At 45.2% G+C, this 144179-nt stretch overlaps 2 protein-coding genes across 13 annotated transcripts; one reads left to right on the top strand and one right to left on the bottom strand.

The window, feature by feature from the left end:
* Nucleotides 1-9066: 9066 nt before the first annotated feature.
* Nucleotides 9067-85161, bottom strand: LOC309525329 (uncharacterized protein). Of its 11 annotated transcripts, XM_082210902.1 has the most exons (7): nt 82845-82961; nt 76604-76725; nt 40056-40224; nt 22618-22712; nt 16119-16249; nt 10566-10672; nt 9067-9099 (listed from the first exon to the last, which is right to left on the bottom strand). In XM_082210902.1, exons 4-7 carry the CDS (start codon nt 22672-22674, stop codon nt 9077-9079), a joined length of 318 nt encoding a protein of 105 aa, XP_082067028.1. In that variant the 5' UTR covers nt 22675-22712; nt 40056-40224; nt 76604-76725; nt 82845-82961; the 3' UTR covers nt 9067-9076. The 11 variants fall into 11 exon arrangements, 1 of the variants encoding a protein (XP_082067028.1); XR_014216145.1 differs by lacking the exons at nt 9067-9099; nt 10566-10672; nt 16119-16249; nt 22618-22712 and adding an exon at nt 36539-36553; XR_014216149.1 differs by lacking the exons at nt 9067-9099; nt 10566-10672; nt 16119-16249; nt 22618-22712; nt 40056-40224 and adding exons at nt 62103-63111; nt 85030-85161 and having other exon boundaries at nt 82845-82909.
* On the top strand, nt 83062-99763 carry GATA2 (GATA binding protein 2; the record flags this gene model as incomplete). Of its 2 annotated transcripts, none has more annotated exons than XM_082210208.1 (5): nt 83062-83290; nt 84533-85150; nt 88438-88616; nt 94907-95032; nt 95901-99763. In XM_082210208.1, the coding sequence occupies 5 exons, from the start codon at nt 83062-83064 to the stop codon at nt 96198-96200; spliced, it is 1452 nt and encodes a 483-aa protein (XP_082066334.1). In that variant the 3' UTR covers nt 96201-99763. The 2 variants fall into 2 exon arrangements, with proteins under 2 accessions (XP_082066334.1, XP_082066335.1); XM_082210209.1 differs by having other exon boundaries at nt 88471-88616.
* Between the last annotated feature and the right edge of the window lie 44416 nt (nt 99764-144179).

Raw genomic sequence — 144179 nt, forward strand, 5'->3', positions numbered from 1 at the left:
TAGTATTAAGGCCAATTCTTTTCACATCAGAATAAATGGGGGGAAATTCTCCCTGACTTCAAACAGCAGCTAGGGCTGCGTTATCACTTGGAATTTCTCTGTCCTGCTGCCATTGAAGCAGGCTGTACTGCATTCTTGTTTCCTTGCTCGCCACAATATTGTCTGATTCTTGGTGATATTGCATTGTATTGAATTACATGGCACTCTGCAGTATTGTATTGCATTTTTATTGTATTGCATTGCATTGTCCTGCATTGTCTTGCATTGTGCTGAATTGCAGGGCATTGCAATCTATCATGCTCCCATTACATACTGACAAAAGCCTCGTTAATATATGCCCGTATTTATGGCCTTTATGCCAAGTTGGTACATGACATGAAAATGATTCACACTGTAGCTGCTAGCTCATCTCTTGCGGTATCACAGCAAAGTTGAAGTCAATGGGTCAATTTCACTTTTGGTGTAAGCATGCGTGTTTTTAACAGACTCTGGTGTAGTGTGGAATTTTTGCCCCACATTATACGTACTTTTGAAGGGGTGTACACATAAACTGCTTCAAAATGTGCACACCTAAAAATTGTGAATATAACTGTGAATAAAACTGTGAATAAAACAAATATAACAAATAGGCTTTTCCAAGCATGTACTATACTTGTTAGGCGACTGGAATTTTACCTGAGTGTATTCTCTGTGATAAAACAGATTTGTTTAGGGCTAGATTAATCTTTCAGTTCCGGTTTCTCTCAGTTCCTCATCCATCTCCCCCCCCCCACCTCCATGTGTTAAATTAGGTTTGCCACATGTCTGCATCAGTTTGCAATTTTTTAAAAAATGAAACAAATCATCAGCATTGTAGTGCAAGTTTCTCCTAATTTCCCCCCCCAAACCATTTTCACTGATATAATGCAGTTTTGTATGTTATTATCATATTATATATATTATTATAGAGAGAGAGAGTGTGTGTACATTTCCCACCACCTTAACCGTGTGCACTTTTTAGGCACCCTTCTTTGGCTTGGAGAGTTGCCTCACAAAATTTGGAGAATTGCAAATTCCAGAGGCTAGCTGCATTTCATGTATTGCTTTGGGAATGCAAATGATGTAGGTTCACTTCAAAATGCAACTTCTCAACCCTAGGTTGTTCCTATGTTTACTATATGAAGAGACCCAAACTGCAAATACCCTCCAAAATAACTGCTTTTCAGTACTCCAGCCTGCTGTTTGCTCCCTAGTTTTTCTCTAGAATCCATACTGTATCCCTTTCCTTTCCTGTCTTGTCAGATCGGACCATTAGCTGGCTGCTTTGTCTGTCTGTCTCTCTCCCCCCTCTCCTCTCCCCCCCCCATCCTTTTGAAGGTATCAGACTACTGGAATCAAAGAGGCATTTCAGTGACTCAGGCGTTTCCCATTGCCCTATTCCCGCATCCTCTACTCTTAACGCTGAGAGCTTTTCACGTCCTATTTGGAACTGATAGGAAGCCCTTTCATTGTTTCACTACATGGATATTAACACTGATGAAGGAAATGCTCCATCTGATAACAGAACCGTTGAAAAGAGCACCACTTCCAAACGAGAAAACTCAGAGGCAGAGGATTCCTGCCGGACTCTCACCAACTTAGCTCTACTGGTCTGCAGCAAGGGCCCTCGTGGCACATCACTGGCAACGTTTTCCCCTACCTTGCTCTACCCGTGTTTTGACCTCTATGTCCCACACCTCTGCTACAGGCTAAGCTGAGGCGGGAAAGGCTGTTGCTTATCAGGATGTGGAATAGAGCAATTTCTTGCTTCGTGTCACGGGATCCACCCCTTGTAGCAGGAGGAGGCAGGAAAGTGCCATACAACAAGTCAGATCATTGGTCCATCTCACCCAGCATTTACACTGACTGGCAGCATCTCTCCAGGGTGTCAGGCAGCATACCCTCCAACGTTTCTCTGATGAAAATAGAGACGTCCCATTCCATAATGGTGATTTTACTATTTATACCCCACACATCTTACTGGGTTGCCCCAGCCACTCTGGGCAGCTTCCAACATATATAACAACATAATAAAACATTAAACATTAAAAAAAACTTCCCTATACAGGATTGCCTTCATATAGTTTGGGAGTCGAATAACTCCATACCCTCCAACATTTCTCCAGTGAAAATAGGGCTATCTTACCATACCTTCCAACATTTCTCCAATGAAAATAGAGATGTCCTAAGGAAAAGTGGGATATTCCAGGATCAAATAAGAAACCAGGACAGCTTCTCTAAACCAGGGGTGTTCCTCAAAAATAGGGACGCTTGGGGGGGCTGAGGCAGGGGCCTTTTCCAATCCTACTTTGAAATGCCTGGAAATGACCATGGGACCTTCTCCATGCCAAGCATGAGTTCTACCACTGAGCTAGACCCTCTCAGTGGCCCTCCGTGAGGACCAAGAACTTGGCAAGCAGACGTCATCTCTCAAAGTGGCATGTTTGAGTCTCATTCTGGGTTTGTGGACATGCTCTGCAGTCAATGCAGATCAGATTCTTTGTTTTCTCTGGAAGGGAGGTGTTTATTTGTTCTTGTGCTGGGAGATAAAGAAACTGTAGTCAGCTCTGAACATTTCTAACTCTACTGTCAGCAACTGCTAGGCCCAGGGCATCCTAGTGGTAGATACATACAGTTCTCTATGCCTGGGAACATGAACAGCCAGGTTAGCTTAAAGCAGCTTCTTATAAAGGACGCTTCCTGTGAACGGCATTGAGAAAACTTCAACTGGTTAAAATATCCCAGCTCAATTATTAACAGAGACCCACTATACTGAATACATTTGAGCAGTACTTCACTGTGCTTCAGGGTCCGTCCGTCCCTAGCACTAGTGTTACCTGCAAGATTCTGTGTAGTTCTCAGACATGGCACCCTCAAAGTTAGGCTAAGAGGCAGTGACTGGCCTAAGGTCACCCAATGAGCTTCATGGCCAAGTGGGGATTTGAACCCTGGTCTCCCAGGTCCTAGTCTGATTCTCTAACCACTACTCCACGCTGGTGTAGAGTGCTTGTTTTGACCAATAAAGCCCTATAACCAGGGACCAGGTTATCTTAAAGACTCATTTTTCCCGATAACGGACCTTCCAGTTTTCTGAGATCATCAAGTGAGGTTCTGTTCCAGGTGTCTCCACCTTTAGAGGCCAGGTGGGTAGTTACCTGGGACAGGATCTTTTCTGTTGTGGCTCCCAGATTTTGTCCTTGCTGTTTGCCTCAAACATGCCACATATTCCAGTGCATTTTCCCATCACTTTTCTTATCAAAAAAGTCTGGGGGTTTTTTTTGGGGGGGGGGAGCGGTTTTGTTGCACAAGAGCTCCAAACCTGCTTCAACTGCACAACTGGAACTTGCTGGGATGCGACTGAATCCCCAAATATTGACAACCTGGATGTGCCCTGTGTGGCCACATCCAGTCTACTCAGTTGTAAATGTGACCTGAATTACCGTACTTGGCTCTGGGTTCTGGGAGCCAAAAGATTGTGGCTACAGGGCAATGTCACTTTAGTTTCTTGTTTACTGTAAGCCACAGCAAACTAGGTGTCCGTTCTTAACCACTGGATGGACTTCCTTTATCATTAGAAGTCCTCAAAGGGATCACCTTTTATTCTTTTTTATTTTGCATGTAGCAAGGTAGGGATGGGTGGTGTAGTGAGGGGTGCACTTTGTTCCACAAAAATCTGAAATCTGATTGTGGTCAGAGTCAATCATCAAGGAGAGAGGTCAAGATCAGTCATTGAATCAGTAAATTATGGAGGCACAGGGCTGTTAGTACTAGGGAAATTGGATCTGGTATAGTTATAGATCTGTTGTAATTGGAGAATTTCTGGCTTGACAAGCTGAGGAGTAAACACAAGTCTTTGTATTTGACAATCCATCTCTCCTTAATTTTTTTATTTTTTATTTTTTTGCAGCAGAAGCTTTAGCCTTTGATATAATGCAGTATAATCGTCATACTAATACTTCGCATTTCATTAGTACTTTCAAGTCAAAGATCACAAAGCCTCCGGCAAGGTTCAATGAACCTCTTCTGGAACGCAGGTGAGGAAATGATTTAGTGGGAAAATCTGTCTCCTTTAAAGCAATCCCATCTTACTTGTTTTATTTCTAGTCTGCCTTTCCTCCCAAGGGAGCTCAGGGAAACTTACAGTGCACTCCTCCTCCCTGCTTGTGGCCCACCCCCTTTAAAATAAAAGGAATATTGACCAATAGGGCAACCCCTTCTTGTCAAAGAAAAATTTGATTTTTACAATTTTTTTGGAGCAAATTTACCTCAGTTTCAATGGGTTCATTATCATGCTAATTATAGTTTAATGTTTTTACATTCAAAGAAGAGTGTGTGTGTGTGTGTGTGTTGAGGGTGTAGAATCCATCATTCACTGTCATTTGCAAAGATCTTTGAAAAAAGACTTACTTGGGACAGCCAAAACTTACTTCAGCTCTCCTGAATTTTCTACTCTAGGATTGATCTTGCAATTCCTTGTTACCAAGCGACATGGTCAAAGCACCAGGGTAAGCCAAACCCAGGACAGTAAATGAACTGTTGTCTTCTTAAACAAAACACTATTTTTAGAAAGTTAAATTCCATTTCTCACAAAAAAATAATTCATAATAGTTCAGCCACAATTCACCTATATATTAAGCAAGTGGCTGCATACACATTCGCAGCTTAAAATGCAGACCAGATCATTCCTTTTCTCAATCTGGATTGAGGCTGGTTTGGAGAAAACAGCATCCAAACACAGAATTTCAAAAGCTGGCCTTGGTCTTCCAATGCACTTGAAACCTATGTACAACATGCAGATGCCCGAGGATCACAGCTGAGGCCAACTAGCGAACCTGATGCTCTTCAGGTGTTGCTGGACTCCAGTTCTCATCATCCCTGGCCATGGCTGGGCTGACTGGGGCTGATGGGAACTGGAGTCCTACCAACCTCTGGAGGCTGTTGAAGTTGTTCACTGCTGGCCTTTGTTCTCATAATCCGCCCCCCTTCAAATACTCTCTGCATTCAAGTGCCTGAAAGACACTGATTGCTTAAAGGTCTGTATCCAAAACGCTTCACGCGGTGCCTCTCTGTCAGTCCTGAAAGTCATTTCCTCTGGCTGCTACCACCCTAATCAATTAGCTGCCTATAAATAGCCTGGCTGATTTTGCCATGACATCCTCCAAGCGCAGTGGCTGCCAGCTGCCTTTATTACCTGGGAAGCTGGATTCCCTCCCTCTGCCCCATAGATCACAAGAAGCTCCGAGGGAGGGAGGGGAGTTGAGGGAAAGGACAGGAAGAGGCTGCTGTGAGTGGCTGGCAGTCTATCCATTATAATGACTTCAATCTTCTGGACTGAATCTACTTTCCACAGCATACCATTCACCACCCTTTCTTGCCATGAAACGGGCAAAGCATTTGCGCTGCTGAGCTGATTATATAGTATTAATAGCTTCAGATGTTTGGCCTCTATGAGTATGCAGTGAAAGCTTGTTCATCAGTTGCCCTGTGTCCTCTGCTGAGTGTCCATAGATTGTCTTCAAGAGAAACTACCAGCTTTACCCTACATATGTACTGTGTCCATTGCTGGCCACAACTGCAGTATGTCCAATGTATGGAAGTGAGAGCTGGACCATAAAGAAGGCTGATCGCCGAAGAATTTATGCTTTTGAATTATGATGCTGGAGGAGACTCTTGAGAGTCCTATGGACTGCAAGAAGATCAAACCTATCCATTCTTAAGGAAATCAGCCCCGAGTGCTCACTGGAAGGACAGGTCCTGAAGCTGAGGCTCCAATACTTTGGCCACCTCATGAGAAGAGAAGACTCCCTGGAAAAGACCCTGATGTTGGGAAAGATGGAGGGCACAAGGAGAAGGGGACGACAGAGGATGAGATGGTTGGATAGTGTTCTTGAAGCTACCAGCATGAGTTTGACCAAACTGCATGAGGCAGTGGAAGACAGGAGTGCCTGGTGTGCTCTGGTCCATGGGGTCACAAAGAGTCAGACATGACTAAACAACTAAACAGCAACAACAATATATGCTATGAAATTCTGCTTCCGTGAAGGCTCTTGAATCCAAGGCCTAGGAATGCTTCATAAACTCATAAATCTAGGCAGCAGTGGGTCTTGAGACCTCATGAAGAAGCATCATTTCCAGGCTGATGTTGGTCACTCATCTTCTTTCGTTCTGATCCCCAGAGGTAGTCAAGAGGGTGTCTTCCAGATGTTGTGGATAAGCATGGTCTTGTCATGGACTGGCCTGGCATTCAGTAACAGTGCCACCAGACCAGAGGGCTCCATGGATAAGCTACCAGTAACACATTTGCCTGCTGTTGAAACTGGTGTCTAAGGGCCCCAGGAAATTCTGACATGCTTTTTATGTGTGACCTCTAGGCGTGCTTCCTGTCCCTCTCTCCCACTGGCCCTGAGATTACCATCTGGTACTTAAGGAGTTTCCTTTTTGCCAGTTCTTTCCCATTGTTTTGGAATCAAGCTTCAACTCTGTGCTCCAAGGTCACTTCTCACTAAACATTTGGAAGGTAATAGTCGCTTATTGGAGTAGCTGAGCAGAGCCTGGGAAATACTTTGCTCTGATGTTTATGGCTCTATGTTTGATCACAGATCCTAAGAACTAGTTCATCATCATCATTATTATTTTCATGCTAAAAGCAGCTTGATCCACCACACACTCAAATGTACCGGGACAGAAACCAGGAAACCCTATTAATTTCATCCTGGCTTATTTCAATGCACCATTGTTAACACTAACCATATTCCCCACTTTGGACATGACAAGAAACTGTGAGTAGCTGAAAGTAGAAGTGAAAACTTCTGATATTCTCCCCACAGCTGTGCCAGGGGATGAGAAGGGGGAGGACTCATGTGTCCAGACTTATTCACATATTTCGAAAGTATTTTCTCCAGTCTATTAGCATTCCCTCCCCGTGTAATTTGACAACTGCTCACTCTGTGGTGCTCCAATGCAGAGGGCAGAGTTTTCAATGCATCTGCTCTGCATATATTTTAACAAACAGATTTAACAAAATTTATATACCACTCACGAAAAGACCACATCTAAGCAGTTTACAACAATATAAAACAAATCCTTTACATTATCAAAACAACAACAACAAAAACAGTTTAAAACAGGTATTCAAAAGATGTTTAAAATCAACAGGAGGTGATGGGACCAGTGGCCATGATCTTCGTTTTTTTGATGTTGAGCTTCAGACCATATTTTGCGCTCTCCTCTTTCATTAATTTAACCTCATTAAAGGGTTCTTTAATTCTTCCTCACTTTCTGCCATCTCCCATTCCTCTGTGTTTCCCAAGCTGGTTTACTGAAGAATTCATTTTACTGGTTTACTGAAATCACTTCATTGTTATGGACTGTAAAAGTATATGTATAGTGTTTTACTCCCCTGGTGGCCCATTTTTGGTTAGTTTTGTCATGTTTTATCATTATGTGTGTACAATTTTGTAACAAGGCTGAAAAATACTATTCAGAATGAATACTATGTGGCACCTGCAGCAGGGAGAGCTCCTTTCAGAACAGCTTAGTCCCTGCTAACTCCAGTTAAATAGTGTCTCCAAGAAAGCTAAGTTCTGCCGCAGTGTTTGAATGTCTCCCTACTAACTAAGCACCAAAAGTTTCATTTTGCTTGAGGGAGTGTGCTAGTACAGAACTGGCCTCATAGGGCAAGTCGAATGTAAATGTACACCATATTTTCTCACCATATTTCTCAACTGACAGGGACAGGGTGAATGATCCCACGCTTCTCTCCACATACAGAGGGAATTTGAAGATTTGGATTAAAATTCTGCTGAATCCCACACATTTGGTAGCCTTGGACGAGTCATTGTGTGTTGCTTTGAGTTTCCCTTCCATGGCCTATTCAATGGAAACCTCTTATCATGACCTATCTCACAAAACTGATGTGAATAAGCTAAAGTTCACCACCACCAAGAATAAGGAATAGGACTGACCATACACCTTATGAAACAGCTATAGTGCTGTACATGTTTTTTTAAAAGAAGTTGTAGGAATGGTTTGAAGACCTCCGATACAACCATCTTGCTGAAGCTAAGCAAGTCTGGATTGCATCAGTGTATGGATAGGAGACCAGGTGAGAATCTTACATATACATCTTTGAGGATATATACATAATAAATTGGGTGAGCATCTTCAAGAAGAGCTTGAGGGCCAAACTAGGCATGACACTGAAGGTCCGTGATCAGATTTCCATCTTTTTTTTTTTTAAATGCAGTTTAATTGCAGCTATACAGGGAAATTTGGTCTGGATCATGGCTTGGGGAATTGACTCTTTCTTTCTGCACCATTTTCCGAATGGCACTCCACAGAATTGCTATTTTCCCTGTGAATGAAAACACACATTGCTTCCTGGTAAGTTCAGCCCTGTTGGTGACCAGCTTTCGTTTTTTTCACTCAGTGGAACTGATCACCAACTGAGTTTGCATGGAATGTTAAATGGTAAATAATTTGGTGCACTTTTCCAGGGTCATCAATAGCTCATCAACTTTTATAAATGGGTGGTGCTTGACCACCTAGTCAAATCAATATGAGACAAAACAAATGGTACGTGAGAGTTCTTCTGTCACATTGGGGCTGGTGAAATACAAGAGATAGTGTTGGGCTTAGATTTTGTCCTGTCCTAGTGTGAGACTGTAGGCTAGACTCTCCCACTCAGATTCAGTTCTTCGTTTGTAGAATGAAATGTGAATTAGTGCACCTTGGATGGTTGCTTCAAAAGATTATGATTATAGAATCCTTTGTACAACAGAAGTTCTATACACTGGCTTAAAAAGTTGCATGTGAAATAAAAATTGCTGGAAGAAGGGAATTAGCCCATCTTCAGTGTGGCTTCAAAACATGACCACAGAGCACTATGTGCACTGAACATGTTACTTAAATTGCACACTTTGACTTAAAAAGTTACATGAGAAGTAAAAGCTGCGGGAGGAAATGCCATAAAACAGGGTTGCTGCCCTTGATGAGGAAGCCCCTCCCATCACTGGGCAGGTGCTCAGGTGGTCATAAAAGACTCCATGGGGTGTTCCCTTCAGGCTAATGGAGGGCGGGTCGCTGTTAATAATGGTAATGGGAAATAAGTGGGAGTGATTCAAAGGACACCCTGTATAGACTGCCCACAGGACTGACGGTCTGAAAGCTCTCCTGTAATAAATGCACTTGACTTCTCCACTCACCTGTTTCCGGATTGTGTTATATTTAGCAGTATATTCCACTGCTGGCCTTTGCAAGCACACAGCTGCACACACCCAACCAGTGCTAATGGAAAGTTTGTATCCTGAGGCTCCGAGAGGGAATCCAAAGAGCAAACTGTCTCTTTTTTCCAAGGCCTGATTTCATAAACAAGCAACCAAGTAGGGTATGTCCATGCAGAATGGTTTCCACTGCCCTCAGTTGTCACCACAGGCAACAGTGTTCATGTCAACAAAGCAATAAAAGTTGGATTGATGGTTCTAGTGAAGAAAGGAGGCTGACAGGTGACCATAGAGCTTGCAGGCTCTGCAGTATGGATGCTCTTTAGCACCTCCTGCCATCTGAAGGACTATTGTATTTTAATATTTTGTTGGAAGCTGCCTGGAGTAGCTGGGGAAACCCAGCCAGATGGGCGGGGTATAAATATTATTATTATTATTATTATTATTATTATTATTATTATTATTATTACCCAATGACACATCAAGGGAGGCCAGCTATTTGGTGCCCATTTGGAGCATTTCCATATGAAGAAGGCCCCAGCCTCTGGGGCTGTAGGGCTCCCCACTGTTGCTATGGGGATGCCGAAGCAGGTTCCATGGTGTTGTTGCCTATTTTTAGGAACCCGGTTGCGTCCTCCAACTGTATATATATATTAGGAAGTACAATAAATATTTCAGAAAAGGATACCATATGCCTCCAATGCTCTCTCTCAGCCAGAAGAGGCCAAACCCTACATAGACTTGCCTCTGGACTTCTCACCACTTGGGGGAATGGGGAGCACTTGGCATTAACATTTAAGAGGTTCATAGTATGAAATGGCAAGGCAGACGCAGGTAACAAATGATGGAGGTGTGTGAGCTGAGCAGACTAGCACTGAGTTTGCACAGCAGGAGAGGACACAGCCAGCAAAAATATAATAATAATAACTGAAATAAAGAATGGTGATTTAAAAAAAAAGAATCTCACAAACTGGTATCGTGATAGAACAAGGTGAGTTTGTGCCAATATAGGAGTTGTAACAGAAGTGCAGCTTCTAGCAAGTGATGGCTATTTATTGTGGGGGATATCCTGGCTATGTAGGGGGAAAATGACTTTTCTTTTTGCAGACTTTGAGGAGGCAGTGTGATGCAGTGCACAATGCATGGTAGGGCAAATCACCCCTGACCACATGGTCCCTCCCCTTTAAAACTTCTCACGGTGGCTCTAACTGAATGGGAAGGTAGTTGCCTATAGGTTTCAGCCACACGGCAACCAGAGCATTCCCACACCCCCTTGTTTATGTGGATTTCTGAGTGGTTGCAGAAATGTGATAAGGCTCACCTCACCACATGTCCAGGCACTTACAGATGGCCGCATCCCCATGCGGTTAGGAGCTGCCATGTGGGACATTTCTAAGCAGCGAACATGCGGTAAGCAGACATCTGCTTTCACCCTAGGAAACAGGAAATAATGTGCATTAGTAATAACTCTGTCCCTGATCTTTGAGAGGCAGTTGTCAGGTTGCACTGCATGTGTGCGAGGGTTTGTGTGTGGATGTGCATATGATTGGACAGGTAAGACAGAGCAGGTGGACTCAATATGTATCCCTCATACAAGGGTAGCGTTAGGCTTGGGCCCATATTTCCCTAGACATAGATATAGTGACATTGGGGACATCACTATCTCTCAGCCTAAGTTCCCCCACAGGCTAAATGGGAATGGCCTTGTTCACAGGTTTCAAGATAGAATCATAGAATCATAGAATCATAGAGTTGGAAGAGACCACAAGGGCCATCGAGTCCAACCCCCTGCCAAGCAGGAAACACCATCAGAGCACTCCTGACATATGGTTGTCAAGCCTCTGCTTAAAGACCTCCAAAGTAGGAGACTCCACCACACTCCTTGGCAGCAAATTCCACTGTCGAACAGCTCTTACTGTCAGGAAGTTCTTCCTAATGTTTAGGTGGAATCTTCTTTCTTGTAGTTTGGATCCATTGCTCCGTGTCCGCTTCTCTGGAGCAGCAGAAAACAACCTTTCTCCCTCCTCTATGTGACATCCTTTTATATATTTGAACATGGCTATCATATCACCCCTTAACCTCCTCTTCTCCAGGCTAAACATGCCCAGCTCCCTTAGCCGTTCCTCATAAGGCATCGTTTCCAGGCCTTTGACCATTTTGGTTGCCCTCTTCTGGACACGTTCCAGTTTGTCAGTGTCCTTCTTGAATTGTGGTGCCCAGAACTGGACACAGTACTCCAGGTGTGGTCTGACCAGAGCAGAATACAGTGGCACTATTACTTCCCTTGATCTAGATGCTATACTCCTATTGATGCAGCCCAGAATTGCATTGGCTTTTTTTAGCTGCCGCGTCACACTGTTGGCTCATGTCAAGTTTGTGGTCAACCAAGACTCCTAGATCCTTTTCACATGTACTGCTCTCAAGCCAGGTGTCACCCATCTTGTATTTGTGCCTCTCATTTTTTTTGCCCAAGTGCAATACTTTACATTTCTCCCTGTTAAAATTCATCTTGTTTGTTTTTGCCCAGTTCTCTAATCTGTCAAGGTCGTTTTGAAGTGTGATCCTGTCCTCTGGGGTGTTAGCCACCCCTCCCAGTTTGGTGTCATCTGCAAATTTGATCAGGATGCCCTTGAGTCCATCATCCAAGTCGTTGATAAAGATGTTGAATAAGACCGGGCCCAAGACAGAACCCTGTGGCACCCCACTAGTCACTCTTCTCCAGGATGAAGAGGAACCATTGATGAGCACCCTTTGGGTTCGGTCAGTCAGCCAGTTACAAATCCACTGAGTGGTAGCATAGTCAAGACCACATTTTACCAGCTTCTTTACAAGAATATCATGGGGCACCTTGTCAAATGCCTTGCTGAAATCAAGGTAGGCTACATCCACTGCGTTCCCTTCATCTACCAGGCTTGTAATTCTGTCAAAAAACGAGATCAGGTTAGTCTGACATGACTTATTTTTCAGAAATCCATGCTGACTATTGGTGATCACAGCATTCCTTTCTAGGTGCTCACAGACTGTTTGCTTAATGATCTGCTCCAGAATCTTCCCTGGTATGGATGTCAGACTGACTGGGCGGTAATTATTTGGGTCCTCTCTTTTCCCCTTTTTGAAAATAGGGACAACATTTGCCCTCCTCCAGTCTGCCGGGACTTCGCCTGTTCTCCAGGAATTCTCAAAGATGACTGCCAGTGGTTCTGAGATCACATCTGCCAGTTCTTTTAATACTCTTGGATGCAGTTCATCTGGCCCTGGAGACTTGAATACATCTAAACTAGCCAAATATTCTTGTACTATCTCCTTAGTTATTCTGGGCTGTGTTTCCTTTGCTGAATCATTTGCTCCAAATTCTTCAGGTCGGGCATTGTTTTCTTTATCGGAGAAGACTGAGGCAAAGAAGGCATTGAGGAGTTCAGCCCTTTCTGTGTCCCCTGTTTGCATTTCACCATCTTCTCCTCTGAGTGACCCCACTGTTTCTTTGTTCTTCCTTTTGCTACGAACATACCCATAAAAGCCTTTTTTGTTGCTTTTAACCTCTCTAGCAAGCCTGAGTTCATTCTGTGCTTTAGCTTTTCTGACTTTGTGTCTACACGTGCTGGCTATTTGTTTGAATTCCTCTTTGGTGGTTTCCCCCCTTTTCCATTTTTTGTACACATCCTTTTTTAATCTTAATTCAGTTAAAAGTTCTTTAGATAGCCACCCTGGCTTCTTTAGGCACCTTCCATGTTTCCGTCTCATTGGTATTGCCTGACGTTGTGCTTTTAGTATCTCCCTCTTAACAAACTCCCAGCCATCATGAACTCCCTTTCCTTTTAGTATTGTTGTCCATGGGATCTCACCCAGCACTTCCCTAAGTTTTATGAAGTCGGCTTTCTTAAAGTCAAGAAATTTAGTCCTAGTATGCTTGGCTGCTACTTTCCGCTGTATAGTAAACTTCAGAAGAGCATGATCACTCGCGCCTAATGATCCTTCCACATCTACCCCACTAACCAGGTCATCAACATTGGTTAGGACCAGGTCTAAAATGGCTGTTCCTCTTGTTGCTTCTCCCACTTTCTGGACAATGAAGTTGTCTGCAAGGCCAGTGAGGAATCTGTTTGACCTTATGCTCTTGGCTGAGTTTGACGTCCAACAAATATCCGGGTAATTGAAGTCCCCCATTACTACTATCTCCCTTCCTTTTGCATGCTTGGCCATCTGTTCCAGGAAGGCATCATCTATGTCCTCCGTTTGGCTTGGGGATCTATAGTAAACTCCCACAATGAGGTCTCTGTTATTCTTCTCTCCCTTAATTTTGACCCAAATGCTCTCACTTTGGCTTTGAGGTTCTAAATCTTGGATCTCTTCACAGGTATACACACCCCTGACATATAACGCCATTCCTCCTCCTTTCTTGTCTGGTCTGTTTCTCTGAAATAGATTGTATCCCCCCATTATTACATTCCAATCGTGGGACTTATCCCACCAGTGATGCCTATTATGTCATATTTAGTTTGCTGTACCAAGAGCTCAAGCTCATCTTGTTTATTTCCCATGCTTTGCGCATTAGTGTACAGACATTGAAGTCCATTAATCATTCCCCCGTGTCTCTTATTTAAGGATTTTTTCCTCCCTCCACTAGGTCCGCGTGCTGTTTGCTCCACTTGGTCTATGACATTTGGATGATCATCTTCATTAATTGATAGACTCCTACCTTCAGGAGCACTGTCTCCCTCCCCCACATTAGTCAGTTTAAAGCCCTCCTGATGAGGTTTCTGAGATTTTTGGCAAAAACATTTCTCCCAAACGTTGTGAGGTGCAGCCCATCACTTGCCAGAAGTCCATCTTCAAGAAACTGCAGTCCGTGATCTAAGAATCCAAACCGTTCCTGTTTACACCATTTGTGAAGCCAGCTGTTCACTTCCACTATTTTCCCCTCTCTCCCTGGGCCACGTCGTTCAACTGGGAGGACAGACGAGATGACAATTTGTGCATTTAGTTGCTTCAATTTCCTGCCGAGAGCCTCGTAGTCTCTTTTGATCTTCTGGAGGCTATTGCTTGCAGTGTCATTGAGTTAAGAAAAGATGAATGAGTTAAGAAAACATAGGCCACCTGAGTGTTAGGGATAAGACTGGCTTTACTATAGGAATCAATAAATGAATATCTGAACAAAGTAGCTGTCTCGCCCAGTCCTAGAAGATGCTGGGGACTGAACCTAGGACCTCCTGCTTGCAAAGCTGATGCTCTACCACTGAAGCTAAACATAACCTTTAGCTTCCTAGCTACCAACATTGTGATTTAGTACTGATCGCCACCCCAACCCTCCATGGATTGGACACCTATATTGCTCCTGATCTTGCTATGGGCCTGCTGATGGGCATCCTCTGTAACAGGGGTTTGGTGGAGGAGGTCAGTCTCTCAAGCAGGCAATGAAGGAGCAAGGAATGCATTCGGGATAAGTACCAAGCAGCCCATGTTTGAAAGGCCACGTTGTTTTACAACTAAAGATGTTGCAGGCTGGTGGCTTCTCAGTGGAGTTGCTCTCCATCTTGTAGATGACTCAGTCCCAGCACCTATGAGGCTTCAAGGTAAAGAACACTGTGTACCAAGGTTTCTGGAGAAGGCCTGGCTTAATGATATTCCCTCTGGTCGGCCTTGTTTTGGAGATCAGGGGTTCTAAATGGCTCTTGGACATTTTGGCTGGAGTAGAACACATCAGTGGGTGGAAAGGGCAGGATGGAAGGCTTGTTGTTTAACTGTGGTGCTGCTCAAGTTGTACACTACTTGCTGTCTACTTCATACCAAGAACAGTTAGTATTAGCACCTATTTGTGGAGGAGCAGCCATCTAAGCCTGTTGACACAAAGCTAACAAAGAGACTTACGGAACCATAAAGACTAACAAATCTGATTTTTGCCTAAACTTTTGTGGACTGCAGTCCAATTCATCTGAAGTATGACGTGGACTCTAGTCCACGAAAGCTTCTGACATGATAAAGAGAGCCAGCCGTTTTTGAAAAATATGAAGAACGCAACCTCGATACTGTTCCGTTTCCACTGGTTCCCTACTTGTTCCTGTTCAATTTCACGATGTTAGTGTTTGCTGACCTTTAAAGTCCTAAGTGGCAAAGTCTTCTGAAATATATCCCCTCCCATACAAGACGGTCCATGGGCTCAGATCAACTGCAGAAGCTTTGCTCTGTTTTTCCCTGTCAGTTGAAGTGGGGCAAACAGGCACCAGAGGCAAGGGCTCTTCAGTTGTAGCCCCTACACTATGGAATGTCTTCCTTTAAAAGGCCCATCTGGTCTCATCACTGCTTGCCTTTCAGCAGACACTGGGACTCCGAGTGCGTTAATCAATTTGGTCTTCAGCCACTCCTTTATGGCTTTATACTTGTTGTAGTTTGGGGTGTTTTAATTATTTGTAGTTTCTTCTTTAAGGAGCCTGCACTGTTTTGTCGTTAGTCACTATGAGAGAGTTTTTGACCAAAAAGCAGGATTTCGTTTTAATATGTGAAATCAACAAAAGCAGTGTTTTTGTGTGTGATGGAACTCACTGGTATGAGATAACATCACCTCTTTTTTTTGCTGACTATGGCAGCCATTTTGTGCTGGTACTCACAACACTTTTAGCAAGATATGAGTACCAGCACCTCATTTTGAATCTCATATATATCCACCTGCCCCTTCATCACCACCAATAAAAGAATCAGAGTAATCCATTAGAATTGTAATGAAGAAAGTGTCTTCACAGAACTATATTCCCACCCCACACCCTCACACACCTGAGGCTGTGAAAATGTGTAAAAAAAGGCTTTGATCCTACAAGCCATGAGCAGGCCAGAGGCCCCTTCTTCTTCCCTCAGCTGTTCCCCCTGCCCCGCCCCCTCACCACTTACCAAAGGCTGCTTCTGAAAGTCAGGACAGCATTTGATCTAGCAGAAGAGGCTGAAGATAGAGCCAGGGTCCGGGTCTCACACTCAGTGTCAGTGGAAGTGCATTCCTCTCGCACAAGTGCTCCACTGGATCCCTGACACAGAAATATTCTTTCTTGAATAAAACCCTAGGGGAGAATCGTTCAGTTTTGCTTACCTGCCACATCTATACTGTATATCCTTTGCTAAATACAGGCCTTGTCCTACAAGCATGCCTATATCCCTTTTCTTGCTTGTGATCCACCATTTCCTGTGCAACATATGAGTGCTCTAGAAGGGATTGAGCTCAATTAGAGTTTTCCAATTTAATTAAAGCATGGCTAGAAAGGAAGAGTTTGAGTGCACTCTTGATTCTTCCTTTGAAGTGTAATCAGCTGACTTCATAAGATGTCAGATGATTGACACGGATGTGGCCCCACCCATTTGTCAAAAAAGTCCCTTTAGGGTGAGCCAGTTCCCCACCCTTGCATTACATGGTAACGACATGAGGGAAGTTACAACCTCCTGGTAGCAGCAGAAACTAGCTGAACCACTATGGAATGAGAGGCAGTGACGACATAACTACAGAGAGACTTGACTGAAACTTGGCAGGTTGGACAGAATGTATCTTGGGAAGTGGTGCTAGCTTTTTCTGAAGTGGGGAATTGCAGAAATATCTTTGGAAAACTCTGGACAAAGGGATCCTCAGGTGTCTTCAACTTCTGATTCTGTTATGGCACAGACAATATTTTCAAGGCAAAGCAACATGCATGAGAAAGTGGAGCCATTCATCTGTTTTGGAAGGACTATAGAACGGGCACAACTGCAGGCCTGAGAAAACTAGGAAGGTGGTGCGATTGAGAAGGGCCTTTGACGAGGTTAGACAAGGAAATCCCAGCCTTGCCAGGGAAACCAGATCCAGATGGTTCCTTACACCTTTCCCAAGAAACCCTGACATTTCCAGCTTGTTGATCAGCCCTCCTGAGCCCTCCCTCTCCTGCGCTCCAGTAACAACCAGCTTTAAACATATTTCCACACAGCTGGAGGGAAACCCCAGCTGCAGTCATGAAAAATAACAAATAATAAAAGCGGCTGTGAGCAGCAGTGAGGCTGGCAGGAAACATTCCCAGTAGCACCTGCTTCCTGAGTGCGACGTTTATTTGATCCCCTGGCACCATCTGGGCCATGCCCCACTCTTTGTTTTCGTTAAGAGTTTAGAAAAACAGTTCAGCTTTGACTAATTGCTCTTTAAGGTTTTTTGGACTCACCCTTTTTCCTCCCCTCCAACTTCCTCTCCCACTCTCCCACTCAGTTACCCTCCTGCAAGGCTCCCCTCCACCCTCTCTCCTCCTTCCCACCTCAGCCCAAACCTCCCAGCGCCAGGAAGAAATGGGTCTATGAACATATTTTCAAGGACAATTCCTTCGCCCAGCCTCCTGATGCTGGATCTTACTCAAACAACTGAGCCACCTGGAATTATCTTGTCTGGAAAGAACTTCTGGCATGGTGTGCCTGGATCCCTCCTGTCCTTGCCTTATTGTCTTAAAGATTAGCTGTCTTTCGACGTCAAGATCATTGGGGTGGTCATTATCCAGCGGGAGTCCTTGTGAAGTGAAAGTCACGTCAAGGAATGCACAAAGAGGTGACTATGCTCAGACTGAACATCCATTAAGAGTTCCCCCAGAAGATCTGTGAGCAGAAAATGAAAAACCTGCCAAAAGTTTGACTCTGTATATTTCCTATGTGTTTTGGTTCAGAAAATAATGGTGTGTCTTACTGGGGTTGGTACTGTACATCTACATGGAGTTTCTACCTGGGTAGCCTTAAACCAACATTACCTTTCCTCTCATAACATCACTGGCGTGTTAGGTTATGGATACAGTGGTACCTCGGGTTAAGAACTTAATTTGTTCTGGAGGTCCGTTCTTAACCTGAAACAGTTCTTAACCTGAGGTACCACTTTAGCTAATGGGGCCTCCCGCTGCTGCCGCACGTTTTCTCTTCTCATCCTGAAGCAAAGTTCTTAACCCGAGGTACTATTTCTGGGTTAGTGGAGTCTGTAACCTGAAGAGTCTGTAACCTGAAGAGTCTGTAACCCGAGGTACCACTGTACGTCTAAATATACAGTCCTGCCCACAGCTATCCCTGGGTGGGCTCGAACCACCAACCTTCAGGTTAACAGCCAGATGCACTGACCCATTGCACCACTGAATAAGAGAAACCATGTGCCTTGAAATAGTGGCTTCCAAGGTGATAGCAGCAGCTGCTTCTCTGGACTTGTTATGTTCCTTCACCTGATGGGTTTAGCAGGGTTAACTACTAGGACAAAGAAACAGAGGGTTTCCAATTCCTTGATGACGCTGATAGTAGAAAATGCAATTGCAGTATCCCTTCCCTGATTGTCCCACTGGGCCCTTCTTGTAGATGAAGAGTAAGTAAACTGTTGCCTATTTCTAGTCATTCAATTGTTTTTTCTCTTAATAAAAATCGCAGATGAACTTGTAGCTTTTCTAGCCACCATTGGACTACAGCAACAATGCAGTCTGGCTTCAAAACTCCATAGACATTTTACTATTAGCTCTCAAGATCTTAGCAATTTCTTTCAAGTTTTCTATTTCCAATTTTCCGGTCGTGAGAATTTTGCTCTGCTGATGGAGCCATTGGCTCCACTTCCTTGTTCATTCCTAACAAACTCTTCCTGCTCTATGATGGCAGGCGCTCTCTGGCATGCACAGGCTCTTGGGGAAACTGGGATTTCCTTTCCTGAAAGCAGAGTTCTGCTTTTGTCATAGGATGTCTGGCTAACTAATTATCATTAGGCTATGTACCATGATAGGCCTTTAAGAAAGGTGAATAAATAAAGTCGGGATCAGGAATACCAGGATATTCATGAAAATACCTACAGTATAAGTTGGATTCCAGACTTTGTCATGCTTAGAACAGACTCTAAGCATGACTTAAGGCTGCAGTCCTAACCATGAGCTCATCCACACCATACATTTAAAACACATGGCTTCCCCCAATGAATCCTGGGAGCTTAGTTTTCCACTCAGAGTTATAATTTCTGGCCTGCTGAACAAACAACAGTGGATGTGATCTATGTCTACTCAGAAGTAAGTCCTGCTGAATTCAGTGGGGTTTACTTCTTGGTAAATGAGGTTAGGATTGCAGTCTGGAGGCAGCCTTGTGTTGGCAACACCATTGCCACAGTCTTGAGGACAAAATTGGGGCTACCGAAGTAAAAGAGAATGGAACTACGAAAGCCCCTTTACTCAGAAAAGCTTTTCAGCACATATGGATAATTTACTCTTTGCATACATAGCATGGTACAGTTACAGTTCATCCAGGAGAATGGAGTGTATACGAAGCGCCAGGATCCTGCTACTTCTCTGCCATTTTTAGAACCTTTTTCTTTGCTGCATGATCCCAGCCAATAAAGGATCCTGGTCCATGAGGAAACCCAGCCAATAAGGGACCACACAGTGAACATGACGGCATCTCAGTGCCGCTTATCCCATCAGAGATAACAAACCCCTCCCATTGCATAATCTAGAGATAACAAACCCCTCCCATTGCCTTTCCTCTGAAATGTGGAGGGAAGTGCAGTTTGTTAAGGGACATGAGAGTTTTTAGGAGACTCCTATTCCCCTCACAGAACTACGATCAATCCCTCTTTCCAGGGAACTCTGGGAATTGTGAGCCTGGAAGAGAGGCAAATGAAGAGTTAAGGATTGGTACTCCATAGCAAGAGTCCTCAGAGAGTCCAGTAAGGTGAGGGACATTTTAACTTCAGGGAAAGTGGATAGCATTTTAATCCACTTTATTCATTTATTTTGCTCCATTGAGAAATTTGGTGGTTTTCTGTAAACTTCGCACGCAGTATGTTTTTCTTAAAACTCCATATTCTAGCAAACTTTAGTCCTCGTTTCCAAAACTTATTGTGGGCTTTCTTATTTTAATGTCCTCATACCTGGATGCTGCCCTGAGGGGCTCCAGGGACAGCTCAGAAAGTTTGACGGCTGATTGATAAAGGGCATCCTTTTAGAAATAATCTCCCCTTTATATGGTGGTAGAAAGTTGTTTTGTTTTGTTTTTAATAAAAGGTAGACTGAGCAAAGGGGTACACAAAGTTGTGACCAGATCTCTCTTCCCCTGGAAGAACTGGGCCCAGGATGGCTGCCGCAGTGTGTTTGTAGATTTATTGGGACTTTTTGAAATAAGAAAGCTGAGATTTCCTGAACAGGATATTCTGCATCCATTATCCACTTCAATGCAATGTGTGCTGTGATCCTCCTTGAATCCCAGAGTACGCAGAGTGACCTACCGTATTTTTCGCTCTATAGGGCGCACCTGACCATAGGGCGCACCTAGTTTTCAGAGGGGGAAATCAAGGGGAAAAATATGATTTCCCCCTCCCCAGCTCTGGGAGCAGCGGACAGGCTGCACGCAGCCTGTGTGCTTCTCCCAGACCTTTTCCCTGCTTTTGCGGGAGGTGGGGGATTTCCCCCATCTCCCACAAAAGCCCACAGGAGGGAGAAGGGACTGACTTGGCCAGTCAGTCCCTTCTCCCTCCTTGGGGAAAAGCCCCCAAGAGCGGCGCACTCTTTAAAGGCTGTGTGGCTCCTGTGGGCTTTTCTACGAGGAGGGAGAAGGGACTGACGTGGCCAGTCAGTCCCTTCTCCCTCCTGGGGAAAAGCCCACAAGAGCCGCACCGAGCTTGTGTGCGGCTCTTGGGGGCTTTTCCCGCCTGCCTCCCCCTGCATTCGCTCCATAGGACGCACACACATTTTCCCTTGCTTTTTAGGAGGGAAAAAGTGCGTCCTATAGAGAGAGAAATACGGTACATCTCCTAGAAAGCGTAACTGCAATGGGATTCCACCCACAGAAGACATTTCCCACACTGAAACATTCAGCCTTTCCCACTCCTTATCCCAAACAGCGAGTGAGTTAGTCACTCCTTGAGCTGCCAGGTCAGCAGAAGGACTCAAGCAAAGCCAGAAGCATTCCAGGCATGCTGCAGGAAGAGCGACTCGGGTTTCCACTGCTTAGGAATGCTGCTGCGGCCCAGCCAGCTTTGGCTTTTGTACCGCTAACTTCCTGAAGTGCCGATGCACACTTCCTGCTTCGCTTCCTGCCTCTCTTTCTCTCCCCCGCCCTTCGGTCCCCCCTCCCACATCATTCTCCTCTCTGCAGCCAAGCCTGGAGTTTTACTGGAAGCACTAATTGTTCTCTGAAATGTTCAGCACCAGAGCCAACATTTTCAACTTGCAGCTGTTGTGAGCTCCCAGTCTCCTCCTAAAGAAACGCTTGCGAGTATCTCAGTGCAAGAGGAGAGCATTCTTTAAAAACCCCGAATGCATCCATCCACGCATCCATGCAACCTATTAGACGACAACAACACAGAAATCAAAACTATGCAATGGTTTGCGGAACGCTAGGCTTCCTATCTGGCTGGAAGCCGTATCTTCTGGTCCGGAGATACATCCTCAACTATAAAGGTTTAAGAGTTTCCATGAAAATTCATGTGCATTTGTATGTGCATTTCTCCTAATACATACATTTTTGCAAGCATTTCCCACTAAATGCATTATTGTGTGTCATTTTCACCAATGTAAGTATTCTTATGCCCACCTTTCCACTAATATGTGCTATTTTTTGTACATTTTTTTAATTAGAAAACTGAATCACAAAATTTGAAAAAGTGTGATCTTTGAAGGATAGCTACGCTTTGGTTTGTGCGCTGGTTTGGGAAGTACAGTGTGTACATAACCATACATAACATCGCCTTTCTGAATTGTGCCTCCATCACTGCTAACACAGTCCTTCTTGTCACCACCTATTTCACAGCTAGCATTCCTGCCATTTTGTCAAAGCACACATGTGCATAAAGAGACAAACTTTTTGCCCTTATTATGAATGATTGAAAGCTCAGGTGATTCTTTTGACCAGGTACTGACATGGCTGGCAGTAAGAGAAGGGGATTTTGTGGAAGAATGAGTAAGATTTAAGGGCATCAGCATTCTAAACATTTCGGGGGAAGAGAAGGCATAAGTTTCCATCTTCATCGGTCACCAAAAAGTTTTGCTTAAGAGATTGCAAGGGAAATGGCCACCTGCCTTCATACACCAGGCAGAAGAGCACTGCTCAAAAACAGTCTTTTTCAGACTTCCTGGTGTGCAGATGGAACACATAGAGGGGGAGCACTGTTGTGCCCACTAGCCCTTGCCCCAATCTCTGAACATCTGCTGCCTCTGCCCCGACCTCCACGCATTCAGCTGAAGGTCTGAAAGGGGCTTCTGCGTGTACAGCCATAGGCATCTTTGTGTCATTGGGAACACTGATTGTGCATAATGGCCTCTTTCAGACCTCTGATTCAATACAGAGGGGGCAGCTGAGCCCTGCTGAATCAGGTCAAAGGCCCATCGTAGTGCAACATAGTTCCTTTTCTTACCTAGAGGCCTGTAGGGACCCCACAACCAAGTACCTGTGATTTCCAGCAACTGGTCTCCAACAGCAATTCCTTGTTCATGTTGGTGGCCATCACTAGGGATAGAGGGAAAAAACCCAGAATCCTTTCTCCTAAGTATCATGTCAGAGGAAATGAAAAGAACGGTCAGACCAATAATTATGTATGTGACTACAGCAGCAAGGTTGTTAATTGCCAAAAATTGGAAAAGCAATTGGAAAAGCAGCGTCCCAACTAAAACAGACTGCCTATCTAGAATGATGGAATACTTCCGTATTGCCGAATTAACAGGGAGTATAAGAGGAGATATGGTACAAAAAGTGAATAAGGAGTGGGCTATCTTTAAGGAATACATCAAAATCTATGTGGAAAAAGTAGAACATTTGACAGATATTGAGTGAATCCAGAAAATGATTAGAGTGAAAGGAGAGTAAAGTTAAGATAGAAGAAGAGATTAATGAAAAGTGTTTAAGCTAACTGGAAAAATAAAGTAGCGTAACAAGAACGGCTGGAAGTCAAGTCACTTGGTGGGTGTCCGTGTGGGGTAGGTGTGTAGGTATGTTGATATGTAGAGTATAGGTAGGTATTATATACAGTAATGTAGGTATGTTTTATGCTATGAAAATAAGGTAGTGTGTTGTGTATATGTATTGTGTAAATGCAAATGTATGTGTTTTATATGTTAATTTTTTTAAAAAAACCAATCCTGTAAATAAATCAATACAGAAAAATAAAAATCTAAAACCTGAAGGCAGTCCTCTTTGTGAAGTTTTTTTTTAATGTTTAATGGATGGGTGTAAATAAGAAAATGATTACTACAGTTGTACCTTGGATATCAACTGCCTTGGATCCCGAACAAATCGGCTCCTGAACGAGCGAAACCTGGAAGTGAGTGTTCTGGTTTTCAAACGTTCTTTTGGAAGCTGAATGTCCAGTGGGACTTCCGCGGCTTGCGATTTGCTGGAGGAGCTTTGGTTTCCGAACATCTTGGAAGTCAAACGGACTTCCGGAATGGATTCTGTTCAACTTCCAAGGTACGACTGCATTGTTATTGTGGAATAGGACATCCCTATTTTCATCAGAGGAATGTTGGAAGGTATGCGAATGTATCTGATTTGTAGTTCTGGGCCCAATAGTTGAACTAAAATGCAGCTATCCTTCAAAATCCTGAATTTTGTAATGTAGTTGCAAAATGGAGAACAAAAACTGAATACAAAAATGTGTATTAGGGGGACGTGTGCACAAGTGAGGGGAGAAAGAGAGAGACTCTGTTTGCCATCAGGGGCTGGTTGGTTTCACCTGTGCCTGAGGAATCTTCAGAAGGGAATTGCTGCCACAGGCAGTATGTGCATTTTAATGAGCTGGATACAGTGAAAGATTATGAGTCACCAGGGTGGGGGTGGGGTGGAGAGTGTGTGTATGAACTTACCAGTGCTTAGTTTATTTTTTGGTTGCTATTCTGTTAATGCTGTTAATACTGTTTTTTATAGATTATACGTGCTGTATTGATTTGCTAATCATTATTGTATGACTTTTGCTTTAATTGTGATATTCAGCTTGGATTTGATCTGAATTATGTTCTCTCGTGTTATTGTTATTTATTGTTTGTAAGCTACTTTGGGAGTCATTTGAATGAAAAGTGGCACAGAAGTATAATAAACCAAATGAAAATCAAATCACCATTTTAGGAAAAATCGGGTACTTGGAAACAGCACTGTAGAGCAGTCATTACGCACACAGGACACACATTCATTTCAGGTTTCTCCTAGAATCATAGAATTGTAGAGTTGGAAGGGATCCTGAGAGTTATCTAGTCCAACCCCCTGCATGCAGGAATCTCAAAGCATCCCTCACAGATGGCCATTCCAACCTCTGCTTAAAAACCTCTAACAAAGGAGAGTCCATCACTTCCTGAGGGAGTACATTCCACTGTCAAACAGCTCTTACTGCCAGAAAGTTATTCCTTTCTGGTAACTTGAAGCCATTGGTCTGGAGCAGCAAAAACAAGCTTCCTCCATCTTCCGTTCCACTGCTGAACGGCTCTTACTGTCTCATCTTATTTTATTTCCTTAGTTTATCTTCATGCTTGTTGATCTTTAATGATAGTTAACAGAAGCGTTCTTGGTTTTTTTTTTGTAATGAGTCAGGGTACAAATATCTATCAAACAAGCAAATAAGTAAACAAACTAAGCCACACAACCATCGCCTTTGATCAAATTGGTGGAGCTCTCCCTTATGTCCTATCTCAGAAAAGATTAGGCTGGCTGCCAGAAGTATAGATGGCATTTCCTCCATATATACTTGAGAACATTTTGGTATGACTGACACGCCTGTGATGACTAAGGGCAGCAGCATCCTGAAGTTCTCTGGTGCCTGTGGATACTGCCTGATTCCCTCTTGTCATGTTACAGCAGAAGCGGGGAAATAAGATTGATGGGTGATTCATAATTCTCCTTTGTTTCTTTCCGGTGTGCAAAACAACCCTGATATCCACACTTGTGCCTTATAAATCCCTTGACTTGTAAGCCTTCTCTAAACCCAGCCTGGGGTGCATGGAGGTCACTTTCTCTCCCTCATACAATTTGCTGCTCATCTATATATCCTCTGCACCATGGGCAATACCAGCTATAGTTCCTCATTCATGGTTTTCACTCAAGCCTACAGCTGGACTGCTCAGGGTGGCATCTGGGTTACTATGGAGGCCTCTGAGGATGGAAGGATCCACGTTTGTAAAGTATTGATATGGACAGTATGAGAACGTATTCATCACCAGTTTTTATTTATTTATTTATTTTATTTCATAAAATTTACACACACCTTGGTGGTGTTGTTTTATAAAGACCCTCAAAGGGGTTTACAAAGAGATAAAACAATAAAAATGTGGAAAAAATTGTGTTAGAGAACTTAACAATTAAAACTAAGATATATAATGCCACAAATACACTTTAAAAAAACTCCAAATAGATAAATTAACACCATAAAGCAAATGCCAATGTCCCACATTAATAGAAGGACAAATAAAAACAGAATATTCAAAGAATAATAACTCCAATAAACAGTATTGTTAATCCATCCCGAGAAAAAAGATGGCAAACTAAAAACTGTTACCACTGTAAAGATGACTTAACTGCTGAAAACTGCTAAAAAGACGGGTGAGGGGGAGACAAGGAGAAAAGAAATTAGGATGTTCTGCATCTTCTTGGGGGGGGGGACCTTCTTCAAGATACATTCTTAGGACCAAGGAAGGAAGGGGTGGGGCAAAGGAAATTTCTAGGCATGGGATGAGTGGAAGTGTGCACTTTTAGATGTTTTATTTGTTGTTTATGACTACTTTCATTGTGTTTTAATGTATCTATGTGAGTTTCTTGCCTACTTGTTTGGTTGAAAGTCGCTTTGGGTTGCCCTGGGCAAGATAAAGCGACTGGCAAACCTAATAAATAAATCTAGAGGCCATCATATTTGACTACTCCTGTCCTAGTACATCAAATCCACTTTAAAAGAGACAATGGATGTACTTTTGTAAAGCAATAAAATCTTTAAAAAAAAAGCAGCCAACTTTTTGCAGTGAAGAAAGTGATAAGGGAATTCACTGAGAAGTGTGGGGTGAAGGGTTAAAGGGAAGAAGTATAAACCCCCCTCAAGCAAATCAGGATGAATGTAAAGTGAATGCTCATTGTCCTGCAAACAAACAAGAACCAGTGCTCTGTAAAGACTGGAGAGTTTAAATCCCATGTAAGCTTTGAGCAAGCGAATCAGGATAAATGCTCAATATGCAGGCTGTCTGGAGGAGTCTCTGGAAGAAAGGCTTCCTTCTGCTTTACACCAGCCCCAGCTCAAATCCTAAAGCAGCATCAATCACCAAAATTACACCAGTATCCCCACCCTCAGGCCCGTTCCAGACAGGTTCAGAGCTTCCCATTGCTTCTCTTTGCCCACATTCAGAAATGCCTCTTAACCTTCTCCCATTTTTATTTTCCAGTCACACCTTGGCAGGTTAAGTTGAGCTACATTATCAGCTGGCATTGACTGTCTGTAAATTAGTAAGTTGTTTTTTGTTTTGTAAAAAAACCTTTAAGGGTTTTTCTTTTGTACAACAATTGTATAGAACAAAACAGGGTCCCATAATGAGCAAAAGGGACATTTATGTGTAATAACTAGAAAACATAGCAAGAGATAACAAAGGGGTTATAAATGATGACACATCAAAGGACTAAGCATAATTGTAGCAACTTTTGATGTGTTCTTAATAAAAGGAAAGAGACCTTGCCGATCGGAAGGTCGGTGGTTTGAATCTGTGCGACGGGGTGAGTTCCCATTGCCCTGTCCCAGCTCCTGCCAACCTAGCAGTTCAAAAGCACACCCATACAAGTAGATAAATAGGTACTGCTGTGACAGGAAGGTAAATGGTGTTTCCATGCGCTCTGGTTTCCGTCATGGTGTTCCGTTGCACCAGAAGTGGTTTAGTCATGATGGTCACATGACCCGGAAATCTGTCTGTGGACAAACACCGGCTCCCTCGGCCTGAAAGCGAGATGAGCGCTGCAACCCCATAGTCACCTTTGACTGGACTTAACCGTCCAAGGGTCCTTTATCTTTTACCTTAATAAAAGGAAAATTAGCATTAGTAGAGTGGGAATGATTAAAATCTCTATGGATATTTGTGTTTCCAATCTGCAAAATCTATTTGGGATCGAAAGGAAACAAATCTCCTAAGAAATTGTTGCTGTATGTGTATAGGCACACACATACACAGAGAGAGCTATACACAGAGCATCTAGGAGACAGGAACACTGAAGAATCTCTCAGGAGAGGACATTCCACAAAGCCAGAGCTAGCCAGTAAGTGCAACTTCACCTTCCAAAGTGACATTTTAACCTTCCAAAACCTGGCTTCTCTAAGCAGGGCTCTCAATGATCTTTAAAAGGCTCATACTGGAGAAGATTTTCTTAAGATATGTGAGCCCTGATAGGAAGGCCATGTGTCCTACTTTACAGAGGATGGTCCTCTATTACAAGGCACCTGGTTTAAAGTCTGTGTTTTACTCTTAGCACTTGTTTAGAAATGGAATCTCATGGGCCTCACTTGGTTCAGTGTAGACTGCAGTGGCGTAGCGTGGATTGTCAGCACCCGGGGCAAGGCAAGTAATTTGCGCCCCCTAAGCCGTGGATTTGCGCCCCCAACCCATGGATTTGCACCCCCTAACCCTAACCCCCAGATGTTGCGCCCGGTGCGGCCGGCCCCCCCTGCACCCCCCACGCTACGCCACTGGTAGACCGTATTACAGCCCTCTGTATGAAGAGCTATCCAGTCCAAGTCCAGCTTGAAGAGAAAGAACCCTAAGAAGGGAGAGTAGGAGAGGCCCTGAGGTTGCTCACCCACAGTGAGTACCTGGGCAGCAGACTGAGCAGGCACTCAAGTCACCTGATCACAGTCTTCTGCACTCTGCACTATGATGAAATATGTTACACTTCTGTTTTCATTTTTATATATTTTATTTATGTTGATATCACAGTAATCCAACTGATGTACTGTATAAGGGAAAAGGTGGTCCTTCAGGTAACCTGGCCCTAGACCATCTGGGGTTTCGTAGTGGTTTGATTCTCCCTCAGAGGTGCACTCCATTGTCTGTTGAGATAGATGGATGGCTTCACCGTTAGCTTGTTGCCTAAAGGAGTCAATAAACTAGGCAGAGAGACAAAACTTCAAGCTTCATTCTTGGTCAAGAATGATATGCCGCCAACCTCAAAGTTCAGGAAGAAGACTCTCAACACACTCACCTTACAAGCTTTTACAACTATTCAGTAAGCAAATGTAACTCTTTGAACACCACAGTTTTCCACATGGCACTTTTTTACCGACAGCACTCTTTCTTTGCAGACGGCACTCGCCTTTTGCACATTGCGCCCTAGACTTTCCACCTTGTGGTAACTTTGATTTACTTGCTGTACTATGATCACTGCTTTTCATTACAACACTAACAGACATACCTTAGTTCAGGAATGTACTGGCAGTCACTGCAGAACTTTCAGTCCCACTGTAACATGCTGATACGGAGTTACTCAGCTAGGCAGCAGCATCCTGCACTAGCAGCAATTTCCAAGCCAATCTCAAGGGTACCACCACATAGTTAGTCCAGTGCAGGTGTTAAATGATTATGGGTGAGCAGATTTTTAAATCTCAGGCAAAGTAAGCAATGAAACTTTCATAGACTGTTTCTGAAATAACATGCATTGCCTTCTCTGGTGAGACCGGCCATTTGTTCCTGAGTTAAAAACCAGCAACCTCTGACGTGTAAGAAAATGTAACAAGGAAACCATGTGTGTGTGTGTGTGTGTGTGTGTGTGTGTGTAGACCAAACTGCAATGTGCAATAAACGGTGAAGAGACCTACATGGCCCTAACTGAGTTTTTTCTTCTTCTAATCTTCTCTCCCCTCCAATCATAATGCCACTGTTATTATTTTCTGATTCAGTGCTTGATTCTCACAAGTGTAACAGATGCTGACAGTGGAGTAATGGAATGGTGGCATGTTTGCCTCGGCAGACTTCACCGGATTTAATATGTCTGCAGAGGCTGAAATGAACTGAAGGTGACTTGAGGGGAAAGTGGGAAGAAGCAGCTGCATGAGGAATGGCAATGAAGGTGTTTCAGTTCAGCATCCAAAGTACAAAAAGGGCAAAACAACTGGGATTTCAGTTACAGGAACAGGCCTTCCCTTTGCAACCACTGTGCTCCTTGAGGGGATAAAATTGTTGTTGGCACCCATCTGTCTCAAGAGACAATGGAGTGTGCCTCGGGGGGTGAAGCCAAAGCACTGCGTTAGCAGCACCAAAGTGACCTCTCTGGGGTGCAAACCTGAGCAGTGTGTATGGTGGTCCTGGGCTGCCCAGATGACAAGACCCCCATCTCGGCTTTGCTGGTGTGGTCCAAAAGAAAGCAGAGCAATAGTTTTGGTACCAGCATGGCTGCAAGAGTTGCTGGAAGGAGGCCTACAAGGCACCAGTCAACCATCTCAAGGACTCCACTCCAGATCTGGGTAGGGTTTCAATAAACTAACTAACTAACTAACTAACTAACTAACTAACTAACTAGAACAATACTACTACTACCAGCCCTGAGTGCTCACTGGAAGGACAGATCCTGAAGCTGAGGCTCCAATACTTTGGCCACCTCATGAGAAGAGAAGACTCCCTGGAAAAGACCCTGATGTTGGGAAAGATGGAGGGCACAAGGAGAAGGGGACGACAGAGGACAAGATGGTTGGACAGTGTTCTCGAAGCTACCAGCATGAGTTTGACCAAACTGTGTAAGGAAGTGGAAGACAGGAGTGCCTGGCGTGCTCTGGTCCATGGGGTCACAAAGAGTCGGACACGACTAAACAACACTACTGATACTAATAACACATCCCCTTCAGCAAGTGACAATGTCAACAGGATTGCAATCATTCATTCTGAGCTGAAAGTTTGGCTCCCAAACAACTCCCCAGGGCTTTCACTTCAGTGTCATTCTAGAACTCATAGACTAACCTTCTCGTTTTCCCATCGAAATAATTTTAGATGGTGATTAAAATATAATAAGCCAAATTTTGATCGGGAGAACAAAATAAAGAAAGCCAGTAATAAAATTCAGCAAAGGTGAAAACATGCATGTGCCCAGTGCACAAATGAAAACGAATGTCGGATCAGAAATGTCAACTGGGAGGGGAGTTGCTACTGAGTGGTCTTCAGTGACCTAGGGTAGGTACGCTGTGCTTCTCACTCCCATGGAAAGGAACAAATTTAAGGAGGAAACCTTTTGGAGGTCGCAACACTTGCATTGTCCATGGGCACACCCTGTCAGCTGACAGCCAGACATATGACTGCAGCTGGAGTGACAGATGGGCTGGAAATTTCTCTCCCTGTCTCTCCAATCTCGCACAGTGGTTTCCGTAAGTTAATGAAAATTGCACAATACAGCTGCCAACTGCCATGCCGGATACATTTTGCAACCAAGGCTGCCATGCTACATCAGTGGGACAATATACCCAGGGACTTTTGAGGAAGCCCTGAGGAAGTCCAGGTGCATTAAGCAAAAAAAAGTTTTAAAAGCCAGTTCCCCCATTTGTATAGCTGCTATGTAGACTCGTGTTTTCGTCTTGACTGGAGGTTCCAGTAGCTGTCCAGACTAAACAGCTTTAGCATTATTTGATGCTGATCTTCACTACTGTGGAGGGAGAGTTGTAATTTGACTATAATCCAAATGACCCCCAGGAAGGAGAGCATACAGTGGTATGATGAGCCATTGTGAGAAATAGTTCACAAGGGCTGCTTGACACGTGTGTTGTGGTTTTTTAAAATAAATTTTAAATGGGTTTTATGAACAAGGATCATAGGAATAATAAATGATACAAATTAATAGACCAAGCCGTCTCATGTCATTTGTATATCACAAAAATAGCATCATAAATTTGCAGTAATATATGGTACAATATTAGTTGTCAATGCATAGGTTATTGGTGTGTGAAGTGGTTTAAACAAAAACAAACAGGATAGAACAGAATTGACAGATAACATTCAACATCACATAGCTAAATGCCCAGTCAAGAGCCCTTGTGGTTGTGCTTAGATTACCGTATTTTTTGCACCATAACACTCCTCCTAAAAAGTAAGGGGAAATGTCTGTGCGTGTTATGGAGGGAATGCCTACGGGTGGCATGCCTACGGATTTTCCTCCTCTAAAAACTATGTGCGTGTTATGGTCGGGTGCGTGTTATAGAGCGAAAAATATGGTAAGTGTAATAGTCATTGTTCCCTTCTGTGTTACCAATGAAACAATATAAAGTGTTGGTATATTGCTCAAGGGGGCGGGGACTCAACGTGACGATAATAATTTATGTTTAAATTTAAATTGACACAAACCAGACTGAGCCAAAATCTAATGATAGGGATTGTTCCATTTCTGGAATACTGGCATGTTATGAAATTAAACCACACCAGGGTAATGCCATCTTTCTTGATCTGTTCTTGTGTCAACTGTAGTTTATTTGTTAATCTCTCAAGCAGTGCTGTTTCCCAAACTATTTTGTACCAATTGTCTATTGTTGTGCCACAAAGGTCTTTCCAGTATCTAGCTATGTAGCATCTCGCCGCTTATAATAAACAGCTTATGAAATCTTTATTATGTAAATCCAGATCAGTGTCTTGAAATAAATTGAATAAAGCTAATTATGGATTGACTTCCAATTGTTGTTTTGTTATTTTATTAATTTCTTGGACTATTGAATTCCAGAAAGGCTGGATTTTTGTACATTCCCACCAGATGTGGAGATATGTACTGGGCGTGGTTCGAGCAGAGGTTGGAATTCCTTCACGTAGTTCTGTTTGGACACATTGTTTTGAGGTATGTCTAAAATAAAAGGGGTGGCATGTATTACTTGGTTAGCAATGAAATATAGCTTCAGGTTTGGGATGCCATAGCCTTTTACTACTTCCACTTTAGAAGGAGTTAAGCATTTCTTCTGGGTCTTTTACAGGAAAAAATAAATGAATTCCAATTTTTTCGTATCTCATTGAGTGTGATCCTAATTGGGAGTGACTGGAATAGAAACAGCAGTTTGGATAGGATCATGATTTTTACCATTGCTAATTAGGGAATATAAAATGGGGTTTGCGCCATTGTTTCAAATTTTGAAGAATTGTCTGCCATACAGGGGGTTAGTTTTGTGAATAGAGTCTGTTAAGGTTTCTTGTTATAATTATTCCTAAATCTCTAAGCTTTGTGTGACAATGCCTGTGAGTACTGTGAATGCTTTTTGGATCTTAGGTGATAAGATCTAAGATTCAGATTTTGAGATGTTAACCAACAGGCCTGATGGTGTTGAAAATTTGTTAAGCTCTCAAAGTATTGTTCTGCAGGTTAGGTGTCATAATCATTAAATTGTCAGTGAATAGTCTGATTGTATAGTTTTGTTTTCCAATTTGGACTCCCTTGGTGCCTGGTGTGGTTCTGAGGAATATAACTAATGGTTCTAAAGTTAGGATGAACACAGGGGATGAATTTATACCACAGGAGCCAACTCTTAGGGGCCGTGGGGGCTTTGGCCTCCACAACAAAATACTTGTGAGGGCTGGATCCCCACAAAATTGGCAGGCATTCCCATTCAAATGATGTGTGTGCACTGTGTCATGTGATCAATTATGCGGGGCGGGGCTTACCACAATATTTTACTCAAGTTGGCAACCCTGATTTATACTGTTTAGTCTTACTGTGGATGAAGAGTATATTTGTTTCAAAAAAATTATGAATTATTGGCCAAATTGCAGTTTCGCAAGTAGTTTTGTCTGTTTTGACAATTTTCAAGAAAGAAGGCTGGCAATTCTCTATTTGCACACCAGCTAGGTAAGCTTTCTCTGGGTTCGTTCTTTTGGTCATCTGAAGCTTTATTACATGAATGGAAACACAGTTTAATAGTACCACTTTCTTTTCCAGCCTATCATATTTTCTAATTACGTAGTGGATTGTAAATCATTATTTTAGGGAATTATGGGGGGTGTAGCTGCATCTGTATATCAATAGGTAGGTAGGTAGGTAGGTAGAGAATGGGGTCCTAAGATGTTAATTTAAGAGAATTCATGGCAGAAGACTGCCCTATACCCTCCCATCCCCAAGAGGCAGCTGTGCCCCCTATTATGTCTTGGAGGTTTTTGGAACTCTCCTGAATAATATGGGAGGGGGTGCATGGGGAATGCTAGTGAGAGCAGAATTACAAAATATTTAACTTGAATCCTAAAAGAAGATAGTTTAAGGAATATCAGGCAAACAGAGTTTTCCACCCCCTCTTACCTGCATCGGCACCTCCCCATGCCCCACCTGATAGTTCAGGAGAGTCCCCTGCCTGCCCCCCAAGATTTTGTAGAGCACATTTGGCTGTGGTGGGAGGAGAGACCTTGAATCTTTCATTCTGTGAGCTACTTTAAGTGACCATATCTCAGAATCCAAGTCACAGTCTTTAGACTATGGTTTTCATTATCTTGATTAGTCAACCAAAGGACCCAATCAAGTAACCAGAAAATCAGCAGCATGTGCCTGATTTCCTGTGGTTTTAACCTAGTGCAGGGGGTCGGCAACCTTTGGTGGGCCTGTGGGCACTTCTGCAAACTGAAGGAACTGCCCAGGCACCAAAACACCCCCCCCCAAAAAAAAAATTATTCAAATGGCTACAATAGCCTGCTTCCTTCAAGCCTAATTTCAGCAGGGGGGTGGGACCCTATTGGCACCAATGGAAGCCTCTGGGGGTGCAGATCTGTGAGCTTTGTTGGAATTTCCCAAGTTTTATGATACCAACACAAAGGGGGAGAACACCCTTGTGGCAGATGTAAGTTTTCAACACTGTTCTGGTGCCTCTTCTTCCCCCCAGAACAGCCCCAGATTGCTCCAGGCAACCTCATCCAGGATGGTCTGAAGCCATCACCAGTCACTGCCTGACTTGGCGGAAGCCCAGATCCCCCCGATTTGCTTCAGACTTTTGGCTAAAGCTGGTGCAGAGCTCCATCTTTTGTGTACAGTCATCCCTTGGATCTCAAACGCCTTGACTCCCGAACAAATCGGGTCCTGAACAATCGAAACCTGGAAGTGAGTGTTCCGGTTTTTGAACGATTTTTGGAAACCGAACGTCTGGTGCAGCTTGCACAGCCAATCAGAAGCCGTGCTTTGGTTTCCGAACATTTTGGAAGTCGAATGGACTTCCGGAACGGATTCTGTTCGAGTTCCAAGGTACAAATGTATATCCATATATGTAACAGCAAGTTCAGCTGAGGGCTCATCCAAACTTCTGTTTGTCCTATGATTTCTAGGCACATGGTCTGAGAGGTTTCTTCTTTGTCCCCCCACTTTCCCTGGGGAAACACACTATTTACCACTGAATTGGAACAAATGAGCCTTGATTCAGTCCTGCACCTCCGCATCTGCTTCAGGCAACCTCTCCATCTTTTTTGTTTTGTTTCTAAAAACAAACAAACATGTATTTCAAGGTGCCCTGTATTTAGATGTAGGTGTATCCATCCTTTAGATTCACTACAATCACTTGGGGGGCATTATTGGGTTGTTTTTGTTTCTACTTTGATTATGTATTTTGTGTTTTTATATTGTGATTTTATCCTGTGAACTGTCCTAAGACCTGCAGGTGTAGGGCAGTATACAAATAATGAAACCACTGCAAAACTGAAGATTGGCAATGCCATGGGTGCAAACCATTAGGTGCCCTTCACAGCCAGCCCCCATGCCCCAGTTCGACAGCAAACGTGCTGAAAACTTGCAGAACTTAATTTCCAGAGCTCATTCCTACCAGGAAGCATAATTTTTTCGCTGAATGTGGTAAGGGTGCTTTCCGATGGCTCCGCTTCTCTCAAAATATTAACTCTGTCTTGGTTAGCAGTGGGGAGGTGGTGGTGGGGAGAGACTGGGCTGCAGGCCTGGTAGGTCTGCCCCTGATTTTCACAGGTCCCTTCAGCCGTAGGCTCTGAATACCCCACTAGTCTGCAGCCAGTGAACACAGTGCAGAGAATTCTTTAGCAAGCAAGACATAAGTAGCAAAAGGAGCGGTTACAGGGAGTCAAGCATCATCAGTGTCAGAGAGACTCGAGTGGCTTCTTAGACCTCCCTGATTGCTGGATTTTCTGCTTTCCTTGAATTGCAACATCAGCAGCAGCCCTGTGGTCCTTGTGTGCTGCTCACTTGACATGGACTGTCTTAGGCTTTACAGCCGGTAAATGCGAGGCCACAGTTACGGAGCGTAAGGTTCAATCCCTGCTACAGCTATCTGCCTTGTAGGCTTCAATTTTAAGAAGTGGAATTGGAGAGCTCTCCCCATTTCCCCTCCTTTCCAACTCCCCTCCCCCCTTTTTGTCAAATCCATGCTAGCTCTAAGGGCTCGTGCAGAACTGGAAAGGAGAAAATTACTGAGCAGCATTATATTTAACTTGCCTATTGCAATCTCCTTCCCTTGATGCTCGGCCCAGGTCACAATTCTGCTCACCGCTTACTCTCACGGACAGGCCTGCAAAGCCCACAGCTATAGAAACATGCTTAGCTCTGTAGAAATGTCGCCTTTAGACTCCTTGACATTTTAAAAGAAGCTTCCAGAAATTTGGGATACTCATTTACCCAGCATGCCATGTTTGGTAGTGTGGCCAAAAAGTTCCCAGAATTCCTTCCTTTTGGAGATGACTTCATAAAACCTGACTTTTTTTTACCAGGGATTGGTGCAGACGGATCCAAGAGGCATCTCTTTTGTCCTGCTGCCTTCCACAGGAAAGCCTGGTGTTTACAGCCAAATTGGAATGAATGCCAATCAGGTTTTCTGTGGATTGACGCTAGCTCTGATTTAGTGGTAAACAGTGGGTTTTCCCGGGGCATTCACTTTTAAGCGCCAGGCAAAAATGCTCCACTTTAACCAGGCCTTTGGCTGATTGACAATACAGTGGTACCTCGGGTTACATACGCTTCAGGTTACACACACCGCTAACCCAGAAATAGTGCTTCAGGTTAAGAACTTTGCTTCAGGATAAGAACAGAAATCGGGCTCTGGTGGCGCAGCAGCAGGAGGCCCCATTAGCTAAAGTAGTGCTTCAGGTTAAGAACAGTTTCAGGTTAAGAATGGACCTCCGGAACAAATTAAGTACTTAACCCAAGGTACCACTGTATACAAGAGAAGAACTCCTAGGGGATTTAACTAACTGAAGGACATTGTCCTCTTTCTATGCTCCTCCTGATGGAAACATGCAAATGGGGATAGATATATCCCTGCTTTAAGTCGTTTACATACTGTTTTCTCTTGTATATTATTTACTACAAAGTTCAATGACTAAGCTCTTTAGCGACGAAACGTCAGATTACCGGTACGACGTCCGAGCACTAAACCACTGGTATATCACAAGTGGACTCTTTATTGCTGCGTTTGCAATGGTCCAAGATAAAATCTATTTTGGAAAGAGAAGAAATGAGCACTGAACCACTGGTGTATCACAAGTGAACTCTTTATTTATTTGGGAAAGAAACTACTTTTGCCATTTTTATGGACGTTTATTGTTTGTTTACGGATAGTTGCCTGGATGATATTACCTTGTTTCAATTGTAGTAGTCGTTGTATCATCGCCCTGTTCATGGTTTTATTGTTATACTCCCTAGGGAGGAGGCTGGCAGCAGCGGCCATGGAGAGGCCATGGATTACTCCCTCACAGCCACTGCCACCACTACCGCCATCACTTGGGACAATAGCTGGCTCATCCTCCTTCCTGAGCTGGGCACAGGCAGGGGAAATATAGACATTCCAGGATCAAATCAGAAGCTAGGGTGGCTTTTGTAATTCTGGAAATGTCCCTGGAAAATTGGGACACTTGGAGGCTATACAGTGGTGGCCTGCTGGGGAGAGGCAGTGACTGAGGATTCTAAATCTGTTCCACATGCATTTCACTGTTGTTCTTCCCTACATAGGGGACTGTCATTCTGTGAAAGCTTACTGGGGTTTTCTAACAGATAGCTCTTAGCCCCCTCCCATAACTACAGTTCCCAGTGCTTTTTGGGGAAAGGGATGGGCAGGCCCATCAGTTTCAAATCCATATAAATGTTAAATGTGCATATGTTTGCATGTTTCATTTCTTTGTTTCGAGTTTGTGCTTAAGAGAAAGAAAGGACTCAGGAGTAGGGATAAGCTACAGTATCCTTGTGGTCAAAGCACTGCAAAGGAAGGATGTCTGGCTCCTCTGCTGCAGTCTATGGGTATGGCATGCCGCACTGGTGTGGCAGGAGAGGACGGCAAGTGTGGCGGGAAGATTCAAGGACGATCCTTGCCCTCAACTGTGTCAAAAACCTTGATTCCCCAATTTATTGTTATTTTTAAAGGATGGGGAGAACCCCCTGATTAGTTTGAATCGAATAGGTTATTCAGTGTGCAGCATCAAGATTTAATATGATGCTTTCAGATAGCAAAGGGGAACCAAAGAAAGCTGTGTAGCTCTTTGATCATTCCCACAGTCATCCAGTCACCCCACGGGCCTGTTTAGCTGACTGGGCTGGTGCCCTCTGCCCTGCAGGAATTGCTGCTCCTTTCTCTTCCTCCTCCGCAGGCAGCAGACAGGGCAGGATTAATAATCCAGAGGCAGATTTAAAGTGATCCTGATTAGGGAAACACCATGACCCTTTAGAGAGCAGATTCTTGCACTGTTCTGCCTTGTAATCCAATAGGCTCTCCTGGCCTTTGCAGGAAACAGACAACACACACACACACACACATGCTCCAATCTGCCCTAGGCCAAAGGCATTAAAGTCTTACAGTGTTGGGAAACTGAAGGTTTTTTAAAGGGTAGTTTGACACGTTTTTGATTTGATTTGCTCATGTTACAAAGGGAGCTGTTTAAAAATGTTTCATCCGTCCTCTCAACACAGGGTTCTTGTGCATGTGGATGGGTTGCTTGGCTAAAGAAGAAGGTTAGCCAGGTGTGTGTGTGTAAATATGTATACATGGAGACAGAGAGCTATATAGAAATAGAGCCCAGAATGGGTGGGTAGGCAATCTCAGGCCTGGAAGCTACTCCCCCATCCATACCATCCCTCTCTAGGCCACACCCCTTACCTCCTCGAATGTTTTTGTGCAGCTGGCCTGGATGAGGAATTGTGAGGGGAGTGTGAATGGTCGTAGAAAACCTACTGTACAGAGGTCAAATTTACATTAATTGCTCCACCCATGTTTGTCTCTGGCCTTGCCTATCGTGTGGCCCCCTGTAAGGTCACCCAGAAGGTCACCCTGTAAGGTTCCATATAGATACAGTGGTGCCTCGCAAGACGGAAAACTCGCTGGACGAAAGAGTTTTCCGTTTTGGAGGTGCTTCGCAAAACGAATCTCCTATGGGCTTGCTTCGCAAGACGAAAATGTCTTGCGAGTTCCTGCTGGTTTTTTCCCCTCCCCCCCCCTTTTCTAAGCCGCTAAGCTGCTTATCAGCTGATCCGATCAGCAGATAAGCCACTAAAAGCCGCTAATAGCGCTAATCCGCTAATCCTTCAATGGGCTTGCTTCGCAAGACGAAAAAACCGCTAGACGAAGAGAATCACAGAACGGATTCTTTTCGTCTTGCGAGGCACCACTGTACACACACACACACACACACACACACACACACACAATGCTCTGAATTATGTCTTAAGAACTCTGGTTGTAAACAGCAAAAACAACCCTGCTATTGACAGTCAAACTGGTTGGGCAAGCATGGCCGGGCCAATTTTCTTTCACCAGAATAAACTGCTGCTGGTGGGCATGAATGGCTGGCCATTGCAGAACTAAAGAAATGGCTAGAGATTCTTTCTGCAAGGGGGCATGTCTTTTCTCCTGCAAACCCCACCCCCACCCCGTGAGGGGTATGATATCACCCCACACTTTCTGTGTGAATTGAGGGTCTTCCCAGATGTTTAATACTGTAAATCAGTGACTGGGGGGTCTGAAACAGGGTTTTATTTATTTTCCATTGAAAGGGTAAATTTGGACAAAATGTGTGGGAAGGATACAGACTGGCATTTTGATTCCTACATTGTATAGAGGCTTAAAAAACCTGTCTTATAATAAACACCATCTGAAAGCACCCTGAAACTTTCTTCTTTTTAAGACTACCTGAGAGAGGCCTAGAGAAAGACAGAGGGCTTACTTTTGAATAGAGGTATTGTTTTGAGTTTGGGGCATTAGGCTGTATGCCAAGACCCTTCTAACCCCTGGATCCAGCAAGTGTTAAAATACAGGGTGAGTCTTTTAAAAGAGGCCCCGTGGAACATGTGTACTCTGTATCCATGGGGCCTGTTTTAAAGGACTCACCCTGTATAAGTCAGGCTAGCCTCCTGATGAGGTGATTGCATGGGTGATGGGCCATTAAGGGGAACAAAGGAAAGAGGCTCTGTGTGAGACAGTAAATGATTGGGGCCCACTCCCACAACTCCAGGTAGTTAGAAGGACAAAGCGAGAGTTCAGAGCAGAGAGTGAAGTGATGTGAACTAGAAGCTAGATATAAAGCAGCAAACTGGGAGAAGAATGCCTGGCAGAAACAAGATCCTTTTGGGGTTGTAATACTGTGAACCCCTGCATCGTAGGCGCAAGTTGTTTATATGTGTAAATAAACCATATCTCATAGAGACACCACAGTCTCTGCTATGCCTCATTTCCAAAGGTAACACGAACCCTGGGTCAGGAACTGGAACCCCTGGGATCTTGCATTGCTTGGAGATTGTGGTGGCATATACTCTTAGTCCCAAAGAGCTGCTACATCACTTCCTGAGACAACTGGCATTCAGAGATATGTGAAAAGATCTTCACTCACAAAACACTGAGGAATAAATGGGGCTGAAAAACTGTCTACGCATTTTTAATCCCTTAAGTGACCTCCTTCTTTGTCAGATCCTCTTTATAGCCCCAGCATTTTAAAGGTAGCCTCTTGTACTGACCTCTGGGTTCAAGCAGGAGCCAGCGGGCCTATCTGGTCCTCCATGTTCCCTCGCAAGAGGTGGGTTACTAGCAGTCTGGTCTCACCCTCCTTTCCAAGGTCATTTGCTCACCGGGGTTTTCCATTGTTATTTCCAACTCTGCTTTCTGTGACGGAATCTCTCATCTCCCCTGAGCCGAGAAGAGAAGGATTCAATTTGAAAGCGGCAGCACGATGACATGAGCATGTTATTAACTTCCTGAAGTTTCAGAAACGCCATTCCACTTGGCTCTAAAATAGCAACCTGTATCCTCCCAGCCATCACTACGCAGATATTCTGGCTTGCATGGGAAGAACGGGACGTGCGTAACATAAATCCTGCTGTTTGCTTGAACCACACAACTTTCAGACCAGTTAAGCTGCCCGCACAACACAGGCTACGCTTCCTAAACTAATATGACATCACTTGGGCCCTGGCATGCACACGTTAAATTAAAGTGCTACCAGCAAGGGGTCGCCCACAAAAGTGAGGGCTTGCAGGGTGGCTGCTCATCAGTTAAGGAAGGAAAGGGAAAAAGCAAGAGCTGGGTCTTCAGGGATAAACCACATTGAATGACAAAAAGGATACCTAAAATATCATTATGCAGCCATACCTTGGTTCTCAAACGGAATCTGTTATGGAAGCGTCGAAAACCAAGGCACAAATCCGATTGGCTGCAGGAGTTTCCTGTACTCAATCGGAAACTGCGGAAGCCGCGTTGGATGTTCAGCTTCCAAAAAACGTTCACAAACCAGAACACTCACTTCCAGGTTTGGGGCGTTTGGGAACCAAAACGGGCGAGTACCAAGGCATTCGAGATCCAAGGTATGACTGTATGCCCAACTGATCAGTGGTAGCATCTCATCAGGAGATTCATTCCATACAATGTCACATGGAAGATGGTTTTCTCCTGCTCTGGAGGGTAGGACCCAAACCAATGGCTTCAAGTTACAAGAAAGGAAATGCAGACTAAACATCAGAAAGAACTTTCTGTCAGTAAGAACTGTTTGACAGTGGAACAGACTCTCATGAAAAGCGATGGATTGTTGAAGGTTTTTAAACAGAGGTTGGATGGCCATCTGTCATGGATGCTTTAGCTGAGATTCTTGCATCACAGGGGTTGGACTAGATGACCCTCGGGGTCCCTTCCAACTCTGCAGTTCTGTGATTCTATGAATGTTGGAATCAGGCTTTCCCACAACGTATCACACAGGTGCCATCTCTATTGTTTTGTGGGGTTTTTTGCACGCATTGAAGTCATTCCTTTCATAACCAACCTTTTAAGTGTATATTTTTATCCCAGCATACAATGGATTTGAAATTGTTCCTATACATGATATTGTCTTATATATGTTTTAATTATTGACACTTTTATTTAATAGCAATGTTTCATAGGAAGCCATTCAGAAATGGGAATAGATAAAGTAGTAAATAAACTGAGGGCTGCTGCCAAAATGGCAGCCTGTGCCATTCTCTCTCTGTAAATGATTTCATCATGCTGTGGATTTCCTCCAGCGTCAGGCCAATATGCTCCGCTGTCTGAGGTGAAGGAAAAGAGTTTGGATTTGATATCCCGCTTTATCACTACCTGAAGGAGTCTCAAAGCGGCTAACATTCTCCTTTCCCTTCCTCCCCCACAACAAACACTCTGTGAGGTGAGTGGGGCTGAGAGACTTCAGAGAAGTGTGACTGGCCCAAGGTCACCCAGCAGCTGCATGTGGAGGAGTGGAGACGCGAACCCGGTTCACCAGATTACGAGTCTACCGCTCTTAACCACTACACCACACTGGCTCTCTGAGGAAAATATAGCGCCCCTCTCCTCTCATTCCACAGGAAGACTGGACTGGCAGCTGGCTCTTGCTTCAGTGCTCCTCTACTGTACCTGAGGGCAACAGACTAGGTTAAGGGGCACAGAGCAAGCCATAGGGCAGACACAGCTCTGACCTCCAACACTGCCTGCCCTCTAGCATCTCTTGCCTGAGGCGGCTGCCACTCTTCCTAGTGAAAGGGTCAGCCCTGCCCATGCATTGCCACTGGTGACAGTGGGTAGGGATGGAGACAATCAGGTAGGTTTTACTACATGTTACAGAGAGATATAGTAAATTGACACGTGGCTTCTGCTTCCATCAGCTGTCCTGTGTTTATCACAATGTGTTCTGTTTGTGCAATGCTCCACAAAGAAGATTAGGAAACGGTTTTCCAAGGTCCCAGTGAGCATATTAAACCCCACTTTTGATATCCAAATGGTTTTGCAGGGGAAATGTACCCATTTTATACCTTACGAGCATCAGAAAATAAGTTCCTACCAAAAAACAACAACAGGCACCTTCAAAAGCTTTCTCTTCCTCCATTAATTCTCCATTGGTCAATTTATTGCCTTCCCTCGCTTTCCCCTCCCTCAGTTCAGATTTTGTCATACCAGGGATGCTCTGAAAAGGGGAAGATATAAGAAAATCCAGACTGAGGGAGGCAAAAGCTATGGGAGGCAATGATCTGGAGGAGAATGTCATATGACCAGCGGAAATTTGAGGGAGGTACAGGAAGCTTATTATCCACATTAAAGAGTCCAACGACTTTTTTTAAAAGCCAAGCTTTTTTAAAAAAGAAAAGGGGGAAAAAGAACTAAGATGTAAAACAAAAAACCCAACCCTATCCAAATATGATATAGAAATTTCACTGGTAATGTGAGTTCAATATATGGAAATCAAGACAAATTCAAACAAAAATAAAAGAATTCACATATGCAGATCACATAGAGCAAATTATAAAGGAGATCATATAAGGTTTACACTGTCAATTGCTTAAAAGTTGCCAAAGAAGGTTAGATCTCAACTTTTTCATTAAAAAATAAAATATTAGTTAGGATACCAAGATGTCAAACTTTAAAATACAGATAAATACAGATAATTTCCTCAGTTTATTTATTTTAATACACTTATCTTCCACATATTTCACAAAAATTATAGGGACACAACCTACTAAAATTAAGCCCTTTTAAGTCCTTCAGATTTCAAGTGGCAAGTTAAGCACATGATTCCATCTCTCCCATTAAAACCAATGTGACATTAACTTTGGCTGAATCATGTGTCGGGTGGTTTACAATAGCATAAAATAATCCAGTTAATCAAACCCCTTAAAAGTTTACAAACAAAGATAAAACAATAAATTCATCACTACTACAATTTAAAACATACAGAAAGTTAAAGCCACAATAGAATAGACCAAAACAAATTATGTCATGGGTTCATTCACTGCTACAAAGAGAACTGGTATTAAGAACATAAGAGCCTGGCTGGATCAAACCTAAAATCCACCTTTTCCAGTATCCTGTTCTCACCATAGCCAATCAGATGCCCATAGAGATACAACACTCAGGACCTTTGTACAACAGAACTTGTGATTCCAAGCCACTGGTATTCAGAGGCCTGTTTTCTCTGAAACTGGAGGAAGATCACAGCCATCGAGATCATTCATGAATTTGTCTAACCCTCTTTTGAAGCCACCCAAGCTGGTGGCCATCACTGCGTCCTGTGGGACCAAGTTCCACGTGCTTCGAGAAAATCTACTTGCTTTTCCTGTCCCAAATCCTCCAGCATCCAGCTTCCTTGGATGGCCGACAGTTCTAGTATCATGAGAGGGGGAGAAAATTGTCTCCCTATCCACTCTCTCCACACTATGCCTAACTGCACACGCCTCGCCCCTTTCTCCATGGATTTCAATGGGAAAATTAAATATGAGATTAAATCTCTCCACGGAAACCAACGGGACTTCAAAGTGCTTTGGTTTGGCTAGGAAGTGCCCTCAGGTTTTTAAAACAAACAGTGACAGTTGTGCATTAGGGAAATGGAGTCTCCTACACTTCTCTGAAAAGAGGTGTTGCTTCCACGCAGTCAGGTTCATGTGCCTCCCTTTCTCTCATGGCTGGCCATTTCGACATGCATCACGCAACATTTGTAAGCAGTTTTTTTTTGTTTGTGTTTTAAGGGGTGGGGGTGGGATGCTGCAATCCCGAGCCAGAGCCTCAGATTGTAAAGCCGTTTTCCTTTTCTTCTCTCTTTTTTAAAAACTACAGCTGAACTAATTTGATGAAAGGGAAAAATAAAATGCAAGCCAGACTAAACACCCAAAGTTCCTACCTACAACCAGCACTCGGGCTTTCCCTGGCCAAAGTCAACACATGTCAATTTTTAACATGACAGGACTTTTAAAAGGGGGTTAGAGTGCTGAACGAGAAGCGGCTGGAAAACATTATTAATGGATTCTGTCAATTAAAGGCTGGCAAGTTGAGCTGGTACAAAGGTCCGCGCTTCCCTCCCTTTTAAGTTGGTGGAGGATTGATTTATGAGCTATTTGTTTACGGTGTTGTGGACACACAACAGTGTTCTGTGGCTAGTGTACCTTTGTGTTAGCTGGAGGTGTGTCTATGTGGGCTGATTCACACAAACACTCCGCTGATGGCTACTTTGCTTTCTCCTTCTGCTCATGGTGGATAGAGCCATGAACTGAAGCAACATTTTTTCTCAGCACCCCCAATAGGCCTGGTGCCAGCACTTGGCCCCCGAGGCCAGTGGTGGCTGGTGGCAGCAGGGGGGCGGTGCTTGAAGGACATGGGATATGGCCAATGAGCACTCACAAGGGTTCAGCTAAGTTATTCTGGTATTCTCCCTTCCTTGCAAAGTTAATGAAAATTTACAGTGGTGCCTCGCAAGACAAAATTAATCCGTTCCGCGAGTCTCTTCGTCTTGCGGTTTTTTCGTCTTGCGAAGCACGGCTATTAGCGGCTTAGCGGCTATTAACGGCTTAGCGGCTATTAACGGCTTAGCGGCTTTAAGAAAAAGGAAACAAACTCGCAAGAACTCGCAAGACGTTTCGTCTTGCGAAGCAAGCCCATAGGGAAATTCGTCTTGCGGAACGACTCAAAAAACGGAAAACTCTTTCGTCTTGCGCGTTTTTCGTCTTGCGAGGCATTCGTCTTGCAAGGTACCACTGTACCAATATGACCCAACTCAACTGAAAATGGCCTTACTTTGGTACAGAAGGGGTCCCTCCTGTTGCAATTTCATGCTGTACATTACTCAGAAGTAAGCCCCACTGAATTCCATGAGCCACATCCACAGGATTGCAGCTTGACTTGGTTAATCTTAAAGGACTGTTTTAACATGGGACCCCATCCATTTCCAGATATATGGGAAAATATCATTCCCCTCCCCCAGCTTATTAACTTCTGCATCCCCCCCCCCCCCGAATTTGGAATAAAGTGGATATTAAGCGGACCTTGGAGGTCAGGGTTAAAATCAACCATGAAACTCACTGTGTGACCTTGGGCCAATCATTTGCTCTATTTTTGTATTTAATAAGGTGATTCCACAACAGGTTTCCTTTGTATAAACAGTACATCATATAATGACTGCAGTGGAAGGTTCTGTTGGGTCAGGCCAGGGGCCCATCTGGTTCAGAATTCTGTTCTCACAAAGCATTTTTTAAACGTAAGGAAAAACAGGAATGCTATAGTTTCTCTGAACTCTGTACATAGTGGATCAGCCTCCACTGCGCTCTCTGTGAAGTAGATTAGGCCAGTGTTTCCCAACCGGTGTTCCGCGGCACACTACTGTGCCGTGAGACATTGGCTGGTGTGCCGTGGGAGGGAGGCGGGCGAGTCGGGCGGTGAGAGGCGGCGGCGAGGATCCGCGTCGAGCCGGGGGCGGCTCCGCGGTGGTGGTGCCGAGCGGCGGGGCAGCGCGTGCAAAAGGGAGGAGCGCGAGACAGCGGAGGAGGAGGAGGCCGGCATGTCCGGGCAGCAGCAGCAACAACAGCAGCAGCAACTCCCGGCGACGGCTCCTCAAGCCCCGCCGCCCCCTCCTCCGCCCGCTATCGCCGCCACCACCACAACAGCCGCCGCCGCCTCAGTTGCCGCCGTCCCTCAGTCCCTCGCTCTGCTGCCTCCTCCCACCCCCAAAGCTTGGAGGTTCCCCGGCAAGGGGGAGGGAAAAAACTTTCACTTTCGTGCACCCCTCCCGGCGTGACGCTGCGCGCTGACGTCACGGGGCTGTGCCGCGGTGGTGTGCCGCGAGATTTTTTTCCTTAAACAGGTGTGCCGTTGCCCAAAAAAGTTTGGGAAACACTGGATTAGGCTGAGAGATGACAACTGGCTCAAGGTCGTTCCTGAGCTTTATGACTGAATGGGGATCTAAAACTAGGCCTCCCTAGGCCTGTCTAACTGTGTCCTGTCTAGGGATAGGGGAAGAACTGGTTCACTTCGCATTTTCATGGGAACCTACAACTGATTTGTACTTCCTGAACCAGGAAGTGAGCCTTTGTGATGCCCTGCTCCAGCCAAACAGGGTTCACAAAAATGCATATACTATTTATTTCCATTTAGAAATCATTTACTACACAACCTATCAAACCAATTTCACACACACACACACACACACACACACACACACACACACAAACCTTCATATTTAAAAATAAGTTCAAATGCAAAACAGATATGGACTGGAATATCTCCACGTAAAAGTGAAAATAATGTGCAATGCTACATAATATTAGGGGAAATGCTTGAGGCCAAATTGCATACAGAAACACATTTTTAGGAGAAATCAGAACAAAAATGCATCTGGGTTTTTGTGCAGATTTTTAAAAGAATTTTTTGCAAATAGAGTAAAGTGATTTTAAGCCTGGAGAAATGAGACAAAGAGGAAAACCAAAACTGGCAGATGTCTCTGTTCACAGACCTGTCCAACCCTCTTACTACTTGACCACACTGCCTCTCAAAAAACTTGTTTTACAAGGAAAATACAACTTGCTGAAACGAAGGAAGGCTCTAGGGACCTTCAGATCACCAGTCCCACACTTTCCCAATACAGCTATTTCAACATAAGCAGCAGTCCTGCAAGCACTTCCTCGGAAGTAAGTCCTTTTGAACTGGCTGAAACCGACTTCTTCTGAGTAAGCATGCATAGGGTCAGGATGCTTGCCTTCTGATGCAATCCTTCCCCCATTGCATTGCATTGCCTGGCTTTACTTTCTCAAGATGACAACCTGGCTAGCTGGCCTGACTCAATTGATAGGCCTGTCTTGTCTTCGAGCCGCCTTATCAGACAACATCAGTGTTGGTCAGACTTCATAGAATTTATTGAGCCAAGCCTCCTTTTCCAATGATTTGCTTGTCGCATTTGAAATGGCTGTTCTGGGTTGTGTTGGTGTGCATGGGGGTGGGATGGGGGAGGACTCTTTAATTAAATTATTAGATAAATTACATCAAGGCCATGAACTGGGCATGTTTTTCCTAACAAGTAACCTGCTGATTAAATGTAAAACGAATGAATTTAAAAATATAAAATGTACCTGCAAATGTGCTTTACAGTTGGTTAGAGTTCAGCCCATAGTCTAACATGCCAGGGCTCCACCCAGACTAGAGGTCACACTCGTTTGACCCAAAAGCCCTGCCTTAAGCTCAGGTGAATGGAGACTGGTGGCCATCATTTCTTTTAGACTTTGGATCTTATACAATGGATGGGATGGGGAGGGGATGAGTAATGGCTCACACTTTCAATTCCTTAGGCTTCTCTGCACTATGCAGAATTGATCTTTCCCACCTCCCTTCTGCACAGAAGTGAAGGACACAGGAAGTACAGGGCATTTGTGCTTCATGATCGGCCTCATTCTAGAAGATCTGAAGTGTCTCTCTGTGATGAGGGGGTAGTTCTCTGCTGGGGTCGAGTCAATTTGAGCTTCTCATTTTCCCAGTCTTAAACTCAGTTCGCCACATAAGTTTGCAAATGCTTTTAAATATCTCCCTAATAATATTAATTTAACCTTTAATTATTTAATATTAATTTAATATTAATATTTTCCCAATAATGTCATCATTAATAAATAATTTCATTAAAGTATGCATTTAATGTGCACTTTACCTGGTATATGAACTTATGTGCACATTATTTGGTTGAATTCTGAACTGCAAAATGTTTAGCTTTCGGAGGATGAATGCGTTTCAGTTGATGTTTTCTTTCAGGAAGGGTCAATGAGGTAGGTAAAGGTAAAGGTGCCCCTGCCCGTATGGGCCAGTCATGTCCGACTCTAGGGTTGCGCGCTCATCTTGCTCAAGAGGCCGGGAGCCGGAGCCATCCGAAGACACTTCCGGGTCACGTGGCCAGCGTGACGAAGCTGCAGCTGGCGAGCCAGCACCAGCGCCGCACACGGAAATGCCGTTTACCTTCCCGCTATAAAGCGGTACCTATTTATCTACTTGCACTCTTAGGGGTGCTTTCAAACTGCTAGGTGGGCAGGAGCTGGGACCGAACGACGGGAGCTCACCCCGCTGTGGGGATTCGAACCGCCGACCTTACGATCAGCAAGTCCTAGGCACTAAGGTTTTACCCACAGCGCCACCCGCGTCCCAGGTAGAGGTAGAGTCACCTTCAAAAGGAAACTGAGCCAATTTTCTCCCTCAGTTGTATCCAGTGCATACTATTAAAAGCACTGCCTGCTTTAATATTATGCTCATATCCTGGGCCTGAGCCCTACTGTTCAAAATACAGGTGGGGCCTGTTTTAATTTACACCCCTGTTGATGGGATGTAAGAACAGCCACAACACATTTCCCCAGCACTCCAAAACTGCATCCTCAGGATGGCTTCGGCAAACCGTTCTCAATGGAAGGTCCACATGCAATCTCCTTGGCTTGGGCATATCATCATCATCATCATCATCATCATCATCATCATCATCATCTAATTTGTATGCTGCCTTGCTGTAGTTAAAACCATGCTCAAGGCAGCTTAGAATCAGAAAATGTTTACATTATTACAAGCGTAATGAAAGTAGCCAGAAACAACAAACAAAACACATCAACAAGTACACAACAATAATCGAACAATTTCCACACAAATCATTATAAGATTTAAAAATAAAGATACAAAAAAATCAACAACAACAAAAAGCAGGGGGGTGGGGGGAACCCAACAAAACCCCACCAGCAATACCCCAGCCCAAAAGTCTGTTCGGCAGCCTCAGTTTTTGGAGCTGGAGTCAGTCACGGCCCCCCCTTCCCCGACCAGGTAGAAAAGGCCTGCAAGGCAGGGAGCAAGTCATTAGGGCTAACAGCCAAGATGGTATCTCAGAGTTACAACTTTGATCCCTTTAGGTGGGCGTTGTGCTATTTTGCAGAGGTTACGCATGTTACAGTTTTAAAAATCCAATTCCAGTTTGAAGAGGAAAACAATAAGTTTGCAGCTTACATGCATTTAATGAGCACATTCAGCTTTATGCACCTGGTAAAAATATTTTATTTTATTTTAAAGTGGTGGGGTTTCTGAGAAAATGACTTCGACAATCCCACCCACCATTGAACCCAATGGGTTTTGACCAAATATGATATTGGCTTTAGGCATGATCTCTGGAAAGTAGCCCCAACATAAACTAGGGGCTTACTGTAGTTTCTTGCAGGGGGGTGAAAGTTGGGGCAGGGAGCAACTCAAAATACAGCCCTCTCCTGGCCTTACCCAGCAGCAGATTGCTTGAAATAAGGTAGACGGACTCTTGTTCCAAATGGATGAGCAAGTTTTTGACCCAGTTTGAAACATTCCCAAAGGATCATGTGAATCAACTCTTTAAGAAATGAATTATAATTTTGGAAACATAGCAAAGGCAGAGTCAATTACATCTCGACATTCTCAGGAATATTTCTGGTCAAAGGGATTCCTTTCTTCCTGTTTTCCTAAAGTATCTTTTTACTTTAAAAAGGGAGTGAAAGGAACCGGTGAGCTTCAGTCGGCTTCTTTAGACGATGCTGCCCTGAGACTGGCCCATAATATGTGCACATAAGGCACACAAGGAACTGATTTGAAGCGGAATGGTGTGTTGTGGGGGGAACGGAGGGGGGGAGACTACATAGACACACAAAGCACTTGGGGCCTTTGTACCACAAGGACAAGGAGCTGGCAAAGTGAGGAGCTGGAAGTTATTGTTGGCACAGAAAATCCCTGTTTGCAGAAAAAGAAAGGTGGGTAAAGGGGAAGGAAACATTCCATGAAATGGGCATCAAGGCAAAACAAAAAAACGAAGCAAAACACAAAACCCCTGCTTTCCCCTGAAGAAAAGGAAACATCAGGAAATGCCTGGTCTCAGAAAGTCAGGGGGAAACGCAATTTGCCTACCAAAAATAAAAGGCACAGTAAGCGAAGATTGACACAAGAGAGGAAGTAGTTGCTCATTTCTTCTTTGACACCTCCAGTGTTTAAATAAAAGTTTAGATCTGCCGCTCTTTGTTTCCCTCAGTTTTGCCCCTTAGGGCCGTGCCTCTCAAAACTGTTGTTTGTTGTGTGTGCCTTAGACAGGAGGCAGATATGGAGTTGGACTACAAGATTCCATAGACAACTAGTATAAAAAAGAGAAGGAAACTGTCCCATGCATGTTCTTCTTCCGACCGTAATGTGTGCGTCTTGAGGTTTGCCCTTTAACATCTTTCTCCACAGTGGAAAAGGGCAATTTCTCTGAGATACAGTTCCATGGGGATTCATGGGGCATCTTCCTGAATCAGGCTCCTGGTGGATAGGAGCCAAGCATCTGAGCCGTGGGCGACCAGTAACTGTGACTCCCCGGAAGACCCAGTGATCAGGCAGGGATATAGGGATCAGGCAGCCCTTGAGGTATTGTGGACCCAGGTTGCAAAGGGCCCTTTAAATTAATACAAGAACCTTGAACCTGGCCTTGTGCTTAATGAATGAGGTGCTTCAGTTTAACAAGGTAATTGGGAAGCAAGTCCTGTATTGGGCTTTGTGGAGTACACCCCTTCCACCTCTGCACTTTCTGTGAGACTTCAACTTCCCCACCCCTTTGTGTAAGCACTGTCACAGTTAGCATAATATACGCTAAATATTATTATTTCCATGCTGTGTGGCTGATGGGTTAGTGAGAATTTCTCCCTCCTTCCACTATTTGCCAAAACACCAGCCAAAGAAAAGAAAGAAGCCCTTTTAAAATTCAAGAAATAAACTCAAGGACTGCGCGCGCACACACACACACACACACACACACACACAGAGAGAGAGAGAGAGAGCGCAGTCTCCTCCATGATCCGTCTGAATACTGTGTTCACCAGCCTATGTGGCATTTGCCAGAACTGTCAAATGGCCAGTCCAAGTCTGAGCAGGATCTTACATGTCAAACGTACACTCCACACAACCATGTTACTGTTCAGAGGAGGAAAAAAAACATCGTTACTCTGGATCCACCGTGGATTTAACTTGAAAGCTTGGCACTGTGGTTGCATGGAAACAACTCTGGATATGTATGGCTGGGCAGGCTAGTGAGGGTTGCAGCCTGGTGAGAAGGGGCGTGAGAGGCCTGGGGGACGTGTTGAGGGCCCAGACTGGTGGCTCCCCAGCCCTCCTTTAAATGAACGAGCTCTTGCCTGCACAGTTAAGAACTTTTAGAAATATATTAACAGACTTCCTTGCGCAAAGCTTCTAGGACTCACTTTATTGATGGCTTTTTGTTGAAACATCTCCTGACAGCCATTTCCTTGTGTAGCCATACTGTGGAGTTGTCCCTGCAGGCAAGCTACCTTGTGAAGAGACTGGGCGAGGACGGGAGGGGAGGGGGAACCAAACCCAAAATAAAACACCCCAAACAATGGAAGCACCTTGTTTAATGTCAATAGTTACCACTTGTCCGCTTTGAGTAATCATTTAAATCATTAGCTCCTGGTGGTTGCTAGCAAAGCCCATTCTCCTCAGCTCTGGAGCAGGTGAATAATGGTGTCAGTCCAGCGCTAGGCCCGCATTCCACAAGACAAAAGCAAGGTGGCTCTTGCTGGAGTGAGTGTAAACGGCAAAGGAAACATGGATGCACAGAAACGAGCATGATTTACGGATCTGCAGCAAACAGGCGCTTGGGCAGGCTCGGTGTTGAATAATTTGCTGGGGGAGGAAGGGAAGCAAAGAGCTTCATTTCTGAGGGGGAAACTGAGGAGCTCTCTCCCCCCTGCCAAATGCAAACACATTCCTCCATGTTCCAATTATGTCACTATATCGGCACACAATGTTCTGACACTGCTTTCCAGTTCTAAGCCCCCAATGTATTCATGCTACAGTCAAACCTTGGTTGTCAAACACAATCTGTTCCTGAAGTGCGTTTGGTTTCTGAAACGTTTGACAACTGAGATGTGGTTTCTGATTGGTTGCAAGAGCTTATTGCACTCAAGCGGAAGCCACATCAGACGTTTGGGTTCCAAAAAACGTTCAAAAACTGGAGCATATACTTCCGTGTTTTCCGTGTTCGGGAGCTGAAACATTCCAAAACAGAGGTGTTCAAGAACCGAGGTTTGACTGTTCTAGTCCTCTGCCCACCTTTGGTTGCTATCACTTCTGTGCCTCAGCAACCTAGGAAGCTGCCTTATATTGAGTCAGGCCATTATTTCCCCCACTGACTGACACTAGCTCTCCAGGGTTTCTGTCAGCTGTCTCTCTCCACCCTACCTGGAGATGTTGAGGATGGAACCCGGGCCCTTCTGCATATGGTCTACCTCTGTGCCACAACCAGTTCCAGTCCAGGACTTCTCATGGGTATCTCATGGAACCACAGAGTTGGAAGCGACCTTCGGGGATCATCTTGTCCAACTCCCTGCAATGCAAGAATATGCAGCTGTCCCTTACGGGGATTGAACCTGCAACTTTGGCAGATGTATAGTTGCCTCTGACTGTGGAGACAGAGCATAGTCATTGTGACTAGTAGCCGCCCACTGATAGCCTTATTCCCTATGAATTTATCTTTTAAAGCCATCTAAGTTGGTAGTCATCACTGCCTCCTGTGGGAGCAAGTTCTGTACTTTAACCATGTGCTGTGTGAGGAACTACTTTCTTTTATCTGTATGGAATCTTCAAAGGTTCAGTTTCATTGGAGGTCCATGAGTTCCAGAGTTATAAGAGAGGGTGAAAACATTTTCTCTCTCTATTTTGTCCATGCACGCTTACTTTTATCTACTTCTCTCATGTCACCTGTTACATACCTTGTCTCTGAACCAAATAGTCCCAAATGCTGCAGCTTTTCCCTTGATCATCTTGGTTGCCCTTTTCTGAACTTCTGCCAGCCCTTTTTGAGGGGAGGCAAACCAGAACGGCACACGGTATTCCAATTGTGGTCGCGCCACAGATCTGTATAACGGCATTATGAGACTGGCAGTCAGGGACAATACAGCCAAGGCAATGCCCCTCAAGATTCATACCCACAAAGAGCCTGCATGATCAATAGTAGCTAAATATCATCAATGGCATTTATTTCTCGGTCCTGGATTTGCCAAAGTAGGCAATGCCCCTCAAAAGATCCTCAACAGGAGATGCTTTGAATTCATCAGTGACTTCAGCACACCTCCAAAAATGGGGGGATTGCTTATTTGCAACTGCAGATTCATTGAAAGCTTCCAAGGAAGTGTCAAGCACTTGCATGAGTTTATAAAGCTATATGTTAACCTTTTCTTATATATAGGCAGACCTTGCAGTAACACAAATGCAAGACTGTGCATTGCTTTCTTGTTTGCTCTCAATCTCTTCCAGGCCTTCTGGAGTGACCTTGAAGGAGAAAACGGCTGTGGTCCTTCATGTTATTGAGGTGATAACAGATTCACAGCCATTCAACCTGTCTCAAGCAAGCCAGAGCTTTTATTTTATTGCAGTTCCATGTGGCACCAGCTCTGCCTGCTGAGTTAGCCTTCCCCCATCCCTCATTTGTCTTATATCAAATGAACATATAAGGCAGCTTTAAGCTCAGGCAAACCACTAGTCCATCCATTGCAGGCTTGCCTGCTCAGAGGTCTTTCCCTGCCCAGTGACCTGCAATTCTTCATCTGGAGTGAAAATTTGTGGTCCAGAAAAGCAGGTGCTCTACCACTGAGCTATGGCCGCTGCCCAAACATCTTTGCGTGGTTTGAAGTGTCTGAAAGGGGTGTGGGTGGGTGTATGTCAAAGTGCCTCAGATATGCAAGGCAAGGAAAACTGGGTGGCAGCTGAAGGTGTAGAATGTATACCATTAGTTCCCATTTTTTTCCTTGCATGGGCCACTTGAAAATTGCTGAAGGTCTTGGTGGACCACTTAATAATTTTCTGCCTGATGTAGCAATTGTTATGCGCTGTGCTAGATGCTGTATGCTTTTTCATTGCACTTCACAGCTTCTTTCATCTTCTGTGGTATGGCGTTGTATTACAGATTGAATTAAAACTGAAATACAATAAATAAAAGCAGCAAACAAACAATTAAAATGCATATTAATATTTAATACAATGGATATAGCATCTCTTGTCTTCAACCACAAATCCACAAACACACCATGGAGCATCTGCTTGAAACTTGTGGGCAGCCACTGGAGTGCCACAAACCAGTTTGGTGACCCCTGGTCTAAAGTCCAAACTAATTATACCACAGTCTGTCTATACACCTGTCTTCTACGCAGGAGAACTAAGAAGAGTCCTGCTGAAGCACACCAAGAGGTTCTCTAGTCCAGCATCCTGTTCCCCACACTAGCCGTCCAGATGTCCTTAAGCAAGACATGAGGCCAATAAACCTTTCCGTTGGTTGTTCCCCTGGTGAATCTACAATTCTCTGCTTCTATCAGAAAGAGGGAGAGAACTGCCCTGCCAGTCACTTCCTCTCTCTATTCTCCTGCTGCTTCCCTTTTCTCCATGGACTTTTTAAAAACTCCAGGGTGAATGAAAAATGTGCTTGGGGGCACATGCGACTTAAGTTGGGGGAAGCAAATTGTTCTATCAATATCATCCCACCCAAGCTGAAGGAGATGATATGGGGACACAGCATTTTTCTATCTACTGGTTGGAATGAACCTTAGAGTAGCAATTTTGAGCGGACCGATGGCTGTCAAGGGAAGGGCGAAATTGTCAAGCATTGCCCCCAACTAAACCTGAGGGTACCTGTAGCTGCTTTGCAAATAATGGAACAACACAGGACTTGTAAGCTTTTCCCTGTGCAGAAGAATGCCACTGATCTGTGGAATTCCTTCCCACTGAGAATTGCTAATATCTGAGCACTTCCTGAACGCGGTATAAGGCTTTGATGGCCAGGAACAGGGTAGTATGATGAGAGTTCATGAAGAGAATTTTTTTATATATAATGGCCGCCGCAAGGTTATTGGCTGCTAAAAATTAGAAATCAGAAGAAGTACCATCAGTGACAAATTGGCAACATAATTTTTTTAAAATGATTGAATTAGCAAAAATGACGGCAACAATTAGAATGCAATCTAACCAAAATCTCAAACAGGAATGGAAGTGTGTAGAAGAACACATGACCAAAAGATGCTCCAACAAAAATTTATTGATATGCATAGACTGATTTTACAAAGTTAAGTTAAACAGATATACAAGAATGTATGTTTAATTAAGATACAAAAATACAATCACAATAATAAAGTTATAAAATAAAAACAAGGAAGTCACGCGTGGGAGGAGGGAAGATATAGGGCAAGAAATAAGAAGCAAATAAGAAATGACTAAATGTTGGTACATAATGAAATGGGGAAATGTGAATTTACAAATATAATTAATATGTAATACTATGTAAATATTTCAAATACGTATCGCGACATCAATCAATAAATAAACAAATAAATAAGAGTTCAGTTTTATTATTCATGCAAGTACTGTGTTTTAAACATCTCCATCCTGAGCCTTTGGAACAATCGTGCTACAAATCAAAGGCTGAAATATACACAGAGGCTACTATGGGCCCTGAGACTTGTGGAGATCAGATGCCACGAATTACTGCATCACATCCTTGACCAGAAAGGTTCTGCAGTTGTGTTCACATAGAACCCTCTTTTCTTTTAGCATTCAGCCTCTCCTTCCAAGTAAGTCCATCTCAACAACCAGCAGCCAGCAGCACTAACCTGTTGTCCATTAAGTGGGTCTGTAGAGATTCTTCCACGCATGCATGCACCCTGCTCACCAAGTAGAAGCATCTATGGATTAGGAGAAATGATATTTCTTTAGCAGGAATGTACCACCCCAGCCCCATCACTCTCGGTCTCTTATCTGGGCACCAGTCCACTCAATCACCCATTACACATCAAGCCAGTTGGGATTGGCTACAGGATTGGGGTGATCCAGTAGTCAATGTTTACTGAGATGCTTGAAACCCCTTCTGAAGTGCTGCTTCAAAGACTCCTGTGCAAATATAGCTGCCATGAGATAAGAGAAGCCCTCTTATGGGCTGGTGGAAACTGCTTAAGGAAGAGCAAACAGGATAGGTGGGTGGTTCACGTGATGGAGTATAATCAATAGGGTCCCCCAATGCTTTTACATTTACAGTGGTACCTCGGGTTAAGTACTTAATTTGTTCCGGAGGTCTGTTCTTAACCTGAAGCTGTTCTTAACCTGAAGCACCACTTTAGCTAATGGGGCCTCCTGCTGCTGCAATGCCGCCGGAGCACGATTTCTGTTCTCATCCTGAAGCAAAGTTCTTAACCTGAAGCACTATTTCTGGGTTAGCGGAGTCTGTCACCTGAAGCATATGTAACCTGAAGCGTATGTAGCCCGAGGTACCACTGTATTCATAAGGGATCTGGAAATAGGGGTGAGCAGTCAGGGGGTCAAGTTTCCTGATGGCACCAATTAAAGTTCAGTGCTGTGAAAGCAAAAAAGGATAGCAAAGAGCTCCAAACAGACCTCTCCAAAGGGCAATAAAGGGCCAAATGTGGTTTGGCGCTATCTGATTGGCCACTATAGGAAACCATGTGGTGGGGGGTGCTGATGGACCAAATAGCACTTTGATCTTTCTGCATCATAGGGGGTTGGACTAGATGACCCTCTGGAGACCTTCCAACTCTGTAGTCCTACGATTCTATGCTCCGGTGGGGCTCTTATGTGTCTGTATCCGTTGCATTTAACAGCACCCAAAATCTGCCTGCTAAGGCATGTTCTGAAACCTAAGAACCCTTTGAGGCAGTGGTTTTCATCCAGTGTGCCATGGCACTCTGGGGTGCCTTGAATGAAGGTCAGGAGTACTGCAGGCAACACTGGACTCTGTCCCTTGTTCCTTCCCTCCCTCCTCTGATGCCCTCTCGCATCTCTGCCTCCCAAAAGCTTGCACAGCTGCTTGTTGCAGCAGCCATGGCTACAAACTCCCCAGGTGAATGGTGCCTCTGGGACTGGCCAGGGGGTGCTGGTTGCCAGGAGCTGAGGTGGCCTTGGAGCAATCAGGCGAGGGAGCCCAGGCAGACAGTCCACCAGCCCTTGCTGTTGCGGATGGACAGACAAGTCCCAGGCCCCTGTAGGGCAGTGCGAGAAGCCACCTTTCTTTGGGGCAGGGAAAGCAGCTCAAAGACCAGGGGCATCAGCTATGGCTGCCCAGAGGGCTCCCAAGGAGAGGGGAGAGGAAAGGAGGCTGAGGGGAGACTCCATAAGGGAAGGTGTTCAGAAAAGGGTGAGAGGCTGCCAGCTCTGCAGGCAAGGGGTGACACAACTGGGCTCCTGAGCCCCACAGGGGTGCCGCAGAAAGAATTCAGTTGGTCAAGGGAGCCATGGACTCAAAAATGTTGAAGACCTTTGCTTTAAGGATACAAAGATGCCACATAACTCAGTGGCGTAGCGTGGGGGGTGCAGGGGGCCCCGGCCTCACCGGGCGCAACATCTGGTGGGGGGCGCTCGCACTCGCAGCTCTCTGCCCCTACCTGGCTCACTCACTCTCTCTCACTGCAGTGCTGGCTGTGCGAATCCGATCCAAGCCGCTGGGTCGCCGCCCACTGTGGAGGGGGTGGGTGCCAGGCGTGCGGTGTGGAGAGAGAGCGTGGGACTATCTGGGGGAGGGACAGTGCAGCGGCCGTCCAGCGCAGTGCTGAGCGCGGGAGAGAACCACACCAGACCAGACCAGGCAGCAGCAAGAAGAAGCTGGCAGCGGCGGCAGGTTAGGGGGCGCAAATTACTTGCCTTGCCCCGGGTTAGGGGGCACAAATTACTTGCCTTGCCCCGGGTGCTGACAACCCACGCTACGCCGCTGACATAACTCATCTTTCAAACCAAGACTGCAGAGCACACACTTCCATCGAGCTTCAGCGAGCAAGTGATGTTTCGGCATCAACTTGCTGTCATCGTTGGTTGTCTTTTTGCAAGTGAGTAAATTGCAGCTCGGGTGGTGCTGTGGGTTAAACCACAGAGCCTAGGACTTGCTGATCAGAAGGTCGGCGGTTCGAATCCCCGCGACGGGGTGAGCTCCCGTTGCTCAGTCCCAGCTCCTGCCAACCTAGCAGTTCAAAAGCACGTCAAAGTGCAAGTAAATAAATAGGTACCGCTCCAGCGGGAAGGTAAATGGCATTTCCGTGCGCTGCTCTGGTTTGCCAGAAGTGGCTTAGTCATGCTGGCCACATGACCCGGAAGCTGTACGCCGGCTCCCTCGGCCAATAAAGCGAGATGAGCGCCGCAACCCCAGAGTCGGTCACGACTGGACCTAATGATCAGGGGTCCCTTTACCTTTAACCCAGATTACCTTTGTTATCTTAGCTCCATATTAAAACTAAAACAAAACAAAAAAACAAACAAATGAAAACCCAAACAAACCCCATGTTTTGGAAAACGCCTGTATCTTTTCCAAAACTGACCAGTAGGTGGCGCTCCCCACCAGGAAATCAAACTGAAACCAATTATATGTTCAATATCACTAGAAATCATTGCTGTTGATAGAGATAAATGGGTAATGCACTACCTGTGTAACAATAGTTTTTTTTTAAGGAAAAAGAAAAAAGAAAAATTGAACTTTTCATCAGCTGCTAATCATGATTTTTTAATGCTTTGCTTTGCATTTTCTGGGGAATAAAACCTCCAGGGAGCCCACTCTTTTGTGGGAAATGAAAGGGCATTACAAAAAATGAATGTACATGGATTCTAAATATTTCAGGTTGTATGACTTTGTGTTTGACCTTAGCAGAAGATGAACTAATCCTGCAATATAATAGACTTTCATAGAGATATGGAAAATGGCTGCTTTTTTATCTCAGTTGCCATGGGAACCATCAGGGAGAAGGCCTAGCTGAGATGCAATAGAAGGTTATTAAATGTGCGCTTGTGTATATTGGAAAAATACAGCTTTTTGTCATCCTGTGTCACTCATAGGTCTTTAATACGTAATGTTTAGGTTATTAATAAACGAACACAGGTCCATTTTTAGAGGGAACAACTGTGAATGTAGCTGTAAAAAAAAGTACAAGTTGAACATTTGCAAAAAAGAAAAAAGAAAACCTCTTTAATAGAGGCAGAAGTGTGCAGTTGGCTCCCCCCCCCAACCTCCTTTTTTTTTTTTAGCTGTTGCAATTTTACTCCAATTCCCCCTGAAGTTTTTATGCTTCTCTGTAACTAAAGTAAAGAAAGATGCCACATCAAGCCAGCCCCACTATTTAAAATAAAACTAAAACCTTTCTTTATTTCTTTTTTTGGGGGAGGGGGTTAAGATCTACAATGGACTGATTTTACATCTCTCCTTCCCTGTCTTTGAACTTGCCAGCGGTATTATTTGCATAACACTTTTATCCGGCCTTGATGCATTTGTGTGTGCTTGAGCTTTGCTGGAAAATGGAGGAAGAAAACATCTCTGGGAATATTTTCCAGCGCCAATGTTCCGTATTACAGCTTAGCTTTTCTTTCTATCCCTTCCTCGTTTTCTTTTCTTTTTTCTTCTTGTAAGCACCAGATCAAGCTGATCCAAATAGTGATACATTCTTGGGGGGGTGTGGGGTTTGGCATAAAACGTCTCTCTCCAGAAGACGCAAGGGGTGCCATAATCTTCACCTTTCCTCTAAAATCGTGACTGTGTAGAAGGGACAAGCAGAATCCGGGTCCGTCCATCCCTGATTTGTGAACAGCAGTGATGAATCTCCAACTTTAAACATGGGTTACTGAAACTTCTAGAGGACTCCATTCAACCTTAAAGGAATTTTATGTTTCTTTGCTCAGGAGCAACAACGTGCAGATAAAGATGCTAGGCCTCCAACGTATACACATTTCGACACAGCTAGTATACAAGGAATATAATATTGCTTGTTGGGCTGAACCGGGAGCCTGAGTGAAAAGAGCGAGGAAGCATCGAAAGCCCAGCATACTGCAACAACAGATCTCGTGCAATGAACAGCTCGCCTTCCACCACTGGGAGAGAAAGAGCAGCGAAGGAAACTGGGCAAGAGGACTCAGTTGCCCACTATGTGCATCGCTCCCCTCTGTTAAAAGACCAAAACATTGAAAGCAAATAAAAAACAACAACGGGGATAATGGAAAGTGAGGAAAGCCAAGCAGGGTTCCTTCCTGTCGCCCAGGTCTGACTCTTGGTCCGGCGCCAGGGTTAATCCTGATGCAAAGCGAGCTCCGCAGGTCCCAGCAAACAGAGGGAGCCCTGAGAGATCAAGGGGGAACGAGTTTCGACCCCCAGCTCCCCCAGTGACATCTGCAAAAGAGTGAGCTGGAAAGGGATCGAGTGACCCCACTCCTGGGAGATCTCCCCAACCTGCAGACCTCTTCCCCTCCCGCTACCAAACCTGTTCTTCGCCGTGCGCCTGTATGAAACCAGAAAGGGGCTTGCCACGGGTTTGGTATCCACACGGGCCTTCTGCGAATTTGGATTCTCACCGGCTTGCTAGCTTTTCCCTCCCGGGGGCTCATCCGATCCCATCACCTAAGCAGCCCGGGGTGGTGGGGGTGGTGAACTCTTCTGCTTCCAGAAAGACTGGGGGGCGGCTATGGATAAATTTGGGGGTTCTCTGCCAACTCGGACAAGAGGTGAAGAGAAGAGGCTTAAGGTGGGGGTAGAAGGTGACCCACAGCAAAGTCGAGGGTTAGTAAGGCTGTCTCCTTGGAGGGAAAGACGGCCCTGGGGACTCCCCCAGCCCCCTCCCTCCGCTCAGCTCCAAACACCCCACCCAGGTACCCACTGCTGAAGAAGTGCCAGCTTGGTCCCGCGACCCTGGGTGCCAATGCAGCGTGCATGGCTCTGGCGCCAAAATGTGTGGGTGCCCAGACCCTTTATGGGGAATTTTGTGGGTGCTCGGGCACCCAGGGAGCCGGTACCTAGGCACTGCTGAAAGACCAAAAAGAAAAAGCTCTGCGCGCTTTATGGAGCTTCCTGGTGTCCCGTCCACAAATCTCTGGCGGGGCAGACCCCCCCCCACCACCACCGGGCACCGTCTGGCTGCTGACCAGGAGCCGAGCAGTCCCTTGCAAAGAGTGCAGGATCCATTTATTTATTTCCCCGGGTCTTTTTTTCCTTCCCCCTTTCCCTGCACGACCCGGCAAGCAGCAAACGCCTCTTCTCCCCAGGCGATCCATCACTGCACGGATTTCTATGAACACCCAGGAGCGGTCCAGATCAATATTTCCTGGCGAGGTTTCCTAAGAAGATCGACCTTACGGGTCTTGGGGGCAGTTCGGTGTGTGGTTTTGTTTTTTTTTTTAATTCTGCTTTACAAAAAATAGAGATAAAAAAAAATCCCTCATCTTCCTCCTTTCCTTCTCTGAGAAAACTGCCTGTCGGCCTCGCCTCATCCAGCCCAGGAACCCATTGCAGTTAAGAGGAGATATAGGTATATAATATAAATAAATAAATATACGTGGCTATCCCCTCCGGAGCGCAACGAGGAGGAGACTCCGATGGAGAAGGCGGCTGAAACTGTCAGCCTCACATGGCGAGTCTCCACGGCAGGATCCCCGCAATGCCACTCCGCACGTGTGCACCCGCTGTCCCGCGGAATACGCGCACACGCGCGCTTCTTTGAAAAAGAGGCACCGTTCGTGAATGCGATTAGGGGGGGGGGACCAGGCATCCACCCTGAGATTTTTTTATTTTTGGCTGTTGCTTATTCCCGCTGCACCCCCCCACCTCCTTATTTTTCTCTCTCTTTTTCTCAAACCCCCCCCCACTTTTTTTTTTTTTTTGCCTATCTGCCGATCAAACGCGCGGGGATCTGCTCTGGTAAATGATGCATTAGATGCGGTGGCTGTATTTGTTGTGCGAGTTTTGAAAGGGTCCCGATAATCTGGAAGCGAGAGATAAGGAACAGCATTTATTCAGCAGCACTTTGGAACCAATTTTCAACCCTGTTCAACCCCATTCTCCTGCAGCCTCCAGGAGCCCAGGAGATAAGGATTGGACTATTCATTATCTTCACAAGGAACAAAGATTAGCTAGCAGAGATGAAAAATTACTCCTGGATAGTAATAATAAGGGAGAGAACCTCGGGAGCTGCTGAGCCCAGAGTCTCCAGGCTTTGGGAATACACACACACACACACACTTACACAAATACATTTTTAAAAATCAGTTTCGAAAATATTGGGCTGCCCATAATAATAATAAAAAACCTGGCAGCATTATCATCATCATCATCATCATCATTAAGCAACTTAATGTTTATCATGTTTTCATATGTAGAATAAGATTGTTACCGCGCGACGAGAGGGAGAAAGAGGTGGGGGTTTTCTTTTCTATTCCCTTCACCAATACCCCACGTCTTCTTCTCTCTCTTTTTCTTTTCATAGTTTAAAGACTACATCTTCAGTAGGAAATCTAACCAGGGCAGCCCAGAGAGAGCGAAACACCGTCATTTCATAATCATGGAAGAATCGTGGCGGGTGGGGATGAAATGCAGGCGGAGGGAAGACAGGGCCGGCATGGAAAGTTGGGCGATTGTTGAATTTTGAGGAGTAAGGTTGTGTGTGTGTGTGTGTGTGTGTGTTTACTGACCCCTATAAACTTCCATACCGCTCAGAAAGTACAGACTATTACGACGGGGCAGAATATCAATAACAGCAGGGTATTAGTACTGGTATTGTTACACCACAGCACATTAACCCACCCCACCCCCCATAAGCCACTGTATCTCCCCGCAAGGTCTCCAGGCTCCAGTCCCACTATGAACTGGCAACACACACGTCCGACTTAACCCTTTCCCCGCCCAAGCTTTGCAAGTGATTCCATTTCACACCAGTTTGTTCAGTGGAGAAGCATTTGCTGTTCTTTCCATGCCTCAGATTCCCAGTACTGTACCTGGAACTGCAAAAAAAACATGGAGGGGGGGGGAGGGAGGAAGGGAGGAGATTTAAAACATACTTGAATAAATCTAGTTATGTATCTCATCTCCTAGAATGAAGAGTGATACAGGAGGGTAATTAAACCAGTTACTTTGGCAATGGGCTGCTTCGGACTGATAAGAATTATCTGCAGCATATCAAGGGGCCCTTTCCCCTCCTGAACCATATCACAAAGACAGACAGAAAATGCCAGCAAAATAGGATTCCACCCCCTTCTCCTTGCTATTGCTCTGGGGTGTGTGTGAGTGTGAGTGTGTGTGTGTGTGTGTGTGTATATATATATATATATATATATATATATATATATATATCCCACATACCATTATGATGATAATTCTTTTCCACTGAAACTCTTACACACACACACACACACACACACACACACACACACACACACACCCTCCTTTTTTACCATACATGTGAAGTTTTCCTGCTCCTTACTATGAGCATAAAAATATTAAGCGGCGGTGGTGGCGGTTTTTAACTGGTGGGGACCTCGGATTTGAGACCGTAGGCGCAAACCCGAGACATCCAAGGCGTCGTCCCTTAAGCCCCATTGAAAGAAAGGGGAGTTAAGACTACAAGCTATACAGCCGGTCGTCAATCGCACCGTGGTCACTGAAGAAACACGGCCAGGGAAGGACTGGGCTGTTGGGCATTTGACTTTCTCTTATGGCTGCTTCAAGTTGTTGTTCACACACACACACACACACACACACACACACACACACACACACCTTTTGCTTTGTCCATCCCTCATACGCTTTTTTTCACCCTCATCCTCTGCCACGCAAAGAACAGAAGTGCCCTTTTTTGCGAAAGGGACAAAACAAATTATTTGATTGGCTGCGATCTGGCAAGGTGATGGAGGAGTGTGTGTGTGTGTTAGCTAGTAAATGTGGAACAACAAACAAGCCAACAAACCAGAAGAAGATTCCTAGCTAGCCCAAGATATTTGTAGGCCAAACAAGGAAATAAAAAGCTCACGATTTCGCCAGCCCTTAAAAGCGGTGGCGTCTTTGACTTCCAACCATTTCCCAACCTATTAGTTCCGGCTGACTAGCCTAATGGGCCAAGAATTTATGAATTTCAAGATCTTTTCTTCCTTTCCTTTCCTCTTCCTGCAACAATGGCTGAAGGGCGGCTCTCGCTGCCTTTTCCAAGCGTCCTTGCGCGCCCTCACACACCTAGACACAAACACTTTCCCAGCTAGGTCTATGAAGTCCAGTTTAGAAGAAGTTAGGACCAAAAGCTTGGGCGATGGGCGGAGGGGGGGGGAGCAGAGAGAGAAGACAACGTGATAAAACAGGTGAGAGGGTTCATTCGAAGACTTTTCTCCCAAGCCCACGTAAGACCAAGGAGCTGTGAGCTGCGGGGAGGGAGGTTGGCAACCCCGCTCCTCCCCGCACCCACCCCCGGTTTAAATCAATAGGAATAATTTTTAAGAGAGGTCTGGAATGCGGGTGATGGGCTGGGGATGTTGGCGGCTTTTTTGAGGGGGCCTACGACTTTTGAGCTCCGACCCCCCCTCTCGCCCCTCTTCCTTGGGACGGGGAGACTTTCTTTTGTGCGACTCCCTGCGCCCCGGAGTGGGTTGGGGGGGGGCGTGCAGAGAGGTGGCGACGGCGGCGGCGGGTGCGCGTCTCTGGAATAATATCAGTTCATTGGGAAATATGAAAGTCAAGTCGCGTCGCCTGTGACAGAGAAGGCAACAAAAGGTGCAAGCCGCAGACAATGCGAGGCGCTTGTACAGATATTGTAATGATGCAAATGAAGGCGAGGGGCCGAGCTGGCTGATTATGTACATAAATGCGCGCAGAGGACGCGCGCACGGGCTCGCCGTGCCATCTCTGAGCGCGGGAGGAGGAGCGGAGGGGGAAGCCGGAGGAGGAGAGAAATTCGCTGCCAGGTTTTGAGCTGACTTCTCTCTCTCTCTCCCCCCCCTCCCCACACCCACCCCAATTCCTGGCAACCGATCTCGCTCGCCTTGCCTCCTGCCCATTCATCAGCCGCTCCTTGCCCCCTGGCGCTCCTTCTTTATTCAGATCCGCCGAGGGGAGCGCCGGGGCAGAGGCGAAAGGGTGGTCGCCCTCGTCGCTCTTTGCGCGCGCTCTCCCCGCCTGTCTCTCTCAGCGAATCCAGATGTGCCAGCTGCGGAGCCCAAGTCCTCCTCGGGAAGGGAGCCTCGGTTAAAGCTGCTCTCCTCCACCCACCCCAACGGCAGAGAAAGTGTGGGGGGTGAAAGGCAAGAGAGAGACAAACAGACAGAGAGAGAGACTGGGTGGTGGTGGGGAACCCACACAATCCCAAGGAGGAGGAAGAAAAGGGGCTCAGGAGCTACAGGAGCGCGCGGAGAGGAAGCACCTCGGAAGAGAGCAAAGGTAAGCGCGTGATTCCAAGGCCAGCAACGATAAGGAGGAAATGAGAGAGAGATGAAACACTGGATGGCGCGCAGGGAGAAGCCCTGTATCTCAGTAGCGAAACACCTGTTTGTCATGCAGAGGGTGCCAGGCTGAATCCTGGAGCTAGGAGGGCCTCCCTGCCTGCCTGAAATCCCGGGGAGACGCTGCCGACCAGTGCAGACAGCACTGACTTGGTCTAAGCGATGCCGGAGGGGTTCCGGGCTGACCCACTCCGAGTTGGGCAGCGCAGGGAGAGGGGCTTGGGGTCAGCTGGCGGCAGAGATGCCCCCCATCGAGGCCACCTGGAGAGGCACCTGGTGTGGGGTGGTGGGGAAGGGGGGGCGCGCTTCTTTGTTCTGCCATGCACACTTGGGAGGAAAGCAGAGGACACTGTTGGGCGCGGGGGGTGGGGTGGGGGCGCGGAGATGGACACCGGCTTCCCCCAACTCCACCCTGGGGACTTGTCTTTTTCAAGAGGGGCTAATGCCCGGTGACAACGAACTAAGCAGCTCCCGGGGGCCCGAGAGAAAGAGTTGTCGCCGAGTAAGCGAAATAAAGCCAGCCTTTTCTCTTTGCCTGAAAGGGGCATTCAGTGGCGCGCTTTTTGCTAACCCTTTCGGAAAACAAATAAACAAACAAGTCCCGGGGCTGTGATTTTAAAAGGGGTTTTTAATCAGACGTGGTTTGGGATGTCGGGGGTGGGGGGAGGGCAGATCAGCCAGGTTGGGTTATGCTACCAAAGCACGGGCTACATGCAGGAACCTCTCTCTATGTATTTATATAGGACACATTTTCTTACCTGTATAAATATGAGCATGTTGGTGTAATACGTACATGGAATCTATATTAAATAAGGGACAAAGGTGCTGCATTAAAAAGAAAAGAAAAATAAGTGGCTAAGAGCTCTCTAGAAAACAGACTTGCTGTTGGTACCTGCGAGAAGTAAATAATTTTCTTCTGCTAAAAATAGCGATTTTTAGACACGAGGACGATTCAGGGAAGGTGGAATTATGGGCTGGGACTCCCGGCCATCGTGTAGTTTGTGCTGTTAAGTGTGCCTGATGAAAGACACCCAGATGAAAGTGCTTTTGGCTTTATGGAGCGGCTTGAAATGAGTTTCTAATTAACAGCGTCTTAAAATCATAGGGGAAATAAAATGTCACTTCTGTCCAGAAACCGAAGCGCATTTTACAGGCTGAAGACCCTTCTAACAGGAAGGGGAGAAAAAAAGATCCTCTTTCTTTAGAGTTACACAAGAAAATTTTACTAGGGAGTTCTGGAAACCAAAACACGCTCTTCTCAGCCCACGGAGCTACCCCTCCGATGGGAGAGGTGCGCAAGGATTTCTTTTATTCTATTTTATTTGTCACGGGCCAAAGAACAGAAAACAGCCAGAAGGCATCGCAGGGCGATGAGTCCTTTCAGAAACCAATCTTATGAGGCCGTGTATGTCTGTGCATTATAAAAAAACACACACACACAAACTCGACCTTCCCACTTGGGGAGGGGGAGGAGAGAGAAAAAATCAGCAAAGAGAGAAGTGGAGGGGGAAAAGAAAGTTAAAAAAAATAAAATACCCCCTGCCCTGTTTCATCTCTTCCCTCCCTCCTCCACAATCACACGCGCGCGGGCACACTTTCCCCAACCTATTGTTCTGAGATTTGTGTGCGTGTTTTAAGAGGACGGGGTTCTTTTGAAGGGGGGTTGAGGGTTTTTTCTTCTTCCCTGGAAACCCCCGCAGTTCCGAGGATTTCCCCCCACCCTCTCCTGTTTCTGGTCTTTCTGCACCTGCTTGCCCAGGGAGCTTTCTCAGTCCCGGTCCCGTGCAGAAGATTTGCACAGCTTTGCATGTTTTAGAACTATCCAACTCTAGGCGACTAGCCTCTTCCCGATCCCCCCATCCCACCCTCCCCCCTTTTTTGTTTCTTTTTATTTTTTCTGCTGGGGTCAGCTTTAAAAATAATTCTTTCTTCTCTCACCGACCCTTCCTCCTCTTCTTCCTTTTGCACACTACCCTCACCTTCCTCCGTTGTCGGGATTCGAAGTCGCGGCGAATCCCCCGCCAGCGCATTACAGGAGATGATTTCAGCAGGGAGAGGGGAAGGCTGTGGTGGGAGCAGGTTAGGTCCGCAAGACGAGAAGAAGCTAAGCGGAGAGTAACCTATATAGCAATCGTAAGGCTGAGGGTGTGTTTGTGTGTCTCTGTGTCTGTAAATAGCCATTTCCTATGAGACGGATGTGAGACTCCAGGCATCACACGTGCGTATGTGTGGCTAGCCAAATAATTAGCGTATACATCTTTTACATAAATAAATATTAAAATAACAACTTTCCTCTCAAGTGTAGTTAAAAAGAAAACCCGCTTACAAGCTGACTACACAGACAAAACGTCTATTTAAAATAAATTAACTATAAGGCACTAAACGCAGATAAAAAACGACTCAAATTGTATGGATTCAAATAGCGATGATGATGATGATGATGAGAATAATAATAATAATAATAATAATAATAATAATAATAATGAAAGCACCAGTGAGCAGAATGTATTATTACTATTATTTTCCTTTCTGTCTTAGCTGACATTTCTAAGTCTTACCAATTTGGCTGCATTCCACAAATTACTCATAAAGGGCAACTCTGCGTCGACTCTCCTTTAGCAGCAACTAACATTTGTATGCAGACTGGAGCAGGATCCCTTCCTCATTTACCGATGCAAGTCCTAAACACTACTAGGGAGTAAGTCCCGTTGAAAGAGTGCGGCTTACCTCCCAGTATCACGCGCGGGGGCTGTGTCGGCTCATTTGTTTCTTGCATCTTTTATATAACCCAAAAAAGGTTGTCTCTGGGCCCATCAACGGTATCTTAAAGCAAGTCATTTTGAAAGAAGAAAAGAAAAGAAAATGACCCGCCCATTTCTCGCTCCCCAAAGGATCCATGAATTCACTTTGATGAATAGTCCTCTGGACAAATGATGCATCTCCGTGCTGCAAAATGGCAGGATCCCATTTTGCAAAACACTCGTGGCCTGTTTCTGAAACGGACCAAATTTCCGTCTCCCGCTTGGCTCTCTTTTACAGCCTCCACCCCGAAGCGTTTTTCTCTTGGAGAAACGAGTCCGGGGCATTGCGTGGGAAAGGAAGGCGGGCGGGCACCGCTGAACCGATGTCAACACGCATTAAAAAAATATTAATTCAGGGCATCGATCCCTCCCAGGTTGCAAGAGCCCTTTCAAGGGGGCATTGCACGACCCTTTATGAACCCCCATGTATGTAGGTCTGAGTTCAAGCCAACCTCGCCTTTTCTTTTCTTTTTCTTTTTTCGTTTTGCAAAGTGATATTTGTAAAACTATTTTTCGATTCTAACTGGTGTGGAATGAAGCGGGGAGCTGGCGAAGCGGCAGAGGGGCGGACAGAGGAGATGGGTTGCGGGGAGAGGGGCGGGTGGCTGGTGCTTAGTGGCTGACAAATTGCAGGTTAATAAAACGTATTTGCAGGCTGAGTGTCAGGTGCATCTGGTGGTCAGGATTTGAAAGGGGAAAAGAGAGAAGACTAGGAAGGTGAAACGAGAAGCAGGCTCAAAAAGGGGAGAATATCCAGTACAGATTGAAGGAAGTGGTGGGAGGCAACGAGGACTTGGAAATGCAGGAGGCTTTCACAACATATACATACATACACGTATGTATATGTATATGTATATGTATATGTATATGTATATGTATATGTATATGTATATGTTGTCGTTTTTAACGAAGCTCAACCGGACCTCGTAGTTAAGTGGTTGATAGTTTAATTGTACAACCCCGTTAGCACCCATTCAAAAGCGCTGGTATCATTGGCCGTATTTGAAGAGAAACAAAAGGGAGGACAGAAGAAAATGTATAATCGTTTAAAAAACAACATAAAGCCCCACCAAAGCCCATGAAAGGAGGTGAGGAAGCAGGGACCCTGCCTGCAGGAAGCGGGTTGCCCTCGGAAATGGGGCTAGTGAGGAATTTTGGGTGGCTCCATAGACAGACGTGACTGAGAGCTCTCTGGCCCCAGCTGGGCGCTGCTGGCTTTTTCCATTCGCTCGCCCTGCAAGTCAGATTCACTCCTTGCCATTCTCAAAAACCCCAACCCGGAGCTAGATGGGCGCGCCTGATCCCCACCTATATGGCTCACGAGAGGCTGAGGTGTGTGTGTGTGGGGGGGGCAGCATCTGGGCTGGGAAAGAGGCCCCGAGTTTGCTTTCGGAACTTCCCCCTCCGTTTTCAGTCAGTCTCTACGGCCAAGTCCGAATATGAGCCCGTGATGGCTCAACGAAACAAAGAGCCAGGAATCGGAGGGAGAGGGAGAGGGGGGAGGGAGAGAGAGAGAGAGATGGTGCTGGACATTCCCGGATCCAGCCCTCGAGGAGAGGACTGCCCATGCCTCCCCCCCCCTCCAACTGCAAACCGACGCTCTATCTCACTGGGCGCAGCGAGGCTTACTCCCGAGTAAACACGCGCGAGGGCGGGGGGCCCTTCCTAGCTGCTGCCATCCCGCCCAAGCTGCTCCGCTCGGAGGGATTTACTTCCGAGAAGACGTACAAGAGGATTGGGCTGAACAAAACTGAACAGGGAGGGGGGAGGAGACAAAGTCTGGAATGCATTGATGGGGAAACAAAACGAAACAAAAATCCTACGGGGTGTGCAGCGTGTCCCCCCCCTCCCCGCTCTAAAGCAGCCCGCCCTTTATCTACAGCCCCCCCCCCCTTCCGCGCTAGTCCTTTGCAGCAGAGACCTTTGGAGAGGCGAGTGGCTCTTTGGCTCTCTCGCTACCTGCAGCTGCAGCGCACGACTAACGCTGGGGTGCTTGCCTGCCTGCCTGGACGGCTAACCCGGAAGACGAGAGAGCGGGGTGTGTGGTGCGTGCGTGTGTGTGTGTGTGTGTGTGTGTGTGAGAGAGAGAGAGAGAGAGAGTGTGTCTGACGCCACTTGTACGTGCTTCTATTTCTGTACCTGCCTTGGCCGGCTGGTTGGAGCGCTGAGCGGGGCTGGGGCTGCTGCAGCCTCCGCCTGGCCGTCGGCTCAGCCTGCGGCTCCCCCTCCCCTCCCCAGACCAGCGTTGCTCCTGGCTGCCCCTCCTCCCTCCCTCCCGCGGCTCCTCCGCCCCCTCCCGGCCGCCACCAATATCTTTCCCTTCAACCCCCTGCTGGCACTGAGGAGCTGTCTGGGATGCGGCGTCCGGGGAGACCACCCTTGCTCGCCACTGCTGGGTGAGTAGCTCTAGATTTCCCTTTTTTTGCTTCGGCGGCCCGAGGAAGCCCGTTCCTTTCTCCAGCGCTGCCCGCTGCCCTGGATGTGGAGCCGCCTTTTCATTAGGGGTTATATATATATTGGCTGCTCCCTCCCTCTCTCTTTCTCTCGGTACCACTTTGCTCTGGTGACTTGGTTACATACAGGCAGGGAGGGAGGGAGAAATGGTGACTGTTGCGGCTGGAAAGGGCGAGTTTGGCGTGTGCGTAAAAGGCAGCGAGAGCGGAGCGCTGCCGCCTGCGGAGTTTGCCGTCGAGATCCGTACGGATCTCCACACAAAAGGTCTGAAGAGACGGCGGTTCAAAGGGTGACCCGCCCCGTCGTGTAGAAGATCCTAAGGCAGCAGAAGCGAGGCAGGTCTCAGCTCGGGTTTCCCGCTACGAGGGAGAAACGTGGCGGCAGCACCCTTGGGTGCTGTGAGCCGCCTTCTGCGGAAAGGGCGCGCGGGAGCGTTAGGAGAGGTCGCTTGTTTTTATTTGCAGCGAGGTGCAAATAACTGGAATGAAATCAGACTCGAAAGTGTCGGAGCTGGAGAGAAGACCCGGTCAGCTTGTGTGGCAAAAGTTGGGGAGTGTTTGGGGTCAGGAGGAGCCACGGAGTGACAGGTAGTGTCCTGGAGAGAAGCAGCAGCGAATTTAGAGGCGATTGTGGACGTGGAGGAAACTGCTGTTGGTGAATATCCAGCACAGGCAAATGCTCTCTGGGGTCAGAGCTCGTGGTGACTATAGGAATGGCTCCCTTCCTATTATTTCCTTTTTTAAAAGTCTCTTAAACTAAGATAAATTAGGAAGGGGTGGAGACCCAGTCTGGGGTGAGGAGAGAGAGAGGGAGAAAACGAGCAGCCCGTGTAAATAAACAGTCTTTGTTATATCTGTTCACAATGGGGGTCTCCCCCTGCTCTTATCACTGGCACAGGTGCCTGCCTACCTTGAAAGACACAATTAACAGCGCGTGTGTGTGTTGCGAGTGCAAACATGGTGGGAGTCATCTCAGCGAGATGGCATCGCATGTCCATTCAGATAAAACCACGGAGTAAAATCTGGGGAATCTCCCGTCAAAAGCAAAATTGAATGCGAGGGATAGGGAGCAGATGTGCATCTATAGCAGTACATCATTCCCTAACCGGAAATGCATTTATAGTATATTAAAAAGGAGGCGGGTTGTTGTTTTTAATCCCAGGGAAGAATTTACCTAGACCAAAACTTCTGCAACTTAAAAACAAAAGGGAACCAAAACAAAAAGGGGAAAGAAGCGAGTTCGCCCGAGCGATCTCTGTCCTCGAATTATATACATTGACTCGATTAATACCTTCATTGGTAGGAGGCAGCTGCCAACCTTTTCCTGGGACGAAATATAACCACCCGCGTTCCCTCTGCCTGTCTCGAACCTGCTGCTGTTGTATAAAATGCATCCCATTACGTGCATCTGTAAGGAAAACAACGCGGGGTGTCTTAAAATTGTCTTCCCTTTCTGAATCTGGCGTTCCCCGCATAGAGTCCACCAAACAACCGATCGCCCCCCGAAATCCTGATGGGAGGCTCGGGGAGAGACGGCGCAGGCTGCTTCTTCGGCCCACGCAGAGATTTGTCAGGGATTGGAGCCGGCTGGCTGCTGCAGTGCCGCCGCAGCTCGCTGCCCATTCAAGCAGATTTTCTCCAGAGAGGACTTTAATAAAATTGACAGAATAGTTGTTTAACCAGCCGTGTGAAGCGGGCTGAATCTCAGCCCCAGAAAATTAGTTAAGCTGCTGCACCCGTGGTCCTTGTGCGGGTTAGTTGATGTTCCGATGAGTGAATTAATTAAATAAGAGGCCCCAACACACGCTCACACACACACACGCACGCGCGCATGCCTTGCTCTCCTTCGTTTCCTTACTCGGAGTAGTCGGCTGCAGCGAGGCATTTAATAGCAACGCGACCTCAGAAAGCGCAGATAGAGTTGCTAGCCAGCGGAGAGGGCTGCTTTTTTGCTTTTGCTTCTTTTTTTTTTTAAGAAACTGGAGACGCGCTGCTCGCTCAAGGAAGAAGGAGCCGAGAGAAACGAATTAAGGGGGAAGAATTCACAGCTTTCACCCTCGTTACAACGAGGCACGGAGGGAGGCGGAATCCGATCTCCAGTAAATGATCCGGGGGAGTCTCTCCTGGGCAGTCGGGCGCCCTTGCTCCCTTCGCTGCTAGCAAGGATCCAGGAACAACCCCACACTTCGTCCCCAATTAAACCGCCGCAGAAAAGGCAACATTTAAAACAGTGGCGAGGGCTCCTCTATGTGTTGGATTTGAAAGAAAGATTTAGAGATCTGAGCCGAAGCAGGGAAAAGAGACGAGGCGCAAGGCAAAAGCACAAAACAAAAGCCATTCCTAAAATCCCAAATTTAGCCATGCTAGTGGCAGGCACTAATAATAATGCAGAGGATCTGAGGAGAAAGGGGAGGCAAGTTGCCTTTTGTGCAAAAGCCATGGAAGAAGGTAACGGGGAGCTGGAGAGGAGGAAGGCGGCCGCTGGGAATGTTGCCGCGTCGCTGTTTTTGAACGAGAGTTTTTGCGCGCTTTTCGGCCTGCGAAGGATGCGCGGCGCGGTGGGCCGGCTGGCTCTCTCGCGGTGGGGAAGTGGCAGGAGCCGGCTGCAGGGTAACCTGACACGCGGGGCTTCAGGGGAGTTTCCTCGGCAGCCTTAGGGTCTCTCGCTCGCCATAAATCAAGCAGCTTGATTAATCTTTACAATTTGTCTTTTAAAACAAACAAGGCGAATTATCAGCTCGTTAACTGCGATTTTATCACCTGTCTAAAACAAACAGCTTCCTTTAACACCCCCCTCGGAAAAAAGGGGGAAACACCCGCAGCTTTGCTGAGTGCGGGAAAGGGCAATATTTAAAACGGTGGTTTGAACGCACAGCGCATCATTATGCACGCATTTATGCCAGCATTTCAGAGAGGTACAGGAGCGCATCTAGGCGAGAAAACAATGAAATTACCTTTTTATCCCACAATGCCTCAGTGGAGGGTCTCGATCTGGCCTCTGGGATTTTGGTAATTTGGAAATTTGTAAAATGTTTGCTCATTTATTAATTAAAAACATGCCCCAGTTACACACACACACACATCCCAACACCCCTCTGAAACCTCGTCAGGGCAGGCGGAGGCGGGGCGGGGAAGGCTCTCAGGTAAATCAAAATGTGTCCAACTTTATTCCCGAGTAACAAAATCGAAGCTTTTCTTTCCGTCTCTTGTCACTGGGGCTGGGGAGTGAAATAATTCTGCATGTTGCATGTCACTTTAAAATATCGTTTTGTGGTAAAGGCAAAGCTAATATTAGAACAGGAGAAAAGGTTCAGATCATGAAGGGGGGGGGGAGCAAGCTGGTCTCTCCCTCGCTCCCTCCCGCCCGGCTGCCAGTCCTGGTGGAGCCGGAAGCCCTTCACAACGCGATATTGGGGGAATGTCATATTTTCTAGCGCTGGCTTGACACTGAACCCCCCACGACCCCTTGACCTTCCTTTGATTTGGGAAGGTCCCCTCCGCGTTCTGTGCTTGGAGGGATCTCTCGCTGCTGCTGCTTCTCCTCCCTCCCCAGAATTTTTACCTGGGGAAGGAAAACGTCCGGCAGGAGAGAGAGGAGAACCCGCGCTTCCTGGTTGCTGCTGTATTGTTTAGATTACGCATTGTGTGCGTGTAGGAAAGGCTTTAGGTTTTGGTGAGAAACAGCGGCTTCTCTTGAAAACAAAACCACGCAAACAAAAATGAAGCGGGTTGAAGATCTGAAAAGGCCGGCAGCATCTGGGACCGGCCTGATCGTGGCGCACACTCCTGGTAGAGATGGGCTGCTTGCCCCTGTCACCTCTCGTCTCTCCGGGCGCACACTGAGCCTGAAGGACAAGGGGCGCCTCCCAGAGCTCACGTCTCGCTGGGCCAGGGTCTGCTCGTGGTGCCTGCTGGGGAGAATGGCAAAGGCAGTGGGTGGGTCGATCGGCCTTGGCTCCCTGACAAGCCCACCATCTCAGCCCACCCTCCGGCCCCAGGAGCAGAGCGGGAGGAGCCGTGCTGCCCGGGCCGGCTGCCCCCACTTCTCCTCTTTCTTACCCGGATCGCCATGGCTCCCCTCCTGCTTTGGAAGAGGGTGGGTGGGGGTCTCTCTCTCCGTCTCTCTCCTCGCAACTAAGCTGAAGAGGAAGCCGAGGACTCCGGGAAGGCATCCGGGGGGAAACAAAGACCAAACGAGCGAGAGAAGCAGCACAAGCTGGAGGGCGGAAAAAAGGGCATTGCAAGGGAGCATCGTCCTAACCTCCAGGGCCCACGGGCTGGGATGGGATCCCCCCCCCCCGGAGCCGACGCAAAGAGGGGGCAGCAGGGAAAAGGAGAGAGGGGGAGAGAGGGCTCTGGGCTGCGCCTTCCCGCCCGCCTTGTTTGGGAATCTGGAATTGTTTTGTCTGGCTCGGAAGGTGACAGGGAGGCGAGGGCCGGGGGGAGAGGAGGAGAGGGGCGCAGGAGGGTGCCTCCAGCTCCCCGGAGAGCCCGCGGAGGCTTGGAGGGGGGCAACGAGGGGCTGAGCAGGGTGGGCTCTGCCCACCCCCTTTGGGGTATATTATTAAAAAGTTCATTTCCTGGCGAATTTGGCAGCGGCGGGTGACGTCAGAGCCCCGGCGTCTCGGCGACGGCCCGCCTGGCTGGGGAGAAGGAGCCTCCTCTGGCCCAATTACGGGCTGTCAATCTTCCCCTCCCCCGCCCTTCAGGAAAGTGGCCTGGCCTCCCCCTCCCTCTTCATATGGGGCGGGGGAGCAAGGAGAGGAGGCAGAGAAGCCACCCACCCACCCAGATCCCCACCGAGGGTGCTGCATCTGACCTCCATGCCATTTCGCTCCCCTTGCAGCCTAGCCTTCTTCGCCTGTCCCCACAGCTAGGATGCTGCAAGCGCGTCTCTTTCTCCCTAACCCACCCTAACAGGTATTCACGCTCTGTGCTGTCATTTGCACCCGCCAACAACCCACGAAGAGCGATGATGCAATTTGATCGCGCACACACCAAAGTCTTGCTTTGACGCTGGAAATTCAATTTATATCTCCAGCACTCTAGGAATGACAGTCTGCTCATTATTTTTTATCTCCTCCCTCTCCTCACACAGCGCATAAGGTATATAGTTCCTTGGGCTGGAATGTGTGTGTACGTGGCAGTATTGTCTTATAAGTTGGTGCCAACACCAATTCCAAAAAATCCCTATTAGGGCAATCCCTTTATTAGGCTAACCAGAAGTCACAAAACAAGGTGCAGACTTTCTTGTCCCCCAGAACTCTTGCCATTTAGCCTGATGAAGGGTTCTGAAGCACCCCAAAGCTTGCTTATTGTTTTGTGTAGCATTTTGGTTGGCCTAGTAAGGGCATTGCCCTAATATGGAATTTAGATTATGGGCTGACAAAGCTACCTTCACTTCTTTTTCAAGAGCACCTAAAAGTGTATTTAGAATTCTGGTCCTATACAAGGCAGATGTGGTTCAAGTGGCATTTTTGATTGCATCAAGCATGTATGCAGCGCTGCACCTTTTCCAGTTTTACAGAACCTTTTGAAAGAAAACAATGTGGGTGGGTGGGGGTTCTGCGCAGCTCTGAAGCTTGCACTTTTTTGTTAGCAAACTAAATAGGTATGTTATCACTTGAAACTTTGGGGAACTTTCTTATTTGTCTTCCTGTTTCACCTACACTGCTTGCACATTATAAATAGGGATCCTTCACAAGCAACAATGACACACACAAACGATGCCCTCCTAGGAGTCCATGCTTACACTACCTGGCTTTACAAGTGGATCACAATTCCTCCAGGATGCTCAGCCAACTGAAGTGCCATCATCTATTATGTTCTGTGGCCTGGATCCCGGGAAGTGTCAGGAGAAGCAAAACAACAACAAACACCTGGAACATAATAGCACCTGGGTCAGTCACAGAGGCACTCCTATATTTTCCATCCCAGTAAATTTCACTTTTGGAACTGGAAAGAAGGTCTTTCCTTCCCTCTGACTCACATTTGGTTGATTGCATCCATTCTTCCATTAAATGGCATTATTTTATTTTTATTTTTAAAATTCTCTCTCTGTTTTTGTGTGTGTGTGTGTGTGTGTGTGTGTGTGTATATATATATATATATATATATATATATATATATACACTGGAGACAGTATTATACCTTGTGGAAGGGGAGAACAGGGACATCTGGTTCCATTACCTTAGTTAATCAAACAAACAGTCACCCTGCCCTCACAACCAGGTACTTTAAAAGAAAGGAAAACTCCCATATCTTAAGTTCTTCTTGGCTAAAGTTTTCCTAAGGTGCAGGTAGCTGGAGACGGAACCTTCAAAATGTGATGACTGAATTAACGCCATGAATGAAAAGTCCTGTTGACTTGTTCCTATAGCCTTAGAACAGGGGCTTGAAAGGCAAGGGTCCACCTGGAGGAAGAGACGCTCCCCACCAGCGGCGGAAGAGCCCATGCTGCTGAACACCTGGAGAGGCTCCTTCAACCTTGGTGGTGTCCTTAGCAAGGGCTTGTAACTGGCTCCATTCTCCCGCCGACTTCTCTAACTCTTTGCAGGGACACAGAGCCCCTTGTGGGAAAGGGGGAGTTTCTTCCCCCAACTCTACCTTGGGGGCTTGTCGTTTCCAAGAGGGGCTAATGCCCAGTGACAGCTGAACAGCTCAGGGTGTCAAAGGAAGGAAGATCTTCTGGGCGTTTGAAATAAACCAGCCTTGCCTTGTTGACGGGGAACATTAGTCAGAGGGGGTTGCTTTTAATTCCATCCCTTCCGAATACTGTAAGATAGATTTAGCAGCGTTTGGGGCGGGTGGTGGTGGTAACAAAACGGCGTTTCGAGACGGGTTTATAATGTTTCCTTTTTACGACCAAGGCTGCGATCCCGTGAACTTAGGATAACACAGTAGGCTCTGCGTAAACATGCTTTAAGATTGTGGACACTAACCTCTCTCACCTAAGAATCTGAGGGGAATTTAGGACCAAATTTGTCCTAAATGTATCCATCCAAGGGGGCTGACCTGTATTACGTGACTAAGGTAAAAAGTACGCAAGGGCCTAAAGAGGAAAATAAATGAAGTGTCTTTGGGTGCCTTTGAGAAATACTTCTTTCCCCCCATGCCCAACCTCCACCCCTCAAAAAGTGACATTAGAGGTGAATAATCGTTTGAGGAGACTGGAAAGAAGAGGCGGGATGCCCATTCGCGGGTTGCATTGTCAGCCTGCGCGTTTGTGTGCGTGCGCGTTATTAAAGACCCAGAGATGAAAGTGCCTTGACTTTGTAGAAAAGTTTCTCATTAACTGCGCCTTAAAACTGAGAAGGAAAATGACGCCTCTGCTGTTCCTGAACTGATGCAGGCTGGACAGGCTGCTGTACCTTCCGTCCTAATAGGAAGAGAATTGATGGCTAAATTACGGGAGCGCGTCGTGTCTCCCATCCTTCCCCACCCCCACCCCCATTCTGCAGAAAGAGCTGGGTCTAGGTCAGGAGTTGAGGATCGGTGAGGTCTCTTAGCATCCGTGCAAGCGCCTTGGTAGTCCTGGGCGGCTGTGCAGAGGAACGAATAAGGAAGAAGGTCGAAGGAAAGCATAACAATGCGAGAATCCACCAGAGCGAAAGCAGACCGCTTGGGTGTTGAGCAAAAGGGCAGGAAGGGTGGCTGCTTAGCAAGCCTGGCCCTTGATGCAGCGGTTGGCCAGGAGTTTAGGAAAGTTTAAGACGCGGCGCTTGCCTGCCCTGCAACCGGAGTCGCCATCTCTCCTGGCCGCTCTAGTTTGTATCTGGACGCGTGCGCCCGATCCATACCTGGGGTCGGGGAAAGGATCACCCAGGGCAGCAATATCGTATTAGGGGGGGGGTGTCCGGAGGGCGGAGGGAAGGGGGTGAGCTTGGCTTTCAGAACTTCCTTTATCTGGTCGGTTAAATCCGACGGCGATCCTGGCCTGATTGTGCAATGCGCAACGAAGAGCCAGAAATCACAGGCGGCAACTACAGCCCAGGGTCGCTTCGGCTTCAGGCTCTGGGAGGAAATGCAGGCCGAGAATGCGCGCAGCAGAGTCGGGAGGGCTTACTTCCGAGTAGGCACGCTGCACCAAACTGAAGCGGGGTAGGGGGAGAGTCGGGACTGCATTCGTGGGGGCGGTAAACCCCTAAGAGAGAGTGTGTGTGGTGTTCCCACCCTATCTTCGATGCCGTCATCTGCACCCCCGCCCGCAGATCAAATATTTGGAGAGACGTCACTTGTCTATAAACCTCCTTCTTTACCTGCAAGAGCAGCAAGAGGGGTCTGGGGCGGGCTCCTGGTGGAGTAGCGAACTCGAGGAGACAAAGTTGGTGAGTGTGTTTCTAATCTAACGCCTCCATTTATTTCTTCACCTGGCTTGGCTAGTTGCAGCAATTGCACAGGGCTGGCTTGTTTTCCTCCAACCAGCCAGGTCATTCTCTGGTGTGTTGTGTGTGTCTCCCCCAGATCAGAGACACAGGTGCCTGCCTCAAATGACACAAGTGAACCGATGCTAAGGCGTGCGCGCGTGTCACCGCAACAACAGGGCATTTACCTGTCCATCAAGTTAAAACAAGCTGGGGAGCGAGTCTCAAATCCGGCGAGGGGTTGGGAAATATCTCTTCAAAAGCAGGGTGGCAGAGGGAAAGGGGTAGGTAGTATCTATAAAGTAAGCATTTTTTTAAAAATATACCTTATTATGAAAATAGCTTACTCCCGAAAAGAGATTTAGGGAGATCAAAACTTTTACCGCACAAAAGGCATGACTATATTTAAGAGTATTCTGCTCGGAGGACAGAAATCCGCAAGAATATCTCTCTTATCTATACGCCGTCCATGGCATTGAGAGTTTTCTAGAAACAAGAGACACGCAGCTCGCTCAAGGAAGAAGGAGCCGAGAGAAACGACTTAAGGGCGAAGAATTCACAACTTTCACCCTCGTTACAACGAGGCACGGAGGGAGGCGGAATCCGATTTCGAGTAAAAGATCCGGGGGCGTCTCTCCTGGGCAGTCGGGCGCCCTTCGCTGCTAGGAAGGATCCAGGAACAACCCCACACTTCGTCCCCAATTAAACCGCCGCAGAAAAGGCAACATTTAAAATAGTGGCAGGGGAGAGGAGAGGTTTTATTAGGCTCCTCTATGTGCTGGATTTGAAAGAAAGATTTAGAGTTCTGATCCGGAGCAGGGAAGAAACGAGCCACAAGAGCAGCAGCGTCTTTAGCAAAAATTGCGAATATTAAAGCTCTTAAGGTTAGTTATGCTGGCGATGGGCAGCAACAACAACAACGCACTTAATCTGAGGAAAGGGAAGGCAGCTAGCGCTCGTAGAACTCGTGTGCAAAAGCAAAGTCCCTTGAAATGTTGCTGCTGCTGTTTTTATTAATGCGGAATGGTGGACGGAAGAATGTATCCACTGAATAGTTTGTCTTCTAAATTGTGGGCTTGGTTAGGATGGTTTCTTTCCTTTTAGAAATGTTTTTGCTTGTGAGGGGGGCGTTCTTTCAGTCTGCCACCAATGTTTTCTGAGGGTGATTGGATAATTTTCCTTTTCAATTTTTATTTTTTGCTGGGTTTTAAATGGGGAGGGAGAGTTGCTGAGCAAGCGGCTAGTTCTCTCCAGCCACCCACCTCGCCTGTGGCAGGAGCTGTTTCAAGCAGCAGGCTCGAAAGCTTCGGGGGCTTCAAACTAACAGAAAGCGGTTTATTAAAAAGTTTTTGAAAGCCCAAGCAGTAGCATAGTCATGGTTTAGATTCTGAGAGTTAAAAGCATATCAATATTTTGAACATGATTGAGAGCTGGTCCTGCTACATCGTTTCAATGCCCCATAAGGAATGAAAAGAGTATACAATAACCTATGTTGTTTGCCTAGATTTTCCTGGAATTGTAAATGTCCAATAGTTATATTGGACACCAAGGGTTCTAAATATGGCCTTGGTTTGGATGGGATTTTTCAGGCAATTACCTAGGAAGACTCATGACTTCCATGCAAAACCAGTGCTTTTGTATTCTTGCTTTAACCTAAATATCAGATTTAAGAAAATCCAGAGGGGTAGGAGGCTATTGTAATGATCTGGCAGCTATATGAACACTAAATTACACTTCTACCCAGAATTATTTCCAAATTGCCATGCCCGTGGAGTATTAATATAATTAATTCACTTCTACTAAAATTATTCACTATTTTAAACGAAGATTTAAAACTGATGTTAAAAGTGTGACTTGGAAAATGTATTTCTGGGGTTTTTTTATATAAAAAAAATGCAAGTTGGGTATTGGTTTTGTTCATTTATTAAATGGTGAACAAAACAAGCTGCCTGAGAAAAATGCCACATCGACTACGATCCTGAATGTACTTACTGCTGAGAAGTTAAATCAGCTTAGGGGGCTGATCTACTGTGAAGTGGATGGACTGAGCACTAAAGTTATGGTGAAATAACAATTATGTAATAATAGAACCAAAACACTGAACTACAGCGGAAAGAAATAAGGCATGTAGTTAGAAATAAAATCATTGCCGTTTTTAAATACGTTTGGATCCGAATTCTCTGGTACATTAATAGCCACTTCAGTTTTATTTGAGGTACTTCTGGTTTACTCTGCATGTGCCTAGGATCCAACCCACCTAACACTACTCTAATTACAACTGAATCAGCTTGAACAAAACAAAACAAATGCAGGCAATTGTTGCCCTTGTTTTAAAATGATGGGGAACCGGATTGTGGGCCTTGAGAAATAGGGTGTGGGTTTCCTAAAGCTGACCATATTTCGTGACCCCATGTCCCTGCCTACTCTGCTTTTAAGTACTTCTCTCCCCCCCCCCCACTTTCTCCTTAAGTTATTTAGTGCCGTGTAGATTCCCAAATCCTAGGTAAGGAGCATGCTTTACGCTGAGTAAAGTATACACTTTGCAACAAGAAGAAAGCACGATCTCTGAGAGATAAGGAGCTTGCTTAATAATGGGAAAGCTGGAATGGGGCGAAGCGAGAAGTTATGGGAGAGGTGGGGGGCAGCAAAAGTCTAAAAAGCAATGGAGGAGTGGAATGGCGCGTGGGGTGGGGGGGAGGGAGTCTTTGGCGGGTTCAGCGCTTTTTAGCTGTTTGGAGTAAATGAGGGGAATGTGGATTTCCCGGGGCCAATCGCAAGGCTCGGCTGAGCGCCTGGCTGCTGATTGGCTGGTTCTTAGCCTGCGCGTCGCCCCTAGTTCATGTCTACTGAACTGAGTCCAGCTGGCGCCAGAGCTGACATAGGATGCTTTGGGGATGTTACAAAAAAGGCCAGAATAAGTGGAGCTTGCCATCTGAGTAAGAGCTTCTATCCAAGCCTCCTCTCCCTCTCTCTCTTCGCTCTCCTTCGCCTCTCCCTCGCTCACTCTTTTCTGCATTTCCATCTTCCAAACAATCATCTCCCCTCCCCCCCTTTACAGCCTCATAAAGAAACTTTTCAAACATTTGGAGTTAGATTCAGTCTGCTTGGAATTTCTCTCTGTAAGTATGTTTGTTAGTGGAACCGAGAGGGTGGGCGGGGGGAGGAAAAGGAGACTGCGCTTATTTTGCAGGAGAAAACGCGTTCGAATCGCTGTTTTTTGTTTTTGTTTTTAAAGCACTCGTCACTCCGACTTTTCTTTTCTTTTATCTCAGTTTGAACTACAAAGAAACGCAGACCAAAGGGCTCTCTTCTTTTCCCCTTTTCTTACAGTTCGTCGCTTATTGACAACTGTAGAAAAGTAGATACTATTTTTTTTTTTTGTACAGCGGAACATTAAAAACAAATGTTTTGATGTTAGCCTGGGGACGGTGTGGAAGAATGAATATTTTTGAACCGGGAGGGGGCGGCGGCTACAGACTGTGATGGTCAAAATAAGGACCCTCCTTCGCTCCCCTCTCTTCCCTCCCCCCACCTCCATCCCGTGATTCAGAGGACAATTTTTACAGGACTGTGTCTGCCGGAATCTAACGCGTACTCTTTGGAGCACATCTTCAAAAGGCACGTAAGGTACTAACCGTTCCTTCCTTCCTTACAGGTGGTGATCCCAGGTGTGTGGCAGGAGCCTCTCTCCGCAACTTCCCTGTTTAAAAGAGGGACACACGGTTACCTTTGTCTGCCTTCCGAGATCAACCTAGCTCTCTACCGTTTCAAAACCAAATCCAACTCTAAACCAAAACGGTTTTGGGTTGGAGGGAGGGTTTTAGGGGGGGAGTGGGGGAGAAGCCCACAGGAATGGAGGTAGCCACGGACCAGCCGCGCTGGATGGCCCATCACGCCGTACTGAACGGGCAGCACCCGGAGACCCATCACCCGGGACTGGCTCATAACTATATGGAACCAGCGCAGCTCCTACCTCCGGACGAAGTGGATGTCTTCTTCAATCATCTGGACTCCCAAGGCAACCCGTACTATGCCAACTCGGCCCATGCCAGAGCCAGAGTTTCCTACAGCCAGGCGCACGGTAAATCCCCCCCTTGCTCCTTCCTCCCTCCACCCCCGGGCTCACAGCTCTTCTTGCTTTCTGTTTCTGCCTGGGGCTCCTGCTGATCTTCATGGAGATGAGACTGGGAGGTTTCTGGCAAAGGAGCAATAGTAGATGATGGCGATCGGGTTGGGTTTAATCCTAGAAAAAGGTTGGCGTGCCCTTTTTTTTTAAGGGGGGGAATAGGAAAGGGAAGCGGCGTCTTCGCGTTGGGAGAGGGGGAAGGGGCTTGTTAACTACTGATATACAGTACTGTACTTCGCAGGCACAAGACCGGGCCATTTCCCGGATATGAAATCTAATCCTATTTGAAATACTTTTGGATCAGCATGCATCGCGGGGTCGGGGAAAGATGAGATGACGCGCACCTTTTTCATGTGTGTGGAGAAAACTTTAAAAAGCATTGCAGTCACTGGGAGAAAAAAAATCCTCCCAAAACCACCACCACCAACAAAAACATCTCGTTCTGCTTAATAGAGCTCTGTTGGGAGGTGTGCGTGTTGCTTTTAAGACCAGGAAAGGCCCAACTCCTTGACATACACACACACACCCGCCCTCTCCTCGTGTACTTTTAACGGTGGGGCTTTGCTCCCATGCCCGAAATAGTTCAGCTGCTCGATTGCAGGAGGGAAGATCGCCTGCCTGGCGGTTGCCAAAATTCATTTGAGCTGAGCAAAAGAGTAGAGGAGCTGTGGGGTACCTTCCTATCTGGATCCCCCCCCCCCAAAAAAAAACCCTGTTCCAAAGCACGGGATCCAGCATGCAGGCACTTTACTCCTGAATCCCCACTGATTTCCAAAAGAAGCCCCCAAGTGTCCCTTTTCTTGCTGCTCACTGTTGATTCTGCAAGTTTTTATTTTATTTTGGGTAGGTTATATGGCAGTGCTCACGGCGGCCTCGTTTGCGCTCCTTTAACGAGCTTTTGACCCTCCTCTGGGAGTCAAAAGCGCGTTTCCCTTGAAATGGGAGTTGAATCATGGCTGCTTGGAGGGGCTGGTATACTAATGTGCATGGCGTAGATTCCGGGCGCGGGCAAGGCTGACTCCATTTTGTGGCTCGAGTAGGGGCAAGGCCAAAGGGCTTGAACACAAGCCTTGCACACAAGGCCCGGCCAAGGCGGAGCGGGGTGCGGGGGTCGGCAGCTGGGTGGCCGGGAGAGAAAAGCGCCCTTAGGCCTCCCCTGACCGCCTGACTGACTTGCCGCCCTTTCCCTGCCCGCAGCCCGCCTCACCGGGAGCCAAATGTGCCGGCCTCACTTGCTCCACAGCCCCGGCCTGCCCTGGCTGGACAGCAGCAAAGCGGCTCTGTCGGCGGCGCACCATCACAACCCGTGGACGGTGAACCCTTTCACCAAGGGGCCCTTGCACCCTTCGGCGGCCGGCGCGCCGCCCGGCGCCATCTCGGTGTACCCCGGCGGCGGCAGCTCGGCGTCGAGCGCGGCCTCCGCCTCGTCGCTCACGCCGGCCTCGCACTCGGGCTCGCACCTCTTCGGCTTCCCGCCCACGCCGCCCAAGGAAGTCTCCCCGGACCCCAACGCCGGCAGCAGCGCCGCCTCGCCCGCCTCGGCCTCGGCCGGCCGGCAAGACGACAAGGAGCCGCTCAAGTACCAGGTGTCCCTGGCCGACGGCATGAAGATGGAGAGCGCCAGCCCGCTGCGCAGCAGCCTCGCCGCCTCCATGGGCGCGCAGCCCTCCACGCACCACCCCATCCCCACCTACCCTTCCTACGTGCCCGCCGCCCACGACTACGGCGGCAGCCTCTTCCACCCGGGGAGCTTCCTCGGGGGGCCCGCCTCCAGCTTCACCCCCAAGCAGAGGAGCAAAGCCCGGTCCTGCTCAGGTAAGCCCCTTGTCCGCCCCACCCTCTTCTCACAGAATAATAATGATAATAATAAGAATAAATAATGCACCCCTTTAGGAAGGGAAAATGGGTCGGTGGGCTGCATGTGCATGGATGGGGGTGGAAGAGGAGGTAGCCGTATGAGTTTTTGCTTAACTTTATGTCTTGTGTATATTCTCAAAAGAGGATTTATTATTCTCCTGCCTTACTCCGAGATAAGAACTGGAAACTGCTAATCTGGCTGCTGCTAATTAACAACTAATAGCAATAACTATATATATATTTAAAATGCGGCCAAAGGATTCCGAGGTGACTTGAGGCATGTATCCTTTGTGACCTCCTCTCTGAAATTCAGTGCTCGGGATTGAGGCAATTCATGTCATCCACCAGATAAGAGTTCAGAGATTTTGGTATAGTGGATAGAACAAAAAAAATGAAAACAAGTGCTTAAAAATAAGGCTTTTGTGTATTTTGAGGGGTGGTTTTCTCAGTACAAATTGCAAAGACCAAACCACCCACATTGAACGAACTATTTAAATTTAAATAGTAGCATTTACCAAAAAAAAGTTGAATGGATGCTGGAAGTTCTGGGCCACTTACATTCACATCCAGTTTATTAATTCAGTTTAAATTTGCTGCTCCTTTGGTTTTGTAATTGCAATAATCAAGGCAGATTAGAATTGCTGTTGGTGTATTAACATATACCGAAAACTGGAACAATTGTTTTTTATTTTAAAACTCTTTAAGCACCTTGATCTTGTGCAAAAAGAGTGGCTAAATGGGTTAAGGTGTAGGTAAATAATCTGGATTAAGTGATTTCTGTGTTTCATAGGACATGTTTTAAAATGCCCTGCTTCGACCTGAATGGATTCCCCTTGCTCAGTTTTAGTGAGAAAGTGTAACCAAATTGAACTTACTCATACATTTTATGAGGATGGGGGAGCAGCTTGGAACAGCAGGGGCATCTCTAGCTTTCAAAAGTTTAGTTTGTTATTGCTAATTGGTTGTAGGCAAGCTGTCTCTCCCTTCAAGTTCCTGCCGCTGGTCTCTGCAGCATTCACCAGCAGCATTCGGTCACCGCTGGGCCCAAGGGATGCAGTAATCCGTTAAAAAACCCCCACAAAACTGGCAGATCTGAATTATGCAAATAAGGGTTTATATTGGAAAATCTCTTAACGCAGCAATATAAAGGCCTAGGCCAGCTGTATTCACTGGAAATGTCTGGCAAGATCCTGTATTCCCTTGCCTCTTTTCGCGGGATCTCCACTAAGTTGCTTTTGTTAACTTGTGATAAAAATTCATCTTTATTAAGCAGTACATTTTGCAAAGAACTAGCTGTTCAGGCTTGAAATTTACAAGGCCATTTCCAGAGGGCCTGATTTCCTTCAGATCATACAAGGAGCAAAAGTTCAAATATAGTTTACATACCAATGCTGGCTACTAAGGTACCTTGTAAATACTAATTTAAATAAATTCAATAAAACTGGGGGAGGGAAATAAGTGCCACTTATCATGTTAACTCCAGCTCATCCCTGTTTGTTAAAACAAGCAACTTAAAAAAAAAAATCCCATCTGTCATCACATATAAAATCTTTAAGCCAAAGAGTCTCTTAACCTCTCTTTCTTTAAAAGCGTACTGTTTAATGAATAATATTCTCATGGATACAAAAGCTAATAATTTATGTTCATATTGCTTCATTTATATTTTTTGCTTTCAAACCTTACTAGGCCATAGTAAATACGTATGAAGTTTAATGTGGCCAAAAATAAAAAATAAAACAGGATATATACGTCTATACACACATCTCTTTTCAAAGTGGCTAGTAATTCAGAAACATGATCTCTTTTATGAGCATTGCAACCCAAATATCACATGTTTTTACTGCTTCAGGATCTCCACTTCAAATTGCCCCCTTTCAAGAGCGAGAGAATTCACATTTTCCCCAGGACCCGAGATAGATTACTGTCTCCAGTACATAGAAACAGAATGCAATTTTTAAAATATCCCACACCACTGTTACTTTTCTAAAGTGCTCCAAACTAGATAAAACAGCCACCTTGGAAAATTAGGTCTCAGCCCCTCCTCCCCTCCTCTCTCAGCACAAGGCTTTTTATTAGATGTGAGTTTTCCTAAGTGTTGTAATGGAGACCCTGTCCTGTAGATGGAAGTGGGGAGAGTTCGTGACCATTTAATGTTTTTGTAGAAAAACCAAGACTCACGACAAGGCGACTCCTGCAGCTTCCTGCCCAAGGAGGGACAAAAGCGAGGAACTCAGCTTCACAGAGTTCCCTCATTTTTCACTCCAGCCTGTACTGTTTAAAAACCACCCACTCCATAGATTAAAGGAGACATAGATGCAGCAGAACTCAGCCTGCTCGAGTTACTGGCCAGAGTGTATTTCCTCTGCATTAAATACTATATGATTTGCATAAACTGTGCTAAAAGAATTTCCTCTATTAACTAGACTTTTTCACAGACAAATGAACTTTTAGTAAATGTCCTCCCCCCTCCTTTTTATTATTTTTTTTAGAGGAACAAGCATGCACATATCAGAATCTTTCAAGTTAGGTCAATCCTTAAACATATAGCCAGTGAATATTTATGTATGATATGAACAAGCCAGCAACAAAGAGCATACTCAATCAATCAGAACTTCCTTATGAAATTGTAAACCGCAGGCTCAAAAAGTTAAATGTATACTCATTCAAAGAATACATTTCAAGCTGTTTTCCCTCCCTTATATTGAAAACCCTTATTGAACTATTTCAGATCTTTGTCCACTTTCAAACTCTGCTTAATTCCAGAGACAGTAGTATTCACAGGAAAAACAATTTGGATCTGCTGATGGTGGGAGAGTTGCCATTCTGATTAGATAACTATGCTAACTCGGCAATGCAATCCATACAATTGTTGATGTTCCTACTTTGCTTTTCTTGGGAGCTTTTTTTGGGGGGGGGAGTGAGGGGAGGAAAGAACAGTCCCAAATATGCTGTGGCCATAGAGCTGCATTAGACGGGAGAAGCAAAGCAGGACATTTTCTCCCACATTGTGATTGATACCAGTGCAAGTTCTACTATAATTGCTTTCTGGTCGCTGTGTACGAAATTGATGCTTGAAATTTGTGCAACTCTCCTGGATTTAGACCTTTATTGCATGCACTGTAGATGTTGCCGTTCATGTCTCTCTCTTGTTTTCCTCCCCTCTGTTTTGAATAATGTGCTGTTTTGATTTCTGGAATCTGCCTAAAAGGACAATGCAAAAAGCTTTTGTGAATTTGTTTTTAAAGAAAGAAATCCGGTTTCTTCGTGTTTCCATTTAGAAGGCAGAGAGTGTGTCAACTGTGGAGCTACTGCCACCCCTCTCTGGAGAAGAGACGGTACTGGGCATTACCTGTGTAACGCCTGTGGGCTCTACCACAAAATGAACGGTCAAAACCGACCTCTCATTAAACCTAAACGGAGACTGGTAGGTGTCTATTTCTCTCTACCAGCTTTGAGGCTAAAATGATTTAATGGGACCACACACACACACACACACACACACACACACGTGTATGGTGACGAGAGGGCAACTTGACCCATCTCTGTGTGCTTCAGAGCCTGTATGGGATCTAGATATTGCACTGCACACGAGACCCATGTCACTCAGCGGTCACGGTGTCGCTTAGAGACATACTTTCTTTTTTGCAGGGGGTCCTGCCCGCAGAACTTTGCATGCCAAGTTACAGAACAATAGCAATTTTGTTTGTGGATATACATCACACATTTAGTATTTGAGCGGCTTCTCTCCCTCTCCCCTCCCCATCCATTGTTTTATTGTAGCTCTTAAAACGATCCTGTAAGGTAGGTTAGTGCTATTATTTCCATTGTGCAGGGGTAAGGACTGAGGCCGAAAAAGGGTGGGTTGCCTAAGGCTACAGAGTTGAGTTCGCTGCAGAGGTGAGATTCAAACTCTGAAGCTGCCAATTTGTGGCTCAAAGACACTAGCCAGTGTGAAACCACCAGCTCACCTTCTCCTGTTCTGTCTGTATTTTCTCTACAGCTCTGGCTGTTGAAAGGTGTGTAGCCAATTGTGCCTGCCTGTTTGTTCCTGTGGCTGCATTCTGTCCCTTTTATCCAGAAAGGACAGCTTTAATTCATTTGACCTCTTGGACAGTTCAGAAGTAGGCTGGAACTGAAAGTGTTAGTCATGTATGCCCTTCCAGCCCAAAAGTCCAAAAAGAGATCCAAAGCAGAAAGTGTAAAGGGGGAAAAAAAAGAGAGATTGGGAAATCAGATGCGTCAAAGTTGTTGCTATCTGCTCAGTAATTATTTTGATAAAGTAATTTTTGTACTCAGAGATTCCATGGTAAAACTAACATTAGCTCTCTCTTTCTCTTCTCTCTCTCTTTCTCTCTCTCTCTCTCTCTCTCTTTGGGCAATTCTCTAATTGCCTTTTTAAAAGAACTGATTATTTTTCCATGGAGTCACCTATACTGTGTATTTTCATTTGAGTGATTAAAAAAAATATATTCTAGGCTCCTGGTAGTAGTTTCCTATCCGGATATCTGTACTCTGAAGATAAGGAAACTTTGTGTATCTGTTTCCTGACTCTAAAAGCTTTAAAGAGTTTCTATAGACAAGCCATGCCAGTCAAGCTGTCTGTTTTGAAATTGCGAATATGCTCCACTCTACAAATGCTTGTAAAAAAAATATGCTAAGAATAATAAATATTTTTCTTTTTTGGAGCAATGTGGTTTGTGGGGTTGGGTGGAGGTCCTAAAACTCTCCCTCATCATTGGGGGGGTGTTTTTTGCCTCAGCAAGAACTAGGAGGAGACTGAAGGAGCGGCTCTAGTAATCTAAAGCTAGGATGGGCTACAGTGGGGGTTGGCTGTGAGTCAGAATTTCAACAGGGCGAGCTTCTTAATAGGCTTGCTTTCCTTCTGAAGTGAGTGACACGTCTAGAAAAATGTTAAGACAACAGTGTAACATTATCGTCTCTCGCAGGCTAAACTCCATGCCAGACTAAATGGGACAGGCCATAGAGTTAAGCGGCAGAGTCTAGTATCAATAAACTATCTCAAATATGCAAACATAGCTCTCTGCTTTCAAAAGTTTGGTGGGAGACTGCAAGTCCTTAACTCACTGCAAGTTTCTGGAGTTTGTGCTACTATATATTTTTTATTTGTTAGATCAAGGAGTGAGCCAGGACAATCCAAATTCTAAGAACTTCCCAATATTATAAACAATCGGTATTGAAAAATCACCACTGTTGTCCAGTAACAATGATATTAATTTTAAAATACTGCACCACCTTTTTTTTACCCACTGAGACCTCCAAAAAGCATTGCAAAATTTGGAAGTCTGGATAAAAGATGAAAATGTTTATAAACTGTGCCAGAAAGCTGTAGCTGTATAAGAGATAAGAAATAATCTTGATCCAGTGATAGGGATCTAAACATTGCTCGGCTGCAATGAAAGCATGATGGGGCAGGGAAGGCTAGCGTCAATCATTCAGCCTGAACATCTAGCTCTATTTAAGGGTGTTGTTGCTGTGTTTTTTTGGGAAGGGGGGTCTCTCAGTCCTCGCAGGCCAATAGCAGATTATGCTGTGATGGGCTTTTGAGTGAAGCCCTTCATAACACAAATGAGCCGATAGGCAGAGTAGGAACACAGGAAAGCGCAGGACTCAGTTTGAGAGCCTTTGCCACTATTCCCTCTCCCCATCTTATCATCCAGAAGTCCCTTACAGTGCTGGGGCCTCAGTGGGGGACGGGAACACCCAAGCTATGCCCCAGGCATCCCCTTTTCCCAGCTCTGGTCCTACTTGAACTGATCACAGCTGTAAGAAGCTTCTACTCACCAGCCTACTCTTAGAACCAGGGGCAGTTACCTGGCCTTCTTTTGCATTCCTAGTTCTTTGAATGGGACTCAGTAAACTTGGAATAAGTCGGGAGGGGGGCCTTAGCCCAGTGGCAGAGTATGTATGTGCTTTTCCTGCAGAAGCAATGGTAGTGATTCACTTTCTGGCAAGTAACAGGTTAGTTTATTACAGGATTTCCCAAACTTGGGGCTCCAGTTGTTTTTGGACTACAATTCCCATCATCCCTGGGCACTGGTCCTGGTTGCTAGGGATGATGGGAGTTGTAGTCGAACAACAGCTGGAGCCCCAAGTTTAGAAACCCTGGTTTAGTACATTATTTGGATTAGGTGGTATAGAATGTGGAAGACTTGCTTTGACCCTGGGGAGCTATTACCAGTCAGAATGGACACTACTGGGCTAACTGAAAAACAGCCTGATGTAACAGAAGGCAGTGTCTTATAAGGAGCTTCTGAAAACAACTTTGGTGAACAGAATAGGGTAATTGCAGTGGCACATTACATTTTCATGCCTTACACAAAAAACTCCAATGGCATGCATTCTCCGATTCCACTACCACGCTTTTTCACATAGTTCCCATTCATTTCAATTGTAGAATCTTGTCCCAATCTTGTAGAATAGAACTTCTTGGAGGATTATGTTCCAGGGAGCAGATGTGCTCTGCTGCACTTCAGGGCAACCAATTTCTACCACCTGAATTAGCCTCTTAATTTTGTCTCATGGTATGGTCAACTCCAGTTATAATGATTTTTTCAATAGTCCTTTTATAATATTGCTTTGTTTCTGAACGTGCTTTCCTTCCATTCATTTTGTAACTTTATGATTCAGATACATTTTTTTCTGCAGCTCCTAACACGTTCTTGGTGCCAAACGTAGCAATAGCAGCAGTTGTAAAAATAAATGTATGCTTCTCTCTCTTTCTCTTTCTCTTTCTCTCTCATTTCTCTACTTCTGAGAGCTGGCTATTAAAGACAAACATGCTTAGTTGTGAGACTCATGATGAAATTGTGAAAATTGGTAAACACAGTCATGAGCTTTTTAGTATACAGTGGTACCTTGGTATATGAACTTAATCCATTCCAGAAGTCCGTTCTTAAACCAAAACCTTTCTGAAACTGAGGTGTACTTTCCCTAATGAGGCCTCCCACCGCCAGTGCTCTTTCACTGTTTGGCTTCCATTTGTAGAAAGAGGTAAAGTTTGCTAACTGGAACACTACATCCAGTTTTGCAGAGTTCGTATACCGAATGGTTTGCAAACAGGGCTGTTCTTAAACCGAGGTACCACTGTACACTGAAAGGCTTGGGAGAATCGGTGACCGTTGTGCACAGTCAAGATGGTTGGATCGTTTGTCCTCATACATGAGACATTCCCAGCATTGCAGCTGAAATCAGATGGAATAAGAGCAGTGGTAGCACCCTATGTAGATAGGCACATTTTTTTTGGTCTAAACTGGATCCAGAGTAGAGGTCTGTCCTATATTCTGCCATAGTGGGGTGCATACTAGTGGGGTGCACATTTTGTGTCAGCTTCAGAAACTGGGTTTGTAGAAATTGGATCATTGTCACAGGTTGAGCCATAAGGCGCTGTCGTAGTTCACATTTCATTTGCTTGGATGGTGCAATAATGTTCATGGAGCTTTTGAGGATCAGCTCATCCATGCTTTTTACATATTTGTATATATTTCCCTGACACACTCATTAGGCTGCGCCAAACATAGTGTACTGAACATATTTCCTGGAGCGGAATACCTTTGAACCCTTTGTATGAAGGATTCTTTCCTAAAAGAGAGGGTGCATTTCCTCCCCCCACTCCTAAAATTTTCTCAAATGACCCCATTGTTTTCAGGGTTATGGGTCACTCAGCCAAGTGCCAATCTAGGGGGGAAAGAGTTTTTTCCCCTGAATGTAAATCTTACTTAGGTTGCTTTCATGTTGAGGAGCTCCCTCCTTCCCCACTCCTTGGGGGCCCAACCAACATTATAAAACAACAGTAAACACTAAACACAATCCATAGGAGCTTTTCAGTTCAGTCTGGTGGCTCTAGAGCTCATAGCTTCCAGTTTAGCAGGCTCTGTAGCAAGGCTGAAGTTTAGTATGTTTAATGCTTAGCAAGTCAGAAGGACTAGTTTAATTTTGCATATTCCAATGCAAATTCAGACATTTTCAGAAGTGTATAGATGTGGTCATATATATTGGGTGCCAGTGCAGTATTGCACATCTTCATGTTACTGCCATGTCTCAGGCAGATTAATCAGCCCAGTTGTTTAGGGTCCGAGTGTTAAGCAAAGCATTGAGTTTGAATTGACTAGCTGCCTAAATACACCAAACCATCAGGTTACAAATTAGAATCAAATGCATAGTTTTTGTCGTGGTTAGAACTAAATGCATTCCTGCTACACAGACAAGAGAACGGTACAAACTCATTTTATTCAAGTGACCTGGATGATCAGAAATGTAGATGACTGCTGAATATACCTCATACTTCATGAGGGATGGGTGCATTAGTTAAAAGAGTTTGAGGGAAACATTGGTGGTTCTATGCAATGTGTCATACAAAATGGCAATAAATATTATTTTAAAAGCAAGGAGTTTGAGATAATGAGAAGAGGGAATTTTTTTTACTGTTCCACAAAGTTTTATTTATATATGGGTAATGGGCTATAGCCAAATAAGTTCTTCTCAGAGTAGATAAAGTTAATGAACCAAAGTTAGTTATATATGTTAGCTTTAATGGGTCTACTGAGTAGAACTCGCATGGGAGGTTGGGTCAAATTAGACACCGTGAGTAAAGCATCTGGGCAATCAGTGCTTTTTTTCAGGGGGTGCTTAGTACTGGCATCTCTTTTTGTTGTTAAAAAGTGTGGCACTTACTGTAACAACTTCACGGTGAGTACTGGCACCTATTTTTCTAGAAAAAAGCACTGTGTGCAAGAATGTGTGGGCAAAGGCTTCACATGGAAAGGTGCAAACCTTCTCTCCCCCGCTCCCGACTTTCCCTTTCTGTGCTCTTCTGTTTTAAGACGCTTTCTTCCAGTTCTGGCTCAGGTGACGGAAGTGAAACAGCCTAGAAGAAAGTTGCTTAAAGTAGTGGAACACAGCAAGTTACGGGTTTGGGTGATGTTCAGTCCGTTCTCCTGCTGCTCTCTTGCTTTACAGTTGTATATCAGTTCCCAAGCGATCGAAACCCGGAAGTGAGTGTTCTGGTTTTCGAATGTTCTTTTAGAAGCCGAATGTCAGACGGGGCTTCCGCTGATTCTGATTGGCTGCAGGAGCTTCCTGAAGCCAATCAAAAGCCGTGCTTTGGTTTTTGAACGTTTTGGAAATCAAACCGACTTCCAGAACAGATTCTGTTTGACTTCTGAGATACGACTGTATATACATGGATAACATGACAATTCACATGCGGTTTTTCCACACTGTTCATACAGCCCAGAGCTCCAGGTGCATTTTTGATGCACATATTAAGCTCTTGCACAGTTGGAATTTTCCATTTAGTTCTCTGGCGCAGAAGAATGAGAGGCCAAGCAGGTGGGCAAGGAACTACTAGACTGGTGCACTAATGCACATACATCTCTCCCCCCCCCCCCAATTTTTGAGCTACGGGACCGAACACCTTCAGGCATAATAATATCCCAGGTTAGCTACCAAATACATTTGATAGAGTAATGTACCACCCATTAGCATTAGGTCCAGGTTTACATTTTCAAAATAGATCATTTAAATCCCAGAACCAATGGGGGTGGGGGTGGAACATAGAAAGGGTTTTCCCCCCTGCTGTGTGTGTGTCCTCATTTATTTCATTGAAAATCTTGCTTCTTAAAAATTAAATTATATTGCACGTGAACCATTGAAAGAACAGATTGTTCAACATATACTCTTCCCCCCTTTAATTAGTCAGCAGCTAGGAGAGCAGGAACTTGTTGTGCCAACTGCCAAACAACCACCACCACCTTATGGCGACGTAATGCGAATGGGGACCCAGTGTGCAATGCCTGTGGACTGTACTATAAATTGCACAATGTGAGTATTTGCCTGCCATGTGTCACCCTTTTGCTTGCTTAGCTGCGATTGATGCCTCGACTGCATGGCGTCCTCCAGCCCCTGTGTATTCACTGCAGGGAGTCCTTTTAATTTTTTATTTAAAGAGAAAAGCTTTTTAGGGTTCCCCTGGGAAGTCACGGCCATTCTTTGTTGGCATAGTGATGTGGAATTCAGTGACATTACAATGTATTAGCTTGGCTTCTAAAGCACACGGGTGATTTAAGCAAAATAGGGTTAAGAACTTTTGGTTATAACCCAAACACTGCATGGTTTTCTGCCTTTCCCAGAAATTCAGAGGACATTTCAAATGGATCCGTGTAAAGTTTAATTCAATCGGGGTATCTTTATATAAGTTTGGCACTGCATGAAAGAAATTGTAGAATGCTCTGATCGGTTCCAAATTTTATATATCTGAACATAGAAGTGCAAACTTTCTTCTTTTTAAAAATTGAAACACTCCAGCTTTAGAATCTGGTGCTGTGTGGGTGCCTCCCCCCTCCCTCTTTTTTTTTTTTTTTAAAGGAAATCTCTTTTCTTTCTTTTTTAAATTAGGAAATGAATGAAGGTTAAGGGCTAAGGCTAAGGAAAGGAGGGGTGGAAACTGCCAGTATTTGGTCCAACTTGCTTTTTCATGTCTGAAGTTTTCCAGTGTGGTTTCATTAAACAAATCAAATTTTATAAACAAAATCTGCGGGGAGGAAGGAGGAGATGTAGGCTTTTCGTTTTGTTTTTTGGCCTGAAAATGATTTCTGTCCGGAAAACTCTCAGGGGCTGTTTAAATATTTTTATTTTTGTACACAAGAAGGTCATTTTGCTTGCATGAGCCTGATTTTCTCATTTCTTGCAGGTGAACAGGCCTCTGACTATGAAGAAGGAAGGAATTCAGACCAGAAATAGGAAAATGTCTAACAAGTCGAAGAAGAGCAAGAAAGGCTCTGAATGCTTTGAGGAACTTTCCAAGTGCATGCAGGAGAAATCTTCTCCGTTCAGTGCTGCTGCCCTTGCCAGTCACATGACACCGATGGGGCATTTGCCACCTTTCAGCCACTCTGGACATATCCTGCCAACGCCTACCCCCATTCACCCATCCTCCAGCATCTCATTTGGACATCCACATCCATCCAGCATGGTCACAGCCATGGGATAGAATCTGAAGATCCTAACAGAGAACTTGAAAACACTGGGCTTTGCCCATAAGACGACAGCAAGGGGAAAAATCTGCCCAGAGGAGAGAATGTAGGGAAGGAAGAGGAACGAAAGGGGATCTCATTCCAGTGTGGTTCGACTCCTAGCGCTAGACTAAAACTTTGCAGTGATGGGTCTTCTGCAGAAATGCTTAATGGTGCCTGTTATGCACTTTGCCCCCTCAGGTAAATGGAGAAAGAGGAACTCACCTGTCTGAAATGATACCTTCTGGTCCCAGCAGAAAGAAAAGGTGGCTGAAGCAGTCGAAGAAGCTGGAGCCAGCTTTCCTTTCTCTTTGTTAATTACTGTGAATATTGTAAAGAGATTAGCAGCCTCCCAAGGCAAGAGGAAGCTCAGCGGTAGCCGCCCACGCTGGATTTCTATCACAGACTTTGTGTTCAGGGGAGGAAAAATGGACAACTTTATTAAAAAAAATAATCTACTTTTTAAGAAAAGAAATCAGATACAGGAAAAAAAAATCATTATTTATTTTGCTCTTGTGTTCCAGAAAGAGCTTCAAAACTCTTGCATGTTCTTGTGGATCTTATTTTATTTTTTTATTTTGTTTAAAGAAACGTCCACCCAGGAAAAGTTTTTTTAAAAAAAATCTTCTTCTTATTGCTTTAATGGCCACTCTTGATTCTCTTCATCGCTGTTAGACTTTTTTAAAAATCTACTAGGAAGGGGCTGTGTATGTGAAAGAGGGAGACATTTGGCACTGACCTAGGTTCCAACAGCCTCAAGGCGCAGATTATTTTGACATAATTTCTGTATTCATTTTTGTCAATGTGAAGGTCTTTTTTTTTTAAAGCGTTGCATCCTACAAGAAGACCAAGATACACTGGACAAATGCCTAAAAGGTTTTTCCATACTGAACAGTCCTGCATTGGCCGGAGGGCTAAAATGCACAAAATCAACATTTCTTCCCCATCATACCTCTCTGAGCATCTAGTTGGTTGTAGAAAGTGATAACAGGTGTACTTGCATTCCAGGCTGCCCTTCTCTCTTGCTCCTTCCCAACAGCAGGTCTGAACTGCATCTCCTCCAGTCATGGATTGTGTTGTTTTAGATAGAGCACACCAGTCCACTAAGTTCCATGATTTGCTCCATCCGCCTAGCTTGGGGGTTGCCAACTTTTTTGGGAACCCATGGGCACATTCAGAAAATGGGCACAACACACACACACACACACACACACACACCACAGCCAAGCATACATTGCAATCCATTCTATTGACCACAATAGAATGCTTCTTTTGTTGTCTGACATCAGCGGCAGGAGGGGACCCCCTGGGTGCCAAGGGAGACTTCTGTGGGCACATCTGTGCCTGCAGGCACTGTGTTGGCAATCTGCGATCTAACTCCACAACCTCTGTGCCCTATCCGCTCTCAACCTCCCGGTCGGTGCAGGGCTGCCGCACTGTTTCTATCACTCCTGTTATCTGTGCCTTCTTTCCCTGTCCCCCCCCCCCTGCACAAAGACATGCCATTCACACCAAAAAGCCCTACTAACTCCTGGCACTAGGAGCCCCCAGAACCTAAAAACGTCCCTCATCGAGGCACCACCTTTATGCATTGCTCTTGTTCAGTCTCCAGTCGCTCTGATGGTTTTTGTGTAGAGTTCTTGTTTCATATGAACCTAGGAAGCTGCCTTATACGAAGTCAGATGATTGGTCAGTCTAGCTCAGTATTACCTACAGAGACCGATGGCAACAACTCTGCCATCTTTCCCAGCCCCACCTTGAGGATGGGAGGGGGGGCTGCCCTGTTTGTGCTGCAGCACAGACAGTTTGGTATAGCGAGCCACCCTAACACTGATTCAGACCCTCCTTGTATCAGTACAGTCTGCTGAGATTGGAGGTATGGCAGGTGGTCTCCCAGGTCTCAGGCAAGAGTGTTTCTTTTCTGAGACAGTGATGCCGGACACTGAACCTTTGACACATAAAACCCTGCAGCTGTAGCCCTTGCTTTAGTGGTCTGTGCCCCTGGATCTAACACGCAACCCTTAATTCAGGGCAAGGGAAAGAAAACCTTATTGAGGATCTGCCATGATGCTTTTGTTTTGTCTGTTTGATTAGCAGACCTTGCCCAAGATACTAAGAAATGTTACGGTAGCTAATTCCCTACTAGATGTTTTAAATAATGTGTCCAGAGCTGGAGTTTGCCATCTGTAGGCATGCATGTCACACAGCACCTTTCCTAGCTGTGAAACTGGTGAAGGGTGGAAAATAGGTGACGGTCTATGAGGGAGAGTGGTGGAAGAGAGAGTCGTCCAGTAGTTCAGACATAGCAACAGCTACTGAGTGATGGGAAAGTGATCTGCTACTGGGGAGCATAGACGGGTATGCTGGCCGTTTCCTATAGCACATATATGTTTGTTTGTTTTTTGTAAGGAAAATCACAAATGTTGAGAAACAGAAAAGAAGTTATATCCCATTCTAAAACCATATTGTACGTAAACAACCGAAAAATAAAGCTCTTGCCAGTGTGAAGTGTATTCTCCTAATTGTTATGATCTGATGACTTTCATGATCACAAGGTCCAGTATAACATATGATGTACATATTTAGCTATATTTCTGATGAGAAAAAAGCCCCTGTGAGCAAAGGGGTTTGATAATGTAAACCGCATAAGCTTAATTCTGTGACGAGCTTTTTCTTGTTTGTTTTTTTAATGGTTTTTTTTAATCAAGCCAATTGTATCTTAACTGCAAAAGTCTGCTTAAAACAAAAAAAACAAAGGTGTACGTTGGTTTTGGTTTCTCTTTCCTGCCCCCCCCCCAATATATAATTCAGCTGTTTTATAAAGAACGAAGGACCAAGCATCCAAAGCGAAAAGTTGCTTTCCTCCCTTTTCTGGTTGGTGTGGGCATATATAGCTGCACTTTGTGAAGAAATAGAAATAATCGCCAAAACAAGTGGAAGAGAAATTCTGTCTGGGAGAAATGGCATCTTCAATTGACAAACTGGGAAATTAAACTACCTTTTATATTTAAGGGAGGCGGGGGGCTTTTAAAAAAATAATGGTACAGTTATACACGATTTGTAACTCAATTCAAATTCTTTAGGGGTGGGAGTGGCTGGGTGAGAGCATGAGAGGCTTCATGACATTGGGGGAGAATAGCCGCCCAGTGCTGCTGCTGCTGCTCCACAATCTTCCTTTGTCTCTGTGGGGTGAGTCCTCGACAAGCCCCGCTTTGGTGAATGGAGATTGTGCTGCAGGAGTGCTTGCTGGGCAGGGTCCACACAGTCGACAAAGTGCAATATATTGTCAGTCACTGCAGCGTATAAGAACCACAGTCAGGATTTAAATTATTTTGTACTTGTATCAGCATAAAGATTTGGCAGTATTTTCTGTTTTGTTTTTTAATTTTGGCTTAATTTTTGGTTTAGTGAACTAAGTTATTGTTAATTATGTACAACATGTTTATATATTGTCTGTAAAAAAAAGTGTATGCTTCCCTCATATTCCTTCAAGGTGAATACTGCTAAGAATAATAATAAAAAATACCCCCTTTTTGTGAAAGCAAGTTTTTGCTCTCTCTCTACTTTAGGTCTCTTTGACTTTTTCAGATCTGGGACCCACTTTGAACCCAAATGTGCATTTGGGGACCTGCTTCTTAATCTTTTACTGTATATTTGCATGCTGGTAGTGTCATTGTTGGGATCCACTTTGGATCAGGCTGTGACACTAGGGGGTCCTGACACACACCAGTTGAAGAGCACTGGTCTCCAGATGATGTTGCTTCATAGGTCAGTGTGGTGAAAGGATGATACCTAAGCTATGAGTTTCTGGAGTCGTCATGATGGGGCTTGGGTGTTTGCGACAGTATTGGAAGAGAAGCCATGGGAATTTTACTCCTGCAGCAAGCATTAGGCGCAAAAGCATATCTCCTGAGCACACAAGCTGCCCTGGAATTTCCCCACATAGACATAAGTTCCTTATGCTCTAAGCAGATGTTCCAAAGAATCTTTTGAATTTGGGGAGTGGCTTTTTGAATGCACAGACTGCTGCTGCAATTTGGACCGGGTGGGTCAGAAGACCCACTTCCCATTCAATGTTATCAGTGCTTTTTTTCTGATGGTATTCAAAGGTATGAAGACAGTGCAGCTTGATTTGGAAGAGGGAGGTGGTAGAGAGAATTGCCATAGCAGTTAACTTGAGAATTTAGATTTAAGGCCATTTTCATTTGTAATCCCAAAAAGTGCCCTTGAGCAGCTTCTCTATTTTTGTCAGAAGTGAAGGATGGAAATGCAAGACAGAAGATGAAGGGCAGTCAGTTTTAAATTTGATAACATTCCACCCAATGTAGGTTTCACAATACAGACCTAACAGTTTCAGTTTCCTGTGTGAAAACTCACTTTGTTTACACGCACACACTCCAGTTATTGGGCTCTGAGCAATAACCTGGGTCAGAATTCAACATGCAATGTCTGTAGCTCTACCAACAATGCCAGATTTTATATTGTAACACATTTTAATACAGATCTTTTCACTGTTAATAAGTTTTAGCAACTATTAAATGAGGGCAGAAATAAATCCCCGTTGCAGTAACATTCATCTGGCACAGTGTCTGTTATAGCTAGACCTGATTTGGTGGGTTTCATTACATTGGTTTCAGTAGCACTTAAAAGCATGCTTAACTTTCTCTGGATTGTGTGTGTAGGGTGATACGCAATGAAATCGAAGTGAGCCTGGGGCTTAGAATGCATACGTATAGTTTGGTTATAGGATGGAGCATCAATTCTCCCCTAACCTCCAGTTGCCCACATCACTGTTGCCTACTGGGATGATGAGGACAAAGCCAATTCAGCATTCCCACTGTTGCATTTGCACTGTGCTGCCCTCGCTGCTGCCATTTCCCTCTCCATCCCAGAATGCAGCAGTGATGCAGTTGAGCGGAGGTCTGGTTAGGACCCACAACACCACCATCTGCTACTGCTGTTGTGTTAGCAAAACATACTTCCCCTTGTGCTTCGGCTTGTGCAACAGGATGTCAGAACTGACTGGGTCACCCACCCAGACTGTGACCATTAGACCTTTCTGGGCAGGAAGGAGTAAAAAGGGCTTCTTTTTCCAGATAAGCCATACTTGAGCAACAAGGTATCTTTGGACACTATTCCGCTGCCGCCTTTGGTCTGTGCTCCTGCTTTGTCCTCTAGTCCTGCCGTGCTCCCTGGTCCTGTCTCCTAGCTTATTCCTTGAGCCTGATGCCTGGTTTGTCCTTCAGTCTTGCCATACCCAATGGTTCTCATCTTTGGCCTGTCTCCCCAGCTTTTGGCTCACTTCAGACTGTTGCCCACAGCGTAGCTCTAACACTCTGGAACATGTTAAGTAATAGCTGGGTGCCTCTGCAGAATATCTTTTCCTCACCACTGAATAACCACAAGGAGTTACCACATCTAGAAATAGGAATAAGGCAGATCCCCATCTCGAAGGGAATCTCTTCTGGTCCAGCTTGATCCACAAGACACAAAATGTCCCACAGCTCCACTAGAGGCATTTGATTGTTACAACCACTACATAAAAGAAAACTATATTGTTTACATAGTTTTATTATCTGTAAAAAAATAATAATCAAGCTGAATATTATGTGTGTCTGCAGATACTGTTGTACAGCATCTGAAAAATCAACCAGAATAAGACTTGGGGCAATGTCTGTCCTTAATTGCAATGATAAAGCACAGAGGATATCTCAAATAGTATTATTTATTTAAAGCAGGTGCGGGGGACCTTCTTAAGACTGAGGGTCACCTTCCCTTCTGGGTGACCTTCCAAGGGCCACATGCCATTGGTGGGCAGAGCTGGGCCAAAAGTGGGCAAAGTAACAAAAGTGAATTTTATTTTGTGTACAGTAGTACACAAACTTTCTATTTTTATCCAGGCAAGCAAGAAGCATTATCGGAGTTCACGTACACATTCTGGGAAGGCAAAAGCAGTTGAGGGTGCAAATCAGGGCTGCTAAGGCTCTGGAGAAATAGTGGCCAGGGAAGACTCCTAAAAGCCAGCCAAGCAGGCCTGGAAGATCACATTTGGGTGCTGGGCCTAAGGTTCCCCATTCCTGATTTAAAGCCCGCATGCAGCTTTGTTTAAATGAACACGCTGCTTTTCTCAGTACAGTGGTACCTCGGGTTACATACGCTTCAGGTTACAGACTCCGCTAACCCAGAAATATTACCTCGGGTTAAGAACTTTGCTTCAGGATGAGAACAGAAATCATGCTCTGGTGGCGCGGTGGCAGCAGGAGGCCCCATTAGCTAAAGTGGTGCTTCAGGTTAAGAATAATTTCAGGTTAAGGACGGACCTCCAGAATGAATTAAGTACTTAACCTGAGGTACCACTGTACAAAGAAGAACAGCTGCCTTTTGTTTTATTGGTAACATAAGTAGCAGTGGATGGTGGGGTGGGGCAGTGGTACTCATCTGCCCCCTGTTCACCCATGCTGCTGCATCCTGGGACAGAAAGGGCTGAGCCAGTTGAGAGGACAGTATGGTGCAAATGCAGCAGCAGAACCAAACCGACTCTCCTGCCAGTGTGTTTGCACCATGCCAACCTCATTGCCACCTCACTCTTCCCTGTCTCTGTGCTCTGGTATGCAGCAGTGGTGTGGACAACCAGAAGTCAGGCGAGCACCACCCCCGCACTCCACCAAACACAACACTAAAACTAATAAAACATCATGCGCTTGACACAACTGACAAAATTAATAGTAACAATGCAGAGAGATGGACAACCAGTCAAGAGGTAATAAAAAGTCTGGAGGAAGAGGCGATACAGATTTCAATCAAGCATCTCAAGTTTGCAATAGAGCATGCCTGGTGGATTTCTTTAGAGAAGGCATTCCACAACACTCATCCACCACTGGACATGCTCTCCTCTTAGTAGGGGACAACTTCACTGCCAGCAGTGGTGAGTCTTGAAATACAGTAGTGACTCCTCATCACCCTACTCCAAAGGATGGGGACTGACCCATATACGGGAAGGTGATCCCCAAGGGATTCTGAACCCAGGCCACTTAGGGTGTTCTAGGTGCCTAAATTCATTTGCAACTCATTTTCTCCACAAACGCTGAGAGAGTTTCTCGCTGGTGGTGAGTCCTGACATTACTTGTCTTTGGATTCTGTTGTTAGGATTAATGTTTTAAGCCATGCTTAATTGTCATGTCTCTAAGGCCACATCAAACACCTAGAAGATTAGGTTACAGGCAGCGTTTGATGTCAAAATACAGGGGAAAAATAGATTAAGAGCAAAAGAAAATAGTCTACCTTTTTAGATTTATTTATTTTTTGCCGAGCTTTTCGACTGGCACATAAAAAGAATGCTTTTTAAAAGGGTAGTTCCCTCCCCCCAAAAAACCCAAATCTCTTTCATCCCCCACCCCCCACCAGCAAAATGCCATGGTTTTACCTATTGTGGCTTGAAAGAGTTAATGCACTCCCTCTTGGGTAGTAAACACAGCATAATTAATGCAAACTTCTTAAGCTATCTGGGTGACCTGCAGATGGCCCTTGAGAATTTTGTCATTTACTCCCTTGCCAAATATGTACCACTTACAGCTTGAAAAGTAGACAAAAGACGGCAAGCCACAACAACAAAAATAGCTCTGTAACACAGTTACAGAATATACAAATCTAGGATGGGGAAATACATGATTCTGCTTCTCCTTCCCTCTTGTTTCTTAAATGATGAAGGGTGACAGATTTTGTTAGTCTTGCAATATATATATATATATATATATATATATATATATATATATATATATAAAAATTGGGGGGGGGGATCATTGTAGGATGGCCAATAGTCAGACCAACTTCCTGTGAACAGTGACCCTGACCTGGAGTGTTGGAAAGGAATGTAGACACTCAGTTCCTGGCCTTTCCTCAGTCTCAGAGTATTAAGGAGGGGGCCCATTAGAGCTGACCTTATGGAGTAGCTTTGGGGAGATGAAAAAAGAAAGTTAGCGCCTCTGTTGAGGCATTCAGACAAACAGCTAAAATGGTGAAGTGCAGTTTATGCATGTGAGTATATTTAGCAAAGGAAAAAAGGATAAACGAAAGTTAATCTTCACAGGTTTCCGGTAGGAATGCTGCCCACAAAAAAAGAGACCAGAATTCTGAAATGTGTTGGGCACAATAAAACATTTTGGCACTTTGAGAGCCTGTTCTCCCTGGATTTCCCCCTAGTCCAGTGCCTTCCACACTCACCCCCCTATTTCTTTGGGTTTGCCAAAATGTGCACAGTGGCAGTGATTTAAAAAGGGTGCCACCATCACACAAATCATGGCTGCCTGCAAGGTGAATTCTCATATGTTCTGTGCAAGGGGTCTGTTGCATTGGACTATATATATATATGAATGCATGCTGAATTCACATCACTGCAGGATTCTATACTTAGTAATTAAGCACTCCAGAAATCCTATTTATCAGTTGAAGTAGGTCCTGTATTGCCAGATTTCTTTAAATTTACCAGGGGTGGCCAACTCCCAAGAAACGTTAAAAACTGAGAGTTAAAAACTGTCAGTGATCTACCCCTTTTGGGGGCAAGTTGTTAAGCCTTTTTTTAGGGAGGAGGAAAGCCCCATTTTTTAGGAGGGCAGGGCAGAGCTTTTTTTAGGGAAGCCAAAGTTGTTGAGGTTCTTTGGGGTGAGCCAGTGATCTACCAGTGATCTACCACAGACGTCCAGTGATCTACTGATAGAACATGATCTATCTGTTGGACATGCCTGAAACATACTCTCGAACATGCAAGGAAATGAAAACATAAAATTTACAGAAGGGAAGAAGGGCTGGCTTCTAAATTCAAGGACGGTTCATTGCTATGTGGTAAATACCTTTACCTTGCAAATAGCCCCTCCAGGCGTGAGTAAATAGCAGGGCTGTTGTGTAATTCCTTGATAATAGATAGGATAAGCAGAGGTTGCCCTGCAGGAAGAGTGTCATGTGAACAGGGCTAAGAATCAAGAAGGAGTGAGTCATCAAGTGACAGTATGCCTTGATCTTCAACCTAGGCTGGATAAGGATGCGGGATCTTAAAGTGAAATGCTTCAGTATCCCAAAGGTCCAAGGCATCCAGACCCTGTATGCAGCAGTGATTTCTTAAGTGGTATTAAATTATCACCATTAAATAGAAACAAGGTTGGATCTTAGCTGAATAACAGTTCTGCTGCTTTTAATCCATTTATAAACTTGATTCATATTATGTTTCCTTGTGTTGGATTCTAATGCCAGACACACAGCTATTAAAATGATGTGCTACTGGGTCTCTAGTGGGTTTAGGGGAAGCGGTGTGGGAGAAATCAAATGTTGGAACCCCAAGTTTATTCCATTTATTTTGGGTTCAGAATGAGTACAGTATTTATGCATTATGTATTATGTGCTTTTCCAGTCCAGAATTGCTCAAAAGAATGAAGGGTCATCAATAAAAATGGAACCAATCCTTATACTTTTTGAATGCTCAAAGTTCTGTACATTACCTCAGTAACCCAGGTGACAATCTTTCGAGGTAGGAACCTATTTTGGCTGCCATGTTACAAATGGGGGTGGTGAGGGTCAGAAATAGTCACTTGCTTCAGGACCCCTAGTGAGTTCATGGCTGAGGTTAGATCTTATCTGGACACTTCCTGCCTCATAATTCTTGTCCACTATCTTACTTCAGCTTAAAAGACACAAAAAATACCTCCTACCCAAAGTACTTGAGAACAAGGAGCCTTTTCTTCCCTCCTTCATCTTAACAACTCCAACCCATCCTGGCAGCCTCAAACAAATAACTTATCCAAAGGTTCTTTAATATTATAATTGCCATTATAACTGAGGGAAAGCTTGATAGCAGAGCATCTTCTTTGCCCATAGAAGGTTCCAGGTTCAATGCTGGCATATCCAGGTCAGGCTGTGAGAGGCTCCTTGTCTGAAACCCTGGAGAGCCACTGCCAGTCAGTTGAGACAGTACTGAGATAGATGGACACTTGGTCTGACTTGGTACAAGGCAGCTTCCTATGTTCGTATGTTCCTATCCTTTCTGAGGTGAGGCAACCAGAGCTGTACACAGTATTCCAAGTGTGGTTGCACCACTGATGTGTATAACGGCATTAAGCTATTGGCAGTTATATTTTCAACGCCTTTCCTAATGATCCCTATCATGGCATTCACCTTTTCCACAGCTACCATACACTGGGGAGACATCTGAACGCATGGGTAGGCAAACTAAGGCCTGGGGGCCAGATCCAGCCCAATCGCCTTCTAAATCCGGTCCACGGATGGTCCGGGAATCAGCATGTTTTTACATGAGTAGAATGTGTCCTTTTATTTAAAATGCATCTCTGGGTTATTTGTGGAGCATAGGAATTTGTTCATCATCCCCCCCCCCAATATAGTCCACCACCCCAAGGTCTGAGGGACAGTGGACCGGCCCCCTGCTGAAAAAGTTTGCTGACCCCTGTCTTAACGTAAGAACACAGGAGCCTTCTGGATCAGGCCAATGGCCCATTGAGTCCAGCATCCTGTTCTCACTGTGGTCCACCAGATGCGTGTAAGAACCAGTGAGCGGAAGATGAGCAGAAGGGCATTCTCCCCTCCTGTGGCTTCCAGAAACTGGTATTCGGAAACATTGCTGCCTCTTCACTGAGCTATCCACTACAACCCCAAGGTCCTGCTCCCAGCCAGTCCCTACCAGTCCAGATCCCATGAGTGCATCATGTTGGGAAACAGTTTTCAGGGTAATAAGGTTGAATGATGGAAGCTGTCATAAATCTGTATGGGTACCACTTTGGCTACCCTTCCCTTGTTTTAGCCTACTACACTGCGGCATCTAAGACAGATACAGACTTAGCAACGGTCCCACTTAGCAAGTGGTCATGAAGAGGAAGCAGCTACTGCACTGTTCTTCTTGACCAAAATAAGCTCTATTATAAAGAGGAGCAAGAGGCTGAATTCAGCTTGACTTGCAGCTTTGTCTGTTTCAGCTTGTCATCAGAAATGTTCTTCTGATGGTTTAATAAATCCTGCCGCATGCATCGTTTTATGATTCTTGGCAGCGCTGAAACTGCAGCATAGCTGTGGTAATGAATTGGTTTTATATTTGACCATATAGAGTCAGCAATTGAATTCAGTTAGCTGGTTAAGCTTATGTTTTCTATTTCAACCAAGTCTAATGTTGATTTCAACTCACAATGCACTGCGCTTGACAAAAACCCACATTCAGAGGCCACACTCAGGAGTAGTCTTATTATTGTTGTTATTTAAGAATTTATTTAATTAATTTTGTGCACTGTCCTTCAGCCATAGATCTCAGGGCCATTCACAGCATAAAAAATACAAGAAAAAAATACAAAATATATAATAAATACAATAACAACAGCAGAAAAAAAACAATAACTCCCCTCCCCCAAAACAAAAGGGTATAGGATGTTAAACAGCCCAAGGCCTAGTTGAAGTGAAACATGTTCACCTTGCATCTAAAGGCACCAGCCGAACCTCCCTAGGGACAGCATTCCACAAGCAGGGAGCCACCACAGAAAAGGCCTGTTCTTGTGTTGCCACCCTCTGGACCTCTTGTGGAGGAGGCACATGAAGAAGGTCCCTAGAAGATGATCTCAGGGTCCAGGTAGGTTCATATGGAAAGAGATGGTCCTTGAGGTATGGCGTTCCTGAGCCGTTTAAGCCTTCCCAAAAGGCAAACACAACCTTTGTGCCCCTTTATGAGAAGCAGTTCTGGGCCAGCTCTTCAAAACCGAAGCACTCTGGAACACAGGAGGCAGCTTAAGCTTGGCCCATCTATATTGTCTGCATTGTCTGCAATGACTGGCAGAAATTCTCCAGAGCTACTGAGACAAAGGGACATACCCAGTTCTACTGGGAGATGCTGTTAATTGAACCACACAAGATATCCATAATGTCACAACAGACACTTTAACAACATGGAAACAAGGAACCTTTTCTACGAGATGCCACCAAACTCCTATGCTTCTGAAATTTTGTAAGTCTTGTAGTACAAAATGACTCACCAGTTCACAAAGTGCTTTTAGGGTTGCCATATTTTCCCCCAATAAGGCTCTAGGGCCTTTCACATTTGCATAGCACCCGGAAATGCAACTGCTGCAGAACTGCTGCATCCTTATGCTAGGTTGTTGTTCTTTTTGGCTAGCAGTTGGGGTCTCCATGACAGCCACAGACCCCAATAGTGACTGCAGGCACTGCAGCTGTCCTGCTCCAGCTCCTTCCTCACACACCAAACAGCTAGCTGAGGGACTTGCTTGCTGGGACCCCTGTTAGGGGAATATTTATTATATTTAATGCAGAGGTCTTGCACAAAAGTTAGCACAAGAGTGCTATTGCCCAAGACCTCTGTATTTTATTTTATTTTATTTATTTCTGGCTGATATATACTATGGTTCCGACACGCAAGCAGCACGTAGCAATTGGTGGAAATAGGTGTTGTCACATTGTTTGAGCTGGCAGAAACAAAATAGCTAGACTGTGCTCGGTTGAAGAGCAAACAGAAATAGGGGTTGTGGCAATAGGGAACACCCACCAAAATGCCACCACACACGTGATAAACCATTCAGACAATGTGATATTGGAGGGGGTTGGACTAGATTACCCTGGTGGTCTTTTCCAACCCTACAATTTTATGATTCTGTGGCACCTCGACAGGAACAGTGGCTGCAAATGTATCACAGCCCATTTTTACCTATTGGATTATTTGGGGTAAAGCTCAAGGGTGCTCAGGGGTATGCAGTACTTTTTTAGAAGAAGAAAAGCACTGGTTAAAAGTGTAGCACTTACAACTTCATGGTGAGTACTAGCACCATTTTTTCTAGAAGAAAAACACTAGGTACAGGGAAATCTGGATTTAATGGGATTAAAAATAGACCTTGGCATTTTGATGACCATGTGTGGGTGGTGTGAAAACCTTGCATTTATAAGCAGCACAGATCCGGAATAAACCCCTGTCTAGAAACACCTTTAATATGCCTCAAATTTCTCCTCCTCACCCCATTTTGTTAACACTTAGACTAAACTGTACAGCAAATTGAATCAAAGCCTCCCCAGAACACGGATTGTCTAAATACAGAAAACAGGAAGTGAGTAACTCCTGACGGAAATAGTTCGCCTAATGGAAGCTAAGACCCAAGGTCCAGTGCCTTTGAGAACTCCTTGGAACAAAGCCAGGCAATGAGAGAAATCCTAGCAGAATGGATAGATCAGATTTCACAAGAAGCAATTGTTTGTGGAAATGTTGCTTCTCTCTGTCAGGGTGCATTAAAGGGGTAATGGATGATTTTAATATTGAGATTCATTTCAAAAATGAAGAAAGGTGTCTCTTATTAACCAAGGAGGTGAGAAAAGAGAGAGAGAAAGATAGCTTTGATAGGACTAAGAGGTTATTGCTTCCTATAGAGGTAATAAAAGCCAAAACAATAGGGACAGCTTTGGTAGGATGTTTCCAGGATGCAATGGTGGAAAGTCTGGATTTTTTAAAAAAAATAAAAACTCAAGACTGAACATCTAATTCTAAGGCAGATATATATAACAGCTCCCCCCACCCCTTTCATTAGGAGCTACACAGACAAAAGCTACATCCTGAAAATGCAGACCACTGGAATGGAACACAGCACCTCCATAGCAACAGGAAGCACCACGCTAATAAAACTCCCAGGATGCTTCCCCTGGCTTGGACCAGAATTATTTGAGCTGAAGTTGGGTTTACATCAATATTCTGGCCTTCTTCAGCTCTAGAAAGTGACCAAGAGAAACATTCATAATGGTCCATTTCTTCTCTCCTATCCCTACCCCTGAAGATACCCAAACACACTTTGAAATATATTATAAAACCATACTGTGACATTACTCAGTAACAGCACACTGGTTGTGAAACATACATCCCCCTCAGGTTCCTCAGGCACCATGGGTGCAGCTGCCCCCCCCCCAATCAAGTAAATAAATAAAAATACTGAACTGACTAATTGCATCACAGATAACTTGGTTCTGCCCCCCAACATAAAGCCTGCCCCCCCAATAAGTCCTGGCTATGCCCATGTCAGGCATTGCATCTGGTGATCTTACAGTGTCTGTTAACCTGTTATTGGTGGAGATATTGCATGCCTGCCCCATTGGATCGTTTTAATGCTGGTGATGGGTGTGGTGACCTTCATATGTTGTTGGACTACAACCCAGACCATTGACCATGCTGGTGGCGGCAGGTGGGAGCTGCAGTGCAACATCAGGAGAGCTACAGGTTCCTCACTAAGAAAGACCCTGAACCCCTGGGAAAAGCTGAATCGGAAGGCTTTCAATCTGCTGCATGTACGTTGTGTTGCCCTCTTCCTCCTCCCCATAGCTAGGTTCCTGTGCCTTCAGCAGCTATATGACAGGCAAAAAAGCAACAAGTGTGACTTTTTCTGGTATGGATCTGTTCCAGGATTCAGCCCTGGCACTGGAACTAAGTTGTTCCAGGGCTGAGCACCTGGCTCAAATTAAGCAGGTATAATCACCATCATTGGGTTATCGCCACTTGCATCTTTAGTAATTTCAGCACAAATCATTTTGGCTTATGTGACTGGAATTAGAGAATAAAAACTGGTCTTTGTTCTTTTTTGTTGTCGTTCAATAGATTGCATTTTTGAAAATAAACTGCTGGTTATAGTTAAACTTTTTCCCTTTTTTTAAGCACAGCAGAATCTAGTGTGTAAGAAAGGAGGGATTATCTCATCGGAAACCCTTTTTTGGGGGGTGGGAAGAATCTACCCATCCCTATCATTGTAACTTTCCCCATTGTTCTTAAGTAGGCAGGGCTAGTCCCATCATTGCACCGGAGGATGGGCCCTGATCTCATTAAAGCTGTCTGATCACTGTAAACGCACACGTGGACAAGCTTCCTTGCACTCTGGGATAGTATGTTTGTCTTGATTCACTGGCGAGTGAATAATAGAACTGGTTATCACCAGCAGATCCGGGATTTCGAACAAGGAAGATGCAACTGCCAGGAGCTGCAGCTGGCCTTGCAACAATATGACTGCCAAGACGGCAAAGCCTACCTCTGAGTGATGCTTGATGTATGGCTCAGATGCCCTTCTCAGTACCTACCTGCAGCTTTTCTCAGTGACCCCCTTTCCATTCTCTGTTGTCGTTGGAGATGTTATTTCCACCTGCATTTTGTACAGAAACAAGCTGACAACAAAGCGTGGCTGGACTGGATTCCTCTTCCCCTTCCTTGTTTTATTTTGCTTTCAGGCTAGTTGCCAGAAAGGCAAGGGGGCAAGGCTGAAGTTGGTTTTCTTTCGCCCTTCAGTCTTTCCTTTTCCTTCTGTCGCTGTATGTACACCTTATGCAAATAGTCTTTGCCCTTCCTAATTCTTCCCTGAATCTGCCCAAAATAAAAAATAAAAAATGATGGGCTCTCTCCCTCCCTCCTTCCCTTCACCTCTGGACCTGATCTGGGCTTTGTTCCCAGGCCATGACCAGTTACAAGTTTTGTTTTCAAGAGCTGGCAGCTCTAATTTTAGGCCCCTCCAGGCATCCTTTCTATTGTGCATCCCTCAGGATTTGTGCTGGAGGTGATATAGGGCCTTTGTTTGATTTGATTGACACCCTCTGCCCTTTTAAAATGTGGAGGGTTTTTTGGGAGGGGGTGATTGGGTTGTTGTTGTTTTATTTTGATTATGTATTTTGTGGTTTTATATTTTGATTTTATTCTGTGAACTGCCCTAAGACCTCCAGGTATAGGGCAGTATATAAATTCAATTAATATGCAAATAATAATAATATGGTGGTCACGTGCGATCCTGCTTTCTGTACTTTTTGCACCTTCAAAAATGTTGGGGTGCTTCATATCGCATAACATCCTGCTGAAATCCTTTACTTTTAAAAACATTATTATTTTATTATTTATTACAGAGCCAGTGTGGTGTAGTGTAGTGGTAGTCTCGTAATCTGGTGAACGGGGTTCGCTTCCCCGCTCCTCCACATGCAGCTGCTGGGTGACCTTGGACTAGTCAGACTTCTCTGAAGTCTCTCAGCCCCACTCACTTCACAGAGTGTTTGTTGTGGGGGAGGAAGGGAAAGGAGATTGTTAGCCGCTTTGAGACTCCTTAGGGTAGTGGTAAAGCGGGATATCAAATCCGAACTACTACTACTACTACTACTACTACTACTACTACTACTACATTTGTATACTGCCCTTCATGTGTAGATCTCAGGGCAGTTCACAACATAAAAATACAAATTAAAAAACACAAAATACTGTACATAATAAAAACAAGAATAGAAACAAACCAGTAACCCCGCCCCCACTCCTCCCCACAAATGTTCTATCCAGCACAAATGTCCTGGTTTATTTTTCTCCTGCATTTCTTGAACTATAGCTCCTTCAGACAGTGATAATGTGGTAGCATGGGAAAAGCATCACAGAACAAATGAAAGTAGAAAAAATCCACCACGAATGCAAAAAAATTTAAAAAAATTTAAAAATGTGCTGCAGAATACATCTGCAAGAAAACACCATCTGGAGGGGCCCATTTATGTGTACAGCAGAATTCAGACCAGCACCAGTGCCTGTACCACTATGGAATAAGGACCGTAGGGTTTTCATTAATGGTTATTTACAACCAGCCTACCCATCCTATGGAAACATCTGTTTTTCTCCAGCCACCTCAGTCTAACCTTTCTGGAAACGGGGGGACACAGGGGAGACCCGGAGGCATCTTTCATCCAGAACTTTTGCAAATAGTGAAATAAATAAACTAACATGAAGGAATGCAGAATTTGGTCAGGCGAAAAGAGGAGTTTAACAGAGCACCTGCAGGATTGTGGGGGCCTCTTTACATGGCTTTGTGGGTCACAAGTTGTGTAGGCCTAGTTCAAGAGTACATGACTGTTTTGACACCACATTTTCCTTCCAGCACTCCAGTTTAGCGCACTGGGTCTTGCATACCAGCCAGCTGCTAGCTAAGGAGCTCTCAGATGCTAAGCCATCATACCGATACAGTAATATATTATGCCAAGCTAGACCTAGAACAAATGGCAACAGAGACAAGTAGCTTCTTTGGTGCCACTCCTCCATTTGTTTAAGTTTTGCATACCTGTTTTCACTGCCTTTGTAGGCTCTTCATGACTTTGATGCATGATTTTCCTGTGTGATTTAACCCTATCCTACAACACATTACAATACAATGGCCACACAGGGGAGTGTTGTCAGCATTGAAGGTTTATACACTGAAGGTTTATACAATCCTCTCAGCAGTTGTTTCAGCTGATGAGAGGATAGTTGAGTAGATAACCCCGAATACTCAGTAAGAGCAAATAAGACAAATTATGTACAACTGATAAGGAGCAAATAAGACAAATTATGTACAACTGATAAGGGTTTGCCAACCCTCTGGGTCTAATGGGCACATAAGGAATTTTGAGAAGGGCTTTGGTACCAGTCACAAAATGGCTGCCACATCTGAAAGAGCAAAAAAAGAGACAGGGGCACAAAACAGTGCAGGCATACCCACCTCCATCAGCCACCCCATCAGTGAGAGAAATGGCAGTTGCTTCTACATTTGCTCATGGAGAGAAGGACCTTGAACCTCTCATTCGTTCAGAATGGATGAGAGAGTGTCCAGTCCTATCAACCAACGGAAGCTGGGCGTATTTAAGGAGGTGCGTTCAATGCAGGAGAATATGAGCCAGTGCAAAGAGGAACTGAGCAGGAAGAGCAAACAGTCTTTCATGCATTGTGGACTTTTGAGAGGGTATTTATTAAGACCTTCCTTTGGCATCATTGCAGGTACTTGCAGGCACACCAGAATATATAATCCCAGAGCTCACACTGGAAAACACATCTGTAGGTGGTAATTGAATATTTAAAAGTAGGAGCTGAGCTGACCTCCTGGAGCAGGGCGTTTGACATCGGCGGGGGAGGGGGGGTGTACCACAACAGGAAAGGCACTTATCATTACAATGTTCAGAGACATAGGTGCACCTCCACCCCCAAATATAGCCCTGCTTTCCTCCCTATGCACACTTACTTGGGAGGAAACTCCATTGCAAAAGTACAACACTAACTCTTGAATAGACATGTACATAATTGTACTGCTAAACATCCCATTGGAGAATGATTCTGTTTTCATAGCAACTAGAACCCTGTTTACTTGCCGAGTCCAAGGCCACCAAATGTGTAGCCTGTGCCTCTTGCTGCCTTTGTCTGGAGATGTACAGCATCATCTGAGAGTCAGTAGTACTCATTCAGTCATAAAGCTCATCCTCTCTCACCCTCACAGTGTCCAAGAGAGCAGCTATGCCCAGGAAACCCCACTATTCCAGCTCCAGAGGCTGACTTGTGGTACTGACTCCCCTGTTTCCCTCCATTCGTATTTGAAATGGGCTCAGTGCCCAGAACGAAGTGAAATAATTAAATTTAGGGGGATGGGGAGAGGAAAGATGGCAATTTTATTTCTCTTTCTCTGCAGTCCAGAATTCTGAAATGATTCTCTTTTTTTGTGTGACGGTCCAATGTACGAGGCAAAATGGGGAGAGAAGTCAGAACAAGGTGGGTGGACCACATCTGCTTCTTTCTGGGAATTCTGCAAGACGTATCCCCTTCCTTTCACATGACAGCAACCTGATCTGCTCACCAGGCTAAAACTCTTGACAGGATTAGTCTACCAAAAATTCAGGAAACACACAGTGGTAAAAATGCTTATTTGCTGTTTACCTGTCAGGCCTTTTCAGCCTTTGTTACCAAAATAATGTGGACAAAGAAGTCGGGTCTTTATTGCCATCCCAACCCGCCCAATTACCTCATGGACCTGTAGGGGCTTTGCTGCTCCCCTGATCACATTAAAGCAGCAGAAGGGTAAAAATGAGAAGCAGGAGGAGCCCTGACCTGGGGATGTAGAAAATGATCCAATTTGCTTGCCTATCTCTCTAGTTGCAAATGTGAAAACAAACAAACAAATAAACACCCAAACCACCCCTCTCGTGGACACAGAAATTCACAGAAGCAGTAAGGAGGACAGATTCTTCTGCTTTTTAAATTTTTTTAATGGAGATTCACTTAGTCATGCAAAACATAGTGGTGTTTCTCTGCCAGTCTGGTCAGAGTGCTGGACTCATCTGGGAAGCTCAAGGTTCAAATTTCTACTTTGCCATGAAGTTCACAGATGACCTTGGGCCAGTCACTGTCTCTCAGCCAAACTTACCTCACAGGGTTGCTGTGAGGATAAAATAGGGAGCGGGCAAACTATGTATACTACCTTGAGCTCCTTGGAGGAAAGGCGGAATAGGAATGCAATTGAATTTAAATAATACATTTGCCCTGATCCAATGGAACATGCAGCTATGCTTGGGGGGGGGGGGGAGCAGCTAAAACACAACCAGTCAGCTGTTTGGGGAAATAGTGAGGGAGGGTAGGAGCCCTGAAATATCAGCATGAATGCACCCTAAAGCTGAGATATTCCAGACCTCCTAAATCCTTACTTGGATATTCCTGTTTTTAGTGTCTGCAACAGTGTTGTTGTGAAAATGAAATGGGCTAACTCCAATATGTGCTGCTCCTTGACTCAAAGGTAAAACAAGTCCTTAATAAAATGAGTAAATAAATAATAGTGAGCAAGAAGAAGAGAAAATCAGGAATCTTAAACGATGGAGTAGTTAGGTAAAATGGAGAAAGGGGGAGGATGAAGAGAGGAAGATAAAGGGGGTGGGTGGGAGAGTACAAGAATTAAGAATTCGCAAGAGACTGCTCCAGGATCTAAGAAGATCAAAAAGAAAACTTGCCCTGGAAACGAAGAACAGGAGATGCAAGTAAACAGGAATATTCAGTCAGTTGGGGCTTGCAGGGGGAGATAAGGGCAGGGGAAAATGCAGAGTTAGCTAATTATAGCCAAAGGGATTAAAAGGAATAAGTGGCCTTTTACAAATATATCTGGGGTGGGGTGGGGTGAAGAAGGTGGCTGAAGGATAGTGTTGGTTGGAAGTAAGGGATGAAAAGAAGGAGACGAGGTGGACATGGGAGTCTCAGTGTAACATGGCTATCTCTCCCTGTACTGGAACTCCTTGGATGAAGGCTGGGACATATTCTGGGAATAAATGAATACGTGCATGCATGCATGCATAAACAAGAAAGAAAGAAAGAAAGAAAGAAAGAAAGAAAGAAAGAAAGAAAGAAAGAAAGAAAGAAAGAAAACTTGTCAGAACACCCAAATAAATTATGAATAGCAAATATGGGGGGGGGGGGGGAGGAAGATTCAAGCCTGGTTCAGAACTGGAACTAGTTTCAATGCATTCACTTGCCTTAATGGCAGAAAGGTTTTCCCTTCAGTTTCAACCCAGTATGTGGTTCCTCCACATACAGTGATACCTCGGTTTAAGAACAGTCCAGTTTAAGAACGATTTGGTATATGAACTCCGCAAAACTGGAAGTAATGTTCTAGTTAGCGAACTTTACCTCGGTCTACGAACAGAAGCCGAATGGTGGAAGGGCACCGGTGGTGGGAGACCTCATTAGGGAAAGCGTGCCTCGGTTTAAGAACGGTTTTGGTTTAAGAACGGACTTCTGGAATGGATTAAGTTCATAAACTCAGCTACCACTGTAGATAGGGGAAATCTGATTTTTCCTGCACTTGGACAGCAATATATATTTATTGTTAAGTCGCATTGGGATGTTTTACTAGAAGCAATTAATAAATGAAACAAGAATATATAAATAATATTTTGCTTCTAGACAATGGAAATATGCCCTCCAGCGGGCATGTCAACTGCAGCTTGAAAAAGCTTCATGGGCAACTGTTAACTAGCAATCATGACATCAATGGAGCTGTGCAACACTGTCCTCACAACATTTGTGTGGCATACTGAGAAATCTGTACAACAGTTTTTAAATGTTCTTTATTTTCAGCTCCTTTGAACTCCCCACTATGGTATTGCACTGAAATCCTTTTTTAATATCATGCGGCTCATCTTACCAACTGCTTTTCTTGCTTCTTTTCTCTCCCTGATTCCAATATCCTCACGTCTCTTGCCCCTTCCCCATTCCTTACTTGCGGCCAGGATATTGCACTACTATAACTCTGCCCTGTTAAGGATTACCTTAAAATGTAGGACAAAAGGATACTGATTTGGGTTTACAGTGTTTTGACACCTGGAAGAGCCGAAAATATATGTGATGCACATCCACGGTTTGCTCACACATTTACATATAGGTCCATAAATGCATATGTAGATTACTTCAACTTCTACATAATTATCTATATATATCTATACAGATAGATAGATAGATAGATAGATAGATAGATAGATAGATAGATGATAGATGGAGGGAGGGAGGGAGAACCAGGCAGAGGGCCTTCTCGGTAGTGGTGCCCACCTTGTGGAACGCCCTCCCATCAGATGTCAAGGAGATGAGTAACTATATAACCTTTAGAAGACATCCGAAGGCAGCCCTATATAGGGAAGCTTTTTAAGGTTTAAAGTTTGATTATGTTTTTATATATGTTGGAAGCCGCCCAGAGTGGCTGGGGCAACCCAGTCAGATGGGTGAAGTACAAATTGTTGTTGTTGTTGTATAAATAAAGAAGATTGATAACCTAGAATAGCAGATAGGATTTTCTAAAGCAGGAATTGGGAATTTATGGCCTTTCAAACGTAACTGAACTCCAACTCCCATCAGCCCCAGCCAGCATGGCCAATGCTCATGAATAATGGGAGTTTTAGTTCAGTAGTATTTGGAGGCTGGCAGGTTCCTCATCCAAAGCATGATAATTATGAAGTCAAGCATGCGTCTTTATTACTCCGGAGCTAAATTGCATGATTGCTCTGGTGTAGCGCCTTTCAATATGAGTAAAAAGAGGGTTGTTGCCTATTATTATTATTATTATTATTATTATTATTATTATTATTATTATTACATTCTCTCCATTTCTTCTCCCTCTCCCTCCTATTCCTCTGCTTGATTGGAACTTAGTGCCTAACAGTGCAATCCTTTGCAAAAGTTAGCACATTGGTTGGTATTCAATAAGGTTTTACTCAGAGTAGACCTATTGAAATTAATAGATCTGACTTAGTTATGTTGATTCATTTTAGTGGGTTTATTCTGGGTAAACCTTAGCTCAAGACCACCCATGGAGTTCCATGGGGCCTACTACTAGGAAAATAAATTACCCTGGAGTAGGTTCTACTGATTTACTTCTGAGCACACATATCTAGGATCACACTGCCATTCCTCCTACTCCAAGTTTTTTGGGGGGAATTTGCAAAACAGAAAAAAATGATGCTAAAAGATGGAAATTTTAGCAATGCAAAAATTAGCTTGAAAATGTGACTCATTAGGTTTGATCCTCTGGTAATATGTTTTATGATGATTAATTTGTTGATTTCTAGGAAATCAATATGTTGATTCCTAAGAAACTTACACAAATGTCTCTCAGAAAAGGAGACTAGGAAACCAGGAAGTTTAATGTGAGAGACTATAAAGTGCCTTCTCACATCTATCTATGTACCACCTAGAAGCAGTGGCGTAGTGTGGGTTGTCAGCACCCGGGGCAAGGCAAGTTATTTGCGCCCCCTAACCCATGATGTTGTGCCCCCTAACCCGAGATGTTGCGCCCGGTGCGGCCGCCCCTCCCCTGCACCCCCCGCGCTACGCCACTGCCTAGAAGCTGTTGACCTTAAATGTAATTCAACTCAGTATGCTGTGGAGGATTTGGGTTAAGTATATAGCATTCTCCCTGTATGTCAGCACAGCTTCATTGAAATGTATGGGCTCCAAGTGGACGTGTGCTGCTGAGATTGCTTTTCTGGGAAAGCATACTCAGACCAACACACCTGGAATGTAACCTTCTGCAGTTAAGTTATTCTCCTAGCACGCATATTTCTCACAGAGGACATCCTCTGGTTATCCAGTTTATAAAGAGCTGCAGAACTAACTTTGCCACCTCAGAGACACCCCTTCAGCTCAATCCAGTTTATTCTAAGGGTTTTGTTTTAGGCTTGCTTTGGCAATTATGTGAGAATTACCAGCTAATCTAACCTTGGGGGGAGGGGGGAATTCCTTCCTACTCCTGAATATGTTGATTTGTTAGATGCTCAGCATGTAAATGAGTCTTGTCTGATGATTCTCCCAGGAATGATTTTCTTTAGCAATTTAAGGCAGGGATGGGGGACCATTGGCCCTTCCCAACATTCTTGGGCTCTGAATCTCATCAAGGCCCAGCCAGGATGGCCAAAGGTCAGGGATGAAAGGGGTTGGAATCCAACCACATCTGGAGAGTGACAGATTCCCCATCCCTGATTTAAGTTCAATGTCAGTGTGTAGTTATGGTCAGTTTAAGAGGAAGAGGAGGGGATCTTGGAATCTTAGGCTGCGGGGGATTCTTAAATCACTATTGAGGCATCATATTAAATGCCAGGGTTAAAAAAAAGAAATCCCATATACACATGGATGGTGTTGCATGAATGAGATTCCTTCCTTCCTTCCTTCCTTCCTTCCTTCCTTCCTTCCTTCCTTCCTTCCTTCCTTCCTCCCTCCCTCCCTCCCTCCCTCTTTCTTTCTTTCTTTCTTTCTTTCTTTCTTTCTTTCTTTCTTTCTTCCTGTTCCTGCCCTGCCCTGCAACAAAGCTATTGTTTATAAAACCTGAAGGTCTTAAACCACCCATTACTGAAATAACCAATTTGTGATTTCTGTGGCTTTATTTGTTTCAGTATTGGCAGCCTTGCTGGTGTCAGGGAGTGTAATCTGCATAATCCCATCTTCTCTTGAACCCACACCTCAGGCCACTCCCTGCATGTCTGGGCCACAGCAAGGTAAAGGTGACTATTGTCATGGAACTCAGGTGCCAGTGCCTAGTAGTCTGTCTCTGTATAGCAGATGGGATAATGTTACGCCTTGAAGTGACAATGAGGCTTGGGGGACATTTCTGGGCAGAAGGTCTTTTGTTCTCCCTCTCTACCTGAAGATGTGTCTGTATTCACATTCGCCAGCTTCTTTGTCCTCCCCAGCCTTTCTTTATTTCTCTCTCTAGAGCTCCAATAAAACGGAACGTACTGTTTTATCTTCCATTGAAATGTGTTGCTCCACCCCAAGAATGGTTGCAAGATAGTTTCATTTACACAGGGAAATAGGTAAAAAAAGACAAAACTAAAACTGGGTAGCAACATTCATTCAATAAATTTACAGTCCACCCTTCCTCCTGAAAGAACACAGGGTGACAAATATGTCAATAATAAATTACAATTCAAACTTTAAAAAACAACCTCCTAAAAACAATTCAAAACATCCAACATCACCAATTCACAGCAACTAATGTAGGCCTCCCCAAGTATGAAATTGCCAGCAATAAATTCCCATTAGCGCTGCCCTCTCTTATCATAGCTGTTGGATAAATACAGGACAATAATAATGATATGTAGCATTTAAGTAGGTCTTCTGAGTGTTTAGTGTGCTTTGCCTACATTTTCCCAGTAAACCTTATGGCAACTCTGTAAGGCAGTCAGGATTATAACTTCTACTGTAAATAGGAGGCCAAGAGGTTAAAATTTGCTTAAGGCTACCTCATGAGATGATGGCAGAAGCAGAACTTCCTGCTTCATAGCTCAGCCACTCTAGCTCTATGGGACGTTTATCTACTTGATGTTAGTCAATGCTGGTGTCCAGGGTGATATTTTGCCATGGGAGACTCCTTGCTGCCTCTGTCTGTTCACCTGTCTTCTCCAAGCATGCAAGCAGCAACAAGAGGCAGAAGGCGAGTGAACAAGAACAGTGACAGTGGCAATGCAGAGGTGAGCACACTCCTAGAGGGAGGCCCATCTTGCTCAAGGGCTCCCACAGAAAACTGACGCCAGCATTGGCAGTTGTACATATTATTTCACCGTGTGTGTTGGTTGCCATTGTGAATGTTGAATCTTAGCTAACAGAAGACTCCTGCTCATGTTAGACATAAGAATCAGGCCAAAGGCCCTTCTAGTCTAACATTGTGTTCTCACAATGGCCAATGAATGCCTATGGGAGGCCTGCGATTTGGGATTCCCAGCAAATGGTATTAAGAGGCATGTTCCTTCTGACCGTGGAGTGTCTATTTTATCTGGCAAAACTCTGTTTGGATTAGGAAGTGGTTTCTGACAACCATGCAAGTGTGTACTGAAATTTGAAAATTTAAATATCTGAAATACTTGGGCTGTGCTGTGTCCATAAAGAAGTAAACAACATCTATCTGTGATAACGTGCACTGCGACATACGTTTTAAAATCCAAAGTGGAAAAGTTGAGAGATGAGAGTTGGAATCCAGCAATATCCAGAGAGCCACAAGCCTCTCACTCCCGTGCTATATTCTCCAGTGTGGTCCTGTTCTTTACAGGAGAATTCCACAAGCTCCTTTGCTTTCTCTTTCTCTAGATGACACCTGTCATGTAGAGCCTTGAAAGCTCTCACAGCTTCTCCCCTTTAATCCCCCCCCCCATCATTACAAGAGCTGGCTGATATTTCTCGTCTCATTTGATCGTGGCCTTTATTTCTGCTCTCCAAGGAGCAGGTTTGTGACTGTGACAATAAGAGGTGGCGTTGGGAAGAAGCTGAAAGGACCCAAGCCAAGAACTATCAAAGCTCCAAGCAGCAGCAGCAGCAACAACAACAGAAAGCAGTGCTTTGAATAATCTCATGAATCAAGCATGACATTATCTAGAGTGAAATGCCTGGGAAGGGGTTTCCCATGTACTGCTCTGGCCTGAAAGGTTGAATCCACGGGGACCTTTAAAGCTTTTTTAAAATGCAAAAGACAAAAGCTAAATCAGAAGGAAATGATATTTTATTTAACCTTGGGTGTCTGGGGAGCTAGTGACAGGATCACAAGAGATAATGCCATGGGACTGAGAATAGATAACTCAGCAACATATGGGGCTTTCGCCTAAGCAGCGTTATGTACCACAAAGAAGCCAATTCCACACACACACACCCCATTCTGCCAGGCTTCTGAAATGCTGTCACTCACTTCCAAGGCGTGAGAGCGGAGGATCTCGCAGAATACACACTGCTAGAGGAATGAGTCTGTTTTAAAAATGATAGGGGAACTGCATTGCTTTGAGGGAGCAAGGAATTTGCCTTTGGGAAAGCCGTGCTTCCCACTAATGTATTTACAAATTAGGAGCCGCAAAGCCTGAGTTCCTTTAGGGCACTGGGTTGCAAGTGATAAAGTTCCTTATTGGAGAAATAATCACACCTTGCAGATCTTCTATAACTTGTTGCATACCCTGCAGCAGAGGGTGTGACCACAAGGCATCTGACCTTAGACCCAGTCTACACATTACATTTGTTTTTATCTTGCCCTTCCTCCAAAGAGCTAGTGGGATAGAAATGGTTTATCCTCACAACAATTTTGTGAGGTAGGTTAATAAACTATAATTGCACATACCTAAATGCAGGTATGTGATTGAATCCCATCCCCAAATAGCAACAGTCTGGAAGCATCCTAAAGGCCTTTTGGAACAGAAAAAAATTAACCTGAAGCAACATCAAGAAGAGAGTGAGACAAATATCTCAAGGCTATGGGGTAGTCAAGCCTCAGGTGCCCATGAGACTTACTACAGGGCCTCGTTAGATGATACTGGATACAGACTCATATGATCTGTCATCGGACAGTCACTTAGGTATCCTGGTCCTAAGTCTGGTCTACGTATTATGTGCAAATATGTGTAGTGATGCCCCAAATGATTTGTTTCTATTTTTGTGATGAGCAGCTTCAGGATGCTTTAGGTTTCTCACAGGTGTAAGAAACCAACAGTTTTGTACCAACTGCATTGGCTGCCTATAAGTTACTGAGCACAATTCAAAGTGCTGTTTATGACTTTTGAAGCCCTACATGACTTGGGAATGGGTTATCTGATTATCTGATTGTTCTTTATAATCCTGACACTTGAGATCTTGCACAGAGGCCCTTCTTGCTGTCCCTTCAGTTATTTATAAGGTGTCAACATGTGATTTTTCTGTGGCAGCCTCCCTGCTCTGGAATTCCCTCCCTCAGGAGATCTAGATGACTCAGAGTCGCTTCACTGAATTGCCATCTTGGAACTGAGGCTCCATCTGCACTATACATTTTAAGCAGGATCATACCACTTTAAATCACCATGGATTCAAAGTTCCCTGGGAAGAGAGATTGACTGCAAAAATACTATGAGGATTGTAGCTCTGTGAGGGGAATAGGGGATCTCCTAACAACTTTCAGCACCCTTAACATACTACAGCTCCCGGGATTCCTCGGAGTGGGGAGCCATGGCTGTTTAAAGTGATATGACCCTGCCTTAAATGTATAATGCAGATGGGACACAAGTCAACAAGCAGCCCAGTATTTGTACTTTTTTCTTCATGCCTCTCACCCCTGCTTTGTGCAGCATCTTGCCTGCAAGCTTGCTACATTTTTGTGACATTTTAGTTGATCCTGATAAAGGTATTACCCATCTGTGGATTTTGAAGTTTTCACTGCTTGTGAAGAAAGTAAAAAACTTTTAATTCTGACCAGGCTTTTGAGTTATTTGGGTTGCTGTGAGTTTTACTGTTTTTTTTATGTTGTGTTTATTGTAACTGTATGCCGCTCTGTTTGTCTTAGGGAGGGAGAGCAGGATATAAATGGTTTCAAAGAAACGAAGTAAGTTTGAACAGAGAAGTGGAAAGGTATGTTGGTGCTTAACTCTCTCCCTGTGCACCATTTCCCAAAGCCATTTTGGCTGCCTACACATGACACTTTATTCTAGAGCCAATGGAGACCGAGCTCTTGCATTTTCTACTCAGTACACATGCCATCTAGATCTGTTGCATTTTTCTCAGCCTGACCTACCTCATAGGGCTGTTGTGGGGATAATGAAGAGGCGGAGAACTACGCATACCACACAGACCTGCTTGGAGGAAACGAGAGCTATAAATGTAATAATAAACAAATAATGGAAGAAACACACAATACTATTTTACTTGAAACTTCACCCTGTGGCAGATGATGATGATGTGTGTGTGTAGTTTCATGATGAGATTTTTTCTTCTTCATATTTCTATTTTGGTTTTAATACAGTTCATAAGGCAAGTTGCCTGAGGAAAACAAGGGATAAGTAAAACTGCAACTAGCTGGGGGTGAGACCATTCTGGGTGGCCTCGGCAACTGTTGCCAAGGGAATCAGCATGCTGGAAAAGTGACAGTTGGGGCAGTGTGGCAGAAGAAATGGAGAATAAAAATTGTTTTAAGAAAAGTGCTTGTGTTGTAGACACAAATTGTGAAGCTGGAGTGTGGTCTCATGCCTTTTTCCATTCTCCAGTGTCCTGACTGTGATCCTGTTTGAGCACCTGAGGGACAACAATCACTGTCTGATACACCTTTTCAAATATTTCCGGCTGTGCAATGCCTCTTAGCAGTTTCCCTGTTCTTAACACCAACTTCTGCTACTGCTTCAACAGCTCTCTCTCTCTCTCCTCCACCCCCCAGTGTTGAATCGACTCTTTTATCAATTTCTCTCCCAATCCCCCTAAAGCCTAACCATCTTTTCCCCCAGGCAATATCTCCATTCTGGTTTTGCATATCTACCCACCCTTTCTCTACTTCTAGGTGCTTGTGGCTTCTTCTTCTGCTACCCAGGTCATTTTTATGAGGGTTTCAAAAGAACAGAGTTAGAAAACAGAAAAATACCACAGGCAAAATGAAATTGTCGCAGCTTGGAGAAAGTGATGAAGGTAATTCACAATGCCATATAAAATGTTGTTTTTTTGTCATTAAGAGAAAAGAAGTGATTTGGGGTAAATAAAGTGTGTTGCAGCCTACAGGACTCTTGGGCCAGTCACTCCCTTTGTAGTCTAACCCAGTGTTTCCCAACCTTTTTGGGCAAAGGCACACTTGTTTCATGAAATAAATCTCGAGGCACACCACCATTACAGCCCCGTGACGTCAGCGCGCAGCGTCACACCGGGAGGGACGCACGAAAGTGAAAGTTTCAATTTTTTCCCTCCCCCTTGCCTTCCTTCTGTGCCAACCGCCAAAAAGCCAAGAATCGCGGGACCGCCGGCGGAGGGGGGGGAGGGCGAGCGGAGGCAGCGGCGAGCCCCGTTCCTCCCCATCCGCCCCATTCCGTGCAAGGAGCGCGAACAGGTGTGAGAAGGGGGTCAAACCTGCGGGTCGGCGCCGGGGAACCTCCAAGCTTTGGGGGTGGGGGGGGAGGAGGCAGCAAAGCGAGGCAGGAAGGAGAGCGCGGCTTGGCGAAGTACTCGGCGGCGAAGGCCAGCAGGTCCGGCGGCCGGTGCCGCAGCACCTCCACCGTGTAGCCCTGCAGCAGCTCCGTCAGACCCGGCGGGATCTCGATGCTCATCTTGTAGCCGAGGCGCGCGGGAGACTCAACAGACGGGCCCTCCGTCAGCCCTGAGGGAACCGCCGCGCTCGCGCCGCCGCTCTCTGACACGCGAGAAAGAGAAAGGAACGGAGCGGCGGGGTAGTCGGGGGAAGGAGGGGCCAGAACGGAAGCGCGAGGCGAGCTGCGCATGCCCAGCAGGAAGAGGCGGAGAGCGCCACAGAGAGAGAGAAGCAAGGGAGGGCGGGGAGTGGGCGGGAACACGCTTCATGCGTCACAATAACGGACAAGGGGCGCTCGAGGGATAGATTAGGACCTAATTTGACTTTTACAAAAAAAAATATTTCTTTTTAATTTTTCCCACGGCACACCAGGCAACATCTCGCGGCACACTAGTGTGCCGCGGAACAGTGGTTGGGAAACACTGGTCTAACCTACTTCACAAGAATGTTGCGATGGTAATGTTGGAAAATGAGAAAGAACCATGGAGGCTGCGTTTAGCATCTCAGTGAGAAGCTGTGCAGGGTATGTGTGTAAAATTAATAATAGATTTTTTTTAAAAAAAACTTTTGTGTTGGATTAAATTTATTTCTTTTCTTATTTGTGGGCTGCCTTGTGCATTGTATAGTAGTGGCTAGGCAAGATATAAAAAAATCTTAATAGGTAAGGTAAAGATAAAGGGGGATCCCTGACCATTAGGGGTTGTGGCGCTCATCTCGCTTTATTGGCTGAGGGAGCCAGCGTACAGCTTCCGGGTCATGTGGACAGCATGACTAAGCCGCTTCTGGCAAACCAGAGCAGCGCACAGAAACGCCGTTACCTTCCTGCCGGAGCGGTACCTACCTATTTATCTACTTGCACATTGGCATGCTTCTGAACTGCTAGGTTGGCAGGAGCAGGGACCAAGCAACGGGAGCTCTGATCGGCAAGCCCTAGGCTCTGTGGTTTAACCCAAGTGCCACCCGTGTCCCTGATAGGTAGATAGTGACAAAATCAATTCAATTGTCTTGCATCAGCTTTAAATGTATTAAGCAAATCTACAAGCAATGTTAACTGTTTTGTCTTGGCTTTTGCATATTACATGTGTGGCTGGTAATGGTTTATGGGTACGTCTGTAATATATCCACTTCTGTAATCTGCTGCTAACATGCACATGCAGAAAAAGCATTTCACAGCATATCCCACCATCTGATCCTGGAAATTTACAATCCATTTTCAGGACTGAGCAGATAAGTGATTATGTGTCCACTCTTGCGTGCCACCGATCTTGAATACTTGGAGACTTGTGGAGGGCATGACCCTTGATGCCCGTACAGGCCTTTTAGATTTTCCACTGCCACCAAACCTGTTTGACTGAATTGCAGGTTAAAAAGGCATTGCATCTGTAATTCTTGAGCTTTAAGGAGCATGTCCTTTCCCTTAATGAAATACCCTGCCTGTTCCATTTGTAAAGAAACCAAAGACTCCTAAGGTTTATGATCAAGTTGTAAAGATTTTATTTACCCCATATTTCCTGCTGGGTTATTTATGAGGCATTTTGTCAGACCTCATAAAGCTGCCTAGTAAAACATATTTTCTTACAACAAAAATAAAGTCATTTGTGCAAAACATCTTGGGACCGCAGAGGGCAGACCTGATGGGATACACACACGTTCAGACATCATGGACAGGGGGTACCCCCACTGAACTTGGTTGAGTCCCATTATTTAATTATAGTTTTCAAAGACTAAAATTTAGTAACTAAATCCCGGTATGATGGATTTTTTGGGGGGAAATGATCTGTAAAATGGAAAAGAATCATCTATTTAACTGGTGCAAAAATTGGGACTGACGTTACAGAAAACTTTAGTTCATACTGGTGTCTAAAATCTATGCCAACATGTCAAATCTATCTATGCCCTTTATTCAGTGGCGTAGCGTGGGTTGTCAGCACCCGGGGCAAGGCAAGTAATTTGCGCCCCCTAACCCGTGGATTTGTGCCCCCTAACCCTAACCCCCAGATGTTGCGCCCGGTGTGGCCGGCCCCCCCTGCACCCCCCACGCTACGCCACTGCCTTTATTCTACTTCTTCTCAATCTTCAAGATTTCTTGGTACATCTACAGTTATCAAAAGAACCAGAATAGAAGCCCTCATATATCTGAGGACTGAAAGCTTAACAATACTTCCCTGGGAGTAAGTTCATTGAACTTTAGTCTCTGGATAAACATACGTCTATGACTGAGCTACTAATGCAGTAATCGCCAGACTTGGGCTGCATACATAACATACATTTTAAGTGCCTTTAATAATAATAATAAAAATAAATTTTATTTATATCCCGCCCTCCCCAGCCGAAGCCGGGCTCAGGGCGGCTAACAACAATCAAATAATCAGTCAAATGATCACAAAATCTAAAAATATTTCATTATAAAAATTAATTAAATCAAATTGATGGCAACCAATTAAGCAAAATTCTGTGCAGGTTGCCAGAGGAGGGAGTCAGGCTGCGCCCTGACCAAAGGCCTGGCGGAACAACTCTGTCTTGCAGGCCCTGCGGAAAGATGTCAAGTCCCGCAGGGCCCTAGTCTCTTGTGACAGAGTGTTCCACCAGATTGGAGCCGCAGCCGAAAAAGCCCTGGCTCTAGTTGAGGCCAGCCTAACCTCTCTGAGGCCTGGGACCTTGAGGATGTTATTGTTTGCAGACCGTAGGTTTCTCTGTGGGGCATACCAGGAGAGGCGGTCCCGTAGGTACGAGGGTCCTAGGCCGTATAGGGCTTTAAAGGTTAAAACCAGCACCTTAAACCTGATCCTGTACTCCACCGGGAGCCAGTGCAGCTCGTATAATACCGGATGAATGTGCTCTCGCAGCGAAGACCCCATAAGGAGTCTCGCCGCGGCATTCTGCACCCGCTGGAGTTTCTGGGTCAGTCTCAAGGGCAGCCCCACGTAGAGCGAGTTACAATAATCCAGTCTGGAGGTGACCGTCGCATGGATCACAGTGGCTAGGTCAGGGCGAGAGAGGTAAGGGGCCAACTGCTTAGCTTGGCGGAGATGAAAAAATGCCGCCTTTGTTATAGCTGTAATCTGCGCCTCCATAGAGAGGGAGGTATCGAAGATTACACCCCAACTCTTAACGGACGGTGCTGGCACTAATTGCACCCCCGCAAGAGATGGGAGTTGCCCCCTCGATCCCATATCGTCCCGCCCCAGCCAGAGGACCTCTGTCTTCGAAGGATTTAACTTCAACCGGCTCCCACGTAACCATCCAGCCACAGCTTCCAGACATCTGGTCAGTGTGTCTGGGGCCGAGTCAGGATGGCCATCCATCAACAGATAGAGTTGGGTGTCATCAGCATACTGATGGCAACCCAGCCCAAAACTCCGGACAAGCTGGGCGAGGGGGCGCATAAAGATGTTGAAAAGCATCGGGGAGAGAATTGCACCCTGAGGCACTCCACACACCAAGGAGTGGCGTGATGACAATTCCCCCCCAAGCGCCACCCTCTGTCCCCGACCAGAGAGAAACGAGCGCAGCCATTGAAGGACTGTGCCCTGGATCCCCACGTCGGCAAGGCGGTGGTCCAGGAGTTCGTGATCGACCATGTCAAAGGCTGCTGACAGATCTAGAAGAATCAGCAGCCCCGACCCGCCTCGATCCAGCTGCCTGCGGAGATCATCTGTTAGGGCGACCAGAGCCGTCTCGGTCCCATGACCAGCGCGGAAGCCGGACTGGAATGGATCCAGAGCAGATGTTTCATCCAGAAACCTACCAAGCTGTTCAGCAACCGCTCTCTCAATCACCTTACCCAGGAATGGAAGATTCGAGACCGGGCGGTAATTGGATAGATCTGAGGGATCTAATGATGTTTTCTTTAAGAGCGGACGCACCACCGCCTCCTTCAGTTCCCCTGGGAATATCCCGGTGCCAAGGGACAAATTGATGATATCCCCCAGGGGGCCCCGCACCTCGTCTGGACACGCTCTAATCAGCCATGACGGGCACGGGTCAAGAGGACAGGTGGTGGGCTTTCCAGCTTGGAGGAATCTGTCCACATCGGCTGGAGATATCCGGTCAAAGTGGTCCAATACTGGACCCGAGGACAGTCGAGGGGCCTCCAGTTCCTTTATTGTATCCAAATTGGCAGGGAGGTCATGGCGGAGCAACAGGACCTTCTCCGCAAAAAAGCTCGCAAATGCCTCACAGCTGTGTGTCAGATTGTTATTTAAATTTGGCTGTCCTTCAAGGGACGTTAAAGACCGAATTATACTAAATAATTGTGCCGGGCGAGAGCTAGCGGATGCAATGGAGGCCGAGAAGTAAGACTTCTTAGCGGCCTTCACTGCCATCTCATAGGTTTTCATAAAAACCCTATAAGATGTTCTTGAGGCTCCGTCACGGGCACCCCGCCATACTCGCTCTAGCCGTCTGAGGTCCCGCTTCATTTTCCGAAGCTCCTCGGTAAACCAGGGAGCCCGGTTTCTGCGGGGTCGCAGAGGGCGCTTAGGTGCGATCTCATCAATGGCTGCCAGGAGCTGGGTATTCCAGCCCTCGACAAGCTCAGTCAATGAGTCGCCAGGGGGAGTAAGGTCCCGCAAGGCTTGACGGAATCTATCCGGGTCCATCAGCCTCTGCGGGCGAGCCCAAATCGGCTCGCCACCTAAGCAGGGTGGGGGTGGAAAGTCAATCCTGGCTTTCAGAGCGTAGTGATCAGACCATGGCACCTTCATTGAAGGAGACACGATCACATCTATACCGGCGCCAAAGATCAAATCCAGCGTGTGGCCTGCTTGATGTGTGGGGCCCGAAACAAACTGGGAGAGCCCTAGTGTCGCCATGGAAGACACCAGGTCCAGAGCCTGTGAGGAGGGAGTGGCATCAGCATGGAAGTTGAAGTCTCCCAATACCAATAGGTTAGGGAACTCCAAGGCCCAGCCGGCCACCGCCTCCAGCAGGCCTGACAGGGTGGCTGCTGGTGCGCTAGGTGGCCGGTACACCAGCCAGACAGCCAAGCTCTCATCGGAGCCCCACACTAGGCCAACACATTCAATGCCGGGGATCGATGGCGATGGTAGAGCCCTGAAAGAACAATCTTCCCGGATTAATACTGCCACCCCTCCCCCCCCGGCCCACAGTCCGTGACTGGTGGAGGACGGAGAAACCCGGGGGCGCCATCTCTCGTAAGGTAACAGTTACCCCTTCGCGCACCCAGGTCTCCGTCACACAAGCCAGGTCGACTCCCTGCGAGATAAAGAAATCTCGCAGGGTAGCGGTTTTGTTGCCTATAGACCTGGCATTGCACAACACCAGTGAAGGAGGTGAGTAATCCTTGCTCACCCTACCCTTGTCTCTCGGGATGGGGCGCAGATTGGAAGGGGTACGAGCATATCCGTATCTCGATCCCCTTCGCCTATAATATCTGCCCCCACCGCCATACCTCCCTCGCCCCTCCACGGTAGCAATCCCAGGCCTCATACTAACCTCCATTTACAAAATAGAAAACGAAACAACCAAAAACAATTATGCCCAAACAAAACCAATCCCCACCCCACTCAATGATCAACCCCAAAAACAAAACAAAACGGCACAAACAAAAATACATATATAAAAACCACCATTCACGGTGGTACAACAAAGTAAACAATAAAAGCACCATTAAAACACCTTAAAATATATATAAACATCTTTAACATTTGCAGCAGATAATGAAATAATATAATATTATAACAAACAACAACCCCCATTTGAGGTGCTGCAAATTAAAAGTAATTAAAACATTTAAAACATTTGAAACTATTTTGTCCATTGCTGCCGGTAGCTGCTCTGTCCTCTAAACTGTAATGGTAGTGCAGGCCCCGCCCCCTAGGCCGGGTGGAGTTGGCAGAAAGGGAGCGGTCCTCCCAGCACTCACAAAGCAGCAACAGCAGTCGTGTCCCGGAGGCCTCTCCCAGACCTCTTATGCTGTGGCGATGAGTGCAGGCCCCGCCCCCCTAGGCCGGATGGAATTGGCAGGAGAGGGAGCGGTCTTCCCAGCACTCGCAAAGCAGCAACAGCAGTCGTGTCCCGGAGGCCTCTCCCAGACCTCTTATGCTGTGGCGATGAGTGCAGGCCCCGCCCCCCTAGGCCGGATGGAGTTGGCAGAAAGGGAGCGGTCCTCCCAGCACTCACAAAGCAGCAACAGCACATTGCCCCCCACAAAAAATCCTAGGACCTCTAGTTTGTTAAGGGCGCTGTGGATTGCACCTCTGTGAGGGGTAAACTACAGTTCCCAAGAACCAGGTGTGTGCATGTGTGTGTGCAGGTGTCTTGGATTTAAAAAAGTAAAACTATTGATTATGTTTAGTTGAAAGTAAGTTCTATTGATTTCAGTGGGAGTTATTTTCAAGCTAAGCATGCTTAATGTTACAGTCCTTGTCCCACTGACTTCAAACTAGTGACTATTTGTTATTAGAGAGAGGTTTTTAGGGGGGCAGAGGAGGGAATGTCCCATTCTGATGTCTAACTAAAAGTTGTGATCTTCTTCTTTCACTTTAGTCTCTTGAGAGGGCCAGTGTAAAATCCTCTACCGTATATCTGAATGCTTGCAAATCTCACTGGCCTGTCACTCTTCAGAACAGCTGGCTCCTCCGTTCCAAATTTGGCATCAATCCTGTGTCAGGAGTAGAAGAAGGGAGCTTCGACTGAGGGTGATAAGCAAATCAAAGAAGTCAAGTGTAAGTAATGACTCGCAGTGGGTCTCTTCAAACTGCCAGAAGTCAAATTACTCCCATCAGAGGAGCAAAATATAAAAGGGGGGGGGGTGAGAGGAAAAAGAGACAAAGCTGAGCATTAGTCTTTTTCTGTAGCAGAATGTGCTGTTTTACTACTCTTACCCTCCCTGCCAAGTGGCATCAACAGCCAAGTCATTCCCATTGACACAAAGATGCCAGTTGTTGTGAAGCCAGATAAAGACCTTCTGCTGGGCAAGGTCCTTCAGTGATATTTCATTTGAAAAACCAGTGCAAGGCCTTGGGCCTTCCCACTGCAATAGGAGAAGATGAACGGCAAGGACTGTTCTGTTTCTGACTGGGATTCATTTAAATAGGATTTGGGATTCCGAAAAGATTTAGAGGAGATTCTGTCCTTAAGCTTTATTTCTCAGAATCATTTTGTGTGTTCAAAATTGTTAAACCAGCCTCATCCGAACTCCTTTTACTGCCTGGGTGTATGGAACAATCCAAAAAGTAATGTTTCCTCACTGGTTTGGTCTGGTGGTTTCCCTATAGGCTAAATATACTATTTTCTATGATGATCACAGAGTTGAGATCTATCAGGAACTCTGTGCATACAATTAAATGTAGGGATAGGACTTCCGGGGTTGACGCGATCTGGGAATGGCGGATTCCCTCCGAGCTCCGGAGGGAATCGGCTCAGCAGGGGACGGGTCTTTGCCGTGCCGGCGACACGGGGACCCTTAAAACCGCAGGCGCGGTGCCTGCGGACTGAAGACTCGGCGGGTGCCTTAAGCGCCCCCCCTGATTCGCGAAGAGCCTTTTTAAAGGCTGCGGAGGGGATACGGGGGGTGGCGTGGCACTGAGAGTCCATCGCTACCTCTGCTGAGCGAAGCCGCGAGCCATGACCGGAGAGCGCTGACTTCCTTCCTTGAAATTCGGCTGAAAAAACAACCCGTGAGTAATTTGGACTTGGCTTTTAAGAAATTTATCCACTGAATTTGAGACGATCGGGGGATGTGCTAAAAGGAAGTCCGCACCCCCCACCTTGCAGACGATCTAGAGCAACGAAAAAAGAACTAAGCTGGAGTGCCCACCCTGTAAAGGGTGAGTTTTTAAAAAAAAAGACAGTAACTTCCAAGATTTGGAAATTTTGAGCAGGAGAGAGGAGTGTTGGATGTTTTGTGTTCTGTTGTAAACAACCCCCCCTCCCGGGCCCGGGAGCGTCCTGCTTTGGAGCTGGTTTAAGAAGTGCAGAGTTTGACAGCTGTCAAAGCTGTCAAACGGACTGTTAATAGTGGAAAATTGCTACCTAAGTTACCTCTGGATTAAAAAGAGTTACAATTGATCTAAAATTGTTGGAAATAAAGAAACAATAACAAGACAAAGGACTGTTGGGGAAAAGAATACTAAGTAACCAGATTCCCTCTAGAGGGAATTCTGTGGAATTACAATGGCTGTGGATGGAAAGATACTGGGAGAAATCGAAAGGATGTTCTATTTGGTTGGAATCTTACAAGAGCAGACTACGGCTATGAGTGAACAATTGATGACCTTGACTTCTGAAACAAGTAGTTCTGCTGAATGTAACGAGGACCTCAATGAGAAAGAATCCACAGCTGAACCAGAAATGATAATAAAAGAAGAGGAGAAGACAAAACAAGAAAGAGAAGAAGTGATGTGGGAAAATACAGAGCAGAAGCTGACGCCTGTGGAATACAAACAAGGAGATTATTGGAGCAAATCTACTATAAATCCACGAAAGATGCAGAAGACGAAAGTGGAGGTCCTGGGAGTCTATGAAATTAAGGAATTTAAAATAAAGAAATATAATCGGGGCCTCCACATAGACTCTGACTTTGATTACCTTCAAGATTCATGCCTTGTGGAAACTCTTCAGCAGCTGTTTGCAAATATGGGAAGAGACTTTGGATTGATGGTGAAAGAACTCTTTCGAGATGTGACGACTGGCATAAAGGATTACCAACAAGACCGGCGGAGAGGGACTGAAAGAGACTGGAGGGCCTCGGACGTGAGGAACCCGGGCTAGGAACTGTTATTTTGGACATGCTTTGGGAAGGGACGCAAACCGGGGATGGGAGGGAGGGAAAAATTAAGTTCTAACAACACTCATGATTATGGGATTTGGTTAAAAAGATCATTATTCAAGACAAAATGGGAAATCGTTGGAAGGGAATTGAGGTCCAACTTAGAAAAAAATAATTTTGTTTGTTTTTATAAAAGGACTAATATTAAGACAGGGAAATGCCAATTTGCTGACATAAATTTGGAAATGGGGATGCAAGGGAGGGGGTAGGGGGAAGTCAATGACCAGGGTTAGGAAATAACATTTTCGGGAAAGTATATATGTTTGTTGTTGTTTTCTTATTTTCTTTTTTGTTTATGTGTTTATTTGTTTTTTGTGTCTTTGTTTTTGTCTATATAAAATGTGAAAACCCAATAAAAATTTTATAAAAAAAAAAACAATTAAATGTAGGGATAATCCATGTCAGCGGAAGATTTGGGGCAAATTTCAGTGGTGCCCTGTGCAGTGCTAAAATTCGGTGTGCCACCCCCCCACCTCTTGTGCTCTGTTCTATAACATTCTTGTGGCACCTTCCAGAGTTGCCCAGGATGGCAAACAACAAAATGGCAAGACAATACAATTTTAAGACTAAAAATTAAAATATTTAAAACATCCAAAACTATTTATAAACAGCTACATATCTTCATAGCTAATAATTTCAAGGTTGCCAGGAATAGTATCTTTCAGCCATCAAATGCCTAGATAAAGCTGAAGCAAGAATGTTTTGAAATTCCACCTGAATGTTAATAATGAGGAAGATAGCTGCACCTCACTAGGAAGCAGGAGTGCCAACTTGGCCCCGCGACCGTGGGTGCCAGGGACTGTGGGTGCTATGCAGTATGCATGGCCCTGGCACCAAAACTTGTGGGTGCCTGGCCTCTTCATGGGGAATTTTGTGGGTGCTTGGGCCCCCAGGCTTCCAGAGAGATGGCACCTAAGACAGGAAGGGCATTCCACAAGCAGGGAACTACCACCAAGAAGACCCCGCTCTGGGTCAGCACCAACCAGGCAGCACCCAGCAGCCGCAGCTCTATCAACAGGGCCTCTCCTTCTGATCGTAGGGACTGAGGTGGTTGATACTGTGGGAAGGGCTCTTTTGGGTACTTGGATTCCAAGCCATTTAGAGCTCTGTATGCTAGTAATAACAACTTGAATTGAGCCCAGTAGCTCACTGCAGCCAGTGTAACATTTTCAGGACCTGTGATGCATTGACCCATCTGACTGTCCCACCCACCAACCTAGCAGCCTCAATTTGACCTAACTGCAACTGCTGGGCTGCCTTCAAGTGCAGCCCCAAGTAGAGTGCATTGTAGTAGTCCAGATGGGAGGTCACTAGAGCATGGACATATAAAGGGCTATCTGTTCCAAGTCTGGTATAAAGAGCTTTTCGGTTCAAGTCTGGTTTAAATCATAAGTTTAAATCATGAGTCAGCAGCTTTTTGCTGGCTGAAGGAATGGCTACTTCTTGAGAATACAGATGTTTTGGATCTTGAAGGGTATGACAATATATTTGGATGGCATGCATATTTATGGTATGGCAAGGTAAAAGCACATAAGGCATTTAAAAACCATATTGTCAGGAAAGCATTGTTTAATGTCTGGATAAGGTACAAAGATTTTCTGGAGAGTAAAACTCCAAGGTGGCTATCACCTATGGAAGTGAAAGCTTTGAAAAAAACTCAATATGGATGCTAAATGGCCAAAATATTGGGAAATTTTAGAACAGGAAGGTGACAAATTGAAACTGCAGAGTTATGACAAACTTAAAGAGAAAGTGCGAGACTGGTTACATTATTTTCAAATAAGAGAGGTTTATAACTTGGATAAAAAAATTGGTTTCCAGGTGGAAAAATAAAAGTTAGAAACAGAATTGTTAGAACCCAATGCTAAGATACTTTCAAGAATGTATAATCTGCTATTGAAATGGAATACTGAGGAAGAAACGGTAAAATCTGCAATGATAAAATGGGCACAAGATATAGGACATAACATTATGTTTGCTGACTGGGAGAAGTTGTGGACCACCGGGATTAAATTTACGGCATGTAATGCCCTAAGAGAGAATATTATGAAAATGATGTACAGGTGGTACATGACTCCAGTCAAGCTTGCAAAAATATACCATTTGCCCGATAATAAATGTTGGAAATGCAAAGAAGTTGAAGGTACATTCTTTCACCTTTGGTGGACGTGCCCAAGGATTAAGGCCTTCTGGGAAATGATATATAATGAACTGAAAAAGGTATTTAAATATACTTTCCCGAAGAAACCAGAGGCCTTTCTCCTGGGCATAGTTGGCCAATCGGTGTTAAAGAAGGATAGAACTTTTTTTATGTATGCTACAGCAGCAGCAAGAATTCTCATCGCAAAGCATTGGAAGACACAAGACCTACCCACCCTGGAAGAATGGCAGATGCAACTAATAGACTATATGGAGATGGCGGAAATGACTGGCAGAATCCGAGACCAGGGAGAAGAGTTGGTGGAAGAAGATTGGAGGAAATTTAAAACTTATTTGCAGAAATGTTGTAAAATTTTTGAATGCTGATGACATTGAAATGAATTGAAGAGGTTCTAGCAACAAGGTAAAATGTAAGATGGGATTAATAATAGATAAATCAATGGGACATGAATTTGCTGAATCAATTTTTAAAAGGGATACAAAAACGGGAGACGTGAGGAAGTCAGGAAAATAAGTTAACGAAAGATGAGAAATTAAGAAAGAGGGATTTTTGTGTTTGTTTTTTTCTTTGTGTATATGTGTTTTTTCCTCTTTCTATTTTTGTGCTTAATGTCTGTATTTTTGTATTTTGTGATTTGTATCTTTTTTTTGTTCTATGTATTTTTCTAAACTTTTTAAAACTTTTCTATGGATAAAACTTAATAAAATATTATTTAAAAAAAATCATAAGAAGGGAAACAAAGCACCTTGAATTTTCCCATCAACAGTTAACACTTAAGCAGCACATAGCTCATCTGGTTATGGTCTTCCCCAATATGGCAAGATGTATTGTATTTATGTTTAAATTATACAAATTGTTTCTAAATGTGCATCAGTACCTATAAATTAGCATATGCAAATTTGATGCATTTTTTTGTCATCTTTGTTCTCTTTTTTGGTGATGCGTTTCCTCATTTTGGGTGATGCAGAATGTACATTCTATGTACAATAGCAAAAAGAAGAGTTTGTGAATCTTTCCATTACATTCTCAATAAAATAAATAAACATTTAAGCCTCTAGATTCTCAAGTGACATATACAGAGACTAAATATATGCTGAAGCTCTAAGTCCTTGGATTAGTTTTGTTTCCTAGAAAAAGAAGCTGAAATTTCTCTTCTTTCAGTATCAATCACACCAGTTTTTCTCCTGAAGAGTTCTTATCATCAATACCATTGCTATATTTACAAAGCTGCTCTTAAAGAAAACAGAAAAAAAACATTTAGTTTTGTTGGCACTTACACAAAAATGTAAAGAATGCAAGCAGTAAAAAAAAAAAAAAATCCCTAGCACAAGCCTGTAGGAGCTTCCTTAATGCATATTTACATTTCAGAAAGTAACTGCTTGCCCACATTGCAGAGTGTTTAGGGAACGTCTTAGCCTTTGTTAAAACTGGACAATAGGGCGCGACAGAGAATAATTTTGCTCAAGCACAGATCAATGCATCCTAATGGTTAGAGTTGTGCTTTTCAAATTTACCACCTTAGAGAACCCTTTCCACTTCAATTTATCTGCTGAGGAACCTCTCTGAGTTTCAAAGGATTTTGGGATATGTCAAAGGCTGTAAAATTAGCTTACATGGGAGTTTTGGTCTGTCTGGCCTATTGACACTAGTGCTGTTAGGTAATTTTAGACTCTGAAATTAATAGCTTTACGGGGCCCCTGTCTTTAGATAGGAATCCCATTCATTCACAAAATTTAGAAAGTGGTATACCAGCCCTGCAGCATTTTTGGGCACCTCTGTTCATTTTGCTAAATGGGGCCTGGACATCTCCCCCAAAGTCCTGCCCTCACAGCACCATTGCTTATTGGGCCTCATTGTTGCTCCTTGTGAACCCAAAGTACGCAAGAGGGAAAGGAGTAGCAGAAGGTAGATCTACTTCAAGTTCTCTGTGATTTATGCGAGGTGGCCTTTGAGAAGGGCCCCCAAATGTCAGTTTGTTCAGGATACAGTAGCTAGGCTGTCAACAGGGACAAAAGACCCTGTTCACATCATACCAGTCCTTGCCCATGAGCATTGGCTGCCAATATGTTTCCTAGCAATTCAAAGTGCTGCTTTTAATCTCTAAAGACCATGGCTTAGGGCCCTAGTACCTGAAGGATTGTCTCTTCCCATCAGAACCTGCAAGAGAGATTCCCCTGGTGGGGCAGAGCTGCAGTGGTATCATCCAGGAAGCAGCATCACTGCCATGTATCTGGAGGGGTGAGACACTGCTGAAGTTGGGACTGATTGGGTGTGTCAGCAGAGCTAACCTGGTGCTCCTGTTGGTGCATCTGTGCAGCCTGAACCTCAGTTTTCTTGCCCCTTCCCTTCCTGGTACATTGCAGTACTGGTGGGAGGCTATTACTGCAGTTGTGAGTCGAGGGCCCGCCACCCACATAGGAGTATAAGATGACACAAAGACACATTATTTTAGGTTAATGGGCAAAATTAGGCCACAACTTTTACTGGTTACGGCATGTGAGTAGCATTGGCTTAGGCATTGGATGAAACAGCAATACAAGACTCCACCCCGCACAGCCGGGAGTCATATCAGGGTTAACAACCAATGGGAGGAGCTTGTTGATGCAAATACAACTGGGAGCTCCCCCATGACATCACCGGGGGACGTGCCATGGCCCTAGCCACCAGCAGGGCATTGGACAGGACCCATGACCGCCAGATTCCTTTAATGGAATACCCAAAAGAGGATGGGTAGATGATGGCCCATACCCAATCCTCCAACACAGCACACATATTCCAATGCCTAACCGCCAATACCAGAAAGTTGTGACAAATTGCTATGAGGTAGGCGAAAAAAACAAAAGGCTGGTGCCAATTTGCCAAATGGATAAAAAAGTCCTACCAGGCCCCTTGGGCAACCAAGGCAACCAACCGAAGTCCATAGCAAGGTCAATATGCAAAAGAAGCTGACCTAAGATGGCGGGCGGGCGGGCGGGAGATCCACAGAAAGCAGGAACAGACTGGGAGCTGAGCGCTGCTGCGGCTGTTTAAATGCAGCTAGCCCCGCCCACCAGCCAGCCCTATTGGTCAGCTGGAAGGCTTGGCCGCGGCAGCAGAAGCAATCAGGAGCAGGGAGCCGAGTATGCCTCCCCGCCCCAGCAGGAAGCTGCTCCCGTTCACAACCCCTCCCCTCTGGCAGGAGGAAAGGCCCTCTACCCCACCAGGTGAGTTGTCCCTGCCAACCTGGGTCAGACCAGCACTGGAAGCCCTCCTCTCTCAGTCAGGGCCTTCGGAAGTGTAAATGGTGGCGATGAAAAAGAGGCTCTTTTCAGTGGTTCCCCTCACGCATGTGGGGAATAGTCTCCCCAAAGAAACTTGCCTTGCTGGCCTTTCTCTCAGGATCTTTTCAACAGCTTTTTGGAACACTTAAAAAAGAAAAGAAAAGAAAAGAAGACCGTTTTGATCATTTTATTACCTTGCTCCCTGTGATATGAATCTTGTCTCATGTGTTCTACTGATTATCAGTTGTACGGTTATTTTGTTCTGTGGGATTCTTTTGATATGCTCTACATCACCTACAGGCAACTGATGAGGAATAAATCAAATTATTACTAATAATAATTATGCGGGCAAAACAGGTGTTCTACCACTGGTCTACAACGCTTCTCCAAACACCCACAGAAGCATAGGAAGCTGCATAAGACCACTGGTGTATATATACAATACCGTATATACAATGTACTTCAGTACTGTCTACTGGCAGTAGCCTTTACATAGTTTCAAGCAGGGTTCATGGTCAGCCCTGCCTGGAGATGTCATGGATTGCATGTGGGACCATCTGGATGCAGAGCATATTCTCTGCCACTGAGCTGCTGCTTCCCACCCCTGCCCCAGGAAACCCATCCAGGACTCTGTTGTGGCTATGGATTTCAGGGAAAGATTGATATGTTGGACAATCCACCTCTTAGAGAAGCTTTTAGTCCATTACCAATCTTCTCACTGAGGAACGCCTGGTAAACTTCCAAGGGTCCTCAAAAAAAGAGATTGAAAACCACTGGCTTAGAGGAACAGGAATGTATACTGTCAGTTTCAGTAATTCAGGAGCCTGCTCAGAGGTTCTTCATCACTGGCAACTTTCCCATATGTATGAGCTCACAGGATGACTTCCAGGTGTCATCAGGTGAGTTGTAAATACTATATCAACATCCAATCATAATCATGCTAATATGGGGAATCACAATGGCTTCCTATTGCTCACCACCTAGAATCATAATTCAAAAGCAAAAGCTCCTTCCTAATCTCGCAGATCACAGCTGGGACAAACTGAGAAGTCAGGTTGTCTACTTTCCCTAAACCCATTTGGAATTTCACTGACTGGATGTTTTAGATGTGTGTTTGTGTTTTGTTAGAATGGCAAAGCTTTATACAGGTAATTTGTAACTCATGCACATTTAACTCCTGAACATTCAGCTTTACATGCTTGGCAATTTAAAAAATGAAATGAAATGAAAGGGGCCAGATGCTTGGGAAAAATACTTCGGCAATTCCACCCACCATTGTACCCCGTGTGTTTGGACTATACAAGATTTTGACTTTAGGCACTATCCCCAGAATGTAAACCCAGCATATGTTGAGAGTTGCCTGTACTGTACTATGAAAGTACATGCTAAAGATAAAAGCCAGATAAGATGGTGCCATTAATAGAATCACAGCACCTAGATGTTCAGCCTGACTTGACCCTCAGCCTAAGTTTCATAATTTTCTTTTGGGTGGCCATTTTGAAACCCAGAAATCATACTACAACATTATGATCAGATATTGCTTTACTTAGTATCTCCAGAATGAGAAACATGATTGTAGTGTTTTATTGAGAACACCGTTATCCACGAATCACAACTTCCTTGGTTCACAATAGCATGTTATTATTAATTAGATTTTTAGCCTCACAACAATCCTGTGATGTGGGTTAAGGTGAGAAATAAAGTGACTGCCCAAGGTCACCCAAGGAACTGCATTGGATGGGGGAGGATTCAAACCCAGGTTTTGCCAAGCCTAGTCTGCCTCTGCTCCACACAGTCTTCCATAATGACTCCCCAAAGCATTAGATGTGAAAATGACCCCTGTATGGTAAACAGTATCAAAATGTCTAAATCCCCCCCTTTGTTCTCTTACATTCCCATCCCCCATTTATTGTATATATCATCTGAACTTTCACATCCCAGCATGGCATAGTATGTGGACAAATCAAGGAACAAACTGATGGCATTTGAAGTGTAATTGAGGCAATAAGGCACTCAATGGTTTCCACTCGCTTTCGTGTAACTATCTCATAACTGTATTGGGTGTCAATAAGATGCCAGGAAGGGTAAACAGTTGTCAGACAGATTTTCACAGATCTGGTTGACTGGACCAAGGCTTCTTTGTAAAAATTGCCAGTGCAGTGTCATTTTTAATGGGGGAGTTTATGCAGTGTAATTGTGATGGCAGTTGCTTTAGGCTTCATGGTTGCATTAAAAGAAAAAACCTGGCTACAGCCTTGCAATTAGTGAGAGCCTTAAATAACCCTGATAGTAATTGTATAAAAACACAAGAAAAATACTGGTCAAAGCCCTGCTCAGAAAAGCACAGTGTTTCAAAGCTTGCGGCAGACCAATCATTGTGAACATTATGACAATGTTTCTTTAGTCAAGAGAAGCAACAATTTTATAAGCCGAAGTCGTCATTCATTCTGTAGGCCTCAGGGGGCATTTTCTGTTTGGATGCTTTTTCACTAAAGTTACTTCTGGTTTTACTAGTAGCTTCAGCACTGTAAGGCAGGGGTCAGCAAATTTTTTCAGCAGGGGGCCGGTCCACTGTCCCTCAGAACTTGTGGGGGAACGGACTATATTTGGGGGGGGGGGATATGAATGAATTCCTAGGCTCCACAAATAACTCAGGGATGCATTTTAAATAAAAGCACACATTCTACTCATGTAAAAACACGCTGATTCCTGGACCGTCTGGATTTAGAAGGCGATTGGGCTGGATCCGGCCCCCTGGCCTTAGTTTGCCTACCCATGCTGTAAGGCATACACTTTCCCAGTAGCAGGCAATAAAGTGTTGCATCCCCCACATTTCTTTCTTTTAAGCGATCCTACAATCCTGAAATCACAACAATAGTACTCCCTAATAAATGTTCTAACTTACTTAGCAAAATCTGTGTAATTACTGTCTGTAATATGAACTGGTTTGTTGTTGGTTGTTGACATGCATCTGTCTCGAGAGACAAAGGAGTGTGCCTCTGGGGGTGACGCCAAACTGCTGCTTTAGCAGAACCAAAGTGACCTCCCTGAGGCACAAGCCTGGGCAGCGTGTATGGAGGTCCTGGGTTGCCTAGGGTACAAGACACCCCCCCCCTTGGCTTTGCTGGTGTGGTCCAGAGGAAAGCAGAACAATGCATTTGGCAGCAGCTTGGCCTCAGGAGGTGCCAGAGGGAGATATTTAAGGTGCCAGCCAACCGTCTCAGGGACTGCACTCTGGATTTCTGTAGTAGGGTTTACTCCTTAGCCGTTTCTTCTTCTGCAAGGCAGCGGAGGTTTAGCATCAGAGTTTTCCTTTTCCAAGATGGGCTACCTTCCCAGGTTGATGAGCTTCTTATGCCCTTCACGTCCCTCTATAGCACCTCTGGCGGTTCCCTCACTGCGAGAAGTGAGGTTACTGGTAACCAGGCAGAGGGCCTTCTCAGTAGTGGCGCCCACCCTGTGGAACGCCCTCCCAGCAGATGTCAAGGAAATAAACAACTACCTGACTTTTAGAAGACATCTGAAGGCAGCTCTGTTTAGTGAAGTTTTTAAGGATTGTTTTTAATATTCTGTTGGGAACCGCCCAGAGGGATTGGGGAAACTCAGCCAGAAGTTTCGGGTATAAATCCTCGAAAGATTCCATCAACTTTGTCTCCGAAAAAATGTACACATCACTTGGGAAGACAGGCGAACTAATACCAGTGTACAGGAAGAAGCAAAGATCAACAGAATCAACAATGATTCTTCAACATCAACTTTGTTGGACTGGTCATGTTGTGTGGATGCCTGATTATCACCTTCCAAAGCAACTACTCTATTTTGAACTTAAAAATTGAAAGCGCAATGCTGGTGGTCAACAAAGAGGTTTAAAGACCCTCTCAAGGCAAATTTTAAAAAATGTAGTATAAACACCAGCAATTGGGAAACACTAGCCTGCGAGCGCTCTAATTGGAGAACAGCCTTTACCAAAGGTGTCATGGGCTTTGAAGACACTCGAACTCAGGACGCAAGGGAGAAAAGTGCTAAGAGGAAGGCACGCTTGGCAAATCCACACTGTGATCAACTCCTACCCGGGGACTAATGTCACCCCTGTGGAAGGATGTGTGGATCCAGAATTGGCCTCCACAGTCCACTTACGAACTCATTGTTAAAACCGTGTTTATGGAAGACAATCTTACTCGGCTATGAGTGATCAAGAAAGAAAGAAAGAAAGAAAGAAAGAAAGAAAGAAAGAAAGAAAGAAAGAAAGAAAGAAAGAAAGAAAATAATAATAATAATAATAATAATAATAATAATAATAATAATAATAATTCTGGTTAGTTCTATTCCAAAATGCAATGATGGTCACCACCTTTGAAATAAGCTAAGTAGGTTTTACCTTACACTACTGTATTTGTTTGAATGCTGTGATTTTATACATTAAGACTATATGCTAC

The sequence above is a fragment of the Podarcis vaucheri genome, assembly GCF_965113315.1.
Source record: "Podarcis vaucheri genome assembly, chromosome: 2".
Lineage (NCBI taxonomy): Eukaryota > Metazoa > Chordata > Lepidosauria > Squamata > Lacertidae > Podarcis > Podarcis vaucheri.

Excerpts from the sequence above, each read along its gene's own strand:
- LOC309525329 (XM_082210902.1), bottom strand. The coding sequence starts at position 22,674 with ATGGCCACCAACATGAACAAGGAATTGCTGTTGGAGACCAGTTGCTGG. Across the intron at positions 16,250-22,617 it reads CCAGTTGCTGGAAATCACAG|GGATCCAGTGGAGCACTTGT; the intron begins GTACTTGGTTGT and ends TTTCTGTGTCAG. Across the intron at positions 10,673-16,118 it reads ACTTTCAGAAGCAGCCTTTG|GGTGAAAGCAGATGTCTGCT; the intron begins GTAAGTGGTGAG and ends CCTGTTTCCTAG.